The sequence below is a fragment of the Anolis sagrei genome, chromosome 3 (assembly GCF_037176765.1).
Source record: "Anolis sagrei isolate rAnoSag1 chromosome 3, rAnoSag1.mat, whole genome shotgun sequence".
Classification (NCBI taxonomy): Eukaryota; Metazoa; Chordata; class Lepidosauria; order Squamata; family Dactyloidae; genus Anolis; species Anolis sagrei.
In genome coordinates this window covers 274,568,766-274,689,809 of record NC_090023.1, presented here as the reverse complement: position 1 = coordinate 274,689,809, position 121,044 = coordinate 274,568,766, and the positions used below count along the sequence as shown (strand labels likewise).

At 48.3% G+C, this 121,044-nt stretch overlaps 3 protein-coding genes and 1 pseudogene across 4 annotated transcripts; 3 read left to right on the top strand and 1 right to left on the bottom strand.

Moving 5' to 3' along the window:
* Positions 1 to 36,040: 36,040 nt before the first annotated feature.
* LOC132770338 (ubiquitin-like protein 7) lies at positions 36,041 to 59,608 on the bottom strand. Its single transcript, XM_060767214.2, has 11 exons — positions 59,510 to 59,608; positions 57,471 to 57,716; positions 55,479 to 55,598; positions 53,631 to 53,713; positions 52,093 to 52,177; positions 51,697 to 51,754; positions 47,576 to 47,727; positions 46,443 to 46,492; positions 43,475 to 43,642; positions 43,128 to 43,250; positions 36,041 to 36,531 (listed from the first exon to the last, which is right to left on the bottom strand). Exons 1-11 carry the CDS (start codon positions 59,571 to 59,573, stop codon positions 36,394 to 36,396), a joined length of 1,287 nt encoding a protein of 428 aa, XP_060623197.2. The 5' UTR covers positions 59,574 to 59,608; the 3' UTR covers positions 36,041 to 36,393.
* A 3,720-nt stretch (positions 59,609 to 63,328) lies between these two features.
* LOC132770335 (zinc finger protein 135-like) lies at positions 63,329 to 88,258 on the top strand. 2 transcript variants are annotated; one of them, XM_067466189.1, is made up of 2 exons: positions 63,329 to 63,354; positions 85,581 to 88,258. In XM_067466189.1, exon 2 carries the CDS (start codon positions 85,874 to 85,876, stop codon positions 87,194 to 87,196), a length of 1,323 nt encoding a protein of 440 aa, XP_067322290.1. In that variant the 5' UTR covers positions 63,329 to 63,354; positions 85,581 to 85,873; the 3' UTR covers positions 87,197 to 88,258. The 2 variants fall into 2 exon arrangements, with proteins under 2 accessions (XP_067322290.1, XP_067322291.1); XM_067466190.1 differs by having other exon boundaries at positions 63,340 to 63,404.
* Positions 88,259 to 100,384: 12,126 nt separating this feature from the next.
* Positions 100,385 to 101,801, top strand: LOC132770334 (zinc finger and SCAN domain-containing protein 2-like). The gene has a single exon (XM_060767211.2). The coding sequence runs from the start codon at positions 100,684 to 100,686 to the stop codon at positions 101,614 to 101,616; it is 933 nt and encodes a 310-aa protein (XP_060623194.2). The 5' UTR covers positions 100,385 to 100,683; the 3' UTR covers positions 101,617 to 101,801.
* Positions 101,802 to 107,046: 5,245 nt separating this feature from the next.
* LOC132770336 (zinc finger protein 214-like) lies at positions 107,047 to 108,900 on the top strand (annotated as a pseudogene).
* The last annotated feature ends 12,144 nt before the right edge of the window (positions 108,901 to 121,044 follow it).

The following is a 121,044-nucleotide window of genomic DNA, read 5'->3' as shown; positions in this document are numbered from 1 at the left end:
GGGTGAACTGCAACTCCCAGAAAAGAAAGTCAGTTCCCCCCAAACCCCTCCTGTAATCAAATTTCAGCATATCCTATCTGTGTGCCAAGTTTGGTCCAGATCCATCTGTGTTTGGGTTCACAGTGCTCTCTGGATGTAGGTGAACTACAACTCCCCCAAATCAAGGTGAATTCCCCCCAAAGACCTTCAGTATTTTTTGCTGATAATTTTGTGCCAAGTTCGTTCCAGGTCCATCGTTGGTGAAGTTCATAGTGCTCATTGATTGCAGGTGAGCTATACATCCCATTACCTACAATCCCAAAATGTCCAGGCCAATTCCCCTCAAAACCCACCAGTACCCAAATGTGGGCATATTGGATATGCACGCCAAGTTTGGTCCAGATCCATCCTTGTTTGGATTCATAGTGCTCTCTGGATGTAGGTGAACTACAACTCCTCTAAATCCCTCCAAAGACCTCCCACTATGTTTTGTTGGTCATGGGGGTTCTGTGCGCCAAGTTAGTTCCTTGCTCCATCATTGGTAGAGTTCAGAGTGCTCTTAGATTGAAAGTGAACTATACATCCCAGTACCTACAAATCATGGTGAATTCTCCCCAAAGTTCTCCAGTAGGTTCAGATGCAGATCTATTCTGCTCTGTTTGCCGTGTGCCATAGAAAAGAATAGGAAAGGGTTAATCAGGGAGAGGCAGTGGGCGGGGTCATGCAAATAGAGAGAAGTAAGAAACACTGGGATGTCTGTGGTGGAGGAAACACATAACTATAGATGAAGTTGTCCCTGAATGAACGCCTTCACTGGGGTGGTGGGCAGTGTGGTGTCTGTGGAGGACATTGGCCGGGCTCTTGGACATGGTCGTGGTGCTCACTATAACCGGCAATGTCATTGGAGGGAATCATAGAATCAAAGAGTTGGAAGAGACTTGGTGGGCCATCACCCAGTCCAACCCCATTCTGCCAAGAAGCAGGAATATTGCATTCAAAGCACCCCTGGCAGATGGCCATCCAGCCTCTGCTTAAAAGCTTCCAAAGAAGGAGCCTCCACCACACTCCCTCCGGGGCAGAGAGTTCCACTGCTGAACGGCTCTCACAGTCAGGAAGTTCTTCCTAATGTTCAGATGGAATCTCCTCTCTTGTAGTTTGAAGCCATTGTTCCATTGCGTCCTAGTCTCCAAGGAAGCAGAAAACAAGCTTGCTCCCTCCTCCCTGTGGCTTCCTCTCACATATTTATACATGGCTATCATCATGTCTCCTCTCAGCCTTCTCTTCTTCAGGCTAAACATGCCCAGCTCTTTAAGCCGTTCCTCATAGGGCTTGTTCTCCAGACCCTTGATCATTTGAGTCGCCCTCCTCTTTTGGTATCTCCTGGCCTTTGGTATCTCCTGAGTAGTGGGAGCTATAGCTATTCATGCAAGTGGCAGCCTCTCTGTGTCAGTGGACACCCCAGCCACACACACACATACATATTTTCACTTTTATTGTGTGTCTAGGCAAACTATTATTTGCTTAGTCCTACAAGGTTGTCTTTTCCAAGACGCATTGACCGCTTTCCCTGTGGTATCAATCCACACAATGAGAAATTAGAATCTATGCAGGTAGGCTCAGGTCCTTTCAGTCGTTGCTCCATCCTTGAGCTGGGGCTTATTGAGTGTCCAGGGGGTATATTGAGATACGAGCATCATTTCCAGGTGGGCATCAATAACAACAACAACAACAACAACACTACTATGTAACAAAATTTGAAAAATGTTTTGTTCCTCGATTGAAAGTGCTATTTCGTGTTTAATTGTGCAGAATCCTAGAATCATAGAATAAAGAGTTGGAAGAGACCTCCTGGGCCTTCATCCAGTCCAACCCCATTCTGCCAAGAAGCAGGAATATTGCATTCAAATCACCCCTGACAGATGGCCACCCAGCCTCTGCTTAAAAGCTTCCAAAGAAGGAGCCTCCACCACACTCCCTCCGGGGCAGAGAGTTCCACTGCTGAACGGCTCTCACAGTCAGGAAGTTCTTCCTCGTGTTCAGGTGGAATCTCCTCTCTTGTAGTTTGAAGCCATTGTTCCCTTGCGTCCTAGTCTCCAAGGAAGCAGAAAACAAGCTTGCTCCCTCCTCCTCCCTGTGGCTTCCTCTCACATAGTTATACATGGCTATCATATCTCCTCTCAGCCTTCTCTTCTTCAGGCTGAACATGCCCAGTTCCCTAAGCCGCTCCTCATAGGGCTTGTTCTCCAGACCCTAGTCTCCAGGGAAGCAGAAAACAAGCTTGCTCCCTCCTCCTCCCTGTGGCTTCCCCTCACCTATTTATACATGGCTCTCATCATGTCTCCTCTCAGCCTTCTCTTCTTCAGGCTAAACATGCCCAGTTCCCTAAGCCGCTCCTCATAGGGCTTGTTCTCCAGACCCTAGTCTCCAAGGAAGCAGAAAACAAGCTTGCTCCCTCCTCCCTGTGGCTTCCTCTCACATATTTATACATGGCTCTCATCATGTCTCCTCTCAGCCTTCTCTTCTTCAGGCTAAACATGCCCAGTTCCCTAAGCCGCTCCTCATAGGGCTTGTTCTCCAGACCCTAGTCTCCAAGGAAGCAGAAAACAAGCTTGCTCCCTCCTCCCTGTGGCTTCCTCTCACATATTTATTTATACATGGCTATCATATCTCCTCTCAGCCTTCTCTTCTTCAGGCTAAACATGCCCAGCTCCTTAAGCCGCTCCTCATAGGGCTTGTTCTCCAGACCTTTTATCATTTTAGTCGCTCTCCTCTGGACACATTCCAGCTTAGAGTCAATATCTCTCTTGAATTGTGGTGCCCAGAATTGGACACAATATTCCAGGTGTGGTCTAACCAAAGCGGAATAGAGCATGGGGAGCATGACTTCCTTAGATCTAGACACTATGCGTACTTTGAAAGCAGTTCTATTCAATGTGGTAAGATCATTGGAACTGTAGTTTTGCAAAGCCTGGTGCCTCACCAAACTACAGCTTCAGTGATGCCCCAGCCAAGGAGGCTCACGTGGGGTCCAGCGGCATTGGCTTTACAGTATAGCTGGACCCAAGAAAGGAGTCCGAGCCAGCCAGCCAAACGCCCCGGGGGGTCATCGCACGCACGCCTGTTTCCCCCTCCTGTGGCTTTTCTCTTGAACTTGGGAGGGTGTTAAGGCCGGACTGCAATTAATGAGTCATTAGTCAAAACACATTATGCTTTAGGAGAGGAATTGAGGAAATGTGACCCGACCCTTCAAATACTTTGGAGGACCAGGAGGAAACGAAGGAGATAAAATAGAGACCAGCCTGTGCCTTGGTTCGCAAATGGAAAAGGACGGATGGCCGCGGGTGTGTCCACACTGTCGAATTAATGCAGATCAATACCACTTGAACTGCCAAGGCTCAGTGCTATGGAACCCTGGGATTTCTAGTTTGCCCTCTTTTTTCCAACTTTCATGTTTCCATAGCACTCAGCCACGGCAGTATAAGTGGTATCAAATTGCATTAACTCTACAGTGTAGATCAAGCATGGGCAAACTTTCTAACTTGGGGGCCACGTGCTAGCATTCCCTGCTCACAGGACTGGCTGCCCAGGGATGGGTGGGTGGATGGGTGGATGAGTAGGTGGAAGGAAGGAAGGAAGGAAGGAAGGAAGGAAGGAAGGAAGGACAAAAGGGAAGGAAGGGAAGGATGGAAAGAGAAAAAAAGGAGAGAGGGAAGGAGGAAGGAAAGAGGGAAGGAAGGATGGAAGGAAAGAAAGAGAAAGGGGGGGAAGGATGGAAGGGTAGGATTATAGAGAGAAGGAAGGAAAGACAAAAGGGAAGAGAAGAAGGAGAAAGAGGGAGAGAGGGATGAGAGAGGGAAGTAAGGATGAATAGGTGAAAGGGAAGGAAGGAAAGAGAGGGAGGGAGGTTTGGAGGAAGGGAAGAGAGAAGGAAGGAAAGACAAAAGGGAAGGAAGGGAAGGATGGAAAGAGAAAAAAGGAAGAGAGGGAAGGAAGAAAGGAAAGAGGGAAGGAAGGATGGAAGGAAAGAAAGAGAAAGGGGGGGAAGGATGAAAGGGTAGGATTATAGAGAGAAGGAAGGAAAGACAAAAGGGAAGAGAAGAAGGAGAAAGAGGGAGAGAGGGATGAGAGAGGGAAGTAAGGATGAATAGGTGAAAGGGAAGGAAGGAAAGAGAGGGAGGGAGGTTTGGAGGAAGGGAAGAGAGAAGGAAGGAAAGACAAAAGGGAAGGAAGGGAAGGATGGAAAGAGAAAAAAGGAAGAGAGGGAAGGAAGAAAGGAAAGAGGGAAGGAAGGATGGAAGGAAAGAAAGAGAAAGGGGGGGAAGGATGAAAGGGTAGGATTATAGAGAGAAGGAAGGAAAGACAAAAGGGAAGAGAAGAAGGAGAAAGAGGGAGAGAGGGATGAGAGAGGGAAGTAAGGATGAATAGGTGAAAGGGAAGGAAGGAAAGAGAGGGAGGGAGGTTTGGAGGAAGGGAAGAGAGAAGGAAGGAAAGACAAAAGGGAAGGAAGGGAAGGATGGAAAGAGAAAAAAGGAAGAGAGGGAAGGAAGAAAGGAAAGAGGGAAGGAAGGATGGAAGGAAAGAAAGAGAAAGGGGGGGAAGGATGAAAGGGTAGGATTATAGAGAGAAGGAAGGAAAGACAAAAGGGAAGAGAAGAAGGAGAAAGAGGGAGAGAGGGATGAGAGAGGGAAGTAAGGATGAATAGGTGAAAGGGAAGGAAGGAAAGAGAGGGAGGCAGGTTTGGAGGAAGAAATGAGAGAAGAAAGGAAAGACAAAAGTGAGGGAAGGATGAAAGGGTAGAAGGAAATTAAGGAAAGGCGAGGAGGAAGGAAAGAGAGAAGGAAGGACAAAAGGGTTGAAGGAAATGGGGGGAGAGAAAAGGAGGAGAGGGAGGAAAGAGAGAAGGAAAGCAGGAAGGAAGGAAGGAGAGAGAGGGAGAGAGAGGGAAGGAAGGACAAGAGTGGAATGGAAGGAGAAAGAGGGAGGGAAGGCGGAAGGAAGGAGAGAAGGAAGGAAGGATAGGATGGTGAGGAAAAGGAGGGCCTGAGAAAAGGGCCCAAGGGGGGCCACATCTGGCCCGAGCCCTGGGTTTGCCCATTCCTGGTGCTGATGCGCCCTGAATATGGATTGCTGGTAAAAGCAGGAAGCTCTAAAGGCAAGTCATGGTGAGGATGCCCGTGTGACCTCAAGGTCTCGCAATCCCAATCATAACTCATATTATTGATTTCGATTGCTTGGGTGACTTAGAGGATTTCCTTTTTCAGCTCCTTGAGCCGTAAATGGATGTGTGCCTGTGGCGTAGCGCACCGTGAATCACTCCTCAGGGGTTTCCAGGTAGGAATAAGGAGCTGTAATAGGAAACTATCGAGTTCATTTCCTGGTCTCAAAACTTTTGACTTTGGCAGGAAATTGGCTGAGAGTTTGCACTTCATCCCTTTCCTCTTGCAATTCATTGAATTTCAGTCTCTTGGCAAAACACTCACAGAATTGTGCCGCATAAGACATTCGTTTGCTCACAACCTGGACTTCGGGTCAATTGGTGCGATGGGCACGTCTGCACTGTGGAATCAGCCCAGTCTGATGATGATGATAATATTATAATAATAATAATCTTTATTTATAACCTGCCACCATCTCCCCAAATGGGACTCGGGGCGGCTAACATGAGGCAAGGCCCAAAATAATACAACATAACAAACACACAATAACAAAATACATCACAACAAAACATGACATTGAATGGCAGTGCTGTGGGATCCTGTAGCTTCGCCCTTTCTGTTGCTGCCTCCCCAACCAACAATTTCCAGCATTTCATGGCATTGATACGACCAGTTAAAGTGATATCGAACTATGTTAAATCCACAGTGTAGATGCACCTTATGTCTTTCCATATGCGTGATACAGTGGTTTTTAAAATCTCTATATGGTAGATTCTCAGGCCCCTTCTACACAGCTTCAGAAAGGTAAAGGTAAAGGTAGTCCCCTGACACTAAGTCCAGTCGTGTCCGACTCTGGGGTGTGATGCTCATCTCCATTTCTAAGCCGAAGAGCCAGCGTTGTCCCTAGACACCTCCAAGGTCATGTGGCCGGCATGACTGCATGGAGCACCGTTACCTTCCCGCCAGAGCGGTACCTATTGATCTACTCACATTTGCATGTTTTCGAACTGCGAGGTTGGCAGAAGCTAGGGCTGACAGCAGAAGCTCACGCCGCTCCCCGGAATCGAACCTGCGACCTTTCGATCAACAAGCTCAGCAGCTCAGCGCTTTAACCCACTGCGCCACAGCTGTATAAAATCCAAATTTGATCAGGATTGCATGTCAGTGTAGACTCAGATGACCCAGTTCAAAGCAAGATTCTCTGTCTTTATATTCTGGATTATATAGCCGTGTAAAGGGTTTGAAAGTGTTATTTCCCATTTAATTGTGCAGTCCTTACTTTGAAAGTAGTTGTTTTGCTCCAGAAACTTTGTTTTTGTGGTGAAGACTCGATGAGATATCCATTGAAAAACTGGCGCAAAATGTGCTGCAGGATGTCCTGCAAAAATAAAGCTTTTGCAGTTTAATGAATGTTTCCCATGTGTTTATGCTAGAACCAATTAGGAAGTGGCATTTATCACCCAGGAGCAAAAACAAGGCTACACAGTGCAATAGTAGGAATGACAACCACAATTGGATCATTTCCATATTTTGGAGAGGGGGAGGGGCTGTTTTCAGAGGACCAAATGTGACGAAGGAACAGAGGACGTGCCCATCCTGTGGATGGATAAATGGATGGATATGTATGGTTTGGGATACAATAGCTAAGTCACAATAAGAGTGAGGTCCACATCATTTTGACCCTTATTTAGGCAGCTGGCGGAGACTGAGCTTCCCACAGGAAACATTATATTTCCCACATCCGTCTTTCCGCGGCGCACTCCTTGACCCGCCGTTGAGTGATGAGAACCTGTTATGATCCATGGAAGGGCGGGACAGAGTCCATTCCTAAGATCATCATGGCGAACGTGACCTTGGGTCCGGGTTTGGATGAGCAGAACGTAGACCTCTTGTCTGTCGCCAGGAACTGGCCTCTCCTTTCTCCAAACCCACCCCAGAGCTTCCCATGCAGATGACAGCATCGTCGCTCAGAAATAGTCCTGTTGACTGGGCGCTTTTCCTGAAATTTAGTGAAATCTTTCACTAAAGAGCTACACCCTTTGCTCTGAGCCAACCATAACGGCAATGAATTCACACACACACACACACATGCATGCATGCTAGGGCAGGACTGGGATCAACAATTCCACTAAATATGCCATATAGAGGATTGGTTTGTCCACACTGTACAATGAATGCAGTTTCACCCCACTTGAACTGCCTTGGCCCAATGTTATGGAATCCCGGGAGCTGTAGTTTTCCTTCTCTACTAAAGAATGCCAAACTATTCAAGTGGGACCAAACTGCATTAATTCTATAGTGTGGATGCACACTTAGGCCCCTTCTGTGCTGCCATATATCACAGTGGGTAATCCGCATTATCTGCTTTGAACTGGATTATCCTGCCATATCGAGTCTAGACTGCCATATAATCCAATTCAAAGCAAATAATCTGGATTTTATATGAAGGTGTCGAAGGGGCCATCGTTTTTCCTCTCTTGACCAAATGGCAAGCGCTTTATCCAAAGTCTCTTCTAAGAAGGAATCTGCCAGGCTTTCACTTCTTCTCCTTTTTGCTTCTTTTTTTTTTCATTTTCCCTTCTTCCAACTCGCTTTTCTCCCTTGAGCCTAGAATAAAATGTCCTCTCCTGCTCCATCCGCATTGTTACCCTGGGTTGGAATACCTTGGCCATTGTAAAAGAGGTCTCTTATTCCTGCCTTTCTTTGTTACGAGGGGCGTTCATTAAAGGTTTCCCTGGGCCCACTTCTATTTATGACAAGACACTGAAACTGCACGTGTGTGATGGTATTCGTCTCTATAGGTTACATGCCAATTTACAACCCAGAACTGATAACAGTCTTGATTTGACAGGTGCGGAAGTGGAGTGAGCAGTCCTCCAGTCCCTTTCGTTGAAAGGCCAACTGCACACGAAAGGAGACATTCAATGAGATGGAAGAGGCATATGGTGAGGATTCCCCATCACAGGATGGAGTCAAGAACCGGCCTCGTCCGTTCCAATGTGGTCGGACTTTGGTGCAAACCGCTCCAATTCCAAGGTGACCCCTCTGCTCTTGATGAACACACCATCCAGCAAGTGGAGGTCACCATATTGGGAAATCGCTGCATAACCATTCTCCACCTAGCCCAAAATGTCAAGATGAGTGTGGGGTCTGTGGAAAAAAAATCCCCCAAGACCATCTTCCCATGCATACGGCATCCGCTCGCTGGGTCCCCCAAATGCTCTCAGGCTCTCTTGACAATGATGTGCCATGGCAACCAGGAGGACTTTTTCCACAGACTGATCACACAGAGGGGAATCTGGGTCCATCCCTCTGATCCTGAGACTCAAGTCCAGTCGATGCCGTGGAAGCCTCCTGACTCCATGCCTCCAAAGAAGGCCCGTGCCCAATCTCGGCAGGCAAGGCCACGCTCACAGCGTTTTGGGACCAGCACGGAGAAGGATGGGGGGATTTCCTAGCAAAGGGGACCATAATCACTGGGGCAGACCAGGCTTCACTGCTGTGGGAGGCCATCCAAACCAAGAGACCACGTGGCATGCTCCCCAGAGGTGTCCTTTGCCTTCTGCAAGACAAGGCACCAGTTCCCAACTCACCTGTTGCCCAAATGGAAGAAGCTTGCTCCTGTGGCGCAGAAATTCGACCGCATCCCCCTTATCCACCCAACCTCGCACCATCGGACTTCCACCTCTTCCCACCAATGAAGTTATTTTTGAAGGGCAAGCATTTGTCAGATGAGGAGACTCTGATTTCTGAAGTCACCACGTGGCTTTTGGAGCAAGCTGCCGACTTCTGCAAGCGAGGTGTTGACAGTTGCTTCAAAAGACGGGAGGAGCGCGTGTCCTTGAAAGGTGGCCCCATGGAGAGAAGGAGGGCTCAGGACTGGGCCGTGCCCCGTTGCTCTCCGTCCACCGGAAGAGGGCCCACAGGGGAGATCTTGAATGAACGCCCCTCCTATCTCTTGTATTTTTTCTTTGCTCAATGATCTTATTCCCTATTGAAGCCCTTTGTGTACAAGTCACGGAACAGTTGCATTTGGGGTTGTGTCACATTTGGGGTTGTGCAAAGCTGGGGTGAAAATTGCTGGAAGAAACATTAACAACCTCAGATATGCAGATGACACCACTCTGATGGCCGAAAGCGAGGAGGAGCTGAGGAGCCTTCTCATCAAGGTGAAAGAAGAAAGCGCAAAAGCCGGGTTGCAGCTGAACGTCAAAAAAACCAAGATTATGGCAACAAGAATGATTGACAACTGGGAAATAGAGGGAGAAAACGTGGAGGCCGTGACAGGGTTTGTATTTCTAGGGGCAAAGATGAGTGCAGATGCAGACTGTGGCCAGGAAATCAGAAGACGCTTCCTTCTTGGGAGGAGAGCAATGTCCAGTCTCGATAAAATAGTGAAGAGTAGAGACATCAGACTGGCAACCAAGATCCATTGCCTAGTCCAAGCCATGGTATTCCCTGTAGTAGTCACCTATGGATGTGAGAGCTGGACCTTAGGGAAGGCTGAGCGAAGGAAGATCGATGCTTTTGAGCTGTGGTGTTGGAGGAAAGTGCTGAGAGTGCCTTGGACTGCGAGAAGATCCAACCAGTCCATCCTCCAGGAAAGAAAGCCCGGCTGCTCACTGGAAGGAAGGAGACTAGAGGGAAAGTTGAAGTACTTTGGCCACATCATGAGGAGACAGCAAAGCCTAGAGAAGACAATTATGCTGGGGAAAGTGGAAGGTAAAAGGAAGAGGGGCCGACCAAGGGCAAGATGGATGGATGGCATCCTTGAAGTGACTGGACTGACCTTGAAGGAGCTGGGGGTGGTGACGGCCGACAGGGAGCTCTGGCGTGGGCTGGTCCACGAGGTCACGTAGAGTCGGAGACAACTGAACGAATGAACAACAACAACACCTTTAATGTTTGAGGAGTTTCACCTGTCATCTCCCAAAGCTTTCCCTTGTTTCAGCCTTTGCTCTCTTCCCTGAGGACACGCCTCCTTTCAACCCACACTTCTTCATTAGATTGGCTATATTCAAATGGTGCACATTTGCGTTTGTTTTGAAGGTGTTTTGCATCGTCTTTAATGATTAATGGCATTAAATCCCTTTCTACTGACTTCCTTATCTCTAGGCAAACTTCTTGTCTTAGAGGTATAACTGCAGGTTCAAATCCGGGGAGAGGCGGATGAGCTCCCTCTATTAGCTCCAGCTCCTCATGCGGGGACATGAGAGAAGCCTCCCACAAGGATGATAAAACATCAAAAATCATCCAGGCAACGTCCCCTGGGCAACGTCCTTGCAGACGGCCAATTCTCTCACAACAGGAGCGGTTGCTCCTGACACGACCAAAAAAATAACTGCATTTGGTTGAATGGCTCTAATCCCCTCTAAACCTTCATCTGATCCTGATTGTGAACGTTACATAGGATCAATTTCTAAGCTGAAGAGCCGGCGTTGCCCAGAGACACCCCCAAGGTCATGTGGCCAGCATGACAAATGGAGTGCCGTTACCTTCCCGCCAGAGCAGTACCTATTGATCTAGTCACATTTGCATGTTTTTGAACTGCTAGGTTGGCAGAAGCTGGGGCTAACAGCAGGAGCTCATGTTGCTCCCTGGATTCGAACCTGCGGCCTTTCGATCAGCAAGTTCAGCAGTTCAGCGGTTCAACCCACTGCGCCACCGAGGGCTCCGTGTGAATAGAGAGAGAACACTGAATCGCCGTGCTCCGTTCTTTATATGACATTGTCCTTGTGAAACGTAGAGCGTCTGGAGGAACAAGTTATTCCAGCAAAACCTTTTGGGGGCTTTGTGAGTGGAATGGTTGCAAATACTTCAACCGAGAGGTGGACAAGGCGGTGTTTGGCCATGCGTTTATGACGGTCATTTCTGCCCTTGGGGTCAGTGTCCAGGAACGCATTTTCCCTTTCGAAGCTCTTTTTGATATCTTTAAAATAATAATAATAAGAAGAAGAAGAATTTGGCAACCGCTTGCAGTGCCGTTGGGTTCATTGCTAGATAATGTTTCCGTGGCCATTTCTCATGAAGACACCAGCTATTTGTTATGGGCATGGATTAGTGTTTTACCTGCCAAAATGAAGCTCCGTGGGCGTAATGGAAACATACCAATGGGGATAAGCTGGACCTTTGGCAGAGGGAGGCGCAGCCAGAACCCAAGCTGAACTCGAGATGCATCAAAGGTCGGAAACATGGAATCACGCCTCACGGGAACTGCTCAACACGTTTTGTTTTCTAAGGCAATCAAGGCGATAATCGGTACCAGGCAGCATTTCTCAACCTGGGGGTCGGGACCCCTATGGGGGTCATGAGGGGGGGTGTCAGAGGGGTCACCAAAGACCACCAGAAAACACAGTGTTTTATGTTGGCCACAGGAGTTCTGTGTGGGAAGTTTGGCCCAATTCTGTCGTTGGGGTTCAGAATGCTCTTTCATTGTAGGTGAAGTATACATCCCAGCAACTACAACTCCCAAATGCCAAGGTCTGTTTCCCCCAAACTCCACCAGTGTTCACATTTGGGCATTTTGAGTATTGGTGCCAAGTTTGGTCCAGATCCATCACTGTTTGAGGCCACAGTGCTCTCTGGAGGTAGGTGAACTACAACTCCAAAACTCAAGGTCAAAGCCCACCAAACCCTTCCATATTTTCTGTTGGTCATGGGAGTTCTGTGTGCAAAGTATGGTTCAATTCCATCATTGGTGGAGTTCAGAATGCTCTTTCATTGTAGGTGAACTATAAATCCCAGCAACTACAACTCCCAAATGACAAAATCAACCCCCCCCCCAACCCCACCAGTATTCAAATTTGGGCGTATTGGGTATTTGTGCCAAATTTGGTCCAGTGAATGAATATACATCTTGCATATACATGACGATTCATAACCGTAGCAAAATTATAGCTATGAAGTAGTGACGAAAATAGTTTTATGTTTGGGGGTCTCACAACCTGAGGGACTGAATTAAGGGGTCGCGGCATTAGGAAGGTTGAGAGCCGCTGGTGTAGATACACATTTCCTGGGAATTGTAGTCTGACCAGGTCTTTTTCCTTCTCTGCCAAGGAGTGCTGGTGCCTCACCCAATCCCAACTCCCAGCACGGCTGCGTGGGAGTTCAAGCGCCATCAAACCCCATGAATGCTACAGCGGAGCAGCGGCACCCTAAAGTTTCCTTTTCTGGCCAAGACACGTAATCGCCGATTCCAAAGCCAAGTCATTTCCTGTATTCCCCAAAGTATTGTAAACTGCCTCGTGTAAGTCTTTATTCACATCTAAGTATGGAAACGCCTCTTAAGTGGAAGTTCTTAGGAGTTCCATTTAGGATCAACATGACGTAGATGTGCGTAGGTGCCGCACTTTGCAGCGTTTCCAAGTCTGACACCACTGGGTTACTATGGACTCTGGCAACTCCCCTCCAAGAGCGTTGGCCTTACTATGTTTGACTAACATGGATAGGAAAACAACTCAGTGGAAACTGGAAGGAGGCATCACGTCGTGTGGGCCCGATTCATTTCCTCCGCGTCCACCCTGTTATCTCCCAAATGGCTTCTGGAGCCGCAAAGATCAATATTTGCTTTCTAAATGGAGCTGTACAGGAGTTGATTGTAAATTGTATGATTTTGACTGTATTTGTGTTTAGATTGGCTGCAGTAATCCTGGAGCGGCCTAAGTCAGAGGAGTCCTCCATGTGGGGACTCCCCCTGAAGACACAGGTTCGCAGTTTGGGTGTGACCCTGGACTCATCGCTGAGCCTGGATCCCCAGGTTTCGGCAGTGACCAGGGGAGCATTCGCACAGTTAAAACTCGTGCGTCAACTGCGACCGTACCTTGGGAAGTCTGACTTGGCCACGGTAGTCCACGCTCTGGTTACATCCCGTCTTGACTACTGCAACGCTCTCTACGTGGGGTTGCCTTTGAAGACGGCCCGGAAGCTCCAATTAGTCCAACGCTCGGCAGCCATGATACTAACTGGAGTGGAGCACAGGGAGCATACAAGTCCTTTGCTGCACCAGCTCCACTGGCTGCCGATTTGCTACCGGGCTAGATTCAAAGTGCTGGCGTTGGCCTTTAAAGCCCTAAACGGTTCTGGCCCAACATATCTATCCGAACGTATCTCGGCCTATCAGCCCACCAGGACTCTAAGATCTTCGGGGGAGGCCCTGCTCTCTATCCCGCCTGCTTCACAGGTGCGGCTGGCGGGAACGAGAGACAGGGCCTTTTCTGTGGTGGCCCCTCGGCTTTGGAATGCCCTCCCCATAGAGATAAGATCAGCCTCCTCGCTGATGGTATTTCGAAAAAGACTGAAGACATGGATGTTCGAACAAGCATTCAGCTAATCCGGTGCAATGAAATTGATGATCAAGGACTGGTAATCACAGACGATGAAATTGGATTATGATTTTAGTTAAGAGATGCATTGGTTTGTATTGGTGGCCCAATATTGTGTATTGTGTATGTGTTTTTATGCTTTTTAAACTGAATATTGTTGATTATTGTAGTGTTGTAAACTGCGTTGAGTCGCCAATGTAGGCTGAGAAACAAGCGCAGTAATAAATAAATAAATAAATAAATGTGTGTTGCCATGGAGACCGATGCAGGAGAGAGGGAAGTGGGAGGTGTCAGGGTGAGCCCCTCAGGGCTGCGCAGCATACAAAACACATGGATTCAATTAACACACAGCAGTCCTCTCCGGTTTCAAAATAATAAACTTTACTGGAAGCACCTTCTATATGCGACTACATGTTGATGAGGAAAGATGGCGACTGACAAAGTACAAGACTAAACACAGAGACAAAGAAAAATCTGCCTTCCTGTCTTATCTATCTTGTAGCTGGTTGACTCCCTTTTGTTCTCAGGGCTGTTATATCAGTCTCAAGGACTTTACTCTCTGGCCTATAACAATAATAATCTACTACACAAATGAACAAAAATGAACATGACTGAAACCATCTTGAATTACATTATTAACACATTGAAAAACATACATATAATATTTGCAATTATCCTGACAGGAGGAGCTTAGAGGGGAGAGTTTGAAAGAACGACAGTTAAAAATCAGTTAGGGTTTAGGTTCCGAGGAGTGAGGAGTTAGGGTTTAGGTTTAGAGGAGTGAGAAGTTAGGGTTAAGGTTCCAAGGAGTGAGGAGTTAGGGTTTAGGTTTAGAGGAGTGAGGAGTTAGGGTTAAGGTTCCAAGGAGTGAGGAGTTAGGGTTTAGGTTTAGAGGAGTGAGGAGTTAGGGTTTAGGTTTAGAGGAGTGAGAAGTTAGGGTTAAGGTTCCAAGGAGTGAGGAGTTAGGGTTTAGGTTTAGAGGAGTGAGGAGTTAGGGTTTAGGTTTAGAGGAGTGAGGAGTTAGGGTTTAGGTTTAGAGGAGTGAGGAGTTAGGGTTTAGGTTCCGAGGAGTTAGGGTTTAGGTTTAGATGAGTGAGGAGTTAGGGTTTAGGTTCCGAGGAGTGAGGAGTTAGGGTTTAGGTTCCGAGGAGTGAGAAGTTAGGGTTTAGGTTTAGAGGAGTGAGGAGTTAGGATTTAGGTTCCGAGAAGTGAGGAGTTAGGGTTTAGGTTTAGAGGAGTGAGGAGTTAGGGTTTAGGTTTAGAGGAGTGAGGAGTTAGGGTTTAGGTTTAGAGGAGTGAGGAGTTAGGGTTTAGATTCCGAGGAGTGAGGAGTTAGGGTTTAGGTTTAGAGGAGTGAGGAGTTAGGGTTTAGGTTTAGAGGAGTGAGGAGTTAGGGTTTAGGTTCCGAGGAGTGAGGAGTTAGGGTTTAGGTTTAGAGGAGTGAGGAGTTAGGGTTTAGGTTTAGAGGAGTGAGGAGTTAGGGTTTAGGTTTAGAGGAGTGAGGAGTTAGGGTTTAGGTTTAGAGGAGTGAGGAGTTAGGGTTTAGGTTTAGAGGAGTGAGGAGTTAGGGTTTAGGTTTAGAGGAGTGAGGAGTTAGGGTTTAGGTTTAGAGGAGTGAGGAGTTAGGGTTTAGGTTTAGAGGAGTGAGGAGTTAGGGTTTAGATTCCGAGGAGTGAGGAGTTAGGGTTTAGGTTTAGAGGAGTGAGGAGTTAGGGTTTAGGTTTAGAGGAGTGAGGAGTTAGGGTTTAGGTTCCGAGGAGTGAGGAGTTAGGGTTTAGGTTTAGAGGAGTGAGGAGTTAGGATTTAGGTTCCGAGAAGTGAGGAGTTAGGGTTTAGGTTTAGAGGAGTGAGGAGTTAGGGTTTAGGTTTAGAGGAGTGAGGAGTTAGGGTTTAGGTTTAGAGGAGTGAGAAGTTAGGGTTAAGGTTCCAAGGAGTGAGGAGTTAGGGTTTAGGTTTAGAGGAGTGAGGAGTTAGGGTTTAGGTTTAGAGGAGTGAGAAGTTAGGGTTAAGGTTCCAAGGAGTGAGGAGTTAGGGTTTAGGTTTAGAGGAGTGAGGAGTTAGGGTTTAGGTTTAGAGGAGTGAGGAGTTAGGGTTTAGGTTTAGAGGAGTGAGGAGTTAGGGTTTAGGTTCCGAGGAGTTAGGGTTTAGGTTTAGATGAGTGAGGAGTTAGGGTTTAGGTTCCGAGGAGTGAGGAGTTAGGGTTTAGGTTCCGAGGAGTGAGAAGTTAGGGTTTAGGTTTAGAGGAGTGAGGAGTTAGGATTTAGGTTCCGAGAAGTGAGGAGTTAGGGTTTAGGTTTAGAGGAGTGAGGAGTTAGGGTTTAGGTTTAGAGGAGTGAGGAGTTAGGGTTTAGGTTTAGAGGAGTGAGGAGTTAGGGTTTAGATTCCGAGGAGTGAGGAGTTAGGGTTTAGGTTTAGAGGAGTGAGGAGTTAGGGTTTAGGTTTAGAGGAGTGAGGAGTTAGGGTTTAGGTTCCGAGGAGTGAGGAGTTAGGGTTTAGGTTTAGAGGAGTGAGGAGTTAGGGTTTAGATTCCGAGGAGTGAGGAGTTAGGGTTTAGGTTTAGAGGAGTGAGGAGTTAGGGTTTAGGTTTAGAGGAGTGAGGAGTTAGGGTTTAGGTTCCGAGGAGTGAGGAGTTAGGGTTTAGGTTTAGAGGAGTGAGGAGTTAGGATTTAGGTTCCGAGAAGTGAGGAGTTAGGGTTTAGGTTTAGAGGAGTGAGGAGTTAGGGTTTAGGTTTAGAGGAGTGAGGAGTTAGGGTTTAGGTTTAGAGGAGTGAGAAGTTAGGGTTAAGGTTCCAAGGAGTGAGGAGTTAGGGTTTAGGTTTAGAGGAGTGAGGAGTTAGGGTTTAGGTTTAGAGGAGTGAGAAGTTAGGGTTAAGGTTCCAAGGAGTGAGGAGTTAGGGTTTAGGTTTAGAGGAGTGAGGAGTTAGGGTTTAGGTTTAGAGGAGTGAGGAGTTAGGGTTTAGGTTTAGAGGAGTGAGGAGTTAGGGTTTAGGTTCCGAGGAGTTAGGGTTTAGGTTTAGATGAGTGAGGAGTTAGGGTTTAGGTTCCGAGGAGTGAGGAGTTAGGGTTTAGGTTCCGAGGAGTGAGAAGTTAGGGTTTAGGTTTAGAGGAGTGAGGAGTTAGGATTTAGGTTCCGAGAAGTGAGGAGTTAGGGTTTAGGTTTAGAGGAGTGAGGAGTTAGGGTTTAGGTTTAGAGGAGTGAGGAGTTAGGGTTTAGGTTTAGAGGAGTGAGGAGTTAGGGTTTAGATTCCGAGGAGTGAGGAGTTAGGGTTTAGGTTTAGAGGAGTGAGGAGTTAGGGTTTAGGTTTAGAGGAGTGAGGAGTTAGGGTTTAGGTTCCGAGGAGTGAGGAGTTAGGGTTTAGGTTTAGAGGAGTGAGGAGTTAGGGTTTAGGTTCCGAGAAGTGAGGAGTTAGGGTTTAGGTTTAGAGGAGTGAGGAGTTAGGGTTTAGGTTTAGAGGAGTGAGGAGTTAGGGTTTAGGTTTAGAGGAGTGAGGAGTTAGGGTTTAGATTCCGAGGAGTGAGGAGTTAGGGTTTAGATTCCGAGGAGTGAGGAGTTAGGGTTTAGGTTTAGAGGAGTGAGGAGTTAGGGTTTAGGTTTAGAGGAGTGAGGAGTTAGGGTTTAGGTTCCGAGGAGTGAGGAGTTAGGGTTTAGGTTTAGAGGAGTGAGGAGTTAGGATTTAGGTTCCGAGAAGTGAGGAGTTAGGGTTTAGGTTTAGAGGAGTGAGGAGTTAGGGTTTAGGTTTAGAGGAGTGAGGAGTTAGGGTTTAGGTTTAGAGGAGTGAGGAGTTAGGGTTTAGGTTTAGAGGAGTGAGGAGTTAGGGTTTAGGTTTAGAGGAGTGAGGAGTTAGGGTTTAGGTTTAGAGGAGTGAGGAGTTAGGGTTTAGATTCCGAGGAGTGAGGAGTTAGGGTTTAGGTTTAGAGGAGTGAGGAGTTAGGGTTTAGGTTTAGAGGAGTGAGGAGTTAGGGTTTAGGTTCCGAGGAGTGAGGAGTTAGGGTTTAGGTTTAGAGGAGTGAGGAGTTAGGATTTAGGTTCCGAGAAGTGAGGAGTTAGGGTTTAGGTTTAGAGGAGTGAGGAGTTAGGGTTTAGGTTTAGAGGAGTGAGGAGTTAGGGTTTAGGTTTAGAGGAGTGAGGAGTTAGGGTTTAGGTTTAGAGGAGTGAGGAGTTAGGGTTTAGATTCCGAGGAGTGAGGAGTTAGGGTTTAGGTTTAGAGGAGTGAGGAGTTAGGGTTTAGGTTTAGAGGAGTGAGGAGTTAGGATTTAGGTTCCGAGGAGTGAGGAGTTAGGGTTTAGGTTTAGAGGAGTGAGGAGTTAGGGTTTAGGTTTAGAGGAGTGAGGAGTTAGGGTTTAGGTTCCGAGGAGTGAGGAGTTAGGGTTTAGGTTTAGAGGAGTGAGGAGTTAGGGTTTAGGTTTAGAGGAGTGAGGAGTTAGGGTTTAGGTTTAGAGGAGTGAGGAGTTAGGGTTTAGGTTTAGAGGAGTGAGGAGTTAGGGTTTAGGTTTAGAGGAGTGAGGAGTTAGGGTTTAGGTTTAGAGGAGTGAGGAGTTAGGGTTTAGGTTTAGAGGAGTGAGGAGTTAGGGTTTAGGTTCCGAGGAGTGAGGAGTTAGGGTTTAGGTTTAGAGGAGTGAGGAGTTAGGGTTTAGGTTTAGAGGAGTGAGGAGTTAGGGTTTAGGTTTAGAGGAGTGAGGAGTTAGGGTTTAGGTTTAGAGGAGTGAGGAGTTAGGGTTTAGGTTTAGAGGAGTGAGGAGTTAGGGTTTAGGTTTAGAGGAGTGAGGAGTTAGGGTTTAGGTTTAGAGGAGTGAGGAGTTAGGGTTTAGGTTCCGAGGAGTGAGGAGTTAGGGTTTAGGTTTAGAGGAGTGAGGAGTTAGGGTTTAGGTTTAGAGGAGTGAGGAGTTAGGGTTTAGGTTTAGAGGAGTGAGGAGTTAGGGTTTAGGTTCCAAGGAGTGAGGAGTTAGGGTTTAGGTTTAGAGGAGTGAGGAGTTAGGATTTAGGTTCCGAGAAGTGAGGAGTTAGGGTTTAGGTTTAGAGGAGTGAGGAGTTAGGGTTTAGGTTTAGAGGAGTGAGGAGTTAGGGTTTAGATTCAGAGGAGTGAGGAGTTAGGGTTTAGGTTCCGAGGAGTGAGGAGTTAGGGTTTAGGTTCCAAGGAGTGAGGAGTTAGGGTTTAGGTTTAGAGGAGTGAGGAGTTAGGATTTAGGTTCCGAGAAGTGAGGAGTTAGGGTTTAGGTTTAGAGGAGTGAGGAGTTAGGGTTTAGGTTTAGAGGAGTGAGGAGTTAGGGTTTAGGTTTAGAGGAGTGAGGAGTTAGGGTTTAGGTTCCGAGGAGTGAGGAGTTAGGGTTTAGGTTTAGAGGAGTGAGGAGTTAGGGTTTAGGTTTAGAGGAGTGAGGAGTTAGGGTTTAGGTTTAGAGGAGTGAGGAGTTAGGGTTTAGGTTTAGAGGAGTGAGGAGTTAGGGTTTAGGTTTAGAGGAGTGAGGAGTTAGGGTTTAGGTTTAGAGGAGTGAGGAGTTAGGGTTTAGGTTTAGAGGAGTGAGGAGTTAGGGTTTAGGTTCCGAGGAGTGAGGAGTTAGGGTTTAGGTTTAGAGGAGTGAGGAGTTAGGGTTTAGGTTTAGAGGAGTGAGGAGTTAGGGTTTAGGTTTAGAGGAGTGAGGAGTTAGGGTTTAGGTTCCAAGGAGTGAGGAGTTAGGGTTTAGGTTTAGAGGAGTGAGGAGTTAGGATTTAGGTTCCGAGAAGTGAGGAGTTAGGGTTTAGGTTTAGAGGAGTGAGGAGTTAGGGTTTAGGTTTAGAGGAGTGAGGAGTTAGGGTTTAGGTTTAGAGGAGTGAGGAGTTAGGGTTTAGGTTTAGAGGAGTGAGGAGTTAGGGTTTAGGTTTAGAGGAGTGAGGAGTTAGGGTTTAGGTTTAGAGGAGTGAGGAGTTAGGGTTTAGATTCCGAGGAGTGAGGAGTTAGGGTTTAGGTTTAGAGGAGTGAGGAGTTAGGGTTTAGGTTTAGAGGAGTGAGGAGTTAGGGTTTAGGTTCCGAGGAGTGAGGAGTTAGGGTTTAGGTTTAGAGGAGTGAGGAGTTAGGATTTAGGTTCCGAGAAGTGAGGAGTTAGGGTTTAGGTTTAGAGGAGTGAGGAGTTAGGGTTTAGGTTTAGAGGAGTGAGGAGTTAGGGTTTAGGTTTAGAGGAGTGAGGAGTTAGGGTTTAGGTTTAGAGGAGTGAGGAGTTAGGGTTTAGATTCCGAGGAGTGAGGAGTTAGGGTTTAGGTTTAGAGGAGTGAGGAGTTAGGGTTTAGGTTTAGAGGAGTGAGGAGTTAGGGTTTAGGTTTAGAGGAGTGAGGAGTTAGGGTTTAGGTTTAGAGGAGTGAGGAGTTAGGGTTTAGGTTTAGAGGAGTGAGGAGTTAGGGTTTAGGTTCCGAGGAGTGAGGAGTTAGGGTTTAGGTTTAGAGGAGTGAGGAGTTAGGGTTTAGGTTTAGAGGAGTGAGGAGTTAGGGTTTAGGTTTAGAGGAGTGAGGAGTTAGGGTTTAGGTTTAGAGGAGTGAGGAGTTAGGGTTTAGGTTTAGAGGAGTGAGGAGTTAGGGTTTAGGTTTAGAGGAGTGAGGAGTTAGGGTTTAGGTTTAGAGGAGTGAGGAGTTAGGGTTTAGGTTCCGAGGAGTGAGGAGTTAGGGTTTAGGTTTAGAGGAGTGAGGAGTTAGGGTTTAGGTTTAGAGGAGTGAGGAGTTAGGGTTTAGGTTTAGAGGAGTGAGGAGTTAGGGTTTAGGTTTAGAGGAGTGAGGAGTTAGGGTTTAGGTTTAGAGGAGTGAGGAGTTAGGGTTTAGGTTTAGAGGAGTGAGGAGTTAGGGTTTAGGTTTAGAGGAGTGAGGAGTTAGGGTTTAGGTTTAGAGGAGTGAGGAGTTAGGGTTTAGGTTTAGAGGAGTGAGGAGTTAGGGTTTAGGTTCCGAGGAGTGAGGAGTTAGGGTTTAGGTTTAGAGGAGTGAGGAGTTAGGGTTTAGGTTTAGAGGAGTGAGGAGTTAGGGTTTAGGTTTAGAGGAGTGAGGAGTTAGGGTTTAGGTTTAGAGGAGTGAGGAGTTAGGGTTTAGGTTTAGAGGAGTGAGGAGTTAGGGTTTAGGTTCCGAGGAGTGAGGAGTTAGGGTTTAGGTTTAGAGGAGTGAGGAGTTAGGGTTTAGGTTTAGAGGAGTGAGGAGTTAGGGTTTAGGTTTAGAGGAGTGAGGAGTTAGGGTTTAGGTTTAGAGGAGTGAGGAGTTAGGGTTTAGGTTTAGAGGAGTGAGGAGTTAGGGTTTAGGTTTAGAGGAGTGAGGAGTTAGGGTTTAGGTTTAGAGGAGTGAGGAGTTAGGGTTTAGGTTTAGAGGAGTGAGGAGTTAGGGTTTAGGTTCCGAGGAGTGAGGAGTTAGGGTTTAGGTTTAGAGGAGTGAGGAGTTAGGGTTTAGGTTTAGAGGAGTGAGGAGTTAGGGTTTAGGTTTAGAGGAGTGAGGAGTTAGGGTTTAGGTTTAGAGGAGTGAGGAGTTAGGGTTTAGGTTTAGAGGAGTGAGGAGTTAGGGTTTAGGTTCCGAGGAGTGAGGAGTTAGGGTTTAGGTTTAGAGGAGTGAGGAGTTAGGGTTTAGGTTTAGAGGAGTGAGGAGTTAGGGTTTAGGTTTAGAGGAGTGAGGAGTTAGGGTTTAGGTTCCAAGGAGTGAGGAGTTAGGGTTTAGGTTTAGAGGAGTGAGGAGTTAGGGTTTAGGTTTAGAGGAGTGAGGAGTTAGGGTTTAGGTTTAGAGGAGTGAGGAGTTAGGGTTTAGGTTTAGAGGAGTGAGGAGTTAGGGTTTAGGTTTAGAGGAGTGAGGAGTTAGGGTTTAGGTTTAGAGGAGTGAGGAGTTAGGGTTTAGGTTTAGAGGAGTGAGGAGTTAGGGTTTAGGTTCCGAGGAGTGAGGAGTTAGGGTTTAGGTTTAGAGGAGTGAGGAGTTAGGGTTTAGGTTTAGAGGAGTGAGGAGTTAGGGTTTAGGTTTAGAGGAGTGAGGAGTTAGGGTTTAGGTTTAGAGGAGTGAGGAGTTAGGGTTTAGGTTTAGAGGAGTGAGGAGTTAGGGTTTAGGTTTAGAGGAGTGAGGAGTTAGGGTTTAGGTTTAGAGGAGTGAGGAGTTAGGGTTTAGGTTTAGAGGAGTGAGGAGTTAGGGTTTAGGTTCCGAGGAGTGAGGAGTTAGGGTTTAGGTTTAGAGGAGTGAGGAGTTAGGGTTTAGGTTTAGAGGAGTGAGGAGTTAGGGTTTAGGTTTAGAGGAGTGAGGAGTTAGGGTTTAGGTTTAGAGGAGTGAGGAGTTAGGGTTTAGGTTTAGAGGAGTGAGGAGTTAGGGTTTAGGTTCCGAGGAGTGAGGAGTTAGGGTTTAGGTTTAGAGGAGTGAGGAGTTAGGGTTTAGGTTTAGAGGAGTGAGGAGTTAGGGTTTAGGTTTAGAGGAGTGAGGAGTTAGGGTTTAGGTTCCAAGGAGTGAGGAGTTAGGGTTTAGGTTTAGAGGAGTGAGGAGTTAGGGTTTAGGTTTAGAGGAGTGAGGAGTTAGGGTTTAGGTTTAGAGGAGTGAGGAGTTAGGGTTTAGGTTTAGAGGAGTGAGGAGTTAGGGTTTAGGTTTAGAGGAGTGAGGAGTTAGGGTTTAGGTTTAGAGGAGTGAGGAGTTAGGGTTTAGGTTTAGAGGAGTGAGGAGTTAGGGTTTAGGTTTAGAGGAGTGAGGAGTTAGGGTTTAGGTTTAGAGGAGTGAGGAGTTAGGGTTTAGGTTTAGAGGAGTGAGGAGTTAGGGTTTAGGTTTAGAGGAGTGAGGAGTTAGGGTTTAGGTTTAGAGGAGTGAGGAGTTAGGGTTTAGGTTCCGAGGAGTGAGGAGTTAGGGTTTAGGTTTAGAGGAGTGAGGAGTTAGGGTTTAGGTTTAGAGGAGTGAGGAGTTAGGGTTTAGGTTTAGAGGAGTGAGGAGTTAGGGTTTAGGTTTAGAGGAGTGAGGAGTTAGGGTTTAGGTTTAGAGGAGTGAGGAGTTAGGGTTTAGGTTCCGAGGAGTGAGGAGTTAGGGTTTAGGTTTAGAGGAGTGAGGAGTTAGGGTTTAGGTTTAGAGGAGTGAGGAGTTAGGGTTTAGGTTTAGAGGAGTGAGGAGTTAGGGTTTAGGTTCCAAGGAGTGAGGAGTTAGGGTTTAGGTTTAGAGGAGCTGGTAGAGGAAAGGATTAGGAGGTTGTAGCTGAAAGAGAGTGAATTGTGAAGCAAAGTTTCGAGGCTTTGGAAAGCCAGATTAAGCTACTGGAAGTTCCTTAGCCTAGAGAGGCTGATAAGGGAAACGAAGCCAGTATTCCTTTAGTCTAAGGAAAGGCTAAAGAATAATCTGATTAAGTATCTGATCAAGGGAGGATCAGACAAGGGAGACATCCCTGGACTGAAACTTTGTTCGGTAATAAGTGCTTCCTGTGTAACCTGAAAGAGTGTAACATTCAACTAACCAAGCATTTTTCTGAGTTCTATAACCGAAGTTAGGTCTTGCAACCACACGCCGTGTACTTAATAAAATTGTTAACTTTTATTTGAGGATTGCCTCAGCTCCGTCTATTCTGTGTACCAAGTGCCATTTCTCACAATATTACAACTTACCTCACGTGGTGGCAGAAACGCAGGGAAAGTAACCAAATGAAACTACTAAAATGATCAAGGGTCTGGAGAACAAGCCCTATGAGGAGCGGCTTAAGGAGCTGGGCATGTTTAGCCTGAAGAAGAGAAGGCTGAGAGGAGATATGATGAGGGCCATGTATAAATATGTGAGGGGAAGCCACAGGGAGGAGGAGGGAGCAAGCTTGTTTTCTGCTTCCTTGGAGACTAGGACGCGAGGGAACAATGGCTTCAAACTACAAGAGAGGAGATTCCATCTGAACATGAGGAAGAACTTCCTGACTGTGAGAGCCGTTCAGCAGTGGAACTCTCTGCCCCGGAGGGAGTGTGGTGGAGGCTCCTTCTTTGGAAGCTTTGAAACAGAGGCTGGATGGCCATCTGTCAGGGGTGCTTTGAATGCAATATTCCTGCTTCTTGGCCGAATGGGGTTGGACTGGATGATGGCCCAGGAGGTCTCTTCCAACTCTTTGATTCTATGATTCTATGATTCTATGGAGGGTTATTCAATCTGACCAAGAGGAGCAGGATAAGCTAGTAGACTTGCCGTGGTTCTCCACCTTCCTACTGCCGCGACGACCCCTTAATACAGTAGTTCCTCATGTGGTGGTGACCCCCAACCATAACTTTATTATTTTTGTTGCTACTTCCTAACTGTGATTTGGCTCCTGTTATGAATCGTCATGTAAATAATATCAGATATGCAGGATGTATTGTCATTCATTGGGCCAAATTTGGTGGCACAAATACCCAATACGGCCCAATCTGAATACTGGTGGGGTTGGTGGGGGCATTGATTTTGTCATTTGGGAGTTGCAGTTGCTGGGATTTATAGTTCATCTACAATCAAAAAGCATTCTGAACTTCACCAACAATGAAACTGAAGCAAACTTGGCCCACTGAACTCCCATGACCTTGAGTTTTGGAGTTGTAGTTCACCTACATCCAGATAGCACCGTGGACTCAAGCAATGATAGTTCTGGATCAAACATGGCACAAATACCCAATATGCCCAGATGTGAACACTGGTGGAGTTTGGGGGAAATAGACCATGACATTTGAAAGTTGTAGTTGCTGGGATTTATAGTTCACCTACAATCAGAGAGCACTCCGAACCTAGCCCACAATGGATCTTCACAAAAGTTGGCACACTACCTACATGGCCAACACTGAATACTGGTGGCATTGCGCAGCGGTGTTTTTGAATTTTGGGAGTTGTAGTTCACCTGCAATCCAAAAAGGAAGAAGAGAAGGACAGGCGGAGAGGTCTTCAGCCTTCTCTGCCAAAGGGGTTCCTAAGACCATCAGAAATATGTGTTTTCTGATGGTCTTTGACGACCCCTCTGAAACCCCCTCATGACCCCCTCAGGGGTCCCGACCCCCAGGTTGAGAAACACTGTAGTAGAGCAATGGTTCTCAACCTTCCTAATGCCGTGACCCCTTAATACAGTCCCTCCTGTGGTGGTGACCCCCAACCATCACATTGTTTTCTTTGCTACTTCATCACAGTCATTTTACTTCTGTTATAAATCATAATGTAAATATCTGATATGCAGGATGCATTTTCTTTCACTGGACCAAACTGGGCACAAATACCCAATATACCCAAATGTGAATGCTAGTGGGGTTGAGGGAGGACTCGTTTTGTAATTTGGGAGTTGTAGCTGCTGGGATTTATAGTTCACTTGTAATCAAAGAGCATTCTGAACTCCACCAGTGATGGATTTGAACCAAACTTGGCTCCCATGACCAATGGAAAACACTGGAAGGGTTTGATGGGCTTTGACCTTGAGTTTGGGAGTTGTAGTTCACCTATATCCAGAGGGCACTGTGGACTCATGCAATGATGGGTCCACAGACTTGGAACAAATACTCAATATGCCCAAATGTGAACACTGGTGGAGTCTGGGGAAAATAGATCTTGACATTTGGGAGTTGCTGGGATTTATAGTTCATTACAATCAAAGAACATTCCGAACTCCACCAACGATAGAATTGGCTCAAACTTCCCACATGGAATCCCCATGACCAACAGAAAATACTGTGTTTTCTGAGGGTCTTTGGCGACCCCTCTGACACCCCCTGGCGACCCCCTCAGGGGTCCCGACCCCCAGGTTGAGAAACACTGGTCTAATAGAAACCGCTCTCTCCACCCAGACCCGAATCCTTTCTTCTCTCCTTCTGGTACGTGGATTGGGCTGAGTTTTGGCTCAGGGCAAATCAAAAACTCTTGGGGAAGGAAGGGTTGTGGGTGCCACCCTTGGGTGGCCCTGGTGGGATGCATAGTTTCGGAGTCTCAAGGACCTCCCTGAAGAAGGTATTTGGAATACAAGCATCCTTCAGAGATTCCTGGAGTGAGAGGTGCCTCTCAGCGTCCGACCGCAACGCTGCTTCTGGAGCGCCCTCACGCAATTTTTGCATTGGGATTTCAGTGCGGTGGGAAAGGAGAGGAATGGTAAACATTTGATGCGCTCCGGGAAAAGGTTTTGGAGTTGGAAAAGATTTCTGCAGGCTGTGGAACGTCAACCCCCCACAAAAAGGGGAAGCAGGAACAGCAGGTTTGCATGGGTATTTTCCATGATCCGCGGAGGGGGAAGCGGCCCTAAAGCTTCTGGAACAAACCCGCACGGTGGAAACTTTTCGTCGTTGCCGAGACTATTCGGGCGAGTGGGAGCGAGCGGTGTCTCAAATGAGAGTGGAATGGAATAAGCCAAGCAGAGTCTTCTAAGAGAGATATTGACTCTAAGCTGGAATGTGTCCAGAGGAAGAGGGCGACTCAAATGATCAAGGGTCTGGAGAACAAGCCCTATGAGGAGCGGCTTAAGGAGCTGGGCATGTTTAGCCTGAAGAAGAGAAGGCTGAGAGGAGACAGAATGAGGGCCATGTATAATAAATATGTGAGAGGAAGCCACAAGGATGAGGGAGCGAGCTTCCTTTCTGCTTCCCTGGAGACTAGGACGCAATGGAAGAATGGCTTCAAACTACAAGAGAGGAGATTCCATCTGAACATGAGGAAGAACTTCCTGACTGTGAGAGCCGTTCAGCAGTGGAACTCTCTGCCCCGGAGGGAGTGTGGTGGAGGCTCCTTCTTTGGAAGCTTTTAAGCAGAGGCTGGATGGCCATTTGTCAGGGGTGATTTGAATGCAATATTCCTGCTTCTTGGCAGAATGGGGTTGGACTGGATGGCCCATGAGGTCTCTTTCAACTCTAGGATTCTATGATTCTATGATTCTATGTAACTTCTCCTCAGTGACTGTGCCACTCCGTGCCCAAGATACACGCGTGCATTCCTTCAGTTGCATCACAACACGCCCAACCAGCCCGGCTGCTTATTCGGAGAAGCAAGTCCTGGGCTCCGTGGCCCCCAAAGGCCGGCCGTGACGATGATGGCCCTGCAGAAGAAGAACGCCCTCCGCACCCACGGACTGGACTCTGGAACCAAAACCCGGCAGGTCCTGAAATCCCATTGCATGACGAGGTCTCAGTGGGACCCCCCAGAGGCGCAGAGGGTTAAACCCTTGTGCCAGCAGGACTGAAGACCAACAGGTGGGAGAGTTTAATCCGGGGAGAGCGTGGGTGAGCTCCCTCTGTCAGCTCCAGCTCCCCGTACGGAGACATGAGAGAAGCCTCCCGAAAGGATGGTAAAACATCAAAACATCTGGGCAACGTCCCCTGGGCAACATCCTATCTCACACCAGAAGCAACTTGCAGTTTCTCAAGTCGCTCCTGATACACGTGAGGTTGAACATGACCCTCCCCCCATAAGAGATAGTAACTTATAGTTTTGCTAAGGGCAAGGACAGCAGGCTGGATAATAAGGGCTAAGCCTTGGTCAGTTTGGTGTGTATCATTGAATCAAGTCTTTGTGCCCTGTTTTCATGTTTACAGCAGAAGGTAACCACTTTATTACTGAAAATCATGCCACAAAAGTATGTGGCTTTTCCCACCTGAGGCACACCTGATGGGCTCCTGAGGGCCCCCCACCTCACAAACAAGGGACTCTCTTTCCCCCTCAGGGATATATTTCCCTTTATGGACCTTCCTATGAATAGTATGAAATACGTACACTGGGGGGGGGGGGGGGGATGCCTGGATACGATTTTTCATCGTGATTCCTATATTCTATGTTTATTTATTATTTATTTATTTTATTTACTGCATTTGTTGACCGCCGTTCTCAGCCCTAGGGCGACTCGCGGCGGTTTACAACATATAAAAAAAAAAACAGTTTACAACAAGGGCATATCAAAACAACAATATAAACATAACAATCAACAATACAAATTACACTAAATCATCCGCGCCGTCTCAACTTAGAATCATTAACCAATCTCGTTGTCCATATTCCGTTCCAGTCGTCGTTGCTAATTGTTGTGGCACTTAGTCAAACGCCTTCTCAAATAACTATGTTTTTAGTCTTTTCCGGAATGTCATGAGGGAGGGCGCCTGTCTGATGTCTACAGGGAGGGTGTTCCACAGCCGGGGGGCCACCACCGAGAAGGCCCTATCTCTCGTCCGCGCCAGTCGTGCCTGTGAGGCAGGCGGGATCGAGAGAAGGGCCTCCCCAGACGATCTCAAGGTCCTCGTGGGCTCATAGGCCGAGATGCGGTCAGATAGGTATTTTGGGCCGGAACCGTTTACGGCTTTGTAGGCCAACACCAGCACCTTGAATTGGGCCCGGTAGCAGATCGGCAGCCCGTGGAGCTGGAACAACAAGGGCGTTGTGTGCTCCCTGCGTCCCGCTCCTGTTAGTAACATGGCTGCCGCGCGCTGGACTAGCTGAAGCTTCCGGGCCGTCTTCAAGGGCAGCCCCACGTAGAGAGCGTTGCAGTAGTCAAGGCGGGATGTGACCAGAGCGTGTACTACCGTGGCCAAGTCAGACCATGTTTCCCTTCATGTATCTGACCTTGCCCTGACCCTTTTGCCCCCTTCCCATTTCCTTCAGAAAAGAAGGTTGCCCTGCCTCTGGTAATGTAATTAGTGATTGTGAAAACCCTTATCTTGGAACACTTCTTGCACGGAAAATGACAAAGGAATATCTTTCTTGACTTGGGAGTCGGGCCATCAAGAGGATAATCATTTGGCAAACTTTTTAATCATATAGCAATGGGGGGAAAGATGACCTTCGGGGTGCCCTTTTTCCTTCCAACCCGTTTTTCTTTCAAGCTTTTCCATTGAAGACATTCACCCCCTTTGTGCCCTATCTGACCGCAAGAGGAAAACCCAGATTAAGTGATCAATGCTTATCTCAGATCAATCATAAGACAATAAGATTGGCTTTTCTTGCAGGCCGTTGCAGACTCGTTAAGCCTCCTGGACAGTAAACTCCATAATCCATTCAAGAATGCATCGTATTCCTTCATCCTGCTCCCCTCTCTTCTGATTCGCTGGAGCGCAGAGGCGGCAGGAGCCTCCTGATTGGCTCTGGTACACCGCGGAAGCCTTGTGATTGCCCCTGACGCACGGGGGATGGCCAAGGCTCCTCCCAGCTGTTTGCGTGCCAGCCCTTCAAGCTGGGCAAGGGGGGGAGCGGGAGATTTGAACCACACGTAGAATCATAGAATCCTAGAAGAGTTGGAAGAGACCCCCTCATGGGCCATCCAGTCCAACCCCATTCTGCCAAGAAGCAGGAATGTTGCATTCAAAGCACCCCTGACAGATGGCCATCCAGCCTCATAGAATCCAAGAGTTGGAAGAGACCTCATGGGCCATCCAGTCCAACCCCATTCTTCCAAGAAGCAGGAATATTGCATGCAAAGCACCCCTGACAGATGGCCATCCAGCCTCATAGAATCCAAGAGTTGGAAGAGACCTCCTGGGCCATCCAGTCCAACCCCATTCTGCCAAGAAGCAGGAATGTTGCATGCAAAGCACCCCTGACAGATGGCCATCCAGCCTCATAGAATCCAAGAGTTGGAAGAGACCTCATGGGCCATCCAGTCCAACCCCATTCTGCCAAGAAGCAGGAATGTTGCATTCAAAGCACCCCTGACAGATGGCCATCCAGCCTCATAGAATCCAAGAGTTGGAAGAGACCTCATGGGCCATCCAGTCCAACCCCATTCTGCCAAGAAGCAGGAATGTTGCATTCAAAGCACCCCTGACAGATGGCCATCCAGCCTCATAGAATCCAAGAGTTGGAAGAGACCTCATGGGCCATCCAGTCCAACCCCATTCTGCCAAGAAGCAGGAATGTTGCATTCAAAGCACCCCTGACAGATGGCCATCCAGCCTCATAGAATCCAAGAGTTGGAAGAGACCTCATGGGCCATCCAGTCCAACCCCATTCTGCCAAGAAGCAGGAATGTTGCATTCAAAGCACCCCTGACAGATGGCCATCCAGCCTCATAGAATCCAAGAGTTGGAAGAGACCTCATGGGCCATCCAGTCCAACCCCATTCTGCCAAGAAGCAGGAATGTTGCATGCAAAGCACCCCTGACAGATGGCCATCCAGCCTCATAGAATCCAAGAGTTGGAAGAGACCTCATGGGCCATCCAGTCCAACCCCATTCTGCCAAGAAGCAGGAATGTTGCATTCAAAGCACCCCTGACAGATGGCCATCCAGCCTCATAGAATCCAAGAGTTGGAAGAGACCTCATGGGCCATCCAGTCCAACCCCATTCTGCCAAGAAGCAGGAATGTTGCATTCAAAGCACCCCTGACAGATGGCCATCCAGCCTCATAGAATCCAAGAGTTGGAAGAGACCTCATGGGCCATCCAGTCCAACCCCATTCTGCCAAGAAGCAGGAATGTTGCATTCAAAGCACCCCTGACAGATGGCCATCCAGCCTCATAGAATCCAAGAGTTGGAAGAGACCTCATGGGCCATCCAGTCCAACCCCATTCTGCCAAGAAGCAGGAATGTTGCATTCAAAGCACCCCTGACAGATGGCCATCCAGCCTCATAGAATCCAAGAGTTGGAAGAGACCTCATGGGCCATCCAGTCCAACCCCATTCTGCCAAGAAGCAGGAATGTTGCATTCAAAGCACCCCTGACAGATGGCCATCCAGCCTCATAGAATCCAAGAGTTGGAAGAGACCTCATGGGCCATCCAGTCCAACCCCATTCTGCCAAGAAGCAGGAATATTGCATTCAAATCACCCCCGACAGATGGCCATCCAGCCTCATAGAATCCAAGAGTTGGAAGAGACCTCATGGGCCATCCAGTCCAACCCCATTCTGCCAAGAAGCAGGAATGTTGCATTCAAAGCACCCCTGACAGATGGCCATCCAGCCTCATAGAATCCAAGAGTTGGAAGAGACCTCATGGGCCATCCAGTCCAACCCCATTCTGCCAAGAAGCAGGAATGTTGCATTCAAAGCACCCCTGACAGATGGCCATCCAGCCTCATAGAATCCAAGAGTTGGAAGAGACCTCATGGGCCATCCAGTCCAACCCCATTCTGCCAAGAAGCAGGAATGTTGCATTCAAAGCACCCCTGACAGATGGCCATCCAGCCTCATAGAATCCAAGAGTTGGAAGAGACCTCATGGGCCATCCAGTCCAACCCCATTCTGCCAAGAAGCAGGAATGTTGCATTCAAAGCACCCCTGACAGATGGCCATCCAGCCTCATAGAATCCAAGAGTTGGAAGAGACCTCATGGGCCATCCAGTCCAACCCCATTCTGCCAAGAAGCAGGAATATTGCATTCAAATCACCCCCGACAGATGGCCATCCAGCCTCATAGAATCCAAGAGTTGGAAGAGACCTCATGGGCCATCCAGTCCAACCCCATTCTGCCAAGAAGCAGGAATGTTGCATTCAAAGCACCCCTGACAGATGGCCATCCAGCCTCATAGAATCCAAGAGTTGGAAGAGACCTCATGGGCCATCCAGTCCAACCCCATTCTGCCAAGAAGCAGGAATATTGCATTCAAATCACCCCCGACAGATGGCCATCCAGCCTCATAGAATCCAAGAGTTGGAAGAGACCTCATGGGCCATCCAGTCCAACCCCATTCTGCCAAGAAGCAGGAATGTTGCATTCAAAGCACCCCTGACAGATGGCCATCCACAACTCTGTATTTTCTATAAAAATAGCATTTATGTGTGTAACCGCATGCTTAGCTTGGCAAATGATTGCCACTTTGCATCCTTTTCAGCTGAATCGCTAATAAACCTCGGTGGCACTTTCTTCAACTTTGGTGAGATCCTTTTTGGGAACTTCGGGAAAATAATTTGCTTAAAATCAGGCTTCTCTTCGCTCACCAACGTAGCGATCCCTCTTTGGTGGGGCCGCAGGGTCTCTACTCCTGGGGTACTATCGATTTCACACGCACACACACAAAAACAACCAAATTAAGTTTCAGTAGATGGCTAAAGCTGATTGTAGTCTCCATAGTCCCAAGCAGTTTAGATAAGGGAGGTTGTGGGTGAGATTTTGGGAGGGATGGTCATACCATTGGGTGCGCCATGCACTCCAACCCCATTCTGTCTTGCAGGAAAAGCACCCTCAGAGCACCGTCTCTTCTGCAGAGTTTCTCAACCTGGGGGTTGGGATCCTTGGGGGGGGGGGTTGTGAGGGGGCTTCAAAGGGGTCGCCAAAGACCACCTGGAAACACAGATTTGGAAGAGAAGCCTGAAGATCCCTCCGCCTGACCTCCTCTTCCTTTTTGGAAACAGACAGTGAATCCGCCCACCAAAAACCCTCCTCTGCTGTGATTGGTCAGCATCTCAGTCAAGGGGGGAGGGGAGAGCAGGCGTGCTTGGCGCATGGCAGCGTTGTGTGTGCATGTGTGTGTGTGAGGGAGAGCGTGTGAGGTGGGAGGGAGGCTCATGCCAGCGAGTACCTTAAAGGAATGGGGGTTCTGTGGGGGAAGTCTGGCCCAACTCTATCGCTGGTGGGGTTCGGAATGCTCTTTGATTGTAGGCGAACTATACATCCCAGCAACTACAACTCCCAAATGCCAAAGTCTATTTTCCCCAAACTCCACCAGTGTTCATATTTAGGCATCTTGAGTATTCATGCCAAGTTTGGTCTGGATCCATCTTTGTTTGAGTCTATAGGGTATTGACAAGATATTGACAAGCTGGAATGTGTCCAGAGGAGGGCGACTAAAATGATCAAGGGTCTGGAGAACAAGCCCTATGAGGAGCGGCTTAAGGAGCTGGGCATGTTTAGCCTGAAGAAGACAAGGCTGAGAGGAGATATGATGAGAGCCATGTATAAATATGTGAGAGGAAGCCACAGGGAGGAGGGAGCAGATCAGGGGTCTGGAGAACAAGCCCTATGAGGAGCGGCTTAGGGAACTGGGCATGTTTAGCCTGAAGAAGAGAAGGCTGAGAGGAGATATGATGAGGGCCATGGATCTATATGTGAGAGGAAGCCACAGGGAGGAGGAGGGAGCAAGCTTGTTTTCTGCTTCCCTGGAGAGAGACTAGGACGCAAGGGAACAATGGCTTCAAACTACAAGAGAACATGAGGAAGAACTTCCTGACTGTGAGAGCTGTTCAGCAGTGGAACTCTCTGCCCCGGAGTATGGTGGAGGCTTCTTCTTTGGAAGCTTTTAAGCAGAGGCTGGGTGGCCATCTGTCAGGGGTGATTTGAATGCAATATTCCTGCTTCTTGGCAGAATGGGGTTGGACTGGATGGCCCATGAGGTCTCTTCCAACTCTTTGATTCTATGATTCTATGATTCTATAGTGCTCTCTGGATGTAGGTGAACTACAACTCCAAAACTCAAGGTCAATGCCCATCAAGCCCTTCCTTCCAGTATTTTCTGTTGGTCATGGGAGTTCTGTGTGCCAAGTTTGGTTCTATTCCCTCATTGGTGCAATTCAGAATGCTCTTTGATTGTAGGTGAACTATAGATCCCAGCAACAACAACTCCCAAATGACAAAATTAATCCTCCCTTCAACCCCACCAGTATTCAAATTTGGGCATATTGAGTATTCATGCCAAGTTTGGTCCAGATCTATCATTGTCTGAGTCCACAGTTCTCTCTGGATGTAGGTGAACTACAACTCCCAAACTCAAGGTCCGTGCCCACCAAACCTTCCAGTATTTTCTTTTGGTCAAAGGAGTTCTGTGTGCCAAGATTGGTTCAATTTCATTATCGGTGGAGTGCAGAATGCTCCTTGATTGTAGGTGAACTATAGATCCCAGCAACTACAACTCCCAAATGTCAAAATCACACACCCCCCACCTCACCAATATTCAAATTAGGGTGTATCGAGTATTTGTGCCAATGTATTGTCGAAGGCTTTCATGGCTGGAATCACTAGGTTCTTGTGGGTTTTTTCGGGCTATAGAGCCATGTTCTAGAGGCATTCTCTCCTGACGTTTCGCCTGCATCTATGGCAAGCATCCTCAGAGGTGTGAGGTCTATTTGTGCCAAATTTGGTCCAGTGAATGGAAATACATCCTGCATATCAGATATTTACATGACAATTCATAACAGGAGCAAAATGACAGTTAGGAAATAGCAACTGAAATAATGTGATGTTTGGGGGTCACCACCACATGAGGAAGGGTATGAAGGGGTCTCGGCATTGGGAAGCTTGAGAACCACGGCTCTACTGGAATTGCTGTATTTGCAACTATGTAGTAGGTGTTATTTAGGATGTTATTGTTTGCACTGAAGTTGCAATGTCCAGATTAGTCAACAGCCCATTGTGTTGTTGTTGTTGTTTCTAAACATGGGGCTTGAACTGTGGTTGTTGTGTTTGCGGCATTCCTCTATAACTGGCCTCCGGGCGCCAGAAAGAGGTCCGCCTGCTTTTCCACGGCATTCATTTCGAAACCCCGGCCAGGCCACAGAGACCAAGGTTGGGCAACTAAAGCAGGTCCGTCGGGGGTTTTTTAGGCCTGAACCCAGACTGCCAAAACATACGTGGAAGCGGAAGTGGGCAAAGGGACACCCACTTCTCCTTTCGAAACGTAAACGATTTAAAGGGCAATAGATTTGCAGCCGTGTTTGTGTGCTATTGTGCGGACTGTGCACAAAGAGTGCCACCTGCTGACCTCAGAATATCATAGAATCATAGAATCGAAGAGTGGGAAGAGACCTCATGGGCCATCATCCAGTCCAACCCCATTCTGCCAAGAAGCAGGAATATTGCACTCAAATCACCCCTGGCAGATGGCCAGCCAGCCTCTGCTTAAAAGCTTCCAAAGAAGGAGCCTCCACCACACTCCCTCCGGGGCAGAGAGTTCCACTGCTGAACGGCTCTCACAGTCAGGAAGTTCTTCCTCATGTTCAGATGGAATCTCCTCTCTTGTAGTTTGAAGCCATTGTTCCATTGCGTCCTAGTCTCCAAGGAAGTAGAAAACAAGCTTGCTCCCTCCTCCTCCCTGTGGCTTCCTCTCACATATTGATCCATGGCTGTCATATCTCCTCTCAGCCTTCTCTTCTTCAGGCTAAACATGCCCAGTTCCCTAAGCCGCTCCTCATAGGGCTTGTTCTCCAGACCCTTGATCATTTGAGTCACCCTCCTCTGGACACAGTATTCCAGCTTAGAGTCAATATCTCTCTTGAATTGTGGTGCCCAGAATTGGACACAATATTCCAGGTGTGGTCTAACCAAAGCAGAATAGAGCATGGGGAGCATGACTTCCTTAGATCTAGACACTCTGCTCCTCTTGATGCAGGCCAAAATCCCATTGGCTTTTTTTGCCGCCACATCACATTGTTGGCTCATGTTCACCTTCCTGTCCACGAGGACTCCAAGATCTTTTTCCCACGTACTGCTCTCGAGCCAGGCCTCATCGTCCCCCATTCTGTATCTTTGCATTTCGTTTTTCCTGCCAAAGTGGAGAATCTTGCATTTGTCACTGTTGAACTTCATTCAACAGAGCACACCATCCAGCAAGTGGAGGTCACAGTTTTGGAAAATTGCTGCCTAACCATTCTCCACCTAGCCCAAAACGTCAAGGTGAGTGCGGAGTCCATGGGAAAATAATCACCCATGCATACGGCATCCGCTCACTGGATCCCCGGGTTCTGCTCACACCTTTCCAGAAGCTGGAACGAGTTGGGTGCTCTCCGTCTCTCTTGACAATCATGTACCAGGGAAAGAAACCAGGAGGGCTTTCTCAACAGACTGGGGATCACACAGATGCAGGGAATCTGGGTCCATCCCTCTGATCCTGAGACTCAAGTCCAGTCGATGCCATGAAAGCATCCTGACTCCTCCTCGTGCCCAACTCTCAGCAGGCAAGGAGGTCACGCTCACAGGATTTTGGGACCAGCACGGAGAAGGATGGAGGGATTTCCTCGCAAGGGGGACCGGGACCACTGGGGCAGGCAGACTAGGCTTCACTGCTCTGGAAATGGTGGGGGGCCATCCAAACCAAGAGACGATGTGGCATGCTCCCCAAAGGTTTCCTTTGCCTTCTGCAAGGCAAGGCACCAGCTCACAACTCTCCTAGAATCATAGAATCAAAGAGTTGGAGTAGACCTCCTGGGCCATCATCCAGTCCAACCCCATTCTGCCAAGAAGCAGGAATATTGCATTCAAAGCACCCCTGACAGATGGCCACCCAGCCTCTGCTTAAAAGCTTCCAAAGAAGGAGCCTTCATCACACTCCCTCCAGGGCAGAGAGTTCCACTGCTGAACGGCTCTCACAGTCAGGAAGTTCTTCCTAATGTTCAGATGGAATCTCCTCTCTTGTAATTGGAAGCCATTGTTCCATTGCATCCTAGTCTCCAAGGAAGCAGAAAACAAGCTTGCTCCCTCCTCCTCCTCCCTGTGGCTTCCTCTCACATATTTATACATGGCTATCATGTCTCCTCTCAGTCTTCTCTTCTTCAGGCTAAACATGCCCAGTTCCCTAAGCCGCTCCTCATAGGGCTTGTTCTCCAGACCCTTGGAGAATAAATTATTATTATTATTATTATTATTATTATTATTATTATTCTGATTATGAAAGCAGACCCTCCCTCTCGCCACCTGGAATGCCCCACCCGTGTTTCAGGGCATCCGCCACCTGTCTGCTCGGCGCCCACGGATCCTGGCGCTAAACGCAGCCCTCCATCTTCCCTGCGCCACGCGAAGCCCGAATGACAACGCGGAACAGAAGGGACAGGAAGGCTTTAATGCGCTGGACAAAAGCGGCCGAGGCTGGGAGAGCCACAAACTGATACTGGAAGCAAGCGGGTTGCGTGAGGCCTCGAAGGAACAGGCATTTCTCTGCAGCTGCCTCACGCCCTCCTTCAGCAGGCAGTCTTCTGTGCTCCAGACCGATGGGAGAACTATCGCGTGGCTTTGGTTACCGTTGATATCGTTCCCATCCTAGCGAAATGAGGAAGCGTAGCCACGATGATGGGAGAGAATAGGGCAGAAGAGCGGCACCACCAAGCAGCATCCACGGCGTGGCCAGGAGGGTCTTCTGGGGAACCTCTTGAGGCAGGAAGGGGAGGAAGGGGGTGCTATGGGGCTCCTCCGGCAAAGATGAGCTCCAGGGCAGCCTGGATGTCTCCTCCGGTGGCTTGCAAGGCGCGGAGGCTCAGCTCGTCGTCGTGGATGCCCATGTCTCGCAGCTGCTGCAACTGAGGCTGCCACTGGCTCTGGAAGGAAGGAAGGGAGCGAGGAGAGGGAGGGGAGAGAGGGGGGGGTGAGTGGGCCGTGAGCATGACCACGGCAAAGGCCCAAACCATGGCTGAGGTAAACAAACAAGCTTTCAGTCTCAAGGTGGAACCCCTTTTGAGGAAGCCGTCCCTCAGAGGACAACACAGTCATGTTTTAATGCAGGAGGATCAGCTTCTCCCCGCTTAGAGACCTAGGGCAGTGGTTCACAGCCTGTGGGTTGCGAGACCCAAAATAATGTCCACAGCCAGGGGGTGCGTGCCACCGTCGGAGGAAGGAGCAAGAGAGGGAAAGGGAGGGAGAGAAGGAAGGAAGGAAGGAAGGAAGGAAGGAAGGAAGGAAGGAAGGAAGGAAGGAAGGAAGGAAGGAAGGAGACCAGCGCCGTTGCCCTCGCCCTCTCACGGCTTCTCCAGTGCTGTTGGAGGAGAGCGAGAGAGGGAAGGAGAGGGAGAGAAGGAAGGAAAGAAGGAAGGAAGGAAGGAAGGAAGGAAGGAAGGAAGGAAGGAAGGAAGGAAAGAAAGAAAGAGACCAGAGCCATTGGCCTCACCCTCTTGAAGCTTGTCCACCGCCGTTGGGAGCAAAGCGAGAGAGGGAAGGAGAGGAAGAGAAGGAAGGAAGGAAGGAAGGAAGGAAGGAAGGAAGGAAGGAAGGAGACCAGCGCCACTGCCCTCGCCCTCTCACAGCTTCTCCAGTGTTGTTGGAGGAGAGTGAGAGAGGGAAGGAGAGGGAGAGAAGGAAGGAAAGAAGGAAGGAAGGAAGGAAGGAAGGAAGGAAGGAAGGAAGGAAGGAAAGAAAGAAAGAAAGAGACCAGAGCCATTGGCCTCACCCTCTTGAAGCTTGTCCACCGCCGTTGGGAGCAAAGCGAGAGAGGGAAGGAGAGGAAGAGAAGGAAGGAAGGAAGGAAGGAAGGAAGGAAGGAAGGAAGGAAGGAAGGAGACCAGCGCCACTGCCCTCGCCCTCTCACAGCTTCTCCAGTGTTGTTGGAGGAGAGTGAGAGAGGGAAGGAGAGGGAGAGAAGGAAGGAAAGAAGGAAGGAAGGAAGGAAGGAAGGAAGGAAGGAAGGAAAGAAAGAAAGAGACCAGAGCCATTGGCCTCACCCTCTTGAAGCTTGTCCACCGCCGTTGGGAGCAAAGCGAGAGAGGGAAGGAGAGGAAGAGAAGGAAGGAAGGAAGGAAGGAAGGAAGGAAGGAAGGAAGGAAGGAAGGAGACCAGCGCCACTGCCCTCGCCCTCTCACAGCTTCTCCAGTGTTGTTGGAGGAGAGTGAGAGAGGGAAGGAGAGGGAGAGAAGGAAGGAAAGAAGGAAGGAAGGAAGGAAGGAAGGAAGGAAGGAAGGAAGGAAGGAAAGAAAGAAAGAGACCAGAGCCATTGGCCTCACCCTCTTGAAGCTTGTCCACCGCCGTTGGGAGCAAAGCGAGAGAGGGAAGGAGAGGAAGAGAAGGAAGGAAGGAAGGAAGGAAGGAAGGAAGGAAGGAAGGAAGGAAGGAGACCAGCGCCACTGCCCTCGCCCTCTCACAGCTTCTCCAGTGTTGTTGGAGGAGAGTGAGAGAGGGAAGGAGAGGGAGAGAAGGAAGGAAAGAAGGAAGGAAGGAAGGAAGGAAGGAAGGAAGGAAGGAAGGAAGGAAGGAAAGAAAGAAAGAAAGAGACCAGAGCCATTGGCCTCACCCTCTTGAAGCTTGTCCACCGCCGTTGGGAGCAAAGCGAGAGAGGGAAGGAGAGGAAGAGAAGGAAGGAAGGAAGGAAGGAAGGAAGGAAGGAAGGAAGGAAGGAGACCAGCGCCACTGCCCTCGCCCTCTCACAGCTTCTCCAGTGTTGTTGGAGGAGAGTGAGAGAGGGAAGGAGAGGGAGAGAAGGAAGGAAAGAAGGAAGGAAGGAAGGAAGGAAGGAAGGAAGGAAGGAAGGAAGGAAGGAAAGAAAGAAAGAGACCAGAGCCATTGGCCTCACCCTCTTGAAGCTTGTCCACCGCCGTTGGGAGCAAAGCGAGAGAGGGAAGGAGAGGAAGAGAAGGAAGGAAGGAAGGAAGGAAGGAAGGAAGGAAGGAAGGAAGGAAGGAAGGAAGGAGACCAGCGCCACTGCCCTCGCCCTCTCACAGCTTCTCCAGTGTTGTTGGAGGAGAGTGAGAGAGGGAAGGAGAGGGAGAGAAGGAAGGAAAGAAGGAAGGAAGGAAGGAAGGAAGGAAGGAAGGAAGGAAGGAAGGAAAGAAAGAAAGAGACCAGAGCCATTGGCCTCACCCTCTTGAAGCTTGTCCACCGCCGTTGGGAGCAAAGCGAGAGAGGGAAGGAGAGGAAGAGAAGGAAGGAAGGAAGGAAGGAAGGAAGGAAGGAAGGAAGGAAGGAAGGAAGGAAGGAAGGAGACCAGCGCCACTGCCCTCGCCCTCTCACAGCTTCTCCAGTGTTGTTGGAGGAGAGTGAGAGAGGGAAGGAGAGGGAGAGAAGGAAGGAAAGAAGGAAGGAAGGAAGGAAGGAAGGAAGGAAGGAAGGAAGGAAGGAAAGAAAGAAAGAAAGAGACCAGAGCCATTGGCCTCACCCTCTTGAAGCTTGTCCACCGCCGTTGGGAGCAAAGCGAGAGAGGGAAGGAGAGGAAGAGAAGGAAGGAAGGAAGGAAGGAAGGAAGGAAGGAAGGAAGGAAGGAAGGAAGGAAGGAAGGAGACCAGCGCCACTGCCCTCGCCCTCTCACAGCTTCTCCAGTGTTGTTGGAGGAGAGTGAGAGAGGGAAGGAGAGGGAGAGAAGGAAGGAAAGAAGGAAGGAAGGAAGGAAGGAAGGAAGGAAGGAAGGAAGGAAGGAAGGAAAGAAAGAAAGAAAGAGACCAGAGCCATTGGCCTCACCCTCTTGAAGCTTGTCCACCGCCGTTGGGAGCAAAGCGAGAGAGGGAAGGAGAGGAAGAGAAGGAAGGAAGGAAGGAAGGAAGGAAGGAAGGAAGGAAGGAAGGAAGGAAGGAAGGAGACCAGCGCCACTGCCCTCGCCCTCTCACAGCTTCTCCAGTGTTGTTGGAGGAGAGTGAGAGAGGGAAGGAGAGGGAGAGAAGGAAGGAAAGAAGGAAGGAAGGAAGGAAGGAAGGAAGGAAGGAAGGAAGGAAGGAAGGAAAGAAAGAAAGAGACCAGAGCCATTGGCCTCACCCTCTTGAAGCTTGTCCACCGCCGTTGGGAGCAAAGCGAGAGAGGGAAGGAGAGGAAGAGAAGGAAGGAAGGAAGGAAGGAAGGAAGGAAGGAAGGAAGGAGACCAGCGCCACTGCCCTCGCCCTCTCACAGCTTCTCCAGTGTTGTTGGAGGAGAGTGAGAGAGGGAAGGAGAGGGAGAGAAGGAAGGAAAGAAGGAAGGAAGGAAGGAAGGAAGGAAGGAAGGAAGGAAGGAAGGAAGGAAGGAAAGAAAGAAAGAGACCAGAGCCATTGGCCTCACCCTCTTGAAGCTTGTCCACCGCCGTTGGGAGCAAAGCGAGAGAGGGAAGGAGAGGAAGAGAAGGAAGGAAGGAAGGAAGGAAGGAAGGAAGGAAGGAAGGAAGGAAGGAAGGAAGGAAGGAAGGAAGGAAGGAGACCAGCGCCACTGCCCTCGCCCTCTCACGGCTTCTCCAGTGTTGTTGGAGGAGAGCGAGAGAGGGAAGGAGAGGGAGAGAAGGAAGGAAAGAAGGAAGGAAGGAAGGAAGGAAGGAAAGAAAGAAAGAGACCAGAGCCATTGGCCTCACCCTCTTGAAGCTTGTCCACCGCCGTTGGGAGCAAAGCGAGAGAGGGAAGGAGAGGAAGAGAAGGAAGGAAGGAAGGAAGGAAGGAAGGAAGGAAGGAAGGAAGGAAGGAGACCAGCGCCACTGCCCTCGCCCTCTCACAGCTTCTCCAGTGTTGTTGGAGGAGAGTGAGAGAGGGAAGGAGAGGGAGAGAAGGAAGGAAAGAAGGAAGGAAGGAAGGAAGGAAGGAAGGAAGGAAGGAAGGAAGGAAGGAAGGAAAGAAAGAAAGAGACCAGAGCCATTGGCCTCACCCTCTTGAAGCTTGTCCACCGCCGTTGGGAGCAAAGCGAGAGAGGGAAGGAGAGGAAGAGAAGGAAGGAAGGAAGGAAGGAAGGAAGGAAGGAAGGAAGGAAGGAGACCAGCGCCACTGCCCTCGCCCTCTCACAGCTTCTCCAGTGTTGTTGGAGGAGAGTGAGAGAGGGAAGGAGAGGGAGAGAAGGAAGGAAAGAAGGAAGGAAGGAAGGAAGGAAGGAAGGAAGGAAAGAAAGAAAGAGACCAGAGCCATTGGCCTCACCCTCTTGAAGCTTGTCCACCGCCGTTGGGAGCAAAGCGAGAGAGGGAAGGAGAGGAAGAGAAGGAAGGAAGGAAGGAAGGAAGGAAGGAAGGAAGGAAGGAAGGAAGGAAGGAAGGAAGGAGACCAGCGCCACTGCCCTCGCCCTCTCACAGCTTCTCCAGTGTTGTTGGAGGAGAGTGAGAGAGGGAAGGAGAGGGAGAGAAGGAAGGAAAGAAGGAAGGAAGGAAGGAAGGAAGGAAGGAAGGAAGGAAGGAAAGAAAGAAAGAGACCAGAGCCATTGGCCTCACCCTCTTGAAGCTTGTCCACCGCCGTTGGGAGCAAAGCGAGAGAGGGAAGGAGAGGAAGAGAAGGAAGGAAGGAAGGAAGGAAGGAAGGAAGGAAGGAAGGAAGGAAGGAAGGAAGGAAGGAAGGAGACCAGCGCCACTGCCCTCGCCCTCTCACAGCTTCTCCAGTGTTGTTGGAGGAGAGTGAGAGAGGGAAGGAGAGGGAGAGAAGGAAGGAAAGAAGGAAGGAAGGAAGGAAGGAAGGAAGGAAGGAAGGAAGGAAAGAAAGAAAGAGACCAGAGCCATTGGCCTCACCCTCTTGAAGCTTGTCCACCGCCGTTGGGAGCAAAGCGAGAGAGGGAAGGAGAGGAAGAGAAGGAAGGAAGGAAGGAAGGAAGGAAGGAAGGAAGGAAGGAGACCAGCGCCACTGCCCTCGCCCTCTCACAGCTTCTCCAGTGTTGTTGGAGGAGAGTGAGAGAGGGAAGGAGAGGGAGAGAAGGAAGGAAAGAAGGAAGGAAGGAAGGAAGGAAGGAAGGAAGGAAGGAAGGAAAGAAAGAAAGAAAGAGACCAGAGCCATTGGCCTCACCCTCTTGAAGCTTGTCCACCGCCGTTGGGAGCAAAGCGAGAGAGGGAAGGAGAGGAAGAGAAGGAAGGAAGGAAGGAAGGAAGGAAGGAAGGAAGGAAGGAAGGAGACCAGCGCCACTGCCCTCGCCCTCTCACAGCTTCTCCAGTGTTGTTGGAGGAGAGTGAGAGAGGGAAGGAGAGGGAGAGAAGGAAGGAAAGAAGGAAGGAAGGAAGGAAGGAAGGAAGGAAGGAAGGAAGGAAGGAAGGAAGGAAAGAAAGAAAGAGACCAGAGCCATTGGCCTCACCCTCTTGAAGCTTGTCCACCGCCGTTGGGAGCAAAGCGAGAGAGGGAAGGAGAGGAAGAGAAGGAAGGAAGGAAGGAAGGAAGGAAGGAAGGAAGGAAGGAGACCAGCGCCACTGCCCTCGCCCTCTCACAGCTTCTCCAGTGTTGTTGGAGGAGAGTGAGAGAGGGAAGGAGAGGGAGAGAAGGAAGGAAAGAAGGAAGGAAGGAAGGAAGGAAGGAAGGAAGGAAGGAAGGAAGGAAGGAAGGAAAGAAAGAAAGAGACCAGAGCCATTGGCCTCACCCTCTTGAAGCTTGTCCACCGCCGTTGGGAGCAAAGCGAGAGAGGGAAGGAGAGGAAGAGAAGGAAGGAAGGAAGGAAGGAAGGAAGGAAGGAAGGAAGGAAGGAAGGAAGGAAGGAAGGAGACCAGCGCCACTGCCCTCGCCCTCTCACAGCTTCTCCAGTGTTGTTGGAGGAGAGTGAGAGAGGGAAGGAGAGGGAGAGAAGGAAGGAAAGAAGGAAGGAAGGAAGGAAGGAAGGAAGGAAGGAAGGAAGGAAGGAAGGAAGGAAAGAAAGAAAGAGACCAGAGCCATTGGCCTCACCCTCTTGAAGCTTGTCCACCGCCGTTGGGAGCAAAGCGAGAGAGGGAAGGAGAGGAAGAGAAGGAAGGAAGGAAGGAAGGAAGGAAGGAAGGAAGGAAGGAAGGAAGGAGACCAGCGCCACTGCCCTCGCCCTCTCACAGCTTCTCCAGTGTTGTTGGAGGAGAGTGAGAGAGGGAAGGAGAGGGAGAGAAGGAAGGAAAGAAGGAAGGAAGGAAGGAAGGAAGGAAGGAAGGAAGGAAAGAAAGAAAGAGACCAGAGCCATTGGCCTCACCCTCTTGAAGCTTGTCCACCGCCGTTGGGAGCAAAGCGAGAGAGGGAAGGAGAGGAAGAGAAGGAAGGAAGAGAAAGAAGGAAGGAAGGAAGGAAGGAAGGAAGGAAGGAAGGAAGGAAGGAAGGAAGGAAGGAGAGGAAGAGAAGGAAGGAAGGAAGGAAGAAGGCCGGCGCCACTGCCCTCGCCCTCTCGCGGCTTCTCTGGCACCTTTAACCTTTCCCTTTCTTGTTTTAGCCTTTCTCTGGGTAATCATTAGTTCAGATTTTGTATACCCTCTGATATAGATCCTTTCCTAAGTCCCGCTTTGCCCACATTCACACAGCGCAGTTCGGAAGCGCTGACGGACGGACGGACGTACGGACGGACTGACCTGCAGGTTTGGCTGCCCGGAGGCCTGCAGGGCATGTTGCAAGGCCTGGCTGAAGAGGTCGTTGGTGATGGGCGTTCCCGACTGGACGCTGGAGGACATTGGGGACGTGCCCGAAGAATGTCCCTGCGGAAAGAAGGGAAGAGTGCGGCTGATGTGAGAAGAGACAGCAAGCGCTTAGTGGGATGAGTGGCCATGCATGAGTGTTTCCACCTTGTTACTGCTTGGATCGAGAGTGAGGAGAGATCGTTTTAGGACCCCCCCCCCCCCAAAAAAAACCCCTGTCCGCAGAGTTCTGGAAGCGGCACCCCCTGCTTCTGCCCCACGCCGCCTCCTGGCCCTTCCCTCACCTGCGTCCCGGGGGTGGGGGTGTGGGAGCTGCTTTCGGGGGTGCTGGCCAGGGCCAGGGCGGTCGCCAGTTCGCTCTGCGTGATGGGCCGGGGTCCTGCCGCTCCCGTGTAGCCGAGGGAGGCCGGGCGGGAGCCGGAAGTGCTGCTGGAAGGAGTGGACCTGGTGCTCTGCGGACAGAGAGAGAGAATCCTAGAATCCTAGAGTTGGAGGAGACCTCCTGGGCCATCCTCCAGTCCAGCCCCATTCTGCCAAGAAGCAGGAATATTGCATTCAAAGCACCCCTGACAGATGGCCACCCAGCCTCTGTTTAAAAGCCTCCTGTAGAGATGTGTTTATTATAAAGTGTTATTTATAATGTGTTTAAACTGTATTTGTGGTTTACATTTGTTGCCATGGCCTAGCTGTGAGGGATAGGTTGCCATGGTGACAAGACAAGGCAGCAGAGGAGGTGGGCGGAGCTAAAGGAGTAAAAGGTTTGAAAGTGGCAGTTAAGCTCCAGTCCGGTGGAGGAGACCCGGAGAAGAGCAGAGCCAGTTAAGGGCTCTGGGAAATAGCAGAGTCAAGAAAGGACTCTGGGGAAAGTAGTTGAGTCCGGTGGAGGAGACCCGGGGAAGAGGAGAGTCAGTTAGGGCTCTGTGGTTGTGAAGCTGTGAGAATTCAGCAGTTCCTAGAATTTGTGAATATTTCTTCAGCAAGAGAGCTGAAGATGTTACCTTGTTAGATTGCTTAGGTTAAAAGAATCTAACAGAGGGGGTCTTCAGGATTGCCAGTAAGGAAAGACTGGTGATCAGTGGTTTGTTCCGAGTATAGGGCAAACAGTGTGGACATTCACAATAGGGAACTCTGAAGTAGTATAAGCACTTCACTAAGAAGAAGTTTGTAGAATTGTATCATCAGAAGCATGTATCTCAAACCAGCCATTTTGTAACATCAAGCCTTGTGCCAAGTTCAAATTCTCAAAACTGCAACAATTACGTTCTGTTAACAATAAATCTTGTTCTCTTTGTATTTCAAACCTGCCTCCTCCATGGCTTTTATGCTTGGTGCATTCCACACTACCAAAATCACCTCACAGCACAACTAAAGATAAACAGAGACATAATCCAGCGTCTCTAAACATATTGGTGGCAGCTTAATTGATATTTAAAAGAAGGTTCCTCACAGAATATTGGTGGCATTAAAGAAGATTAATACTTCCTCACATAATTTTGGTGGCATCTAGTGAGATTAGCGCTGCTTCTTTACATTTTTGGTTGACAAGTGGTGGGATTAACGCTTCGTTACACCTCCAAAGAAGGAGCCTCCACCACACTCCCCCTGGGGCAGAGAGTTCCACTGCTGAACGGCTCTTACAGTCAGGAAGTTCTTCCTCGTGTTCAGATGGAATCTCCTCTCTTGTAGTTTGAAGCCATTGTTCCCTTGCGTCCTAGTCTCCAGGGAAGCAGAAAACAAGCTTGCTCCCTCCTCCTCCTCCTCCCTGTGGCTTCCTCTCACATATTTATCCATGGCCCTCATCATATCTCCTCTCAGCCTTCTCTTCTTCAGGCTAAACATGCCCAGTTCCCTAAGCCGCTCCTCATAGGGCTTGTTCTCCAGACCCTTGATCATTTGAGTCGCCCTCCTCTGGACACATTTGGACAGAGAGAGAGAGAGAGAGGAGGCCACCGTGGGAGGAAGCCCTTCCGGAGGCTCCTTCGCTGAGCAACCCGAAGGCGGCAAACCTCTCGGCTTAGGCTCGGCGGCAGAGACAGTCCCGAGAGTGGCTCTGCTTCGCTTCCAAGATCCGAGAGGAGTTGATGCCCCGAGGGCATGCCTGGGCCGACTTGGGCCCTCCTTCAGCTGCTCTGGACTCCCACTCCCACAACTCCCAACAGCCGGGAGTTGGGCCATGCCCAGGCCGGGTATAGAGGGATGGTCAGTTTGGCACCGAATGCCTGCCACTCTGTTACTTTTGTTGTAATCCACCCTGAGTCCCTTTGGGGAGAGAGGACGGTGTGCAAATAACGCATTATTATTATTATTATTATTATTATTAATCTATTTCATCACAGACGTAAACCTTTCGGTATTTTGCCTGTAATTTTGGGAGATAACTATTTATATATGTATTGTTATATCTATCTATTTCTCTCATTACAGGTGTTAATCTTTGGCAGTTCCTTCTGAAATTTTGGGAGATTTAACTATCAATTTATCTATCTGTATCTCAACACAGATCCGAACCTTTAGCAATTTTGGGATACAAACACACACTCAGAATATATGTGTATGTAGGCATCTCTCTCTCTCTCATCACAGACGTAAACCTTTGGTAATTATTTCTGTAATTTTTGGATATATATATATATATATATATATATATATACACACACACACACACACACACACACACACACACACACACACTCACATAAATACACACACAGACACAGTGTGTGTATATATATGTGTGTGTATGTTTTTGGGGAGGGGGTGAAGAAACCGCTTTAACTGCCATGGCTCAATGTAAAGGGATCCTGGGAGTTGTAGTTTTGCAAAGCCTGGAGCCTTTTTTCTGCCGAGTGCTGTTTTTCTTCCTCTTTTTTCTCCCCTTCCACTTCTCATATCTTTTCCCCTTTTCCTTTTTCTGCTTCCCATTGTGCTTTCCTTGGGAGTCACACTCTCTCAGCCTCAAAGCAAGGCAAACAAACACAGATCCCTTCCAAAATATCCACAAGACAGATCCCTGCGTGGAAACTCCAACCCTCACCCAGGCCGAAAAAGAGGTGCTCTCAAGAAAGCCCCGGCAGGTGGTGCAAATCTGAAATCCCAGTGAACTGGACTCCCTAAACTGGGCTCTATGGGCCAAAGGGTGTGTCTCCCAGCACTGTCACCGGGAGAGCGGCAAGATCAAGCCCAAAACACCAGAGGGGCCCACGTTTGCCCACGCCTGGCTTCGGGGATGTAGGCCTCCCCTTTTGTCCTTACCTGGTGGAAGTCATCTTCATCGTCCGAAAGACCTTCAAACAGAAAGCCACCTATTCCAGAGACAAAAGCAGAATGAAAACAATAATAATAGTAATAATGATAATAATAGCCTGGGCCCCATTAGATTTCTGCATCACAAAGCAGTGGAGAACTCGGCCCCAGCTACACTGCCATGGAAGATCCAGATTATCTGCTTTCATAGAATCCTAGAATCCTCGAGTGGGAAGAGACCTCCTGGGCCATCATCCAGTCCAACCCCATTCTGCCAAGAAGCAGGAATATTGCATTCAAATCACCCCTGACAGATGGCCATCCAGCCTCTGTTTCAAAGCTTCCAAAGAAGGAGCCTCCACCACACTCCCTCCGGGGCAGAGAGTTCCACTGCAGAACGGCTCTCACAGTCAGGAAGTTCTTCCTCATGTTCAGGTGGAATCTCCTCTCTTGTAGTTTGAAGCCATTGTTCCATTGCGTCCTAGTCTCCAAGGAAGCAGAAAACAAGCTTGCTCCCTCCTCCTCCTCCCTGCGGCTTCCTCTCACATATTGATACATGGCTCTCATCATATCCCCTCTCAGCCTTCTCTTCTTCAGGCTAAACATGCCCAGCTCCTCAAGCCGCTCCTCATAGGGCGTGTTCTCCAGACCCTCGATCATTTTAGTCGCTCTCCTCTGGACACATTCCAGCTTAGAGTCAATATCTCTCTTGAATTGTGCTACCAGAATTGGACACAATATTCCAGGTAAAGTGGTCTAACCAAGGCGGAATAGAGCATGGGGAGCATTACTTCCTTAGATCCAGACACTAGGCTCCTCTTGATGCCTGAGGCCAAAATCCCATTGGCTTTTTTTTGCCGCCACACCACATTCCTGGCTCATGTTTACCTTCCTCCCCACGAGGACCCCAAGATCTTTTTTACACGTACTGCTCTTGAGCCAGGCATTGTCCCCCATTCTGCTTTGAACTGGATCCTATGGCAGTGTGGACTCCTATAATCCAGTTCAAAGCAGATAATCCGGATCTTACATGGCAGTGTAGAAGGGCCCTAAACTCGAATCCACCTGCTTGTTCCTCCCTCCTCCCTCTGCCACCCCGCGGAGGCACCCCTTCCCAGGGGCTCTGTCGGCCTCAGTCTTACCCGGCATGTCCCGGAAGGAGCCGGAAGGCCCGCCACTGCCGCTGCCGCTGCCGCGCGAGGAGCTCTCCCCGGTGGGCAAGGGGGTGCTTCCGGCCACCGAGTGCAGGACCAGGATGATGGCGTTCACCAAGGCCGGGTGGGTCGGGATGAGCCTAGGGATGAGAAGGGCAGAAGGGACCCTTGCAAAGCACAGAAGGCAATTCAGGAGCTGGGTTGGGGTCTCAGGGGCTCTCCGGCCTCAACGCCCCACTGAGCAGACGCCCTCCGCTTCAGGCGTGCCGAATGGGGAAGTTCTGCAGGAATTCCTGCCAACTAACAACTCCTTCTGTCAGGAGGTTCACCCTCGGAAGAGCCAAACCACCCAAAAGAATAAATACAAATACAAAACATGGGTTATGCCCCCAAAAGTTGGCATCTGGAGCTTGTTTATCGCGTCAGAAGCGAATTGCGGGTACAGTTGTAATGTCTGTAAAAACACAAACAATGTTTAAAACTTGGCATTCTGCTAGATTTCCTCTGACCAGAAGCTGTCCACGGGGAGTGCCTCTGGTGTGGCTGCGAGAAGGTCCTCCCTTGTGCTCAGGGTGCATTGCAGTCGGTGGTCAGTGGTTGGCTCTTCCGCGCACTCGCCTGTCGTGGACTCCGCTTTGTGGAATCCCCATTTCTGAAGGTCGGCTCTGCATCTCGTGGTGCCAGAGCGCAGTCTGTTCAGCGCCTTCCAGGTCGTCCACTCTTTTGTGTGCCCAGGAGGGAGTTTCTCATCTGGTCTCAGCCACAAATTGAGGTTCCGGGTTTGAGCCTGCCACTTTTGGACTCTTGCTTGCTGAGGTGTTCCTCCAAGTATCTCAGTAGATCTTAGAAAACTATTTTTTTTACTTTGTATGTTCTGTGATTTTTTTCCTGCGAACCACTCTGAGTCCCCTTGGGGAGATAGAGCGGTATATAAATAAGGTTTTATTATAATTATTAGGGCTAGGCGGTTTCGTTTCGTTAATTCGTAATTCGTTAAAAAATCGTTATTTTTTTTTTTTGTCAACGAAGCGATAACGAACCATTCTGGAGCAACTTAAAAACGAAACGAATTTTTCAATTCGTTTCGTAATGCTTCGTATTTCGTTATGTATTCGTTTCGTTATTGGTTTGAGGTCATTTCGTTATTATTTCCGCATGTCTGGGGCAAATTTTATAGTTGTTTTTTGTTTAATTAGTGGAAAAAAATTATAATATCACACCAACAGTCAACAACAGAGGGAGAGGGAAGCTTCAGAAGGTTTTTTAGCGTATTGCGCGATCGCGGCTGCCATTAACGAATCGATTCGTTATTGTTTCGTTATTGTTTTGTAATTTTTTTTTACCATTTACGAAATTTCGTAAATATCGAACTTTTTTAAAGGAAAATTTCGGAATTCTTTTAAATATCAAAACGCAAAAAACCCCAAAAAACGAATCGATTTTAGAAACAAATTTTTCCGTTGTTACCCAGGCCTAATAATTATTATCATTATCATTATCATTATCATTATTATTATTTCTTCATTTAAGGTGTTGGCTTTCTGTGTGGTATCCAAAGAGAGGATGGGACGGAGATGTCACTGCCTTGGTCCCTTCATTACTGGCTGCTACTTCTCGACAAATATCAGGTGGTGCAACACCAGCTAAACTCAGAGATAGTGCTAATTAAGGTGGTCAGTTGTAAAATTCACGCCTAGCTCCAGCAGAGAAGAGTCCTTTGTCCCACCCTGGTCATTCCACAGATATATAAACCCCCTTTTCCTAGTTCCAACAGACCTCACTACCTCTGAGGATGCTTGCCATAGATGCAGGCGAAACGTCAGGAGAGAGTGCCTCTAGAACAACCCAGTATAATTTCTCCAGTGGTGTGGGGCATAGGCGTCCTGTCCCATTAAGAGCCACACCCACTGTTTTAACACTGTGAGACGTATTCCACACCGGGCATGCGTATTCTGGTGCTGAGATAATAATAATAATAATAATAATAATAATAATAATAATAATAATTTATTTATTTATTTGAGTGAATTGACCTTGAAGGAGCTGGGGGTGGTGACGGCCGACAGGGAGCTCTGGCGTGGGCTGGTCCATGAGGTCACGAAGAGTCGGAGACGACTGAACGAATGAACAACAACAACAACCATCTCCCGGAGGACTCGGTGCGGCTTACAAGAGGCCGAGCCCACATACATCAGTAAAAACAACAACAACACAACAACAAATGAACTCAAAACAAAGCAATAAACATTAACAACATACCACAACGCATTAAAATCTATGGCAGGGCCAAATGTAATAATTAAAATTTTAAAATATGCTGGGTGTGACCAGGCTCTGACCTACAAGAAGCCCTGCCTGAACATCAAGCAAAAAGTGGGTGCTAGAAACAATATCATACGAAAGCTGACTGGCACAACCTGGGGATCACAACCAGACACAGTGAAGACATCTGCCCTTGCGCTGTGCTACTCTGCTGCTGAGTACGCATGCCCAGTGTAGAACACATCTCACCACGCTAAAACAGTGCGTGTGGCTCTTAATGAGACATGCCGCATTATCACGGGGTGTCTGCGCCCTACACCACTGGAGAAATTACACTGTCTAGCCGGTATTGCACCACCTGACATCCGCCAGGAAGTAGCAGCCAATAGTGAAAGGACCAAGGCGGAGACATCTCCAGCTCATCCCGTTTGGGTATCAGCCAGCACGTCAACGACTTAAATCTAGAAATAGTTTTCTAAGATCTACAGAGACACTCACTGGAACACCTCAGCAAGCAAGAGCCCAAAAGTGGCAGGCTCAAACCCAGCACCTCAACCAATGCCTGATACCAGATGAGAGACTCCCCCTTGGGCACACAGAGGACTGGGCGACCTGGAAGGCACTGAACAGACTGTGCTCTGGCACCATGAGATGCAGAGCCAACCTTCAGAAATGGGGCTACAGGGTGGAATCCTCGACATGCGAGTGTGGAGAGGAGCAAACCACTGACCACCTGCTGCAATGCACCCTGAGCCCTTCTTCCACATGATGCACCATGGAGGACCTTCTTGCAGCAACACCAGAGGCGGCACTCCAAGGGGACAGAGACTGGTCAAAGGACATTTAATCAACTCTCATACTCACAAATTTTGTAATCTGCTTGTTTGCTTTGTTCTGTTAGAAATGTAATATAATTTGACTGGTTGTTCTGACACGACAAATAAAAACCAGGTGAAAAGGTGAAAAGGGCAATAGGTATTTGGAGAGGGGTGGGGCGTGCATTTGGGGACATCTTGCTTGGAGTTTCTTGCTTGGAGTTTCCTTATTCTGGGAACAACCACGTTTTCAAGTTCCTCCTAAAAATTGCCTACGTTGGGGCCTGCCTGATGTCCTTAGGGAGAGCGTTCCAGAGTTGGGGGGCCACCACTGAGAAGGCCCTGTCCCTCGTCTCCACCAATCGCGCTTGCGATGGAGGTGGAATCGCGAGCCGGGCCTCTCCAGATGATCAAAGAGATCGTGTGGGTTCGTATACAGAGATGCGGTCACGCAGGTAGGCAGGTCCCAAACCGTTTAGGGCTTTGTAGGTAAGCACCTGCACCTTGAATTGGGACCGGAAAATGAGCGGCAGCCAGTGGAGTTCCTTGAACAGGAGGGTTGATCTCATGGCTTGCGTTCTATTCCAGGATATTGTTGGAACCACAAACAACCCATATAATAAGGAAAGAGCTTGAGGCTGTTAGGAATTGTGGGAGTTGGAGTCCAAAATACTTGGAGGTCCAAAGTTTGCCCATGCCTGATCTACACTGCGGACCAACTGTATATTGTGAATTGCAGCAATAATGTTTCTTGCTTATATCTATGTTTGATGTTTTTATAGTTTTAATGGTTTTTACCTAGAGTTATATATGTTATTGATTTAGATATGTGATATTTTTATATGTATGTGAGGCATTGAATTTGCCATTTATTATGTTGTAAACTGCTTTGAGTCCCCCCAGGGGTGAGAAAAGCGGTATAGAAATGCAGTTAATGAATGAATGAATATATGTTTTAAAAGAAAAACACTCGTCATAAGTCACCGTCCAATCTCACAACGTGCTGAGGCCTCAGCCGCCGGGCAGACTTACGTGTCCAGCATGGTTGGGTCAGCAAACACAGAGAAGAGGTCTTTGTCCTGCAAGACGCCTGCAAGAGAGACAGAAACAGAAGCCACTCACAGTGAGCAGCGCCAGAACGGGCCCGGCTTCCGAGCATCACGTGGAGAGAGAGCGCATGCGCACCACCACCCTGCATCTGCGTCAACGGGAGAACGGATCTCCATCGCTTGCGGCAACTGCCGCCCACTCAAGCAGGTGACGGAGGTCAACCCTGAAGACGTCACTCAATCAAGGGCACTCCACTTGTCAACGGAATATACTGAACCAAGGAGCTGATGCAGGAGGAGGATGATGATGATGGGTACTCCCATTGAAAGCCCTGCCCTTGCTGGAACTGCACCCCAAGCCTTGTTTGACGCTACTCACCCAACGCAATGGGGTCACTGCTCAGTCCGGGCGTAGCGACTATAATCTGATCCAGGGATTCCTTGTTTCCCAGCATCTTGAAGACCTGCCGGGGGGAAACAACCCAGAAAGGGTGGGCAAGGAAGAAAGGCTGGAAGGAAACCCACAGGGGGAAACACAGGGGAGTTCCAGGCCTGCATCAATCAGGGCCAGCTGGCACATCTAAACAAAGGATTCCCCCAGGCAGCAACCAGCCAGGCTTTAAAGCTGCAAGGCCATTAAATGTTAACCAAGGGAGCCAACGGCAATATTCACACTTGCTTCAAGCAGACAAGAGTTCTTTCTCCCACCCTGGACATAAACCCCACATGCCTAGTTTCCAGCACACCCCTCGACCTCTGAGGAAGCCTGCCATAGAAGTGGGCAAAATGTCAGGAGAGAATGCTTCGGGAACATGGCCACACATCCTGGAAAACTCACAGCAGCCCAACACAGAAAGAGCGTGCAAGAAATGCTGTGAAGGGGTGTTTTTAACATGAGCGCTCCTGCCATCGGATGCTTCCCGTCTTCCCATGAAAAGGAAAACTGGAGTTGGTGACTGTGGTGAAGTGTAAATTTTAATCTACAGTTATGTATAGTAATAGATAGGTGTTTAAAAAGAGTAAGTATTTAAACCAGCATAATTGGGGGGATGGTAGCCAGCTTAGCTCACCCTGAGCTGAGTTGCCATGGAAAAAGGGGCGGAGCCGACTGCCACTTGGCAGGGCAGCCATTTTAAAACAGTTGGTCTGTAGTCAGCGAACTACAGGGAAGGCTGGTTCGGTTGTGTGTTGAGAACCAGAGGTAGTCTGTAGTCTAAGAACTACAGGGAAAGGCTGATTCTACTGTGTTGAGAATCAGGAGGGTTTAGGCTTTTAGCCTGTTAGATAGGTCAAGTTGACTTATTTAGATTAGTGTATGAGTAAAAAGGGTGAGAGAAACCCTAATAAGAATCTTTATCGCAACAGAAATAACATAAGGAAAGAATAGAATCATAGAATCATAGAATCCAGAGTTGGAAGAGACCTCATGGGCCATCCAGTCCAACCCCATTCTGCCAAGAAGCAGGAACATTGCATTCAAAGCACCCCTGACAGATGGCCATCCAGCCTCTGTTTAAAAGCTTCCAAAGAAGGAGCTTGTACCTGAAATAATATGTTAAAGAAAGAAACACATTTTAAAGGAAAATAAGGTTAAAACCTGTTTAATGGAAGGAATAGTCCTCTCAAGAGCTGTTTTATGAAATGTTATAAATGTAACCACTGAAGATATGTGCCTCTAAGAGTTAAGAAACATTGAAACATCAAGCTTCTTCTATACTTCAATAAACTTATTACAGTTTCTTCTAAAGCCAAGTCTCTGTTACAAATACTTTCAAGTTAAGCCACACCACACATTGAAGAAAGACCAAATCAATATTACAAGTAATTAGTTGTGTTACCAATTTAGTAAGTCCTTACAAAGTAGTGGCTCTTTTACAAACCGTTACAAACTGGTGGCATCTTTGCAGTGACACTCACCGAGTCTCTGAAGACGGGGCTGCTGTGCAAAGCGGTGTGCAGAACCCGGAACTCCCTCACGGCCGCCACTTTGTCCACGGGTTCTGAGGGCAGAAGAGGGAAACCGTCAGAAATCAGCTAGAATAACTCGGCAACACCCCACTCATAACGCCAAGATCCAAAGGCCCAGAAATGCAAGGCAGGCAGAGCGGGGGCCCCTTGGCCTTGGGACACCCCCAGGCTGAAGCGCATCGCGTGCCAGTTCGCGGAGCCATTTCTCACTCGGCATTCACGGAAGGAGGAAGGGGAGCCTCTGGGCACAACTGCCTTGTCTATTATTTACTTGCAGTATTTATATTCCGCCCTTCCCACCCTGCGGGGGACTCGGGGCGCACCCCCGAACACAGGTACGGCAGTCAACCAATGCCGATTACACAAAGACAAGGCAGGCAGCAGGCAGAGGTAGACCGAGGCGTTTCCCCATCTCTCGGCACCTTTGGAGGCCGTTCTCGGTTCTGGCCACAGGGGGGTGCTGTCGCCCCGTCTCCTTCCCAAAGAAGAAAGAGCTTCCTTGGTTTGTAAACTTCCTCTTTTTTCTGATCTAAACAACATGCCTAAAACACCTCCCCACTTTAATCCTATTTATCGACTCACGTTTGTTTTCAAACTGCTAGGTCGGCAGGAGCTGGGCTAAAGGTCAGGCGCTCACCCTGACCCAGCTTTCGAACTGTCAGCCTTCCAGTTGGCAAGAGTTCTGGCAGATTGTGGATTAACCTGCTGTGCTAAAGCCCTCAAAAGCGCCTGTTCTCAGAAGCCAGAGATTGGGGGAAATAGAAACAAGCCTCGTATGGTCGTCGGCTCACCTGAGCGCAAGGAACTATCAATGTTTATCTCTTTAGAAAAATAACCAGAACGTCACTTCCTATTTTTAGTTCATCGAACATGATTGATTGCAGTCCAACAGAGATAAAAACAGAGAAATACCTATATATCTATAGCGAAGATACCCAGTGAAATCTCAGTGATCCAGCTCAACTGAGTTCGATCATTGTTCTCTCTACATAATATTAAAGGGAGACCTTGGTGGCGCAGCGGGTGAAACCGCTGAGCTGCTGAACTGGCTGACCAAAAGGTTGGCGGTTCTAATCCGGGGAGCGGGGAGAGCTCCTGCTGTTAAGACCAGCTTCTGCCAACCTCAAAAACATGCAAATGTGAGTAGATCAATAGGTACCACTTCTGTGGGAAGGTAACGGTACAGACAGACATGCCCATGGCCACATGACCTTGGAGATGTCTATGGACAATGCCGGCTCTTCGGCTTAGAAATGGGGATGAACACCCGAGTCGGACACAACCAGACTGAATGTCAAGGGGAAACCTTTCCAGGTTGTTGTAGGTTTTTTCGGGCTCTATGGCCATGGTCTGGAGGCATTCTCTCCTGATGTTTCGCCTGCAACAACCCAGTGATTCCAGCCCTTAAAGCCTTCGACAATACATTGAAACCTTTCCCCTTTGCCCAACATTAAACAGCAATTGTAGCTGTGGCTGGCAGAGCCCGGTCCGAATGGAGTTGGCTCACTCGACACGGTTCACTTCCTCAAGGAAAGGAAATGCCTGGAAAGGAAGGCTGGCTGTTTCAAGGTTGTTGTGGTTTGGTGGTGCCAGACTTGTGGCCTTTCACCAGCTTTGGACTCCAGCTCCCAGAATTCCCGGCCATTGGGCAAGCTGGCTAGGGCTTGTGGGAGTTGGAGTCCCAACACCTGGAGGGCCACAAGTTCGACCCCTGTCCTCTAGCTTGTACTACGATCTGCCCCCCCTTCCCCCAAACCCCCAAATATCCCCACCTTGCAGGGAGAGACTGGGCCGTACCTGGTTTCTGTTCTGGTTCCGGCCACGACTTTCGGAGGACGTGGACCGTGGAGCCCGACTGGATGCCGTAGAATTCCAGCGTTTGGTCGTCCCGCAGCTTCCGGCCACAATAGATCAGGTCTGAAAAGAGATCTCAGGGTAGAATGATGGAGGGCGGGAGATCTATTCGGTGTCGTCTACCTTCCAAGACAGGCCGTCCCCGAGTTACAACCATCCGGCTTGCAAAGGACTCATAGTTAAGAACGGGGGTGAGACGACAGGAAGGGAGAGAAATCCACCCCTTGGAAGAGAAATCCACTCCTGGGAGAATTATTATCTCCAATGAAGCTTTCTCAGCAATCCTTGTTTCCACAACAAGCCAGAATCCAGTTATCACAGGGACAGAAAGTAAGGTGGAATCTGAGCAGGACGCAGACAGAAGGGCCAACGCTTCAGGGGCGCTGACCCTTCCCTGTGCTACTCAAAACTTTTAAAAAAAATCAATATTTTTGGCTACAGATACACTTAAGAAATGTACCTGTTCCGACTTACATACAAGTTCAACTTAAGAACAAACCCACAGAACCTCTCTTGTTCCTAACTTGGGGACTTTTTTTTTTTGTCATGTTAGGAGCAAGTCGCTTCTGGTGTGAGAGAATTGGCCGTCTGCAAGGACGTTGCCCAGGGGACGCCTGGATGATTTGATGTGGGAGGCTTCTCTCATGTCAAATCATCCAGGCGTCCCCTGGGCAACATCCTTGCAGACAGCCAATTCTCTCACACCAGAAGCGACTTGCTCCTGACACGACAAAAAAAGTCAGTGTTTCTCAGCCTGGTTGTTGGGTCAACTGGGGAGGTCGCGAGGGGGTGCCGGAGGGGTCGCCAAAGACCGTCAGAAAAAGGAGCATGCGAGGTTGGAGGGAGGCTCTTGCCAGCGAGTCCCTTCAAGACATGGGGGTTCTGTGTTGGAAGTTTGACCCAATTCTACCATTGGTGCAGTTAAGAATGCTCTTTGACTGTAGGTGAACTATACATCCCAGCAACTACAACTCCCAAATATCAAGGCCTATTTTCCCCAAACTCCACCAGTGTTCACATGTGGGCATATTGAGAATCCGTGCCAAGTTTGATCCAGATCCTTCTTTGTTTGATTCCACAGTGCTCTCTGGATGTGGATGAACTACAACTCCCAAACTCAAGGTCAATGCCCACCAAAGCTTTCCAATGTTTTCTGTTGGTCATGGGAGTTCCGTGTACCAACTTTGGTTCAATTCCATCGTTGGTGGAGTTGAGAATGCTCTTTGATTGTAGGTGAACTATAAATCCCAGCAACTCCCAAATGACAAAATCAATCCCCCTCCCCCCCCCCCCCCCCAAATCCCACTAGTATTGAAATTTGGGCGTATCGGCTATTTGTGCCAAATTTGCTCCAGTGAATGAAAAAACGTCCTGCATGTCAGAGATTTACATTATGATTCAGAACTGTAGCAAAACTGAGGAAGACCATGGCATGAGCAATAATAATATTATTAATAGTAATAATAATAATAATAATAATAATAATAATAATAATAGTAATAATAATAATAATAATAACCTTTATTTATACCCACCATCTCCCCAACAACAGGGACTCGGAGCAGCTTACAAGAGGCCAAGCCCAAAAATCAAATTGCAATACCAACTCATGTACTGATTAATAAACTACGTGACAGAATTTTTTTAATGGCAGCCACAAAGATTTTGGAAGATAACGACTACTTTCAAAGTACGTACCACACAATTAAGCAGGAAATAATACTTTCAAACCAGGAACAGATTTTTTTCCCCCAAATTTTGTGACATAGTGTAAGATTAATTGTCTGACATTGATCAACAGCAGCCTCGTTATGTTATTGCATAATGTTTGCATCTTTAAAGATGTTTTTGCTAACCACACCAAGTCCCAGTTATGTGGGGCCAGCCTGCGTAAAACATACTTCAATGGGGCATCAAGTGAGCCTAGCCGCTTACCGATGAGCTCTGGGTCAGGAACAGACTCTTGTAGTTTCCCGGTGATGAGCTGCTTGAGGTAGGAGATGCTGCAGCCGCCCAGGGGACACTCCCCCAGCTCCGTCTCCGGCAACCTCAGGATGGATTTGGGAGCCAAGGGCTGGTCGGCCAGCTTGACCGCAATGTAGCACTCGGAGAGGGACATGGCCTCGGCCTCCTCGGGGGGGCTCGGCTGCGCAAATCTCCAGTCTGGGCTCCAAGCGGAACCTGGAAAGAGAACACCACGGGCGTCAGAGTCACGCAAGCAGCCACACCATTGATCTCAAGCAGGCATGGGAAGACTTCGGCCCTCCCTCCAGGTGTTTTGGACTTCAACTCCCACAATTCCTAACAGCCAGTAGGCTGTATTGTCGAAGGCTTTCATGGCCGGAATCACTGGGTTGCTGTAGTTATTTCGGGCTGTCTAGAGGCATTCTCTCCTGACGTTTCGCCTGCATCTATGGCAAGCATCCTCAGAGGTAGTGAGGTCTGTTGGAAATAGGAAAAGGGGTTTATATATCTGTGGAATGGCTGGGGTGGGGCAAAGAGCTCTTCTCTGCTAAAGCTAGGTGTGAATGCTGGACCACTCCAACAACCACCATGTCAGACTATTCAGTAAAGCCATTGAAATCCACAAGAAGCATGTGGACAATTTCAACAGAAAGGAAGAAACCATGAAAATGAACAAAATCTGGCTACCAGTATTAAACAACTCTAAAATTGCAACAGCAAAACAGCAGAGAGGAAACAACCAGGCACATCTTAACACCTCTCAGCAAGAGAATTTCCCAGGCTCAGCCAGGCCTTCAAATGCTAATGAACAACTTCCCGTACCTCGGGAAGTCTGACTTGGCCACGGTAGTCCACGCTCTGGTTACATCCCGTTTAGACTACTGCAACGCTCTCTACGTGGGGTTGCCCTTGAAGACGGGCCGGAAGCTTCAATTGGTCCAACGTGCGGCAGCCATGATACTAACAGGAGCAGGACGCAGGGAGCATACAATGCCCTTGTTGTACCAGCTCCACTGGCTGCCGATTTGCTACCGGGCTCAATTCAAGGTGCTGGCGTTGGCCTATAAAGCCCTAAACAGTTCCAGCCCAAGATTCCTATCTGACCGCATCTCGGCCTACGAGCCCACCAGGACTTTGAGATCTTCCGGGGAGGCCCTGCTCGCGATCCCGCCTGCAACACAGGCACGCCTGGAGGGGACGAGAGACAGGGCCTTCTCGGTGGTGGCTCCTCGGCTGTGGAACGCCCTTCCCGTGGACATCAGACTGGCTCCTTCCCTGATGGTATTCCGCAGGAAATTGAAGACTTGGCTGTTCAGGAGGGCGTTTGAACAAGAAGTGCAATGATTGGTAATGACGACAGGAATGGAACAACGGAAAATGAGACTGGATTGTGGTTTAGATGATGAGACGATGCGAATGGCTTTTTGTATTTTGATATTGTTGTGTTTTTGTTGATGATGTTTTTGATTATTGCTAGACTGATATTTTTGATTGTGTTGAATTTTGAACCTTGTCCTTCTATGTTGTACACCGCTGTGAGTCGCTCTCGGGCTGAGAACAGCGGTATATAAGCAAAGTAAAGTAAAGTAAAGTAAATAAATAAGGTAGTCAGCTGAAACATTCACCCCTAGCTTCAGCAGAGAAGAGTCCTTTGCCCCACCCTGGTCATCATTCCACAGATATACAAACCCATTGTCCTATCTCCAGCAGACAAGAGTCCTTTGCCCCACCCTGGTCATCATTCCAAAGATATATAAACCCAATTTTCCTACTTCCAACAGACCCTTTCAAGAAGAGTTTGCTCCAGGCACAGTCAGCCCATTGTATGCTAATCAAGGTGGTCAGCTGAAACATTCACACCTGGCTCCAGCAGACAAGAGTCCTTTCTCCCACCCTGGTCTTTCCACAGATATATAAACCCAATTTTTCTAGTTCCAGCAGACCTTGCTACCTCTGAGGATGCTTGCCGAGCCGCGCCTGCCCCCCTTTCCTCCCTTTCCTCCCCTTACCTGGTTGTTTACCACCGAGGCCCTGGTCCAGCCGGAAGCGCTTCCCTGAGCCCGCGCGAGGCATGCCGGGCGCCGTAGTTCTGAAGCGGAGGAAGGGGCGCGCGCATCGCGGCTAGGCAGCTGGCGTCACTTCCCCTCGCCCCGAGCGGGGCATGCTGGGAGTTGCAGTTCTTTCCCCAGCCCCGCGCAGGCGCGAAGGACTCCTATTCTGACGTCAGAGCGCTCCCTGCGCCTCCGCCAATCAAGGAAGGGCTGGGGAAAGGAGGCGGCCAATGGGCGCGCGCGGCGAAGGCCCGGGGCTGGTTTGAATGGGAAGCGCCCCCTCTTGGAAGGAAGGCGCTTTGAACTCCCTCCCGAAATGAATACAAAAAATCAGGCACATCTAATCACCTCTCAACAAAAGATTCCCCCAGGCACTGCCAGGCCATCCACTGCTAACGGAGGTGGTCAGTTGAAACATTCCCACCTAGCTTCAGCAGAGAAGAGTCCTTTGTCTCACCCTGGTCATTATTCCAAAGATATATAAATCCATTTTCCTACTTCCAACAGACCTCACAACCTCTGAGGTTGCTTGCCATACAGAATTAATTCTGTGATAATTATTTTATTATATATATTATATATTATATAAAGTATATAATATAATATAATATAATTATAATATAATTTTAATGAGGTCACGAAGAGTCGGAGACGACTGAACGAATGAACAGCAACAGCAACATAATTTTAATATAATTATATTATATAATATATATTATATAATATATATATATAATATATATATAATATGTGTGTTATATATTTGATATAAGTGTATATTTTATATATTTATCCAAAACTCGTATTTATTTACTGGGTTGTTGTAGGTTTTTTCGGGCCATCTGGCCATTCTCTCCTGACATTTCGCCTGCATGTATGGCAAGCATCCTCAGAGGTTGTGACGTCTGTTGGAAGTAGGAAAAATTGGGTTTATATATCTTTGGAATAATGACCAGAGTGGGACAAAGGACTCTTGTCTGCTGGAGCTAGGTGGGAATGTTTCAACTGACCACCTCGGTTAGCAGTGGATGGCCTGGCTGAGCCTGGGGGAATCTTTTGTTGAGAGGTGTTAAGATGTGCCTGATTGTTTCCTCTCTGTTGTTTTGCTGTTTTAATTTTAGAGTTTTTTAGTACTGGTAGCCAGATTGTGTTCATTTTCATGGTTTCCTCCTTTCTGTTGAAATTCCCCAAATGCTTCCTGTGGATTTCAATGGCTTCTCTGTGTAGTCTGACCTGGTGGTTGTTGCAGCATGTCTGAGTTCTCAAATAATATGCTGTGTCCAGGCTGGTTCCTCAGGTGCTCTGCTATGCTCTGCTATGGCTGACTTCTCTGGCTGAAATAGTCCACAGTGCCTTTCATGTTCCTTGATTCGTGTTTGGGCAACGCTGCATTTGGTGGTCCAAACGTTTGGTATGATGTTATTGTTTACTGTTTGCGTTTTTGGTTGCGTCTTGGTTTTCTTCATTGTAATTGTTGTTCGGGCCTGGCCTCATGTAAGCTGCTCCGAGTCCCCATCGGGGAGGTGGTGGCGGGGTATAAATAAAGTTTATTATTATTATTATTATTATTATTATTATTTGGGAGTTGTGGTTGCTGGGATTTATAGTTCAACTACAATCAAAGAGCATTCTCAACTCCATCAGTGATAGAATGGAAGCAAACCTGGCACACAGAACTCCCATGAACAACAGAAAACACTAGAAGGGGTTGGTAGGCATGGATCTTGACTTTGGGAGTTGTAGTTCACCTACATCCAGAGAGCACAGTGGACTCAAGCCATGACGGATCTGGACCAAATTTGGCAGAGATGATGAGGAGATATTGGAAATATATATTTATTGGTTTATGCATAAAAATCATATGTACTTTATAAGCACTGAAATGCATAGAATATTCAGGCTCTCTCTCCTGTGTAAGGAAACCAAGCTGTGTCCAGGCACAGCAATGCTATCTAAACATTCCAGGAGAGAGAGATAAGCCCTAATGGGAGCCATGGACTGGTACTAAGAAGCACCTCTGACAGGTCCAAGTGGCCTCTTGATGGATGACTGTAAGCACAGCCAAGAGGGAGGAGGGACACTCCATGCTTGCTTTGGTTTCAGCAAGACACAGAGACATGCTTTTTGCATGTTGGAGGTTGGAACCTGATATTCTTATGATGCCAGGATGACGTAGGGATGATGATGATTGTATGAAGACGTATGTTCTTTGTTTCATTCCGATTGGAGACTATAAAAGGCCAGTCCGCACCTTGATCGGGGGCTCTGGGTTTTGCTTTTGGGACACGAGTCCCACCAGAGTCGCCAGCTGGAAATAAAGCCGTACCTTTTCTGATCTCCAGAAAGGATGTCTCTTGGTAAATATCTCTCCTTTCCTCAAAACCTGTTTCCCTGCCATTTCACAGATACTCCATATGCCCAAATGTGAACACTGGTGGAGTTTGGGGAAAATAGATCTTGGTATTCGGGAGTTGTAGTTGCTGGGATTTATAGTTCACCTACAATCACAGAGCATTGTGAACCCCACTAAGGATAGAATTGGGCCAAACTTGGCACACAGAACCCCCATGGCCGCCAGAAAACACTGCACTTTCTGATGGTCTTTGGTGATCCCTCGGACACCCCCCTCGCGACCCTCAGGTTGAGAAGCGCTGCTCTAAGTGGCCCATGGTCAACGCCCCAAGGATGACCAGCAGAAAGACACGCTAGGGTTCATTATGGGGCAGTGGCCTAACAAGGCCCTCATCCTTTCTCTGTGGCTTTTCTGGGTGCATCATTCCAGGCGAGGGCCAACCTGGGCTGCCCGGGTGTGTTGGACTCCAACTCCCACCATTCTGGACACCCTTCCTTGTCCTTTTTGGGTTTCTTTATTGATTAGCCCTGATTGAAGATAGAGAGGGAGGAGATAGAGATACAGACAGAATAATAATAATAATAATAATAATAATAATAACAACAACAACCATAATAATTATAAAACTTTATTTGTCCCCCGCTACCATCTCCCCAAGGGACTCGGTGCGGCTTACATGAGGCCGAGCCCACAATACATCAATAAACAATAACAACAATAATACAAAACAATAAAATAAAACTCATAAACAAAAAACAAACAGTAAGCATTAACAATAGCACAACAGAAGATAGAGATATACAGAGATTAGGTTCTTGTAGGTTTTTTCGGGCTATAGGGCCATGTTCTGGAGGCATTCTCTCCTGACGTTTCGCCTGCATCTATGGCAAGCATCCTCAGAGGCAGTGAGGTCTGTTGGAACTAGGAAAAAGGGTTTATATATTTGTGGAATGATGACCAGGGTGAGACAAAGGACTCTTGCCTGCTGGAGCTAGGTGGGAATGTTTCAGCTGACCACCTTCATTAGCATTTGAAGGCCTGGATGACCCTGGGAAAATGTTCTGTTGAGAGGTGTTAAGATGTGCCCGGTTGCTCCCTCCTCCTGTTCCTCATTATATTATTATTCTATTATTCTATTCTCTCATCATTCCATTCTGATTGCGGAGTCGAGGGAGGGCAGAAGACCCGCCTCCCGTCTTCGGGCGCCATCTTGGGGCCGGGCAGGAGCCCCGCCTGCTTCCTTTGGGCGCCATCTTGGAGCCGGGCAGAGGCCCCGCCTCCTTCCTTCGGGCGCCATCTTGGGGCCGGGCAGGTGCCCGCTTGCTAGGGATCCGCCCGGCGCGCTTCCTTCCTTCCTTCCTTCCTTCCTTCCTTCCTTCCTTCCTTCCTTCCTTCCTTCCTTCCTTCCGGAGAGACAGAGAGTTCCCGGAGGAGGAGGAGGAGGAAGCAGGTAGAGTGTCCCCGCCGGAGGGAATCCCATCAATCTACATCTCGAGTATGGTACTGATCTATATGTTTGTAATAATTATAGATAATATGAGATAAAGGAGAGGAGGGAGGAAGAGGGGAAGGGTCAGGAAATAGGCACACACACACACCTCCCTCTCTCTCCCTCTTGGATGTTTCAGTTGGATTCTTTATTTCCTTTTATTATTATTTCACTCCCATTAGAATCATAGAATCATAGAATCCTAGAGTTGGAAGAGACCTCCTGGGCCATCATCCAGTCCAACCCCATTCTGCCAAGAAGCAGGAATATTGCATTCAAAGCACCCCTGACAGATGGCCATCCAGCCTCTGCTTAAAAGCTTCCAAAGAAGGAGCCTCCACCACACTCCCTCCGGGGCAGAGAGTTCCACTGCTGAACGGATCTCCTTACAGTCAGGAAGTTCTTCCTCATGTTCAGATGGAATCTCCTCTCTTGGAGTTTGAAGCCATTGCTCCATTGCGTCCTAATCTCCAAGGAAGCAGAAAACAAGCTTGCTCCCTCCTCCTCCCTGTGGCTTCCTCTCACATATTTATACATGGCTATCATATCTCCTCTCAGCCTTCTCTTCTTCAGGCTAAACATGCCCAGTTCCCTAAGCCGCTCCTCATAGGGCTTGTTCTCCAGACCCTTGATCATTTTAGTCGCCCTCCTAAAATGATAGATCAAAAAAAATTTTTGATTCATTTCCTTTCATTTGATTGATTGAGTTTCCTAAATTACATTAATTTATTATTTATTGGTTCTAATTCTTTTCACTTCTCAATTATTTCAATTATTTTTCTTATAGATATTTTCATTTATATATATATATATATATATATATATATATGGTTTCAATATATTATATTTTTCCTATTTTCATTCATTTGAATTTGGATTTTCTAAATTACATTAATTTATTCTGTATTGTTTTTTTATTTCTTTTCACTTCATTTTTATTTCCTTTTGGTCTATTTTTTTCTATACATGTTTATTGATTTATTGATTTATGTGGAGTGCTTCTACCCCGCCCTTCTCAACCCCCGAGGGGGGACTCAGGGCGGTTTACAAAAAGGCACATCTCGGTGCCCACACAAATACAATAACATATAAAAACAGCAATTAAATGGTTAACAATTAAAACAACAGTATATCTCACAGTTGATAGCTAATCTCAAGCACAGAGTGTGCAAGCTTGATAGTGGATTAAATATCCTTTGACCAGTATCTGTCCCCTTGGAGTGCCTCTGGTGTTGCCGCAAGAAGCTCCTCCATTGTGCATCATGTAGCAGGGCTCAGGGTGCATTGCAGCAGGTGGTCAGTGGTTTGCATGTTGTGAATTCCACTTTGTGGCCCCATTTCTGAAGGTTGGCTCTGCATCTCGTGGTGCCAGAGCGCAGTCTGTTCAGCGCCTTCCAAGTCGCCCCGTCCTCTGTGTGCCCAGGAGGGAGTCTCTCATCTGGTATCACCCACTGATTGAGGTGCTGGGTTTGAGCCTGCCACTTTTGGACTCTCGCTTGCTGAGGTGTTCAGGCAAGTGTCTCTGTAGATCTTAGAAAACTATTTCTAGATTTAAGTCGTTGACGTGCTGGCTGATACCCAAACAGGGGATGAGCTGGAGATGTCTCTGGCTTGGTCCTTTCACTATTGACTGCTCCTTCCCGGCGGATGTCAGGTGGTGCAATACCGGTTAAGCAGTGTAATTTCTCCAGTGGTGTAGGGCGCAGACACCCCGTGATAATGCGGCATGTCTCATTCAGAGCCACATGCACTGTTTGAGCGTGGTGAGATGTGTTCCACACTGGGCATGCGTACTCAGCAGCAGAGTAGCACAGCACAAGGGCAGATGTCTTTGCTGTGTCTGGTTGTGATCCCCAGGTTGTGCCAATCAGCTTTCATATGATATTGCTTAATAATAATAATAATAATAATAATAATAATAATAATAGTAACTTTATTTGTCCCCCGCTACCATCTCCCCAAGGGACTCTGTGTGGCTTACATGAGGCTGAGCCCACAATACAACAATAAACAATAGCAACAGTAATACAAAACAATAAATAAACTCATAAGCCGCCCAAGGGCTGAGAAGAGCGGTATACAAATAAAGTTAATAATAATAATAATAATAATAATAATAAGCAGAAAAGAAGCAATAAATATTAACAATAACATGACACATTTAAAAACCTATGGCTGGGCCAAATGTAATAATTAATTAAAAAAAATAATGCTGGGCATGACAGCATGGAGGTGGTACCTATTGAATGTTTGCCGTTTGTATGTTGTACTCCGCTTGGGAAGTCAAACAACTTGTGATTTTGTGATACGAAACCCAGCATATAGATCTCGTTTGTTGTGACATAATGTGTTCTTGTGTCAGTAAAATAATAACGATGATGATGATGATGATGATAAAATCTTCAATGATGTAATAATAATAATAATAATAATAATTTTATTTCTTATCCACCTCTCCCCAAACAAATATTATAAACATTCTATAAACACACATTAAAATTCAGTTCCTGTTGGAAATCACAATCTTCTACCTTTTTCGGGCTGTATGGCGATGGTCTAGAGGCATTCTCTCCTGACGTTTCACCTGCATCTATGGCAAGCATCCTCAGAGGTTGTGAGGTCTGTTGGAACTAAGAAAATTGGGTTTATATACCTGTGGAATGATGACCAGGATGGGACAAAGGACTCTTGTCTGCTGGAGCTAGGTGGGAATGTTTCAACTGACCACCTGGATTAGCATTTGATGGCCTGGCTGAGCCTGGGGGAATCTTTTGTTGAGAGGTGATTAGATGTCCTTGTTTGGTTCCTCTCTGTTGTTGTGCTGTTGTAATTTTAGAGCTTTTTAATACTGGTAGCCGGATTTTGTTCATTTTCATAGTTTCTTCCTTTTTGTTGAAATTGTCCACCTACTTCTTGTGTATTTCAGTGGCTTCTCTGTGTAGTCTGACATGGTGGTTGTGAGAGTGGTCCAGCATTTCTGTGCTCTTAAATAAATAATATGCTGTGTCCAGGCTGGTTCATCTGGTGCTCTGCTACGGCTGACTTCTCTGGTTGACGTAGTCTGCAGTGCCTTTCATGTTTCTTGATGCGTGTTTGGGCAGTGCTGCTGCATTTGGTGGTCCCTTTGTAGACTTGTCCACAGCTGCATGGGATACAATGGTAGACTCCTGCAGAGGGGAGAGGATCCCTCTTGTTGTCCTTTGCTGAACGGAGCATTTGTTGGATTTTCTTGGTGGGTTTGTAGATAGTTTGTATGTTGTGTTTCCTCATCAGCTTCCCTCTGCGGTCAGTGGTTCCCTTGATGTCTGGCAAGAACTCTTTTCCTCTGGGTGGATCTTCATCTTGACTCTCGTGGCTTCTTCTCGGTGGTCTTGCAGCTCTTCTGATGTCTGAGGTGGGGTCTCCATTGGTCTGTAGAGCCCAGTTGAGGGGGTTCAGTCAATCTTGGAGGAGGTGGGCTTCGCAGATTCTTTTTGTACGGTCTGCCAAGATTTTAATGGTGCTTCTTTTTTGACTTGGGTGATGGTTGGAGTTTTTATGTAGATATCTCTCTGTGTGTGTGGGTTTTCTGTAGACGGTGTGACCCAATTGCTGATCTGGTTTGCGGATGACGAGGACATCTAGAAAAGGCCGTCTTCCTTCATTTTCTTTTTCCATGGTGAACTGGATGTTTGGGTGGATGCTGTTGAGATGGTCCAGGAACCTGTTGAGTTCTTCTCCTCCATGGCTCCAAAGGGTGAAGGTGTCATCCACATCTCTGAACCATATGTTTGGGTGGATGCTGTTGAGATGGTCCAGGAACCTGTTGAGTTCTTCTTCTCCATGGCTCCAAATGGTGAAGGTGTCATCCACATCTCTGAACCATATGTTTGCGTGGATGCTGTTGAGATGGTCCAGGAACCTGTTGAGTTCTTCTCCTCCATGGCTCCAAAGGGTGAAGGTGTCATCCACATCTCTGAACCATATGTTTGGGTGGATGCTGTTGAGATGGTCCAGGAACCTGTTGAGTTCTTCTCCTCCATGGCTCCAGATGGTGAAGGTGTCATCCACATCTCTGAACCATATGTTTGCGTGGATGCTGTTGAGATGGTCCAGGAACCTGTTGAGTTCTTCTCCTCCATGGCTCCAAAGGGTGAAGGTGTCATCCACATCTCTGAACCATATGTTTGGGTGGATGCTGTTGAGATGGTCCAGGAACCTGTTGAGTTCTTCTCCTCCATGGCTCCAGATGGTGAAGGTGTCATCCACATCTCTGAACCATATGTTTGCGTGGATGCTGTTGAGATGGTCCAGGAACCTGTTGAGTTCTTCTCCTCCATGGCTCCAGATGGTGAAGGTGTCATCCACATCTCTGAACCATATGTTTGGGTGGATGCTGTTAAGACGGTCCAGGAACCTGTTGAGTTCTCCTTCTCCATGGCTCCAAATGGTGAAGGTGTCATCCACATCTCTGAACCATATGTTTGGGTGGATGCTGTTGAGATGGTCCAGGAACCTGTTGAGTTCTTCTTCTCCATGGCTCCAAATGGTGAAGGTGTCATCCACATCTCTGAACCATATGTTTGCGTGGATGCTGTTGAGATGGTCCAGGAACCTGTTGAGTTCTTCTTCTCCATGGCTCCAAAGGGTGAAGGTGTCATCCACATCTCTGAACCATATGTTTGGGTGGATGCTGTTGAGATGGTCCAGGAACCTGATGAGTTCTTCTCCTCCATGGCTCCAGATGGTGAAGGTGTCATCCACATCTCTGAACCATATGTTTGCGTGGATGCTGTTGAGATGGTCCAGGAACCTGTTGAGTTCTTCTCCTCCATGGCTCCAAATGGTGAAGGTGTCATCCACATCTCTGAACCATATGTTTGCGTGGATGCTGTTAAGATGGTCCAGGAACCTGTTGAGTTCTTCTTCTCCATGGCTCCAAATGGTGAAGGTGTCATCCACATCTCTGAACCATATGTTTGCGTGGATGCTGTTGAGATGGTCCAGGAACCTGTTGAGTTCTTCTTCTCCATGGCTCCAAATGGTGAAGGTGTCATCCACATATCTGAACCATATGTTTGGGTGGATGCTGTTGAGATGGTCCAGGAACCTGTTGAGTTCTTCTTCTCCATGGCTCCAAATGGTGAAGGTGTCATCCACATCTCTGAACCATATGTTTGCGTGGATGCTGTTCAGATGGTCCAGGAACCTGTTGAGTTCTTCTCCTCCATGGCTCCAAATGGTGAAGGTGTCATCCACATCTCTGAACCATATGTTTGCGTGGATGCTGTTAAGATGGTCCAGGAACCTGTTGAGTTCTTCTTCTCCATGGCTCCAAAGGGTGAAGGTGTCATCCACATCTCTGAACCATATCGTGGGCTTTTTGGTTGCTGTCTCCAGGGCTTGTTCTTCAAAGTGTTCCATGTAGAAGTTAGCTATGACCGGGCTGAGAGGGCTCCCCATAGCTGCTCCATCTTTCTGTTCATAGAACTCATTGTCCCACGGAAAGTAGCTGGTGGTGAGGCAATGGTGGAACAGAGCCGTGATGTCTTCTGCGAACCTCTGGTTGATGAGTGCCATGGTGTCTGCTACCAGGACCTTGGTCAATAGAGATGCCACATCGAAGCTGATCAGTTTGTCATTGTTATTTAGCTTGAGATTGCTGATTTTTTCTATGAAGTGGGCTGAGTCCTGGATGTAGTGTGTAGTGAGCCCAATGTGGCTTTGTAACTGTGCAGCAAGAAATTTGGCTAGGTCGTACCTGGGGGATCCAGTGGCACTCACGATGGGTCTGAGTGGGGTGGAGTCCTTATGGACTGTTCAGATCTCGGGATCCATTTTAGAATCAGGACAGTTTAGAAGTCAGTGGAAACAGGACGCTTTGAGAAGCCGGTGGAGACAGACTTCAGGAGCAACCCCATTAGACTCTCCAACAGAGAGATGCTCTAGACTTTGGACTGTTGACCATAAGGAAGATGCCCCGTGTTACCTGCACAGAGAAGCTACTTCAAATCCTCTCTGTAACTGGATTGATAAGCAATGCACCTGTATGCTGAATACATGAAGCTTGTGAGTAAACCAACTATGTTCCTTTTAACAAAGACTATTTTGGTTTGTTGTAGGTTTTTTCGGGCTGTATGGCCATGTTCTAGAGGCATTCTCTCCTGACATTTTGCCTGCATCTATGGCAAGCATCCTCAGAGGGAGTGAGGTCAGACCTCTAGAATGCCTCTAGAATATGGCCACATTGTCCCAAAAGACCTACAACAACCCAGTGATTCCAGCCATGAAAGCCTTCGACAATACTATTTTGTCAAAGGCTTTCATGGCCGGAATTCTATGCATAGAATTACGGAAAAAATAGACCCCTGTCTGATCCCACAGCAAGCTGGCTTCAGGAAAGGCAAAAGCTGCACATCGCAAGTGCTGAACCTGACTCAGCCCATAGAAGATGGCTTTGAAAGGCAGCAGATCACAGGAGCTGTGTTCGTAGACCTGTCAGCAGCCTATGATACCATAAACAACCACCTCCTCCTGAGAAAAATGTATAGTATCACAAAGGACGACCCCCTCACCCGCCTCATAGGAAACCTGCTACAAAACAGGAGCTTTTTTGTTGAGTTCCAAGGCCAGAGAAGCAGATGGCGGAAACAGAAGAACGGCCTGCCTCAGGGGAGCGTGCTTGCTCCATCCATGTTCAACATCTACACAAATGACCAGCCACTGCCAGAAGGGACAGAGAGCTTCATCTATGCTGATGATCGTGCCATCACCACTCAAGCAGGGAGCTTTGAGAGGGTTGAACAGAAGCTCTCTGAAGCTCTAGGTGTTCTTACTGCCTATTAGAGGGAAAACCAACTGATCCCTAATCCATCTAAAACACAGACACGTGCCTTTCACCTCAAGAACAGACAAGCATCCCGAGCTCTGAAGATCGCCCGGGAAGGCTTACAGATAGCACACAGTGGTGCCATACAACATATACAATACAGTATATCAGCATTAAGGCCATGTGCTCTATGGCAGGAGACTGATCGTAGCATGGCATGCGTGATCATGGCGTCACACCACCTCCAAAATCCAGTGTTTCCCTCTGTGGTTTGGAGGTTTCTGAGGGTAGTTTGTGTGAAACCTCTTGATGAGCGCGGGCGCATTTATATCAGATTGCTTTAGCAGGGGAAAGGTTAGGGTTGCCCAGGTCATTGAGTCTAGTTGTGGTTGGTGCTCATCCCCATTTCTAAGCCGAAGAGCCAGCGCTGTCTAATAATAATAATAATAATAATAATAATAATAATTTAATGCATATACTCGAGTATAGGCCTAGTTTTTCAGCCCCCTTTTTAGGCTGAAAAAGCTCCCCTCGGCTTATACTCGAGTCAAAGTTATTTATTATTTTACTTTGTTATTAGTATTATTTTTATTACATTTATTATTTTACTTTATTATCAGTATTATTACATTTACATTATTTCACACTATTATTATTTCACTACATTTATTTTACTCTATTTATTATTATTATTACATTTATTATTCTACTTTATTATTATTATTACATTTATTATTTGACTATTATTGGTATTATTGCATTTATTTATTTATTTATTTATGTATGTATTTCCTTTGCTTCTATACGGCTGTATCTCAAGCCCGAAGGCGACTCACAGCGGTTCACAAACAGTAAAAACAGTAGAAACAGCAGTGGTTCCATACAACATAGAACAATTGACTTAACACATTATCCATAAATTACCAATAAGCAATTACAATGCACAATTATTACAAAAAACAAAAAAATTACATTATTTTACTCTATTATTTTATTGCATTTATTATTTTACTTTATTACTGTTGTTACTATTACATTTATTATTTTACTCTATTATTATTGGAAGTATACGTAAGCACATTTACACTGAAAAGGGTTAGAATAATAGTTTAATTAAAGTTGGTCAGGCTTATTTCAAATTACAGTTTTATGTAAACAGTGAAAAACACTTAACCTACTGTTTCCTCAATTTGTGTAATTTTATTGGTATCTATTTTTATTTTGAAACTGACCCGTAGCGGCTGCATTTCCCACCCTCGGCTTATACTCGAGTCAACAAGTTTTCCCAGTTTTTTGCCTTGGCTTATGTTTGGGTCGGCTTATACTCGAGTATATACGGTATCTATAACCCGCCACCATCTCCTCAAAGGGGACTCGGGGCGACTAACATGAGGCCATGCCCGAAAATAATGGAGCATAATTAGTCACAAAGTGTAAGGCTGTAGGTTTTATATAGCAATATTAAATAACCACTCACAAGCCGGTTTTGCTTGGAAATGAATATATTGCTTGTTCCTCTGCAGCAAAGAAAGACACTACTGACTTTTCCCCACCACCACTTCCTTTTATACACCTTTCCTGCCCATCTCCCCCTCTTCTCAGTTTCCTTATTAGAGTTGTTGCTTCACAAGTTCCAGTACAAGGTTTCCAGCGCCCTTTGCTGGCTTCAAAATGCCACAGAGAGAAAACTGAGGCAGCCAGGACGATTCAGTCAGGATGTCACGGAGGGAATTTGTGATGTCTTCATGCCGTCAGGAATTGACTCCTGACACAAAGCAACAAAAATATATAAAATATCCAAAATAAAATGAACAGTGCAAAATAACATAATCAAAATCAAACGCAAAGGGCGGGCCAGGTAGACACCTCCAAGGTCATATGGCCACAGGCATGATGGCATGGAGCACCGTTACCTTCCCGCTGAAGCAGTACCTATTGGTCTACTCATATTTGCATGTTTCGAACTGCTAGGTTGGCAGAAGCTGGGGCTAACAGCGGGAATTCACCCCGCTCTCTGGATTCGAACCGCCGACCTTTCGCCCACTGAGATTCACTGGGGGGGGGGGGAGGCATTTTCCACCTCACAAAATATTGTAGGGTGTTATTCCAACCCGTGGAGTCTTACGATTTCCACCACCTCCTGATGTTGGTTGCTCCCTGCCATGACGGGTGGGAGTGGAGGCTTGACTGGGTGTCACGGGCGTATCATTCTGTATGTCTTGGGGATTATTTTGACTTCCTTGACCAGCCTTTTGAATTGAAAAGGTGCCATGTACCTGGCTGCTAATTCCTGGGCAGGTTGTCTACTTTTCAAGTATTGAGTGGAGAGGTTGACCCGTTGCTCTGGCTTGAGTCCCAGCCTGGTCTCCTCTGTTTGTCTGCTTGGATTTATATCCTCATCCGTATACACACTCCATTGTGAATAGTTGTTGTCAGGCAGTCTTTCCACAACACTCGGCGAACTCATGCTGGCCATCTCTGCTCCCTGCTCTCCTCGGCCGCTCTCTCTCGGCCTCAACGCCCGGCCTCCAGGAAGAAATCTGCACGCCTCCGTGACCCTCGGCAGCCCGAGATATTGCTTTACACAACACTCCCACACATGTTGTGTAGCAGCCGGCTTCCTGGCAGTCACTTCTCAGCAGCATCTCTGGAATTATTTTGAGGCAACTCTCACGCCATAAATCTCCAACGCAAATCAGTGCAGCGGAAGCGAGTGTGCCGGGCCCATAACCATTGTGGATTGGTAAGTAATGAAGCTTTTCCGGCAAGCTGCCAGAAAGTAATCAATCAGCTTTATTTACACATATATACATAGAATCACATTGAAGTGCGACCGTACCTCGCGAAGGCTGATCTGGCCAAGGTGGTCCATGCCTTGGTCACCTTCAGATTGGACTACTGTAATGTGCTCTACGTGGGGCTGCCCTTGAAAACGGCTTGGAAGTTCCAACTGGTCCAACAATCAGCAGCCAGGATGTTAATGGGGGCCCCTTACAGAGAGAGGTCAACCCTCCTGTTTAAGGAGCTCCACTGGCTGCTGTTTATTTTCCGAGCCTAATTCAAGGTGCAGGTGCTTACCTACAAAGCCCTGAACGGTTTGGGACCAGCTTACCTGCGTGACCGCATCTCCATCTACGAACCCACGCGTTCTCTTCGGTCATCTGGAGAGGCCCTGCTCGTGATCCCACCGGCGTCGCAAGCGCGTTTGGTGGGAACGCGGGACAGGGCCTTTTCTGTGGTGGCCCCTCGACTCTGGAACGCCCTCCCAAAAGATCTTAGACAGGCCCCTACATTGGCTGTCTTCAGAAAGGACTTGAAGACCTGGCTGTTCCGATGTGCCTTCCCAGATTAGGAAAACTCCAATACCAAGTCCCAGACGCACTTTAGTAGAACTAAGATTGCCGCACACTGCACACTCCACTTACCCTATAATCCTCGTATACCACCTGCCACATCAGCACTTTTAATCCTGTACCCATTACTCTGGCCCGGCCCAGTTTTATTGTGTCTTGGTGTATTGTTTATTGCTTGTTGTTGATATTGCTTTACTTGTTTTCAATTTGCTTTAAGTGTTGTATTGTTATGTTGTGTGTTGAGGCCTCGGCCTTTGTAAGCCGCATCGACTCCTTCGGGAGATGCTAGCGGGGGACAAATAAAGTTAATAATAATAATAATAATAATAATAATAATAATCTATATATATAAATCTGTAGGGGGCGTCGTACGGAGCCGCATAACTCCACAACCCCCCAACGAAACTGAACCAAAATTGCCATGCCCCTAGGACAACCCACTCGCTACAAACTAATCTACTCCAAAATAAAAAAAAACACAACTGCGACGACAAAAACACCACAAAACAACTGAACATGCGCACTGGCGTAAACTCTCCGCCACGCGCGCACCCGCCGCCCCTTGCCCCCCCCCCCGGCGGCACACACGCGCGCGCGGCGCAAACTCCCCGCCACGCGCGCACTTGCCGCCCCTTGCCCCCCCCCCCGGCGGCACACACGCGCGCGCGGCGCAAACTCCCCGCCACGCGCGCACTTGCCGCCCCTCACCCCCCCCCCCCCGCGGCACACACGCGCGCGCGGCGCAAACTCCCCGCCACGCGCGCACTTGCCGCCCCTCACCCCCCCCCCCCGCGGCACACACGCGCGCGCGGCGCAAACTCCCCGCCACGCGCACACCTGCCGCCCCTCGCCCCCCCCCCCCCCGCGGCACACACGCGCGCGCGGCGCAAACTCCCCGCCACGCGCGCACTTGCCGCCCCTCACCCCCCCCCCCTCCCCCGCGGCATTAGCGTTGAAAGGGACAGTCCAGAAGAAATGAGAGAAGAAGGGAAAGAGAAGGAATGAAGGAGGCAAAGGGGGAAGGAAGGAGAAAAGGAAATAAAGTTAAAGGAAACAGAAGGAAGGAGAGAAAGACACAGGGAGGGAGGGAGGGAAGGAAGGAAGGAAACAAAGGGGCCGGGCAAGCAGGACGCCCCAGTGAAGGAGGCCCACAACGTCGCCTTGGCAACTGCGAGGCCCCACCCCCCGCCCGCCCACCCTCCAACCCCCACACTGCCTCGCCAGGGGGATCCAAGAGAGAGAGAGTTCCCTACTACCGCTCCTTCCAGACAGGGGTCTGCCCCGCTGTCATACCGGTTGTGGGTCCACCACCAGAGTCGGCCACAACATCACGGAGGAGAAGGGGGAGGCAGAAACAGAACGAAGGAAGGAATGAGGGAGGAAGAGAAGGAAGGAAGGAAGGAAGGAAGGAAGGAAGGAAGGAAGGAAGGAAGGAAGGAAGGAAGGAAAGACAGAAGAAATAAAGGAAGGAAGGAAACAAAAAAGGAAGGAAGGAAAGCAGAAAGGGAAGAGTGAAATGGAAGGAAGGAAGGAAAGGACAATACATCTATCAGGCCATTGAGAAACCATCACTCATAAAAACACTGAAAAACACCTCAGACAAGACTTACAAACCCACAAAATCCACTACAATGCATGCACATAACCACATTGTTCCCCTGACATTAAGTCCAGTTGTGTCCAAATTCGGGGAATGGGGGGGTGTTGGTGCTCATCTCCATTTCTAAGCCCAAAACCCGGCCCTATCCATACACACCTCCAAAGTCATGAGCCCAGCATGGAGCAACCTTACCTTCCCGCAAGAGAGGTACCTATTGATCTACTCACATTCTCAGATTTCCAAATTCCTAGGTTACCATAAGCTGGGGCAAACACCAGGAGCTCATGCCGCTCCCTGCATTCAAACCACCAACCTTTCCGTAACCAAGTTCCTCAGCTTAACCCACTGCGGGCTTCAGCATAACCACATGTGTATTTATGCATAAACACATACACACACACATATACACATATATACACACACAAAAAACACATACACACAGATTGGGCCACAGCAACGCGTCGCAGAGGACAATTACGCAAAGAGAGCAGGAGAAGGAGTTCTTGAATACCACTACTTTGTCAGAACTACATTTTCCAAAACAACACTACGCCACAGCAACGCGTGGCCGGGTACAGCTAGTAATAAATAAAAAGTGTCTGCTCCGGCAAAACAGCGATCGGGAATGGCCACGCTTAGCCGTCTTCATCAGCAATAGACGCACCTCCGCACATTCCATCGAGGCATCCGGACTCACGCAGAGGAAGAAGGAAGTTAACGCACATAGACCTTCTAGGAAACATACACAGCTCTGTGGCTTGTTAACATTATACCTGCTGGACAGTCTTTAGGAGGAGCCTGAAAACATGGTTGTTCCGGCGTGCCTTCCCAGAATAAGGGGAACTCTTAGCTATATGTCCTCAAATGCACTTTAATACTGACTTAGGATTGTCTGCGCGCCTCACCTTCCTCTGAAAACCCTGCTCTGACTTGCCTTTCCTTGTTCATGCCCTGCACTTTTTGATTTTAAATTTGGATTATTACATTTGGCCTGGCCATAGGTTTTTATAATGCTGCATGTTTTGATATTGTTATTGTCTATTGCTTATTGTGCCTTTCTGTTTTTGAGTTTATTTTAACTGTTTTGTATTTATTATTGTTATTGCTTTTGTTTGTTGATGTATCGTGGGCTTGGCCTCATGTAAGCCGCACCGAGTCCCTTGGGGAGGTGGTGGTGTTGTTGTTCATTCGTTCAGTCGTCTCCGATCTTCGTGACCTCCTGGACCAGCCCACGCCAGAGCTCCCTGTCGGCCGTCACCACCCCCAGGGTCTCCTTCAAGATCAGTCCAGTCACTCCAAGGATGCCATCCATCCCTCTTGCCCTTGGTCGGCCCCTCTTCCTTTTGCCTTCCACTTTCCCCAGCATCATTCCCTTCTCATAGAATCCTAGAATCCAAGAGTTGGAAGAGACCTCCTGGGCCATCCTCCAGTCCAACCCCATTCTGCCAAGAAGCAGGAATATTGCATTCAAAGCACCCCTGACAGATGGCCATCCAGCCTCTGCTTAAAAGCTTCCAAAGAAGGAGCCTCCACCACACTCCCTCCGGGGAAGGCAGAGAGTTCCACTGCTGAACGGCTCTCACAGTCAAGAAGTTCTTCCTCATGTCCAGATGGAATCTCCTCTCTTGTAGTTTGAAGGCATTCTTCCATTGCGTCCTAGTCTCCAAGGAAGCAGAAAACAAGCTTGCTCCCTCCTCCTCCCTGTGGCTTCCTCTCACATATTTATACATGGCTATCATATCTCCTCTCATCCTTCTTCAGGCTAAACATGCCCAGTTCCCTAAGCCGCTCCTCATAGGGCTTGTTCTCCAGACCCTTGATCATTTGAGTCACCCTCCTCTGGACACATTCCACCTTAGAGTCAATGTCTCTCTTGAATGGTGGTGCCCAGAATTGGACACAATATTCCAGATGTGGTCTAACCAAAGCGGAATAGAGGGGTAGCATGACTTCCTTAGATCTAGACACTCGGCTCCTATTGACGCAGGCCAAAATCCCATTGGCTTTTTTTGCCGCCACATCACATTCCTGGCTCATGTTCACCTTCCTCCCCACGAGGACTCCAAGATCTTTTTCACACGTACTGCTCTCGAGCCAGGCCTCATCGTCCCCCATTCTGTCTCTTTGCATTTCATTTTTTTTTGCCAAAGTGGAGTCTCTTGCATTTGTCACTGTTGAACTTCATTGTGTTAGTTTTGGCCCATCATCTCTCTAATCTGTCAAGATGGTTTTGAATCCTGCTCCTGTCCTCTGGACTATTGGCTCTCCCTCCCAATTTGGTGTCGTCTGCAAACTTGATGATCATGCCTTCTAGCCCTTCATCTAAGTCATTAATGAAGACGTTGAACAGGACCGGGCCCAGGACGGTTGCTGTCTCCTCATGATGTGGCCAAAGGACTTCCACTTTGTCTCTAGTCTCCTTCCCTCCAATGAGCTTTAGTCTGGCTTTCTTTCCTGGAGGATGGACTGGTTGGATCTTCTCGCAGTCCAAGGCACTCTCAGCACTTTCCTCCAACACCACAGCTCAAGAGCATCTCTCTTCCTTCGCTCAGCCTTCCCGAAGGTCCAGCTCTCACATCCGTAGGTGACTCCAGGGAAGACCATGGCTTGGACTAGGCAATGGATCTTTGTTGCCAGTCTGATGTCTCTACTCTTTACTGGACAGACTGGACATTGCTCTCCTCCCAAGAAGGAAGCGTCTTCTGATTTCCTGGCCACAAGAAATCACAGGGGAGATGGTAGCGGGGTACAAATAAAGGATTATTATTATTATTATTATTACACACATGGTTACAGCTTTGAAATCTACTTCCTAAATTAAACATAGCGATAACAATTGCTGGCCATGCCTCTTGGATGCGGGACACCCCTTCCGCAAAGGGGACCCGGTCAGGCTGGACACGTTAGGAAGTTGGCCATCTTGGATACTGGGAAAGGGATACATTAAGAAGTTGGCCATAAGTTAGTGAATAACCCTTTTAACTAGGAGACTCAAATTGATATATGTTTTTATTGATATTGTTTTACTTGGTTTTATATTTAAATTGGTTTTTTAAAATTGTTTTTTATGTCTTTGATATTGACTGTAAACTGCTCCGAGTCGCCTGTGGGCTGAGAGAGGCGGTATATAGATGTAGTAAATAGATAAATAATGTTGAACGTTGGTAGAATGAAGACTGGCACCCACCTTCTCCACCTTTTGCAGGGACCTAAAAACGTGGGTGTCCCACTGTGCCGATGACTTACTTGCTTGCTTAGGCAATCCCTCGCAGTCCGAGGATGATGGTCCTCCAAGAGTGGTAACCTGGGGGTGGGTCTGGGGGTGACTCTGGAGCCCAAATTGAAATTAAATCCAGACAAGACAGAGGTACTCCTGGTCAGTCGCAAGGCCGAGCAGGGCATAGGGTTACGGCCTGTGCTGGATGGGGTCGCACTCCCCTTGAAGGCGCAGGTTCGCAGCTTGGGTGTGACCCTGGGCTCATCGTTGAGCCTGGATCCCCAGGTTTCAGCGGTGACCAGGGGAGCATTTGCACAGCTCAGGCTCGTGCGCCAGCTGCACCCGTACCTCGGGAAGTCTGACTTGGCCATGGTGGTACACGCTCTGGTCACATCCCGCCTTGACTACTGCAACGCTCTCTACGTGGGGCTGCCCTTGAAGACGGCCCGGAAGCTCCGGCTAGTCCAGCGCGCGGCAGCCATGTTACTAACAGGAGCGGGACGCAGGGAGCACACAACGCCCTTGTTGTTCCATCTCCACTGGCTGCCGATCTGCTACCGGGCCCAATTCAAGGTGCTGGTGTTGGCCTACAAAGCCCTAAACGGTTCCGGCCCAAAATACCTGTCTGACCGCATCTCGGCCTACGAGCCCACGAGGACCTTGAGATCGTCTGGGGAGGCCCTTCTCTCGGTCCCGCCTGCCTCACAGGCACGCCTGGCGGGGACGAGGGAGAGGGCCTTCTCGGTGGTGGCCCCCCGGCTATGGAACACCCTCCCTGTAGACATCAGACAGGCGCCCTCCCTTATGACATTCCGCAAGAGAATAAAGACGTGGTTGTTTGAGAAGGCGTTTGAGTAAGTGCTACAACAATTGGCAATGATGATTGGAACGGAATATGGATAACGAGATTGGATTGTGATTCTATGATGAGACGTCGCGAATGATTTAGTGTAATTGTATTATTGATAGTGATGTTGTTATTGTTGTTTGTGATATTGCCTTTATTGTAAATTGTTTTTATATGTTGTACACCGCCATGAGTCGCTCTAGGGCTGAGAACGGCGGTCTACAAGTGCAGTAAATAAATAAAATAAATAAATAGTCTTGATCTGCATCTTCTCCCACGACTACTACACAGTTGACCAGAGAAGAGCTGGCCCCGAACTGTAACTTGCCGGCATCTCCTGCGCTTGAGTCCCCGGCCCTTTGCCCTGTAGTCCTGGCACTTTGATGCCAAGTAACATTGCCCTTCCAGCCCCAACTTCCATCGGGTTCTGCACTCTCCCTTTCCCCTGTCCAGAAACTGTAGTTGAAATGTGCTTTTGTGTGTTGTCGGCATTGAATTGCTGCCGTTGTAAGCCGCCCTGAGTCCCACCCACCCACCCCCCAAGTCCCTTCGGGGAGATAGAGGCAGAGTATGAAAATAAAGCTATTATTATTATCATTATTATTATTATTATTATTATTATGGGAACATTGAGAGGGCAGCCATCTTGGATATTGGGAGAAGGGATTCATTAAGAACTTGGATATTGGGAGAATGAGAGATACATCTTGGATAATGGGAGGTGGAGCAGCATTCAGATGTCGGTCATCTTGGATACTGAGAGTGATACATTAAGAAGTCGGCCATCTTGGAGATTGGGAAAGTGTGGCCATCTCAGATATTGAGAAGGAGGGATCCATTAGTAAGTTGGCCAACTTGGGTATTAGTAGAAGGAAGAATTCATTGAGAAGTTGGCCATCTTGGTTATTGGGATTCATTAAGTAGTCAGCCATCTTGGATATTGGGAGAATGCAGGAGACATGGAGAGGGCAGCCATCTTGGATATTGGGAGAAGGGATTCATTAAGAACTTGGATATTGGGAGAATGGAAGATACACCTTGGATAATGGGAAGTGGAGCAGTATTCAGACGTTGGTCATCTTGGATACTGAGAGTGATACGTTAAGAAGTCAGCCATCTTGGAGATTGGCATGAGGGATAGATTAAGAGTGCAGCCATCTTGGATATTGGGAAAGTGTGGCCATCTCAGATATTGAGAAGGAGGGATCCATTAGTAAGTTGGCCAACTTGGGTATTAGTAGAAGGAAGAATTCATTGAGAAGTTGGCCATCTTGGTTATTGGGATTCATTAAGTAGTCAGCCATCTTGGATATTGGGAGAAGGGATTCATTAAGAACTTGGATATTGGGAGAATGAAAGATACACCTTGGATAATGGGAGGTGGAGCAGCATTCAGATGTCAGTCATCTTGGATACTGAGAGTGATACATTAAGAAGTCAGCCATCTTGGATATTGGGAAAGTGTGGCCATCTCAGATATTGAGAAGGAGGGATACACTAGTAAGTTGGCCAACTTGGGTATTAGTAGAAGGAAGAATTCATTGAGAAGTTGGCCATCTTGGTTATTGGGATTCATTAAGTAGTCAGCCATCTTGGATATTGGGAGAAGGGATTCATTAAGAACTTGGATATTGGGAGAATGAAAGATACACCTTGGATAATGGGAGGTGGAGCAGTATTCAGATGTCAGTCATCTTGGATATTGAGAGTGATACATTAAGAAGTCAGCCATCTTGGAGATTGGCATGAGGGATAGATTAAGAGTGCAGCCATCTTGGATATTGGGAAAGTGTGGCCATCTTAGATATTGAGAAGGAGGGATTCATTAGTAAGTTGGCCAACTTGGGTATTAGTAGAAGGAAGAATTCATTGAGAAGTTGGCCATCTTGGTTATTGGGATTCATTAAGTAGTCAGCCATCTTGGATATTGGGAGAATGCAGGAGACATGGAGAGGGCAGCCATCTTGGATATTGGGAGAAGGGATTCATTAAGAACTTGGATATTGGGAGAATGAAAGATACACCTTGGATAATGGGAGGTGGAGCAGCATTCAGATGTCGGTCATCTTGGATACTGAGAGTGATACATTAAGAAGTCAGCCATCTTGGAGATTGGGAAAGTCTGGCCATCTTAGATATTGAGAAGGAGGGATCCATTAGTAAGTTGGCCAACTTGGGTATTAGTAGAAGGAAGAATTCATTGAGAAGTTGGCCATCTTGGTTATTGGGATTCATTAAGTAGTCGGCCATCTTGGATATTGGGAGAATGCAGGAGACATGGAGAGGGCAGCCATCTTGAATATTGGGAGAAGGGATTCATTAAGAACTTGGATATTGGGAGAATGAAAGATACACCTTGGATAATGGGAGGTGGAGCAGCATTCAGACGTCGGTCATCTTGGATACTGAGAGTGATACATTAAGAAGTCAGCCATCTTGGATATTGGGAAAGTCTGGCCATCTTAGATATTGAGAAGGAGGGATCCATTAGTAAGTTGGCCAACTTGGGTATTAGTAGAAGGAAGAATTCATTGAGAAGTTGGCCATCTTGGTTATTGGGATTCATTAAGTAGTCGGCCATCTTGGATATTGGGAGAATGCAGGAGACATGGAGAGGGCAGCCATCTTGAATATTGGGAGAAGGGATTCATTAAGAACTTGGATATTGGGAGAATGAAAGATACACCTTGGATAATGGGAGGTGGAGCAGCATTCAGACGTCGGTCATCTTGGATACTGAGAGTGATACATTAAGAAGTCAGCCATCTTGGAGATTGGGAAAGTCTGGCCATCTTAGATATTGAGAAGGAGGGATCCATTAGTAAGTTGGCCAACTTGGGTATTAGTAGAAGGAAGAATTCATTGAGAAGTTGGCCATCTTGGTTATTGGGATTCATTAAGTAGTCGGCCATCTTGGATATTGGGAGAATGCAGGAGACATGGAGAGGGCAGCCATCTTGAATATTGGGAGAAGGGATTCATTAAGAACTTGGATATTGGGAGAATGAAAGATACATCTTGGATAATGGGAGGTGGAGCAGCATTCAGATGTCGGTCATCTTGGATACTGAGAGTGATACATTAAGAAGTCAGCCATCTTGGAGATTGGGAAAGTGTGGCCATCTTAGATATTGAGAAGGAGGGATCCATTAGTAAGTTGGCCAACTTGGGTATTAGTAGAAGGAAGAATTCATTGAGAAGTTGGCCATCTTGGTTATTGGGATTCATTAAGTAGTCGGCCATCTTGGATATTGGGAGAATGCAGGAGACATGGAGAGGGCAGCCATCTTGAATATTGGGAGAAGGGATTCATTAAGAACTTGGATATTGGGAGAATGAAAGATACACCTTGGATAATGGGAGGTGGAGCAGCATTCAGACGTCGGTCATCTTGGATACTGAGAGTGATACATTAAGAAGTCAGCCATCTTGGATATTGGGAAAGTCTGGCCATCTTAGATATTGAGAAGGAGGGATCCATTAGTAAGTTGGCCAACTTGGGTATTAGTAGAAGGAAGAATTCATTGAGAAGTTGGCCATCTTGGTTATTGGGATTCATTAAGTAGTCGGCCATCTTGGATATTGGGAGAATGCAGGAGACATGGAGAGGGCAGCCATCTTGAATATTGGGAGAAGGGATTCATTAAGAACTTGGATATTGGGAGAATGAAAGATACACCTTGGATAATGGGAGGTGGAGCAGCATTCAGACGTCGGTCATCTTGGATACTGAGAGTGATACATTAAGAAGTCAGCCATCTTGGATATTGGGAAAGTGTGGCCATCTTAGATATTGAGAAGGAGGGATCCATTAGTAAGTTGGCCAACTTGGGTATTAGTAGAAGGAAGAATTCATTGAGAAGTTGGCCATCTTGGTTATTGGGATTCATTAAGTAGTCGGCCATCTTGGATATTGGGAGAATGCAGGAGACATGGAGAGGGCAGCCATCTTGAATATTGGGAGAAGGGATTCATTAAGAACTTGGATATTGGGAGAATGAAAGATACACCTTGGATAATGGGAGGTGGAGCAGCATTCAGACGTCGGTCATCTTGGATACTGAGAGTGATACATTAAGAAGTCAGCCATCTTGGATATTGGGAAAGTGTGGCCATCTTAGATATTGAGAAGGAGGGATCCATTAGTAAGTTGGCCAACTTGGGTATTAGTAGAAGGAAGAATTCATTGAGAAGTTGGCCATCTTGGTTATTGGGATTCATTAAGTAGTCGGCCATCTTGGATATTGGGAGAATGCAGGAGACATGGAGAGGGCAGCCATCTTGAATATTGGGAGAAGGGATTCATTAAGAACTTGGATATTGGGAGAATGAAAGATACATCTTGGATAATGGGAGGTGGAGCAGCATTCAGATGTCGGTCATCTTGGATACTGAGAGTGATACATTAAGAAGTCAGCCATCTTGGAGATTGGGAAAGTGTGGCCATCTTAGATATTGAGAAGGAGGGATCCATTAGTAAGTTGGCCAACTTGGGTATTAGTAGAAGGAAGAATTCATTGAGAAGTTGGCCATCTTGGTTATTGGGATTCATTAAGTAGTCGGCCATCTTGGATATTGGGAGAATGCAGGAGACATGGAGAGGGCAGCCATCTTGAATATTGGGAGAAGGGATTCATTAAGAACTTGGATATTGGGAGAATGAAAGATACACGGATAATGGGAGGTGGAGCAGCATTCAGACGTCGGTCATCTTGGATGCTGAGAGTGATACATTAAGAAGTCGGCCATCTTGGAGATTGGGAAAGTGTGGCCATCTCAGATATGGAGAAGGAGGGATACATTAGTAAGTTGGCCAACTTGGGTATTAGTAGAAGGAAGAATTCATTGAGAAGTTGGCCATCTTGGTTATTGGGATTCATTAAGTAGTCGGCCATCTTGGATATTGGGAGAATGCAGGAGACATGGAGAGGGCAGCCATCTTGAATATTGGGAGAAGGGATTCATTAAGAACTTGGATATTGGGAGAATGAAAGATACACCTTGGATAATGGGAGGTGGAGCAGCATTCAGACGTCGGTCATCTTGGATACTGAGAGTGATACATTAAGAAGTCAGCCATCTTGGAGATTGGGAAAGTGTGGCCATCTTAGATATTGAGAAGGAGGGATCCATTAGTAAGTTGGCCAACTTGGGTATTAGTAGAAGGAAGAATTCATTGAGAAGTTGGCCATCTTGGTTATTGGGATTCATTAAGTAGTCGGCCATCTTGGCTATTGGGAGAATGCAGGAGACATGGAGAGGGCAGCCATCTTGAATATTGGGAGAAGGGATTCATTAAGAACTTGGATATTGGGAGAATGAAAGATACACCTTGGATAATGGGAGGTGGAGCAGCATTCAGACGTCGGTCATCTTGGATACTGAGAGTGATACATTAAGAAGTCGGCCATCTTGGAGATTGGGAAAGTGTGGCCATCTCAGATATGGAGAAGGAGGGATACATTAGTAAGTTGGCCAACTTGGGTATTAGTAGAAGGAAGAATTCATTGAGAAGTTGGCCATCTTGGTTATTGGGATTCATTAAGTAGTCAGCCATCTTGGATATTGGGAGAATGCAGGAGACATGGAGAGGGCAGCCATCTTGGATCTTGGGAGAAGGGATTCATTAAGAACTTGGATATTGGGAGAATGAAAGATACATCTTGGATAATGGGAGGTGGAGCAGCATTCAGATGTCAGTCATCTTGGATATTGAGAGTGATACAGTAAGAAGTCAGCCATCTTGGAGATTGGCATGAGGGATAGATTAAGAGTGCAGCCATCTTGGATATTGGGAAAGTGTGGCCATCTTAGATATTGAGAAGGAGGGATACATTAGTAAGTAGGCCAACTTGGGTATTAGTAGAAGGAAGAATTCATTGAGAAGTTGGCCATCTTGGTTATTGGGATTCATTAAGTAGTCGGCCATCTTGGATATTGGGAGAATGCAGGAGACATGGAGAGGGCAGCCATCTTGGATCTTGGGAGAAGGGATTCATTAAGAACTTGGATATTGGGAGAATGAAAGATACATCTTGGATAATGGGAGGTGGAGCAGCATTCAGATGTCAGTCATCTTGGATACTGAGAGTGATACAGTAAGAAGTCAGCCATCTTGGATATTGGGAAAGTCTGGCCATCTTAGATATTGAGAAGGAGGGATCCATTAGTAAGTTGGCCAACTTGGGTATTAGTAGAAGGAAGAATTCATTGAGAAGTTGGCCATCTTGGTTATTGGGATTCATTAAGTAGTTGGCCATCTTGGATATTGGGAGAAGAAATATGGAGAGGGTGGCCATTTTGAATATTGAGAGAGGAAATGATGGATTAATAGCCTGGTTTTCCTCTCATTCATCTGGCAGGTTACCTCTGAATGAACCTTGTGAAGAAGACCCCGTGAGAGCTTTGCCCCACGGATTCTGCCTTCAGACGGAAGAGAAGAGTCATTGCGCTGGCAAGAACAAGGAAGAAGTCGGAGAAAGACACATTACAGGCAACATAGTTGGAGGAAAGAGAGGATTGTGCTGTTAAAAGAGGGGGTTGGAAAAGAGACCAGAAGCCTACGGCAATACAAAGACCGAGAAGAGGAAATCCTGTCCTGTTCAGGAGTTCATATCTGTGACCATAATATTTGAATCATATATAAAAAAAAAGAATGGAAAATCTCAATCCCTGTTCCACATCACAAACAGGGGAGAAGCCACATAAGTGCATGGACTGTGGGAAATGTTTCACAGGGAAAAGTTCTCTTACTAAACACCAGCAAATCCACACAGGAGAGAAACCGTATACATGCACCGAATGTGGAAAGGGCTTCAAGCAGAGTGGAGATCTCAATCGCCATCAAAGGACCCACACGGGGGAGAAGCCGTATACCTGCAAGGAATGTGGGAAGAGCTTCAGTCAGAGTGGAGAACTGTCTTCCCACCAAAGGACCCACACGGGAGAGAAGCCACATCAGTGCGCAGAATGTGGAAAGAGCTTCACTCGTAGTGGAGATCTCCATCGCCATAAAAGACTCCACACAGGGGAGAAGCCATATAAATGCATGGAATGCGGAAAGAGCTTCAATCAGAGTGGAGAACTGTGTTCCCACCAAAGGACGCACACAGGGGAGAAACCTTATCAATGCATGGAATGTGGAAAGAGCTTCAGTCGGAGTGACAGTCTGCGTTCCCATCAAAGGACCCACACGGAGAAGCCACATCAGTGCCTGGAATGTGGAAAGATCTTCAGTCTGAGTGAACACCTGCAATCTCATCAATGGACCCATGCAGCAGAGAAGCCACATCCATGCATGGAATGTGGAAAGAGCTTCAGCCAGAGTGCAGAACTGCGCTCCCACCAAATGACCCACACAGGGGAGAGGCCACATCAATGCACGGAATGTGGAAAGAGCTTCATTCGGAGTGGAGATCTGCGTCGCCATCAAAGGACCCACACAGGGGAGAAGCCACATCAATGCTTGGAATGTGGAAAGAGCTTCAGTCAGAGTGGACACCTGCATTCCCACGAATGGACCCACACGGGTGAGAAGCCATATCACTGCATGGAATGTGGAAAGAGCTTCAGTTTGATTGGACGTCTGCGCCGCCATCAAAGAACCCACACGGAGGAGAAGCCGTATCAATGCATGGAGTGTGGCAAGAGCTTTAGTCAGAGTGATGATCTGCTTTCCCACCAAATCACCCACACGGGGGAGAAGCCATATCAATGTATGCAGAGTGACAAGAGCTTTAATCAGAGTGATGATCTGCTTTCCCACCAAATCACCCACACGGGGGAGAAGCCGTATCAATGTATGCAGAGTGACAAGAGCTTTAGTCAGAGTGAAGATGTGCTTTCCCACCAAATCACCCACACGGAGGAGAAGCCACATCTATGCATGGAGTGTGGCAAGATCTTTAGTCAGAGTGAAGATCTGCTTTCCCACCAAAGGACCCACACGGGAGTAGCCACATCAATGGATGGAATGTGAAAAGCGCTTCAGTCTGAGTGGAGCTCTGTATTCCCATCAAATGACCCACACAGGCGAAAAGCCATATCAATGCGTGGGATGTAGAAAGATCCTCAGTCACAGTGGAGCTCTGGGTCACTATCAAAGGACCCCACGCGGATAGAGGAAGAGACCTGCCCTTGCGTTTCCTAGTTCTGCCGAAAGACATCCCTAGACATCCCGTGTCCCCTCCCTCCGCAGGCAGGCCAAGAATGAGAGAATGGAAGCAAGAGGAAGGCCACCACCTTGCTCTCTCTCTCTCCGCCATGGACACCAGTCTGCGTGGCTGGCTTGATTGCCGCTGGGGGAAGGTCTCCACAGAGGAGGACTCTTCTCAGGGGTCAACCCGACCTCTTCCTCCTCAAGGAAAGTATCACAGACTTCTGGGATGATCTGTGAAGGCTCGCTGAAGTGAGAGCAGCTGAGGTCTCACGATAACAGGGCTCTTTGGGAGCAGGTACCGGCGCACCTTCGTTCTGCTGTCCTGGATCTGGGCTCGGCTGCCTCGGTTTCCGTTCTGGACCCTGGCCTTGCTCCTGCAACCCTGTTCTGGACTCTCTTGTATTCTGATCCATTGACTCTACATTCTGGGCTGACTTGATTGATGGACTTGAGTTTGTGTCCTTCGCTATCCGTCTTGACTTCGGAACTCTGGCTTTGGTTTGAAATCCTGCATTTTGGTGGTTATTTTATGAACTCTGAGGGATGAACTCCTGGCACCGGACAGTTGGACTTGTAAGCTTGGCTGTTGCTTAGTCTGGCTCCAGATCTGGCCCCGTGTCGTGATCGTTCACGCCTTGCAACTGTCAGCTCACCAGTCATGACACGGAGCACATGACCAATGGCCGGTTTGAGGACACTTGAACCGGCCATAAAAGTGAATGGTCTTGAGATGTGAGAAGGGGGCTCTGGTACGCGGGGAGGGCCAGGCATCAGTCACCATACGTTGTGGGTGATTTGTGGCATTGTAGCAAAGGCCCGACTTAGCGGGGCAGTAGTGCGAGACTCTTGTATGCCGAACAATAAAGATGTGTGGTTCCTTCAGCCCCGGTGCGTCTTGGTGTATTCTTTCAAGAGAAGACTAAACCTATAGCAAGGCAGTCGGGGCAAAGGGCAACTACACTCCGTCGTTCTCGGCTTATCTGCTTTATTTTATTTATTTGTTTATTTCAAAGTTTTCTATACCAAACTTCTCAACCTCATTGAGGGACTCAGCCCGGTTTCCAACCATAAAAACATATACACTCATTAAAATATCATATATCAATATATCAATATATTAATATAGCATTAATTGGACTCTCAACCTTGGTTTATATGCTGCCATTGTATTGTTTTCGCTACCTTCAAACGTTTCAAGGCTTATTTATGTATTTATTTCTATGGCTTCAAACTACAAAAAATGGCTTCAAACTCCAAGAAAGGAGATTCCATCTGAACACGAGGAAGAACTTCCTGACTGTGACAGCCGTTCAGCAGTGGAACTCTCTGCCCCGGAGGGAGTGTGGTGGAGGCTCCTTCTTTGGAAGCTTTGAAACAGGGGCTGGATGGCCATCTGTCAGGGGTGCTTTGAAGGGAATAGAGCTTAAGGAGATTCCACCTGAACATGAGGAAGAACTTCCTGACTGTGAGAGCCGTTCAGCAGTGGAACTCTCTGCCCCGGAGGGAGTGTGGTGGAGGCTCCTTCTTTGGAGGCTTTTAAACAGAGGCTGGATGGATGGCCATCTGTCAAGGGTGATTTGAGTGCAATATTCCTGCTTCTTGGCAGAATGGGGTTGGACTGGAGGATGGCCCAGGAGGTCTCTTCCAACTCTTGGATTCTAGGATTCCATCCCGTCCTATTCTCGACCTCCAAAGAGGTGTTATTACAGCCTATTTTAGGCTGGCAAGTTTTCTTATAGATTCATAGACTTGGAAGAGGCCACATGGGCCACTTAGTCCAACCCCCTTCTGCCTTGCAGGAAAAGCACAATCAAAGTATCCCCAACAGATGGCCATCCAACCTCTGCTTCAAAGTTTCCAAGGAAAGAGCCTCCCCAGGCTCCGAGGCAGGGAGTTCCACCGCTGTACAGCTCTTCTTACAGCCGGGAAGCTCCTCCTAATGTTCAGCCTGTTGTCGCTCTGCGCATTCCGCAGTCACAACGACCAGGTGCTGATGGGTTCACGGATGAGTTAGATTCAGGAAGGATTGTGGGCTTTCCTGGGATTCAAAGTGATGCCGGCCAAGGGAATGGAATTGCCCCAGATAGAGATGCAGGCCAAGAGAATGCCATTGCCCCTGAGCTCCAAGGTCAGTCACAGGAATCGGAAACCTGGGAGCCGCCCATTGGACTATTTGAAACTTCCGAACAGTCTTCAAAGGCAGCCCCATGCAGAGCGCATTGCAGTAATCTATTCTCGATGCAACAAGAGCGTGAATCACCGCCTGACTTCCCAAATGACATGTCTAGACCAGGAACAAAAATCATAGTGTTCCATGGTGTTATCCACGGTTTCTTTTATCCACATCTGGCAAAGTCTGTCCTCTCTAGAGATGTTCTAGGTCCTCCAATGTGCCTCGAAAGGACTAGTCTTGGGCTAGAAGTCCTTCATTTCAACAGAATGAATGCACTATTATCCAGAGTGTCGGGTATATATACAAACTCCAAGAACATAAGGTTCTTGTGGGTTTTTTCGGGCTATAGAGCCATGTTCTAGAGGCATTTCTCCAAGAACATACCCCGTTTTCGATACAGGGGTGGGTCACCCTGTATTCCAAACTCTGAACAATACCCCACAGACTGCTCATCCAAGCATTTTGGCCAAGGGATCCTCCGGCTATACTAAGGTTATTCGGCCAGTTTCCAATCTCCCCTTTTTGGGCAAAGTCTTGGAACGTGTGGTTGCCTCGCAGCTCCAGGGGTTCTTGGACGAAACTGACTATCTGGATCCATCGCAGTCAGGTTTCAGACCGGAACATGGAACTGAGACAGCCATGGTCGCCTTAGTGCAGTGGTTCTCAACCTGTGGGTCCCTCCCCAGATGTTTTGGCCTTCAACTCCCAGAAATCCTTACAGCAGGTAACCTGGCTGGGATTTCTGGGAGTTGTAGGCCAAAACACCTGGGGACCCGCAGGTTGAGAACCACCGCCTTAGTGGATTATCTCCGCAGAGAGCTCGACTGGGGGAGGAGTGTGTCCCTGTTGGTCCTCCTGGACCTCTCAGAGGCCTTTGATACTGTAGACCATGATATCCTTCTGGGGCGCCTCGTGGAGATGGGTCTTGGAGGTCCTGCTCTGCAGTGGCTCCAGTCCTTCCTGGAGGGTCGTACCCAGAAGGTGTTGCTGGGGGACTCCTGCTCGGACCCACAACCATTGTCTTGTGGGGTTCCTCAGGGTTCAATGTTGTCTCCCATGTTGTTTAACATCTACATGAAGCCGCTGGGGGAGATCATCCAGAGTTTTGGAGTCCGATGCCATCTGTACGCAGATGACGTCCAACTCTATCACTCATTTCCACCTGCTACTAAGGAGGCTGTCCAAGTCCTGAACCGGTGCCTGCAAGCAAATTGAAGTTGAATCCAGACAAGACAGAGGTCCTCCTGGTCAGTTGCAAGGCCGAACAGGGTATAGGGTCACAGCCTGTGCTGGATGGAAGGGGTCACACTCCCCTTGAAGGCACAGGTTCACAGCTTGGGGTCCTCCTAGACTCATCGCTGAGCCCAGAATCCCAGGTGGCCACAGTGGCCAGGGGAGCTTTTGCACAATTAAAGCTTGTGCGCCAGCTGCGCCCGTACCTTGGGAAGCCAGACTTGGCCACGGTGGTCCAGGCTCTCGTTACATCAGGGATAGACTACTGCAATGCACTCTACATGGGGTTGCCTTTGAAGACTGCTCAGAAGTGTCAAATGGTCCAACGGGAGGCAGCCAGGTTAATAACTGGGGCGGCGTGCTCGCTACATCAGGGATAGACTACTGCAACGCACTCTACATGGGGTTGCCTTTGAAGACTGCTCAGAAGCGTCAAATGGTCCAACGAGAGGCAGCCAGGTTAATAACTGGGGCGGCGTGCTCGCTACATCAGGGATAGACTACTGCAACGCACTCTACATGGGGTTGCCTTTGAAGACTGCTCAGAAGCGTCAAATGGTCCAACGAGAGGCAGCCACGTTAATAACTGGGATGGCATACAGGGAGCACACCACTCCCATGTTACGCCAGCTCCACTGGCTGCCAGTTTGCTACTGGGCACAATTCAAAGTGCTGGCTTTGGCCTAGAAAGCCCTAAATGGTCCCGGCCCAATTTACCTGTCTGAACGCATCTCCCTCTATGTACCATCGCGGAGATTAAGATCCTCCGGGGAGGGCCTGCTTTCCGTCCCGCCATTCTCACATTCACATGTGCGATGGGTGGGGGCGGGAGACGGCCTGGTGGTTGTGAGAGTGTCCCAGCATTTCTGTGTTCTCAAATAATATGCTGTGTCCAGGCTCCTCCTCATTCCTGCTTAATTCCCTTTTCCAGACTACAATCGGCGTATCTTTCACATTATATGGGTTTCCTACTGTTTACATATCAACCCGCCTTCCCTGTTTTCCGTTTCAGGGTTAGAATGGGCTTCCCTTTCCCTCTCCGCCATTCCCTGCCATGACAAACAGCGCCTTGGCCCTCATGGATCTTTCAACTCCTCCCGTTCTTTGATTGTTCCATCAGCTTTTCAGAGGTTGGGTTGTTGTAGGTTTTTTCGGGCTATAGGGCCATGTTCTAGAGGCATTCTCTCCTGACGTTTCGCCTGCATCTATGGCAAGCATCCTCAGAGGTTGTGAGGTCTGTTGGAACAAGGAAAATGGGTTTATATATTTATATTTATGATTTATTTATTTCACAGTTTTCTATACCAAGCTTCTCAACCTCATTGAGGGACTCAGCCCGGTTTCCAGCCATAAAAAACATATACACTCATTAAAATATCATATATCACAATTACAAAAACAACTTTAAAAACACTATATATAAAACTACAGTGGTCAGTCGTCCTATTAAGGTGGATCTACATCAACTTCCATCCAGGGTCCTCATTCATTGAAGGCCTGACTCCACAGCCACGTCTTCACCTGTTTCCTAAATGTTAGGATGGATGGGGCGGTTCTGGCCTCCAGAGGGAGAGAGTTCCAGAGTCGCGGGGCCACCACCGAGAAGGCCCTGTCCCTCGTCCCCACAGATGATCTTAATAATCTTGATTGTTCATACGGGAGAATACGTTCGGAGAGGTAAACAGGGCCGGAGTCATTTAGGACTTTATAGGTCAACACCAGCACTTTGAATTGTGCTCGGAAGGTAATCGGCAGCCAGTGGAGTTCGAGTAACAGCGGAGTGGTGTGCTCCCTGTACCCAGCCCCCGTTAGTAGTCTGGCTGCCGCGCGTTGGACTTGCTGCAGCTTCCGGGCAGTCTTCAAAGGCAACCCCACGTAGAGAGTGTTGCAGTAGTCTAAGCGGGATGTAACCAAAGCGTGTACGATGAATCCAGGAGAACTCCCAGACTGCGTACCTGAGCTTTCAGGGGGAGTGTGACCCCGTCCAGCACAGGCTGTAACGCCGTACCCTGTTCGGTCTTACGACTGACCAGGAGTACCTGTGGAATGACCAGGGTGGGACAAAGGACTCTTGTCTGCTGGAGCTAGGTGGGAATGTTTCACCTGACCACCTTGATTAGCATTTGATGGGCTGAGGTTGCCAATCTGTCGGAGGAAGCAACCTTCTCAATAATAATAATAGTAATAATAATAATAATAAACCTTTATTGATACCCCGCTACCATCTCCCAGAGGACTCGGTGCGGCTTACAAGAGGCCGAGCCCACATACATCAGTTAAACAACAACAACAACAATACAACAAAATAAACTCAAAAACAAAGCAATAAACATTAACAACACACCATGATGCATTAAAAACTATGGCAGGGCCAAATGTAATAATTAAAATTAAAAAATATGCTGGGCATGACCAGGTGAAAAGGGCAATAGGTATTTGGAGGAGGATGGGCATGCAGATATCCTGGATCTCTAGAAAAGTGCATTTGGGGACATGATGCTTGGAGTTTTCCTTATTTTGGGAAGGCACACTGGAACAGCCACGTTTTCAAGCTCCTCCTGAAGACTGCCAGAGTTGGGGCATGCCTGATGTCCTTAGGGAGTTAGTTCCAGAGTTGAGGGGCCACCACCAAGAAGGCCCTCTCTCTCGTCCCCACCGTCTCCCTACTTGCAATGCAGGCGGGATCGCGAGCAGGGCCTCTCCAGGTGATCGAAGAGATCGTGTGGGTTCGTATACAGAAATGCGGTCACAAAGGTAGGCGGGTCCCAAACTGTTCAGGGCTTTGTAGGTAAGAACCTGCACCTTGAATTGGGACCGGAAAATGAACAGCAGCCAATGGAGCTCCTTGAACAGAAGAGTTGAGCACTCCCTGTAATCTAACTCCTGTAAATCTAACTCCAAGCCTACTTCTCCTGATGGGCAGGCCTCAAAATAACTCTGGAGACTCCCACCCTCCATTTTTCTGCAGAGAGTAGAATGTCAAATTGGAAATTCTACATTTATTATCCCCTACTACCCAAGTTTTAATTTAGTTATCCAATTTCTTTAATTTAGTTATCCAACTAAATTGATGGTCCTCTGCCATCAACTCTGCTGGACCAGCCACGTTGTCCAGATGCCCGACCACCGTCTCCCAAAGCAGCTGCTCTACTCTGAACTCAAGAACGGAAAACGGAACGCTGGTGGGCAGGAAAAGGGATTTAAAGATGGGCTCAAAGCCAACCTTAAAAACTCTGGCATAGACATCGAGGACTGGGAAGCTCTGGCCCTTGAGCGCTCCAGCTGGAGGTCAGATGTGACCAGCAGTGCTGCAGAATTTGAAGAGGCACGAATGGAGAGCGAAAGGGAGAAGCGTGCCAAGAGGAAGGCGCGTCAAGCCAACCCCGACCGGGACTGCCTTCCATCTGTAAACAAATGCCCTCACTGTGGGAGAAGATGCAGGTCAAGAAGAGGGCTCCACGGTCACCTACGAACCCACCAGAATACTGATCCTGGAAGACTATCCTACTCAGCCAATGAGGGATCGCCTAAGTTCGGTTCGGGCCCAAGCTACCTATCGGACCGCATCTCTGCCTATGAACCCACCAGGACTTTGAGATCTTCCGGGGAGACCCTGCTCTCGATCCTGCCTGCTTCTCAAGCTCAGCTGGCGGGGACGAGAGATAGGGCCTTCTCGGTGGTGGCTCCTCGGCTGTGGAACAGCCTTCCTACGGACATTAGACTAGCACCATCTCTAATGGTATTCCGCAAAAAGGTGAAGACCTGGATGTTTGTGCAGGCGTTTGAGTAATTAGTGCAATGATTGGTTAATGAACACTGGAATGGAACAATGGATGACGGATCTGGAACATGTTTTTGATGACGATACGACAGTGAATGGGTATTGTAGTAACTGTTTATTAATTGTGTAATGTGTTAGGTTGTTAACTGTTTCTATACTGTAGCACTGGATTTTTGCTGTTCGTATTTGTTGTGAACCGCTGTGAGTCGCCTTCGGGCTGAGAACAGCCGTATAGAAGTCAGGTAAATAAATAAATAATAAATAAGTAAGTAAAGTAAGTAAGTACTAAATCCATTCTCACATGTGTTCAGTCAAATTGGATCTGTTTGTTCTTGTTCATGAATCTGTTATCTTGGTTGGTTTGGGCAGAGAGATTGTTATGCAGCGCGTGTTTATTCCAGCATCCTAATGCCCAAAAACCCATTTTATCGAGCTCTTTTTGTGGGGCCCTCCCAGCGAGGGAGATCCCTGAAGACCGCTAATGGGGTCTTTGACCTTGGTGAGCAGCCAGCGAGAGCCAATCCAAAGCGCAAGAATATTAAGAATTAATCTCACCAGAGGCTGAAGAGATATCCAATGACCGAGGTGTTTATTTCTGCGATTCAGCTGAAAAGGATGCGATTGCAGTGATAGTTCACATACAAGCATACATTCACAGAAGTTACAGGCATTTTTATACTGTCAGAACAAAGGAAAAACAGTTTGAAAATCCCGCCCGCCCTCTGCTGGCCGGCTTCGCCCTGATTGGCTGGCCCCGGAACAGCTGGGAGGAGGCTTGGCTGTACGTCCCGCCTCTTGACCAATCAGCAAGCGTGGCTGTCTCTAGGGGGCCAATCGGCGCCTTCCTAGCGCCTCCGGAGATGGTCCAATCAGAGGCCAGGAGGCGGGACGAAGTTTGACAGCGCAGGGGGAGCGGAGTGCCCAGGGGGCACTCACCAGCTGTTTCCGCGCCTTTGTTCTTATCGGCGGGGTGGCAGACAGGAGAAACAAAGAGTTTCCTGGTCTGGTGATTGGATTTGAGGGTAAATATGAAAAGGGGCTGTTGATGGCATTTGGATCTCAAAACTCTGTAAACAGGGGGGCCCTGTAGACAAAGGAGCTTCAACAAACACCAAAAGTTGAGTTAATCAGTCTTTTACCGGAGTTTCTGTTGACCTATCTCTCATCTCATTGTCTGCTCTGAAAATGAGCCTCGAGATAGGATCAATCATGGATCCATGCAGATGTAAATATGAACTGGTTTACTTGGAGGAAATAGGTTTTCCTCTTAACAGTAACCTCAGGTCACATTCCTTCTTTGGGGCAAAGTTCAGAGGGAAAAAAGGTGGGGAAGGGAGGCAGGGTACATTTCATGTGATAGATATCCATTATATACATTCTACATGCTTCATGTTCTTCATACATTTCATAAATGAATTCCCATCCCCAACCCAGCAAGGTTTATTAAAGATAGTAATATTCAGTCACTTTATTATTGGAAGAAATTCACGGGGTCCTGGTGAAAGGCACACGGAAGTGGAGACTGCTTGCAAATCGGAGCAAGCCTGAGCCGAAGGTTTGTGTCCAAAACGTGGCTGAAAACAGTCCGGGATGTGGAGCAGAAAGTCAATAGGAGAGGGCAAGCAAGAGAGTTCAAAGGGGGGCTTCCGGGTTGCGATCTGTGAAGCAATGTCCTTTGGGAAACTACATTTCCCTGATCAGGGGCCAGGGTCCAGTGCACAAGCCAGAGAATTCACAAAGAGGAAACAGGAACCCAGTTATGTGTGCTGGGTCAGGAAGCAACAGAATCCATTGTCCGGCCCTTGGCGAACTACAAATACTTGGGGGGTGGGGGAGATGTTCCGCATCACCCAGATGCAAAATAGTCTCAGACCAATAATTAATTAATTAATTAATTAATAATAACACTTTATTTGTACCCCGCTCCCATCTCCCCAAGGGACTCGGTGCGGCTTACATGAGGCCGAGCCCACAATACATCAGCACAACAACAGCAATACAAAACAATAACATGAAACTCATAAACAAAAAACAAGCAGTAAGCATTAACAATAGTATGACAACGCTTAAAAACCTATGGCTGGGCCAAATGTCATAATTAAATAGCCAAGGTAAACAGAAAATCTTTACTCTCTTAACTTTGCAGAGATGAAACAAAACTGGCAATGCAGCACACAAAAATCAGCCGTGCAACATATTTACACACTCTTTGTAATATGCATAAAATAAAGCATCTTCTAAGCAGCAAATGGGAAATCAAAACAACCTGGAGTAAATAGCCATTCCACCATCAGCATCTCCTGCTAGAACTCCACGCGGGTGAAACAGAACTCCAGCAGCAGCCCACCAGAAGTCCAGCACCCACCACGCTGTATTCAAAAACCTCAAACAGTTCTAGCCCCTTGGGCGTGGCACAAGATTGCTGCTTGACCTCCTTAGCCAGACGAACAAGATAATTACAAACAAGAAGGTTTTTCTTCACGCATATACTTGTGTCCTGCAAGGGCTTACCATAACAGAAGTGACCCACAAATCAGGAACTAAGTTGTCATGAAATGAGCATTTAGCACATACTGGTTATTCACTGCAACCCAGAATTATCCGGAATGAGTCATTGCCTCTCTTCTGTCCATTTAATCACAATTAAATGGATCTTCCTTCCACCAATCTGTCTTTCCCTCCCTGATTCCTTCCTTGCTTTTCTTCCCTCCTTCCTTGTCCTGTGTTTGTTGAATCGCTTTTGAACCAGGACCAACCTTTCTCTCTGTTTATTAACTTTATTTGTACCCCGCTAGCATCTCCCGCAGGACTCGATGCGGCTTACACGGGCCGAAGCCACAAAACACAATACAATAGAAAACATAACACAACAATAAACAAGCAAATCAAACAATTAAGCAAAATAACCACAATGACAATACATCAAGACACTATTAAAACTGGTTCGGCCAGCGCAATGGGGTACAGGGTTAAAAGTGCTGAGATGGCAAGAGGAACGTGGGATTAAGTGCGGTGTGCAGCAACATTAGTTGTGCTAAAGTGCATCTAGGACTTGGGATGGGGATTCCTAATCTGCGAAGGCACATCGGAACAGCCAAGTTTTTAGGTTCCTTCTGAAAACTGCCAGAGTAGGGGCCTGACGAAGCTCTTTTGGAAGGGCATTCCAAAGTCGGGGGGCCGCCACAGAGAAGGCCCTGTCTCGCGTCCCCACCAAGCGCGCTTGCGACGTAGGTGGGATCACGAGCAGGGCCTCCCCAGATGACCGGAGTGAGCGTGTGGGTTCGTAGATGGAAATGCGGTCACGCAGGTAGGGTGGTCCCAAACCGTTCAGGGCTTTGTAGGTGAGCACCTGCACCTTGAATTGGGCTCGGAAAATAAATGGCAGCCAGTGGAGCTCCTTAAACAGAGGGGTAGACCTCTCTTGATAATGAGCTCCAGTTAGCATCCTGGCTGCTGCCCGCTGGACCAATTGTAGTTTCCGAGCCGTCTTCAAGGGCAGCCCCACGTAGAGCGCATTGCAGTAGTCCATTCTAGAGGTGACCAAGGCGTGGACCACCCCGGCCAGATCTGCCTTCACGAGGTACGGTCGCAGCTGGCGCACAAGTCTCAGTTGTGCAAAGGCCCTCCCGGATACCGCCGACACCTGAGCCTCAAGTGTAAGCGAAGAATCCAAGAGGACGCCCAAACTGCGGACCTGTGGCTTCAGGGGGAGTGTAACCCCGTCCAACACAGGTTGCCACCCTATACCCCGATCCGGTTTACGATCGACCAGGAGGACCTCTGTCTTGTCGTGATTGATCTTCAGCTTGTTCTTCCTCATCCAGATCGACACAGCGGCCAGGCACTCGTCCAGCACCCGAGAAGCCTCCTTGGAATTAGGTGGAAAGGAGTAGTAGAGTTGTGCGTCATCCGCATAGAGATGGCACCCAACTCCAAAACTCCGGATGACCTCTCCCAGCGGTTTCATGTAGATGTTGAAGAGCATGGGCGACAAGATAGATCCTTGCGGGACCCCACAGGTCAAAGGCCAGGGGTCCGAGCAGGCGTCTCCCAGCTTCACCATCTGGGTGCGTCCCCCCAGGAAGGACCGGAGCCACGACAGAACCGTGCCCCCAAGGCCCATCCCAGAGAGACGACCCAGAAGGATACCATGATCGATGGTATCGAAAGCCGCTGAGATGTCCAAGAGAACCTGCAGGGTCACACTCCCCCTGTCCAGCTCTCTGCGGAGGTCATCCACCAAGGCGACCAAGGCTGTCTCAGTGCCATGGCCAGGCCTGAAACCAGACTGTGCCTGATCTAGGTAGTTGGTATCGTCTAGGAAGCCCTGGAGCCGCGAGGCGACCACCCGCTCCAGCACCTTGCCCAGAAAGGGGAGGTTGGAGATCGGTCTGTAGTTACTCAGCACCGTGGAGTCAAGGGAAGCTTTTTTGAGGAGTGGACGAACCACTGCCTGTTTCAAACCAGATGGAAAAATCCCTTGCTCCAACGATGCATTGATAATCAATACAAACCAGTCAACCAACCCCTCCCTGGCTGATTTAATGAGCCAAGATGGGCATGGGTCTAGAGATGAGGTGGTCGCTCTCACAGCCCCAAGAACCTCCTCTACGGTTTCAGGAAGAACATGCCTAAAAGAATCCCACAAAATTGGACAAGCAGGTACCTCCGTCACCTCTTCAGGCACTGCGATGGAATTGGAGTCGAGCTCGAGGCGTATCTGGGCGACTTTATCTGCAAAATGGTGTGCGAAATCGCGACACCGAGCTGCGGGGTCGTCAGGGACATCCTCCACCGCAGGTGGGTGGAGGAGTTCTCCCACGACCCGAAACAGCTCCGATGATCTATTTGCTGTTGTGTTCACTTAGAGCGTCTGAATCTGTTCTTTGTTTTTTATGAGCCTGTCGTTGCCTTTGCTGGTTTCTATGTCCGTCCTTGAGAAACTTACTTCCCCTATTTCTTGGTGTAAGGAAGTTATTGAAACTAGGTATATGTATTTGAACTGTTTAACTATTTGGTTGGCAACAGTAGCTGAAAACTAGAGATAACTGGTTGTATCCATTGTGGCGTTGCCATGGAGACCAAGGCAGGCTAGCAGTAGAGAGTGGAAAGTGGGCGGAGCCTAGCGAGAGAAATCTATCTGCGTTTGAAAAGAAGCAGTCAGTTAGGGTTTGGAGCTCGGAGTGAGCAGTTCCAGTTAGGAGGACGATTCAGTCAGCCGTCGGAGATAGTAGTTTAGTGGAAGAGCAGTGAGAGGGAATAGCAGTAGGTTTTCCAGCCTAGGAAGGCTGAAGGGAGAAACCTAGATAGTTTCTTTAGTCAGGGAAGGCTAAAGAAAGCTAGTTAAGATCGCTAGTCGAGAGAAGACTAGAGATCAGTAGTTTGATCAAGGACAGATCAAATTAGAAAGCTATTCACCTCAGGAAACATTGCTCAGCAAAGTGCTACATTTCACTAACAGTTGCTATAAGCTGTATCATTTGAAAGAGTGAACTGTATTACAAACTAAGTGTTACTTAAAGTTCCAGAAGTCATTCAACAACTCGTAACCACACGCTTTGCACAAAATAAACTTGTTCTCTTTTGTTGAAGACTGTTTCATCTCAGTCAATCTGCGTCTGTGAAGCCAAATCTTATCATTGATGACCCATGTACCTCACGATTGGTGGCAGCTACCCTAGTTTACAAATAATTGGCCTCCCCTACAATATATTCTTTCCAATATGTGAGGCCTGAGTTTAATTCCCTCCTTGATCATATACGCACCTCGTTACAATTGGTGGCATTCGGTGGCAGTTTAACGACCTCGTTACACTTAGTATTTCCATTTTCAACGGGATCCATGCAGGAAAAGAGGGTAATGTTGGAGGTAAAGGAGGTTTGGGACTTCACGTTTAACCCTTTGTTTCTTCTTTCTTGACCAGAGACGTGAAGGTTTTATGGAGCCACTTCTGGCATGACGAGAAACAAACCGGCGTCTAGTGGATATTGAGGAATCTGGAAACCAAAGTGCATTATAGTAAAAGGATCGTCTTAAGGTGCTGATCTGGCATTAGATCAGAAACGGAAAAAAATAGTCAAGTGTCCATATTGGAATTATATGTACATAACGCTGTCTACATGGAGGAGAAGGCTTTTAAATGTACTGAATGTGGGAAGAGCTTTAGTCATCATGGACATCTGAAGAGACATCAGAGAATTCACACTGGAGAGAAACCCTATAAATGCCTGGAATGCGGAATGAGCTTCACTCAGAGGGGAAATCTACACTCACATCAAAGGACTCACACTGGAGAGAAACCCTATAAATGCCTTGAGTGTGGACAGAGCTTTGGCCAGAGTGCACATTTGCATTTACATCAAAGGACTCACACTGGGGAGAAACCCTATAAATGCCTGGAGTGTGGAATAAGCTTCACTCAGAGGGGAAATCTACATTCACATCAAAGGACTCACACTGGGGAGAAACCCTACAAATGCTTGGAGTGTGGACAGAGTTTCAACCAGAGTGCACATCTACGTTCTCATCAAAGGACTCACACTGGGGAGAAACCCTATAAGTGCGTGGAGTGCGGAGAGAGCTTTGCTCGGAACAGAAGTCTGTGTTCACATCAATGGACTCACACTGGGGAGAAACCCTACAAATGTCTGGATTGTGGACAGAGCTTTACTCGTAGGGAATATCTGCGTTCACATCAAAGCGCTCACACTGGGGAGAAACCTTATACATGCCTCGAGTGTGGAATGAGCTTCACTCAGAGTGGCAGTCTACGTACACATGAAAGGACTCACACTGGGGAGAAACCCTATATATGCCTGGAGTGTGGAATGAGCTTCTCTCGGAGTGGAAGCCTACATTCCCATCGAAGGACTCACAGTGGCGAGAAACCCTATAAATGCCTGGAGTGTGGGGTGGGCTTTGCTCGGAGTGGAAGTCTACTTTCACATCAAACGATTCACACTGGGGAGAAACCCTATACGTGCCTAGAATGTGGAAAGAGCTTTACTCAGATGAGACGTTTACATTCACATCAAAGTACTCACACTGGGTAGAAACCCAATACATGCCTAGAGTGTGGAATGGACTTCTGTCAGAATGAATAGCTACTCACAATGGGGATTAACTTGTATACACCCGGAGTGTGGAATTAGCTTTACTCAAAGGGGTCGTGTATGTTCATATCAAAACTCACGCTGGAGAGAATCATAGAATCACTGAGTTGGAAGAGACCTCCTGGGCCATCATCCAGTCCAACCAAACTCTGCTAAGAAGCAGGAAAATTGCATTCAAAGCACCCCCAACAGATGGCCATCCAGCCTCTGTTTAAAAGCCTCCAAAGAAGGAACCTCCACCACACTCCAGGGCAGAGAGTTCCACTGCTGAACAGCTCTCACAGTTAGGAAGTTCTTCCTAATGTTCGGGTAGAATCTGCTTTCCTGTAGTTTGAAGCTATTGCTCCATCTCATCATAGTCTCCAGGGCAGCAGAAAACAAGTTTACTCCCTCCTCCCTTTGACTTACCCTCACATATTTATGTATGGCCATCATGTTGCCTCTCGGCCTTCTCTTTTGCAGGCAAAATATGCCCAACTCTTTAAGCTGCTCCTCATGGGGCTTGTTCTCCAGACCCTTGATCATTTCAGTTGCCCTTCTCTGGACACATTCCAGCTTGTCAATGTCTCCCTTCAATTGCGGTGCCCAGAATTGGACGCAATATTCCAGGTGTGAAATCCTGTTAATGCAAGGAGTGTGGAAAGGACTTTACAACAAGTGACAGTCTACATCTAATGGCTTCAAACTATAAGAGAGGAGATTCCATCTGAACATGAGGAAGAACTTCCTGACTGTGAGAGCCGTTCAGCAATGGAACTCTCTGCCCTGGAGGGAGTGTGGTGGAGGCTCCTTCTTTGGAAGCTTTGAAACAGGGGCTGACTGGCCATCTGTCAGGGGTGCTTTGAAGGGAATAGAGCTTAAGGAGATTCCACCTGAACATGAGGAAGAACTTCCTGACTGTGAGAGCCGTTCAGCAGTGGAACTCTCTGCCTTCCCCGGAGGGAGTGTGGTGGAGGCTCCTTCTTTGGAAGCTTTGAAACAGGGGCTGGCTGGCCATCTGTCAGGGGTGCTTTGAAGGGAATAGAGCTTAAGGAGATTCCACTTGAACATGAGGAGGAACTTCCTGACTGTGAGAGCCGTTCAGCAGTGGAACTCTCTGCCCCGGAGGGAGTGTGGTGGAGGCTCCTTCTTTGGAAGCTTTTAAACAGGGGCTGGATGGCCATCTGTCAGGGGTGATTTGAATGCAATATTCCTGCTTCTTGGCAGAATGGGGCTCGACTGGATGATGGCCCAGGAGGTCTTTTCCAACTCTAGGATTCTATACATAGACATTTACACTGGTGAGAATGGTGATGATTGACACCAGAGAGTAAATGTTGGAAATGTTGGAAATGCAAGCACAAAGTTGGTGACATTTTATCACATGAGGTGTGTTGTAGAAAAATTGAGATTCTGAACTAGATATTTATTTGTTGAGAATGCTGGACGATCAAGTAGAAAAATAGGCTCGTTTATTGATTAGTCCTTTGACTATATCAACAGCAAAAAAACAAATACACAAAGACACAACAAACACAAATTCCCACCCCGGCACTCCTGTAATAGTTAGTTAAAATACATTTAAGCACTTAAAACTTGATTAAATAATAAGTTTGGTAAAATCAGATTAAATTAAATTACAAAACAATTTTAAATATGTTCATTGCCATGGCAAGAGGGCCCATTTTGTGAGAGAAAGGTCTTTCAGGTCGGCAGCTTTTATAATAAAGTTGAAAGAAAACATGGGTAGTGACTGCAGTATTGTTGAGATTAATTTCACAATTCAGCAGCAGATCAGTTGCACAACTTTAGCGCTTTCTAGTAGCTTCTTCCTGCACAGTATTTTCAGTCAACTGCTCCCACAAACTGCAGTCACTCTGGAACCCTTTTACAAACACTTGAGCCCATGCCCGGCCACTGTCAGCTTTATTATTGTTTTCCCCTCCAATCTAGATGATATTACAAACTTACCACAGCACACAGTTATCTCTAGTCTTAGCAGACAGGTTCTTTTAATCAATTACATAGAGCCTTCGACGAACAGCATCACAGCACAAGGAGAGAGAATACACTGTACATGACTTCCTTATATACAATTCTATACAATTACACATAGCAATCTCTGATTGGTTCCCAACTCATTAACTTAACTCAGACCCAGGATTGCATCATTCACAGTCACCTGGACTAGGCCAGAACACATTCCCCAAATGATTCCCTATATACAGTTAATGCATGACTCAGCATTTCCAATAGAAGCCCATTAGCAGTGCATGACTCAGCTAGATTACATTACAATCCATTGTAAAACCTGACAAGTATATACAAAATCGGTAGGAATGGACTCTGCACGTGGATGGAAGGAACATCTTATTCCAATGCAAAAGGAATGACTCATGAAGACCTGAAATTTACCCAAAATGAACAAACTGACAACAATATGGGCAAATGTCAGTTGCAAGATTTGTTAATCAGAAGAGTGTTATCAAAAGCAGAAATGTGATTATATAATATTTTCTAAAGGGAATAGAAAAATAAGGAATAAACATTGATAGAACAAAGCTTTTAGAAATGTATCATGTCAGTTTGCTTGTTTGTTTGTTAGTTCTGCTTGTTGGGCCGGGCTTAAGCACAGCAGGTTAACCACAAGCTACAATAAATCTTGCCAATTCAAAAGGTCGACAGTTTGAAGCCCAGGTTGGGGTGTGAGTGCCCGACCTTTGGCCCAGCTCACTGCCCACCTAGCAGATCAAAAGCAGCTGTGAGTAGATAAATAGGTGCCGCTTTAGTGGGGAGGTATTGTATTGGCACCATAAGCAAATACCAGAAAAATGCGGGCGATCAAAAACAAGGAGGAAGACTGTGAACAAGGGCAATAGCACACACACACACACCCCTCTCCCTGTGACCAGAATCGCGCACAACCTCCAGGACGCCGAAGATGGGAAATGCCTATATATATACCTCTATCTGTACTGTTGTCTGTGCGGTCTGTCTATAACGGCATTGAATGTTTGCTGCATATGTGTTCTGTGATCCGCCCCGAGTCCCCTTTGGGGTGAGAAGGGCGGAATATAAATACTGCAAATAAATAATAAATATGTGTGTGTATAGGTGTATGCTTCATTAGTGTGTTTGTTTGTGATTTAGTTTTGTATTGTATGTATTAGTTTTGTGATGGCACGCCAGGGATTGAAGGATTGGGATTGGCTATTTCCCAGCGGCTATCGGTATACCCTTTATGTACTTCATTTCTTTCAAATAAGACTCCGGAGACAAGATTAAGATTAACCAAATAAGTTTACTGGAACAAAGCAAAGAGAATTTCAGTCAGAGCTCTTGAAAAGTGAATCAAAACAAAGTATTACAAAGACGCAGTCTGTAGAATTTGGTGACACCAGAAATGAACAGAACTACGAGGAATGGTCTATCTATGAGGTGGGAAGAGGCTATCCTATCTCTAAGGTATGTACAAGGTTATGATCTCTGAGGCAAAGTACAAGGCTATAGTCTATGAGGGGAGTACTCTCTATGATACCAAGGTGCTTGTCTATAAAGCCATTGTCCTCCCAACCCTGTGATATGCCTGCGAAACCTGGACTGTCTACAGACGTCACATGCAGCTCCTGGAACGTTTCCATCAGCGCTGCCTCCGGAAAATCCTGCAAATCTCCTGGAAGACAAGCGGACAAACGTCAGCGTGCTGGAAGAAGCAAAGACCACCAGCACTGAAGCAATGGTCCTCCAACATCAACTCCACTGGGCCGGCCACGTTGTCCAGATGCCTGACCACCGTCTCCGAAAGCAGTTGCTCTACTCCAAACTCAAGAACGGAAAATGGAATGTTGGAGGACAGGAAAAGAGATTGAAAGATGGGCTGAAAGCCAACCTTAAAAACTCTGGCATAGACACTGAGAACTGGGAAGCCCTGGCCCTTGAGCGCTCCAGCTGGAGGTCAGCTGTGACCAGCAGTGCTGCAGAATTTGAGGAGGCACGAGTGGAGGGTGAAAGAGAGAAACGTGCCAGGAGGAAGGCGCATCAAGCCAACCCCGACCGGGACCGCCTTCCACCTGGAAACCAAAGCCCTCCTCACTGCGGAAGAAGATGCAGAGCAAGAATAGGGCTCCACAGCCACATACGGACCCACAGGGAAACCCATGATGGAAGACCATCTTACTCGTCCAACGAGGGATCGCCTAAGTAAGTAGGTAAGTAAGTACTCTCTATGATGGTAAGCACAAGTTGTATTCTCTGGGTGGTAAATATAAACTGTAATGATATGAACTCTAAGCTATATTGGTAAGTATTTATTTATTTACTGCATTTGTATACCGCCTTTCTCAGCCCATCGGCGACTCAAGGCAGTTTCCAACAAATCAGTACATATAAAAACATGGATGAGGGCGAACAAATTGAAACTGAATCCAGACAATACAGAGGTCCTCCTGGTCAGTCGTAAGGCCGGACAGGGCATAGGGGCAGGTTCGCAGCTTGGGAGTGACCCTGGACTCATCGCTGAGCCTGGAACCCCAGGTCTCAGCGGTGGCCGGGAGAGCTTTCGCACAATTAAAACTTGTGCGCCAGTTGCGCCCGTACCTTGGGAAGTCGGATCTGGCCACAGTGGTTCATGCTCTTGTTACATCCTGAATAGATTACTGCAATGCATGGTTCTCAAATCAGGAGGCAAGAAATTCCATATGGCAGGGGAAGAAAGAGAGAAGGCCCACCTGCGCCTGGTGCTTTCCAAGGGCACTTCCCTTGTTGTTGTTGTTCATTCGTTCAGTCGTCTCCGACTCTTCGTGACCTCATGGAGCAGCCCACGCCAGAGCTCCCTGTTGGCCGTCACCACCCCCAGCTCCCTCAAGGTCAGTCCGGTCCCTTCAAGGATGCCATCCATCCATCTTGCCCTTGGTCGGCCCCTCTTCCTTTTGCCTTCCACTTTCCCCAGCATCATTCCCTTCTCTAGGCTTTGCTGTCTCCTCATGATGTGGGCACTTCCCTAGAACCTGGTATAGAGAGCAAATCCTGTTGGGATGGTTGTGGCGGCCTCCGATGATGGGAGAAGGAGAGAAGGAGGTCTCTAAGATACAATGGACATCCCTGGCCATATAAAGTTTTAAAGGTCAGGACCAGCATCTGATACAAACCACGATACTCAATGGGGAGCCAGTGTAGATGCCGCAGCGCTGGTGTTCTATGGCATTTTGTTGGTGTTTTTGTGAGTAACCTGGCTGCAGCATTCTGGACAATACGGAGCTTTTGGGTCGTAGAAATGGGAAGGCCAACATACAAGGCGTTACAATAGTCCAGCCTAGATGTGACCGTGGCATGGATGACCGTTGCCAGAGCCTCATCCGACAGGTCAGGTGCCAGTTGCCTCGCTTGTCATAGATGGAAAAAGGCCTGTTTGCTTCCGAGGCTCTCACAGACAGTGCAGTGTCAACACAGCTGTTTTCATCAGAAAGGGATTTTAATGAAGGGAATAGCGGCTACGGGCCTTCCCACGATGATATCGAAAGTATAGATAAGGATTTGACCCGAGATGCTCGCCTTGATCTCCGGGTCAGGCGCAGTTCGCGTCTGGCAAGCAGATGGGAGGCTACCTTGGTGAAAGGTCATCGCAATGCTTTTATGATGCTGAGAGTCCCAACCCTGTTGTACACCTGTGAATGTGGAGGCAAGTTTTACCTCAGGAAAAATACCCTCTACTGAAGAAGAGAAGGGTGAGAGGAGATATGATAGCCATGTATAAATATGTGAGAGGAAGCCACAGGGAGGAGGAGGGAGCAAGCTTGTTTTCTGCTTCCTTGGAGACTAGGACACAATGGAAGAATGGCTTCAAACTACAAGAGAGGGGATTCCATCTGAACATTAGGAGGAACTTCCTGACTGTAAGGAGAGCCGTTCAGCAGTGGAACTCTCTGCCCCGGAGGGAGTGTGGTGGAGGCTCCTTCTTTGGAAGCTTTTAAGCAGAGGCTGGATGGCCATCTGTCAGGGGTGATTTGAATGCAATATTCCTGCTTCTTGGCAGAATGGGGTTGGATGCCATGGCCCAGGAGGGCTCTTCCCACTCTAGGATTCTAGGATTCTACTTCAGGAAAAGCATCCGGACAACATGGCCGGTCCAGCGGAGTTGATGGCGGAGGAGCATCGCTTCAGTGCTGGTGGCCTTTGCTTCTTCTTCCAGCACGCTGACATTTGCCCGCTTCTCTTCCCAAGAGATTTGCAGGATTTTCTGGAGGCAGCGCTGATGTCTGTAGACAGTCCACGTTCACAGGTGTACCACAGGGTTGGGAGGACAGTGTTGCAACTCAGAGTAGGCTCCACCTGGCTTCCAAACACCACCACCACCACACAAAAGTCCAAGTCAGATAAAGGATAAGCCTTGCAGAGTCCCAAAGATCTTCAGGTAGAAGCAGGAGGCGTGGTCCTATTGGCAAAGTTCAAAGAGGGGAAATCTACATTCACATCAAAGGACTCACACTGGGGAGAAACCCTACAAATGCTTGGAATGTGGACAGAGTTTCAACCAGAGTGCACATCTGCGTTCTCATCAAAGGACTCACACTGGGGAGAAACCCTATAAGTGCATGGAGTGCGGAGAGAGCTTCGCTCGGAACGGAAGTCTGTGTTCACATCAATGGACTCACACTGGGGAGAAACCCTACAAATGTCTGGATTGTGGACAGAGCTTTACTCGTAGGGAATATCTGCGTTCACATCAAAGCGCTCACACTGGGGAGAAACCTTATACATGCCTCGAGTGTGGAATGAGCTTCACTCAGAGTGGCAGTCTACGTACACATGAAAGGACTCACACTGGGGAGAAACCCTATATATGCCTGGAGTGTGGAATGAGCTTCTCTCGGAGTGGAAGCCTACATTCCCATCGAAGGACTCACAGTGGCGAGAAACCCTATAAATGTCTGGAGTGTGGGGTGGGCTTTGCTCGGAGTGGAAGTCTACTTTCACATCAAACGATTCACACTGGGGAGAAACCCTATACGTGCCTAGAATGTGGAAAGAGCTTTACTCAGATGAGACGTTTACATTCACATCAAAGTACTCACACTGGGTAGAAACCCAATACATGCCTAGAGTGTGGAATGGACTTCTGTCAGAATGAATAGCTACTCACAATGGGGATTAACTTGTATACACCCGGAGTGTGGAATTAGCTTTACTCAAAGGGGTCGTGTATGTTCATATCAAAACTCACGCTGGGGAGAATCATAGAATCACTGAGTTGGAAGAGACCTCCTGGGCCATCATCCAGTCCAACCAAACTCTGCTAAGAAGCAGGAAAATTGCATTCAAAGCACCCCCAACAGATGGCCATCCAGCCTCTGTTTAAAAGCCTCCAAAGAAGGAACCTCCACCACACTCCAGGGCAGAGAGTTCCACTGCTGAACAGCTCTCACAGTTAGGAAGTTCTTCCTAATGTTCGGGTAGAATCTGCTTTCCTGAAGTTTGAAGCTATTGCTCCATCTCATCATAGTCTCCAGGGCAGCAGAAAACAAGTTTACTCCCTCCTCCCTTTGACTTACCCTCACATATTTATGTATGGCCATCATGTTGCCTCTCGGCCTTCTCTTTTGCAGGCAAAATATGCCCAACTCTTTAAGCTGCTCCTCATGGGGCTTGTTCTCCAGACCCTTGATCATTTCAGTTGCCCTTCTCTGGACACATTCCAGCTTGTCAATGTCTCCCTTCAATTGCGGTGCCCAGAATTGGACGCAATATTCCAGGTGTGAAATCCTGTTAATGCAAGGAGTGTGGAAAGGACTTTACAACAAGTGACAGTCTACATCTAATGGCTTCAAACTATAAGAGAGGAGATTCCATCTGAACATGAGGAAGAACTTCCTGACTGTGAGAGCCGTTCAGCAATGGAACTGTCTGCCCTGGAGGGAGTGTGGTGGAGGCTCCTTCTTTGGAAGCTTTGAAACAGGGGCTGACTGGCCATCTGTCAGGGGTGCTTTGAAGGGAATAGAGCTTAAGGAGATTCCACCTGAACATGAGGAGGAACTTCCTGACTGTGAGAGCCGTTCAGCAGTGGAACTCTCTGCCCCAGAGGGAGTGTGGTGGAGGCTCCTTCCTTGGAAGCTTTGAAACAGAGGCTGGATGGCCATCTGTCAGGGGTGATTTGAATGCAATATTCCTGCTTCTTGGCAGAATGGGGTTGGACTGGATGATGGCCCAGGAGGTCTCTTCCAACTCTTTGATTCTATACATAGACATTTACACTGGTGAGAATTGTAATGATTGACACCAGAGAGTAAATGTTGGAAATGTAAACACAAAGTTGGTGACATTTTATCACATGAGGTGTGTTGTAGAAAAATTGAGATTCTGAACTAGAGATTTATTTGTTGAGAATGCTGGACGATCAAGTAGAAAAATAGGCTTGTTTATTGATTAGTCCTCTGACGATATCAACAGCAAAAAAACAAAGACACAAAGACACAACAAACACAAATTCCCACCCCGGCACTCCTGTAATAGTTAGTTAAAATACATTTAAGCACTTAAAACTTGATTAAATAATAAGTTTGGTAAAATCAGATTAAATTAAATTACAAAACAATTTTAAATATGTTCCTTGCCATGACAAGAGAGCCCATTTTGTGAGAGAAAGGTCTTTCAGGTCGGCAGCTTTTATAATAAAGTTGAAAGAAAACATGGGTAGTGACTGCAGTATTGTTGAGATTAACTTCACAATTCAGCAGCAGATCAGTTGCACAACTTCAGCGCTTTCCAGTAGCTTCTTCCTGCACAGTATTTTCAGTCAACTGCTCCCACAAACTGCAGCCACGCTGGAAACTTTTCATAGAATCCTAGAAGAGTTGGAAGAGACCTCCTGGGCCATCATCCAGTCCAACCCCATTCTGCCAAGAAGCAGGAATATTGCCTTCAAAGCACCCCTGACAGATGGCCATCCAGCCTCTGCTTAAAAGCTTCCAAAGAAGGAGCCTCCACCACACTCCCTCCGGGGCAGAGAGTTCCACTGCTGAACGGCTCTCACAGTCAGGAAGTTCTTCCTCTTTTACAGACACTTGAGCACATGCCCAGCCATTGTCAGTTTTACCATTGTCTTTCCCCCAGTCTAGATGATATTACAAACTTACCACAGCACACGGTTATATCTTGTCTTAGCAGGCAGGTTCTTTTAATTACATATAGCCTTCGACGAACAACATCACAGCACAAGGATCGAGAATACACTGTACATGACTTCCTTATATACAATTCATTTACACATAGCAATCACTGATTGGTTCCCAACTCATTGAGTCAACTCATTGACTCATTGACCAACTCAACTGAGGAGCCCCCGGTGGCGCAATGGGTTAAAGCCTTGTGCTGGCAGGACTGAAGACCGACAGGTCGCAGGTTCAAATCCCGGGAGAGGCGGATGAGCTCCCTCTATCGGCTCCAGCTCCTCATGTGGGGACATGAGAGAAGCCTCCCATAAGGATGATAAAACATCAGAAATCATCCGGGCAATGTCCCCTGGGCAACGTCCTTACAGACGGCCAATTCTCTCACAACAGGAGTGGTTGCTCCTGACACGACAAAAAAAACAAACAACTCATTGACTTAACTCAAATCCAGGATTGCATCATTCCCAATCACCTGGACTAGGCCAGAACACATTCCCCAAATGATTCCCTATATACAGTTAATGCATGACTCAGCATTTCCAATAGAAGCCCATTAGCAGTGCATGACTCAGCTAGATTACATTACAATACATTGTAAAACCTGACAAGTATATACGAAATCGGTAGGAATGGACTCTGCACGTGGATGGAAGGAACATCTTATTCCAATGCAAAAAGTATGGCTCATGGAGACCTGAAATTTAGCCAAAATGAACAAACTGACGACAATATGGGCAAATGTCAGTTGCAAGATTTGTTAATCAGAAGAGTGTTATCAAAAGCGGAAATGTGATTATATAAAATTTTCTAAAGGGAATAGAAAAAGAAGGAATAAACATTGATAGAACAAAGCTTTTAGAAATGTATCATGTCAATTTGCTTGTTTGTTTGTTAGTTCTGTTTGTTGGGCCGGGCTTAAGCACAGCCGGTTAACCACCAGCTGCAATAAATCTTGCCAATTCAAAAGGTCGACAGTTTGAAGCCCGGGTCAGAGGTATGAGTGCCCGACCTTTGGCCCAGCTCACTGCCCACCTAGCAGATCGAAAGCAGCTGTGAGTAGATAAATAGGTGCCGCTTTAGTGGGGAGGTATTGTATTGGCACCATAAGCAAATACCAGAAAAATACGGGCGATCAAAAACAAGGAGGAAGACTGTGAAGAAGGGCAATAGCACACACACACACACCCCTCTCCCTGTGACCAGAATCGCGCACAACCTCCAGGACGCCGAAGATGGGAAATGCCTATATATATACCTCTATCTGTACTGTTGTCTGTGCGGTCTGCCTATAACGGCATTGAATGTTTGCCGCATATGTGTTCTGTGATCCGCCCCGAGTCCCCTTTGGGGTGAGAAGGGCGGAATATAAATACTGCAAATAAATAATAAATAAATGTGTGTGTGTGTATAGGTGTATGCTTCATTAGTGTGTTTGTTTCTGATTTAGTTTTGTATTGTATGTATTAGTTTTGTGATGGCACGCCAGGGATTGAAGGATTGGGATTGGCTATTTCCCAGCGGCTATCGGTATACCCTTTATGTACTTCGTTTCTTTCAAATAAGACTCCGGAGACAAGATTAAGATTAACCAAATAAGTTTACTGGAACAAAGCAAAGAGAATGTCATTCAGAGCTCTTGAAAAGTGAGTCAAAACAAAGTATTACAAAGACGCAGTCTGTAGAATTTGGTTACACCAGAAATGAACAGAACTACGAGGAAAGAACAGGCTATCCTATCTCTAAGGTATGTACAAGGTTATGATCTCTGATGCAAAGTACAAGGCTATAGTCTATGAGGGGAGTACTCTCTATGATACCAAGGTGCTTGTCTATAAAGCTATTGTCCTCCCAACCCTGCTATATGCCTGTGAAACGTGGACTGTCTACAGATGTCACATGCAACTCCTGGAACAATTCCATTAGCGCTGCCTCCGGAAAATCCTGCAAATCTCCTGGGAAGACAAGCGGACAAACGTCAGTGTGCTGGAAGAAGCAAAGACCACCAGCATTGAAGCGATGGTCCTCCAACATCAACTCCGCTGGGCCGGCCACGTTGTCCAGATGCCTGACCACCGTCTCCGAAAGCAGTTGCTCTACTCCGAACTCAAGAACGGAAAACGGAATGTTGGTGGGCAGGAAAAGAGATTGAAAGATGGGTTCAAAGCCAACCTTAAAAACTCTGGCATAGACACTGAGAACTGGGAAGCCCTGGCCCTTGAGCGCTCCAGCTGGAGGTCAGCTGTGACCAGCAGTGCTGCAGAATTTGAGGAGGCACGAGTGGAGGGTGAAAGAGAGAAACGTGCCAGGAGGAAGGCGCATCAAGCCAACCCCGACCGGGAACGCCTTCCACCTGGAAACCAATGCCCTCCTCACTGCGGAAGAAGATGCAGAGCAAGAAGAGGGCTCCACAGCCACCTACAGACCCACAAGGAAATCCATAATGGAAGACCATCTTACTTGTCCAACGAGGGATCGCATAAGTAAGTAAGTACTCTCTATGATGGTAAGCACAAGTTGTATTCTCTGGGTGGTAAATATAAACTGTAATGATATGAACTCTAAACTATATTGGTAAGTATTTATTTATTTATTTATTTACTGTATTTGTATACCGCCTTTCTCAGCCAATCGGCGACTCAAGGCAGTTTCCAACAAATCAGTACATATAAAAACATGGATGAGAGCTAACAAATTGAAATTGAATCCAGACAAGACAGAGGTACTCCTGGTCAGTCGTAAGGCCGAACAGGGCATAGGGTTACAGCCTGTGTTAGACGGGGTCCCACTCCCCCTGAAGACGCAGGTTCGCAGCTTGGGAGTGATCCTGGACTCATCGCTGAGCCTGGAACCCCAGGTTTTGGTGGTGGCCGGGAGAGCTTTTGCACAATTAAAACTTGTGCGCCAGTTGCGCCCGTACCTTGGGAAGTCTGATCTGGCCACAGTGGTTCATGCTCTTGTTACATCCCGAATAGATTACTGCAACGCATGGTTCTCAAATCAGGAGGCAAGAAATTCCATATGGCAGGGGCAGAAAGAGAGAAGGCCCACCTGCGCCTGGTGCTTTCCAAGGGCACTTCCCTTGTTGTTGTTCATTCGTTCAGTCGTCTCCGACTCTTTGTGACCTCATGGACCAGCCCACGCCAGAGCTCCCTGTTGGCCGTCACCACCCCCAGCTCCTTCAAGGTCAGTCCAGTCACTTCAAGGATGCCATCCATCCCTCTTGCCCTTGGTCGGCCCCTCTTCCTTTTGCCTTCCACTTTCCCCAGCATAATTGTCTTCCCTAGGCTTGGCTGTCTCCTCATGATGTGGGCACTTCCCTAGAAACTGGTATAGAGAGCAAATCCTGTTGGGATGGTTGTGGCGGCCTCCGATGATGGGAGAAGGAGAGAAGGAGGTCTCTAAGATACAATGGACATCCCTGGCCATATAAAGTTTTAAAGGTCGGGACCAGCATCTGATACAAACCACGATACTCAATGGGGAGGCAGTGTAGATGCCGCAGCACTGGTGTTCTATGGCATTTCGTGGGCGTTCTTGTGAGTAACCTGGCTGCAGCATTCTGGACAATACGGAGCTTTCGGGTCGTAGAAATGGGAAGGCCAACAGACAAGGCATTACAGTAGTCCAGCCTAAATGTGACCGTGGCATGGATGACTGTTGCCAGAGCCTCATCCGACAGGTAAGGTGCCAGTTGCCTCACTTGTCGTAGGTGGGAAAAGGCCTGTTTGCTTCCGAGGCTCTCACAGACAGTGCAGTGTCAACGCAGCTGTTTTCACCAGAAAGGAATTTTAATGAAGGGAATAGCGGCCAGGTGCCTTCCCGCAATGATATCGAAAGTATAGATAAGGATTTGACCCGAGAAGCTCGCCTTGATCTCCGGGTCAGGCGCAGTTCGCGTCTGGCAAGCAGATGGGAGGCTAGCTCGGTGCAAGGTCATCGCAATGCTTTTATGATGCTGAGAGTCCCAACCCTGTTGTACACCTGTGAATGTGGAGGCAAGTTTTACCTCAGGAAAAATACCCTCTACTGAAGAAGAGAAGGGTGAGAGGAGATATGATAGCCATGTATAAATATGTGAGAGGAAGCCACAGGGAGGAGGAGGGAGCAAGCTTGTTTTCTGCTTCCTTGGAGACTAGGACGCAATGGAACAATGGCTTCAAACTACAAGAGAGGAGATTCCATCTGAACATGAGGAAGAACTTCCTGACTGTAAGGAGAGCCGTTCAGCAGTGGAACTCTCTGTCCCGGAGGGAGTGTGGTGGAGGCTCCTTCTTTGGAAGCTTTGAAACAGAGGCTGGATGGCCATCTGTCAGGGGTGCTTTGAATGCAATATTCCTGCTTCTTGGCAGAAGGGGCTTGGACTGGATGATGGCCCAGGAGGTCTCTTCCAACTCTAGGATTCTAGGATTCTATGAGGCTGGATGGCCATCTGCCAGGGGTGCTCTGAATGCAATATTCCTGCTTCTTGGCAGAAGGGGCTTGGACTGGATGATGGCCCAGGAGGTCTCTTCCAACTCTAGGATTCTAGGATTCTATGAGGCTGGATGGCCATCTGCCAGGGGTGCTCTGAATGCAATATTCCTGCTTCTTGGCAGAATGGGGTTGGACTGGATGATGGCCCAGGAGGTCTCTTCCAACTCTAGGATTCTATGAGGCTGGATGGCCATCTGTCAGGGGTGCTTTGAATGCAATATTCCTGCTTCTTGGCAGAATGGGGTTGGACTGGAGGATGGCCCAGGAGGTCTCTTCCAACTCTAGGATTCTAGGATTCTATGAGGCTGGATGGCCATCTGTCAGGGGTGCTCTGAATGCAATATTCCTGCTTCTTGGCAGAAGGGGCTTGGACTGGATGATGGCCCAGGAGGTCTCTTCCAACTCTAGGATTCTAGGATTCTATGAGGCTGGATGGCCATCTGCCAGGGGTGCTCTGAATGCAATATTCCTGCTTCTTGGCAGAATGGGGTTGGACTGGATGATGGCCCAGGAGGTCTCTTCCAACTCTAGGATTCTAGGATTCTATGAGGCTGGATGGCCATCTGTCAGGGGTGCTTTGAATGCAATATTCCTGCTTCTTGGCAGAATGGGGTTGGACTGGATGATGGCCCAGGAGGTCTCTTCCAACTCTAGGATTCTATGAGGCTGGATGGCCATCTGCCAGGGGTGCTTTGAATGCAATATTCCTGCTTCTTGGCAGAATGGGGTTGGACTGGAGGATGGCCCAGGAGGTCTCTTCCAACTCTAGGATTCTAGGATTCTATGAGGCTGGATGGCCATCTGTCAGGGGTGCTTTGAATGCAATATTCCTGCTTCTTGGCAGAATGGGGTTGGACTGGATGATGGCCCAGGAGGTCTCTTCCAACTCTAGGATTCTAGGATTCTATGAGGCTGGATGGCCATCTGTCAGGGGTGCTCTGAATGCAATATTCCTGCTTCTTGGCAGAATGGGGTTGGACTGGATGATGGCCCAGGAGGTCTCTTCCAACTCTAGGATTCTATGAGGCTGGATGGCCATCTGTCAGGGGTGATTTGAATGCAATATTCCTGCTTCTTGGCAGAATGGGGTTGGACTGGATGATGGCCCAGGAGGTCTCTTCCAACTCTAGGATTCTAGGATTCTATGAGGCTGGATGGCCATCTGTCAGGGGTGCTTTGAATGCAATATTCCTGCTTCTTGGCAGAATGGGGTTGGACTGGATGATGGCCCAGGAGGTCTCTTCCAACTCTAGGATTCTATGAGGCTGGATGGCCATCTGCCAGGGGTGCTTTGAATGCAATATTCCTGCTTCTTGGCAGAATGGGGTTGGACTGGAGGATGGCCCAGGAGGTCTCTTCCAACTCTAGGATTCTAGGATTCTATGAGGCTGGATGGCCATCTGTCAGGGGTGATTTGAATGCAATATTCCTGCTTCTTGGCAGAATGGGGTTGGACTGGATGATGGCCCAGGAGGTCTCTTCCAACTCTAGGATTCTAGGATTCTATGAGGCTGGATGGCCATCTGTCAGGGGTGCTCTGAATGCAATATTCCTGCTTCTTGGCAGAATGGGCTTGGACTGGATGATGGCCCAGGAGGTCTCTTCCAACTCTAGGATTCTAGGATTCTATGAGGCTGGATGGCCATCTGCCAGGGGTGATTTGAATGCAATATTCCTGCTTCTTGGCAGAATGGGGTTGGACTGGATGATGGCCCAGGAGGTCTCTTCCAACTCTAGGATTCTAGGATTCTATGAGGCTGGATGGCCATCTGTCAGGGGTGCTCTGAATGCAATATTCCTGCTTCTTGGCAGAATGGGCTTGGACTGGATGATGGCCCAGGAGGTCTCTTCCAACTCTAGGATTCTAGGATTCTATGAGGCTGGATGGCCATCTGTCAGGGGTGATTTGAATGCAATATTCCTGCTTCTTGGCAGAATGGGGTTGGACTGGATGATGGCCCAGGAGGTCTCTTCCAACTCTAGGATTCTAGGATTCTATGAGGCTGGATGGCCATCTGTCAGGGGTGCTCTGAATGCAATATTCCTGCTTCTTGGCAGAATGGGCTTGGACTGGATGATGGCCCAGGAGGTCTCTTCCAACTCTAGGATTCTAGGATTCTATGAGGCTGGATGGCCATCTGCCAGGGGTGCTCTGAATGCAATATTCCTGCTTCTTGGCAGAATGGGGTTGGACTGGATGATGGCCCAGGAGGTCTCTTCCAACTCTAGGATTCTATGAGGCTGGATGGCCATCTGTCAGGGGTGCTTTGAATGCAATATTCCTGCTTCTTGGCAGAATGGGGTTGGACTGGATGATGGCCCAGGAGGTCTCTTCCAATTCTAGGATTCTAGGATTCTATGAGGCTGGATGGCCATCTGTCAGGGGTGCTTTGAATGCAATATTCCTGCTTCTTGGCAGAATGGGGTTGGACTGGAGGATGGCCCAGGAGGTCTCTTCCAACTCTAGGATTCTAGGATTCTATGAGGCTGGATGGCCATCTGTCAGGGGTGCTTTGAATGCAATATTCCTGCTTCTTGGCAGAATGGGGTTGGACTGGATGATGGCCCAGGAGGTCTCTTCCAACTCTAGGATTCTAGGATTCTATGAGGCTGGATGGCCATCTGTCAGGGGTGCTCTGAATGCAATATTCCTGCTTCTTGGCAGAAGGGGCTTGGACTGGATGATGGCCCAGGAGGTCTCTTCCAACTCTAGGATTCTAGGATTCTATGAGGCTGGATGGCCATCTGCCAGGGGTGCTCTGAATGCAATATTCCTGCTTCTTGGCAGAATGGGGTTGGACTGGATGATGGCCCAGGAGGTCTCTTCCAACTCTAGGATTCTATGAGGCTGGATGGCCATCTGTCAGGGGTGCTTTGAATGCAATATTCCTGCTTCTTGGCAGAATGGGGTTGGACTGGATGATGGCCCAGGAGGTCTCTTCCAACTCTAGGATTCTAGGATTCTATGAGGCTGGATGGCCATCTGTCAGGGGTGCTTTGAATGCAATATTCCTGCTTCTTGGCAGAATGGGGTTGGACTGGATGATGGCCCAGGAGGTCTCTTCCAACTCTAGGATTCTAGGATTCTATGAGGCTGGATGGCCATCTGTCAGGGGTGCTCTGAATGCAATATTCCTGCTTCTTGGCAGAAGGGGCTTGGACTGGATGATGGCCCAGGAGGTCTCTTCCAACTCTAGGATTCTAGGATTCTATGAGGCTGGATGGCCATCTGCCAGGGGTGCTCTGAATGCAATATTCCTGCTTCTTGGCAGAATGGGGTTGGACTGGATGATGGCCCAGGAGGTCTCTTCCAACTCTAGGATTCTATGAGGCTGGATGGCCATCTGTCAGGGGTGCTTTGAATGCAATATTCCTGCTTCTTGGCAGAATGGGGTTGGACTGGATGATGGCCCAGGAGGGCTCTTCCAACTCTAGGATTCTAGGATTCTACTTCAGGGAAAGCATCCGGACAACGTGGCCGGTCCAGTGGAGTTGATGGCGGAGGAGCATCGCTTCAGTGCTGGTGGTCTTTGCTTCTTCTTCCAGCACGCTGACATTTGCCCGCTTCCCTTCCCAAGAGATTTGCAGGATTTTCTGGAGGCAGCACTGATGTCTGTAGACAGTCCACGTTCACAGGTGTACCACAGGGTTGGGAGGACAATGTTGCCACTCTGAGTAGGCTTCGCCTTGCTTCCAAACACCACCACACAAAAGTCCAAGTCAGATAAAGGATAAGCCTTGCAGAGTCCCAAAGATCTTCAGGTAGAAGCAGGAGGCGTGGTCCTATTGGCAAAGTTCAAACCGGAGTCCCAGGTACAAGCCAGGAAACATTGGCTCCTGTCAGCCAGGCCCTGGCCCCCAGCAACCCCGCCTTCTCTCCTGTCTGTCTGGCCTTCGCCCTCCCATTGGCTGCCCGCCTGCCTGCCCGTCTGCCGCTCTCACGCTTCGATTGGTGGGATCGCAAGGAGAGGGCGGTCCTCTGAGGACCGACGTCACCGCAGGCCCCGCCCCTCCATTTTGGGCGGAAGAAGGAAGGCAGGAAGACAGGCAGGCGCCGGGGGGGGAGAGGGGGGAGGAGGGGCCAGGGGCGGCGCGGCCAATCAGCGACCGAGGGCCACCCGAGCCCCGCCCCTTCCCCGTTGACAGGCCTTCCTTGCCTCCCTCCCTCCCTCCCTCCCTCCCTCCCTCCCTGGCGGACCAAGCGGGGAGGGCGCCAGGTGAGGCCTCTTCCTCCGGAGGGAAGAGGAGCCAAACAAGGAAAGGCTGGAGTCAGGCCTGGGGCACCTCCCTCTTTCCTTCCGGGTGTTTTGGACTGCAACTCCCAGAATCCCTCGCAGCTCCACCAGGCCCTCCCCTTCCTCCCCTCAGCCGCTGAAGCTGGGAGTTGCAGTCCAAAACACCTGAGGGGGGGAGGGAGGGAGGGGGCCCATGACTGGTCCCTGGAGCGGGCAAGGCTTGGGAATGGGTGTCCCTGGCTTGGGACTCGGTCGCTGAGGACAGGCGTCACCGCAATCCCCGCCCCTCCATTTTGGGCGGAAGGAAGAAGGAAGGAAGACAGGGGAGAGGGGGAGGAGGGGCGAGGGGCGGCGCGGCCAATCAGGGACCGGCGGGCCACCCGAGCCCCGCCCCTTCCCCGTTGGCAGGCGGGCTTGGCCTTCGGAGCCGGAAGTGCCTCTCCCTCCCGCCAGAGGGCGCCAGGTGAGGCCTCTCCTTCCGGAAGGAGGAGGAGCCAAACCAGGGAGGGGCACCTCCTTCCCTCCTTCCCTCCCTCTTTCCTTCCGGGTGTTTTGGACTGCAACTCCCAGAATCCCTCGCAGCTCCACCAGGCCCTCCCCTTCCTCCCCTCAGCCGCTGAAGCTGGGAGTTGCAGTCCAAAACACCTGAGGGGGGGAGGGAGGGAGGGGGCCCATGACTGGTCCCTGGAGCGGGCAAGGCTTGGGAATGGGTGTCCCTGGCTTGGGACTCGGTCGCTGAGGACAGGCGTCACCGCAATCCCCGCCCCTCCATTTTGGGCGGAAGGAAGAAGGAAGGAAGACAGGGGAGAGGGGGAGGAGGGGCGAGGGGCGGCGCGGCCAATCAGGGACCGGCGGGCCACCCGAGCCCCGCCCCTTCCCCGTTGGCAGGCGGGCTTGGCCTTCGGAGCCGGAAGTGCCTCTCCCTCCCGCCAGAGGGCGCCAGGTGAGGCCTCTCCTTCCGGAAGGAGGAGGAGCCAAACCAGGGAGGGGCACCTCCTTCCCTCCTTCCCTCCCTCTTTCCTTCCGGGTGTTTTGGACTGCAACTCCCAGAATCCCTCGCAGCTCCACCAGGCCCTCCCCTTTCCCCCAACTCCTCAGCCGCTGAAGCGGAAAAGAAGGCAAGGAAGCGGCTGCGTGGGATGCTGGGAGTTGCAGTCCAAAACATCCAGAGGGAGGGAGGGAGGGAGGGAGAGAGGAGCGGGCTTCTCACCCTGGGCTTGGGGCTCGGTCGCTGCCGGTGGCTGGTGTGAAGCGGGCTTGGCCAGCCTGACTGCCGACCCTCTTGGCCGGTGGCGGTGAGTTCCCTGCGCCTGCGGGGAAGGGCCTTGCGGGGAGGGAGCCGGACCCCCAGTGGGCTGGTTGGACCGGAGGGAGAGGAGGGAGGGAGGAAGGAAGGGGTGGGCTCCCCTCCCGCCCCTTCAGGTATTTCAAGCGGAGCCACACAACAGGGAGGGAGGGAGAGAGGGAGGGAGGGAGGAGGGGGCTCCCCCTGTGAGGAGGGGAGAGGGCAGGAGGCG

What these genes read in the sequence shown, in the direction of transcription:
- LOC132770338 (XM_060767214.2), bottom strand. Translation starts at nt 59,573, where the DNA reads ATGCCTCGCGCGGGCTCAGGGAAGCGCTTCCGGCTGGACCAGGGCCTC. An exon ending in ATGAAGATGACTTCCACCAG is followed by an intron (nt 43,643 to 46,442) that starts GTAAGGACAAAA and finishes CTCTGTCCGCAG; the next exon opens with AGCACCAGGTCCACTCCTTC. An exon ending in CCCCCACCCCCGGGACGCAG is followed by an intron (nt 43,251 to 43,474) that starts GTGAGGGAAGGG and finishes TTCTTTCCGCAG; the next exon opens with GGACATTCTTCGGGCACGTC.
- LOC132770335 (XM_067466189.1), top strand. Translation starts at nt 85,874, where the DNA reads ATGGAAAATCTCAATCCCTGTTCCACATCACAAACAGGGGAGAAGCCA.
- LOC132770334 (XM_060767211.2), top strand. Translation starts at nt 100,684, where the DNA reads ATGGAGGAGAAGGCTTTTAAATGTACTGAATGTGGGAAGAGCTTTAGT.